Source organism: Manis javanica, chromosome 1 (genome assembly GCF_040802235.1).
Source record: "Manis javanica isolate MJ-LG chromosome 1, MJ_LKY, whole genome shotgun sequence".
In the NCBI taxonomy this organism is placed as follows: domain Eukaryota; kingdom Metazoa; phylum Chordata; class Mammalia; order Pholidota; family Manidae; genus Manis; species Manis javanica.
This window is the reverse complement of record NC_133156.1, coordinates 164,614,107-164,758,285: the sequence shown is the minus strand read 5'-3', so window position 1 is coordinate 164,758,285 and position 144,179 is coordinate 164,614,107. Positions and strand designations below refer to the sequence as shown.

Here is a 144,179-nt window from a genome sequence, read left to right as displayed (position 1 = left end):
AAACCTGGTTCTCCCACTAGCATTCCACATGACCTTGGGCAAGGCCCTGAAGCAACTGGAGCCCCACTTCCTTGGCTACAAGTGGGAACCCAAGGGAGCATAATGCAGCAGCAAGGACACCCACAGCACGGGCCATGAGACCCCGGTCCTCCCTCCCCAGGACAGGAGCCTCACCCACCACATCCTCCATTCACACATTTATCACAAAACCTTTGTTATTTTCCCAGTTGTCCCAGAAATCCATCCACACTATAGAAAACTTGGAACAAGCAGAAAAGAAGGGGGAAGACAATAAGTCATCCCCCATAATCCACCCTGGTTCATTTCTGGAGTTACTTCCTCCGTATGTGTGAACCCTTTGCAGCGCACTTTGTGAGGTGGCAGGAAGGGAAATCCATTACTGACAGCAAGGCCTAGTGGGGGCTGAGGCAGCCAGGGAGGGAGGCTGAGTGGGACACTGCCTCTCCTCAGGCCACAGGAGGGCCCCTATCTCCTCCTCTCCTCGGCTTCCCACTCCCCAGCTGGTCCACAGCCCCTCAGTGGAGGGTAGCCCTCCTAGGGGGACCCTTGGTCTCCCATCTCATTAACATCTCCCTTCCAAGGGCAAGTCCAGGGGTGGGGCTGGAAGCCTGAGCAGGCCCAAGAGGAGGCCAGTCTCAACAGGAGACAGCAGGGCATATCCCGCTGTGGGCATGACTGAGGTGAGTGTCCAGACCTCCCCTGCCAGGTGCACAGAGGCCCTCCCTTCCCAGCCCTCTTGCAGTTGGGCAGAGCCATGGGACTTGTTGAGTGACTCCCCCACTTCCATTCCTGCCTCTGTCTGTAAAATCCCCCTGCTTCCTGCCTCCCACCACCATCTCAGTCCTGAGCTCTCCTCTGCCCTCAAACCCTCATGTGAAGCCTGTTCACCTGCTCCTGTGGATCCTGGACAGTGAGGGCACCTCAGCTCTCTGACCTGGGGGCCAGCACCTTCAGGGCTACCCACCCAACTGTTCCCATCTGAAGGGTTGCCACCACTGACATGCCAAGAGCCTCGTGGCTATCAGTCTACATTGGTCTGTCTGAGTCCAAGAAGGGCCAGGGGGTGGAGAAAGACCCTCTATTGCATTTGGGCACAGTGTCAGTGCCCACACACTCAGCTTCCTGGTCATATTTTCATTAACTCTAAGCTAAGCACATTCCCCTGTCCCAAGCAACCACCCACAGGAACCAGACCCTTGCTCCTGTCCACAACTCTTCATGCTTATCATGCCTACTACCGCCCCTGCCAAGTCCTGGACTCCCATCCCTTTTTGCCCTTCCAACCTTGACTCCTGGAGAAAAGCCAAATGTCTCAATCCTGCTCTCTGCCCCAAAAGCAAAATGCTGCTGCAGAAAGCCACCTAAAGAGTCAGTCTCCACCCCTCACACTGAAGGACCCCCGATCCTGTGCTATGTTTAGTACATGGAACTGGTAAACCAGACTGGAAAAAATAACATTTATTTTACCTCACAACATTTACCTAGTAGGATAAATATCTAACTGTGAAAGGTAAAAGTATAAAGCTAAGAGATGACCATGAAGAAGGACATCTTTTTAGTCTTCAGAAAGTAAAGATTTTGGAAGCAGAGATTACAGTTGAAAAAATGATGGATTTGACCACATAAAAATAAAAGATCTCTGTTCAATAAACAACACCATATACAGAGTTAACAGATGGGTGGTAGACTGGGAGAAAACGTTTGCAGTGTCTAAAATGGACAATGTTTATCATATATATATTATATTTAAATTCATAAATAAACTATTAAGGACAACAAATTTTTGCAAATCAAGAAGAAAAATACAGGAACTCTAGAAAAATATCAATAGAGAAATGGATATAGCCAGAATAGTCAGTTCATGTAAGGGAAATGTGAATGGTTAACAGGTATGTGAAAAAGTACTTAAATTCCCTAGCAATTAGAGAAATCAACAATAAAAGTATGAGTTATTCCTGTATACTACCCAGATTGGCAAAAAAAAAATCAAGTCAGATAATACCAAGTGTTGACAAGGATGTAGGGACAGCAGTGTGCAGTCAAAAATGTATACTCCATAATAGCAAAATCTCTCTGTATCTTGACTCTTAAGAAAAGGAAAGCACAAAAAGCAAAAACAGAAAGACCTTCCCTACAAAGGTTGTGGGATAGAGTGTGATAGGATGAGGAGAAAAAAAATAGGGGAAGAAGGGACTGACACCCTCACTCTACCGCATATGAAATATAAAATAATAGGCAGTGTGGATATAGATGTAACAATATATAAGAAATCATTGGAAATACCCTCAGTGTCAAACAAGATGCTTACCTCACACCATACATAAAAATTAACTTGAACAGGCAACAGAACTAAATGTAAAACCATAACTATAAAATGTCTAGAAGGAAACACAGGAGAAAATCTTTGCATCCTGGAGTTAGGCAAAGGTTTCTTACACACAAGACAAAAGCACAGAACACAAAGGGTAAAAAATGATAAGTTGGACTTCATCAAACTTAAAAAACTTAGTGCTCCATGAAACATACCGTTAAAAAAAAGCAAGCTACAGAGAGAAAATATTACCAACACATATATCAGACAAAGGACTTGCATCTAAACACAACTCAACAATAAAATGACAATCCAATTAAAAAATGAGCAAAATAGACATTCTTCAAAATAGAAATATAAATGACCAATAAGCACATGAAAAGATGCTCAACATCATTAGTCATCAGGGAAATGCAAATAAAAACCACAATGAGATACCACTTCACACCCACTGGGATGGTTAGAACAAAAAAACAGTAACAAGTGTTGAGGATGTGCAGAAACTAGAGCCGTCATAAGTCGCTAGTTTAAATGTAAAGGGGTGCTTTGGAAAACAGGCAGTTTCTCAAAAAGTTAAACATAGATTTACTATGTGATGCAACAATTCCACTCCTAGGTATGTACTCCAGAGAACTGTAAACATATGTCCACACTAAATCTTGTACATGACTGTTCATAATGGCACTGTTCATAATAGCCAAAAAGTGGAAAAAATTCAAATGTCCAGCAACTAGTGCGTGGATAAACAAAATGGTGTCTATCTATACAGTGGAATATTACTCAGTCACAAAAAAGAATGAAGTACTGATTTGTACTAGAGCATGGATGAACCTTGAACATATTATGCTAAGTGAAAGAAGCCAGTCACAAAAGCCCACATTGTATGATTCCATTTATATAAAATATTCCACAGTGACAGAAAATAGATTAGTGGCTGCCACGCCCAGGGAGAGAGGAATGGGGAGTAGTGACTGCTAATGTGTCTGGGGACTTGGGGGCAGGGGGTTGATAATGAAAACGTTTGGAAATACATAGTGGTGATAGGTGTATAACTTTGTAAATAGGTTAAAAGCCACTGAATTGTACTCTTTAAAAGGATGAATTTCATGGTATATGAATTATAACAATTTATTGAAGAGAAGAAAAAATAAAATTCTTACATTGTAAAAACTTAGTGTAAAAAGAAGAAAAAAGGAGCAAGTAAGTTCAGATGACACTTCGTGTAAGATTTATGAATGCCAATAGCACATAAAAAGATGCTAAATGTCACTGGTTATTAGGGAAACACAAATTAAAATGAGGGATAACATGAATGGACCTAGGGGGCATTATGCTAAGTGAAATAAATCAGAGAAAGACAAATACCATATGATTTCACTAAAAACAGGAATAAAAACAAAACAGGAATAAAAACAACAATACAAAAACAGACTCACAGACACAGGAAACTGTTGGTTACCAGAGTGGGCAGGGTTGGGGGCAGGTGAAATAGATGAAGGGGATGAAGAGGTGCAGACTTCCAGTTATAAAATGAGTAAGTCACGGCGATGAAAGCACAGCATAGGGAATATAGTCCCTATGTAATAACTTTGTACAGTGACAGATGGTCACTAAACTGTGGGAATCATTTCATAATGTATAAAAATATTGAGTCACTATGATGTAACCCTGAAACTAACAGGATATTGGATGTCAATTATACTTCCATTTTTTTTTAAAGTATGATAAGAAGATTGGCATAACAAATTTTGGCAAAGATGATGGAGCAACTAGAGCTCATACACTACCAGTGGGAATATAAAATTTAGGACCAATTTGGAAACAATTTGGCAGCTACTTAAAAATATTTAGACATATACCTACCATATGACTCAGACATTCCACTCTTAGGTATTTACCTAAAAAAAAAAAAGCCACCTCAGAGACATACTCACACAAAGACTTGTACATAAATGTTTGTAGCAGCTCTATTTGCAGTAGCCCCAAACTGGAAACAGTTCAACTGTCCTCAACAGATTAATGAATAAAGACTTGTCCCTTGACTATGGGACATTCGTTCAAGGGACTAGCACTTAGCCATATAAAGGAACAAACAATGGATACATGCAACATAGACAAATCTAAGAATCATTAGGCCAAATGAAAGAAACCATATAAAAAAACAACATAATATACTGTATGATTCCATTTATATAAAGTCCTAGGAAATGTAGCCTACTTCATGGAGACAGCAGGTCAGTGGTTGCCTGGGAACAGGGCTTGGGGAGAATTACAAAGGGGCACAGGGGAACTTTTGTGGATGATGAAATACTTATTATCTTAATTGTGATGATGTCACACATGTATATACATGTCAAGATTGATTAGACTGTGCATTTTAAATATACACAATTACCTGTACTTTGATTATACTTCAGTAGTTGGGGAGAATAGACTATATAAAAAAACAAACAAAACAGACCCAGGTAAAGATGTCACGTTGAAAACACATATTTGCTTTTTGCTTCCTCCTGAAACCCATGTCAACAACAGTAAAGAAAGCAAAACTTAATGTGACCCCACAGAAGCAAGGAGAAAGAAGAACAGGAAAAATGTTTTGGAAACTGGAAAGCAGATGCACAAAATGGTAAATGGCTTTGCGGGGGCGGGGGTGGGGGAGGGAATTGAATACCCAGTCAGTAGTTGGGCAAGAGCTAATCCAGTCTACACAGCAGAATCTGCAAAAGGCTCGGGGCACCAAGTGGGTTGAAGGATGGAGCTACAAGAGGAACCAGCTGAAGGTCTGTGGAATTCAGGGCCAGCCCACCCTATGGTGAAGTCCATAGCTGGCCACCAACATGTACGTGCTCGGAGCCCCAGTCTCAATTTCTCACTATAAACCAACAGCCAATGGCATTTAGCCACCCTTGGAAAGCCTGTATGGTGCAAGAACGGACCTAATAGAAAAAAGCAATTAGGATGAAACACGGGAAGAAGAAAACATTAACAAAAACCACTAGCATCCTTCAAGGGGGAAGCCACTGCACCCATAAAATAAGGACAGTTACCCCAAACAGGGAACATTCAGAAAACAGATTTCTTGGGTATTAAAAGAAAGCACAAGTTAAAAACTCAGTATCAGCATTGGAAAATAAAGAGGAAGGAAACTTCCAGAAAATAGAGCAAAAAGACAAAAGGTTGAAAAACAGGAGAAAAAAAATGTAAGAAATGAGAGAACAAGTTCAGGTGACTGACCATCAAATAAAATAACAGGGCCAAAAGAGAGAAGAGGAAAGTAATATTAAGAAAATGCTCCAGCCCTGAAAGACATGAATTTGCAAATGAGAGCCCATGACAGCACAAAAGATAAAAACAGCTCAGACAGAATACCAGGAACTAGAGAAGACCTCCCAATCTTGGGAGCTGCAGGATGTGGAGGCTACACAGATAAGAGATCAGGAACCAAAACTTCTGACTTTGCCAAAATTCTAAAGGAAAACTATTTCCAACTGGTATTTCTGTACTTGGCTGAATCACCCAACATCTGAAAATTTTACCTCCCAGGGGCCCTTTCTCCTTTGACAATTGAGGGAGAACTAAACCACAGCCAAGGAAGAATGGGATACAGAGAACACACGGTGGACACGGAAGGAACCCCAGGCAGAAGGAGACAGGAGAGCTCAGGCACCACGTGCCCAGAACCCTAGAGGAGAAACTGGTAGAATATGGAGCGCTCACAACTGACACAGAGGGTGGGGTTTAATTTGTGAGAAACAACCAGCAGAGCAAGTACTCCAGGGACATAAAAGGTGTGCAAGAAAGTAATCATGGTGTCTTGTCATCTGTGAATAACATTTCCATGCTCTTAACAATCCAGATGCCAAATGATGCTCTAAGTAAAATTGGATATAACTACTTTGGGAGGATGAGCGAGTTTGGAAGGAGGAGTCAGGAGAAGAGAGGAATTTTCATCTAATGCCTAAGACAAAAAGCCTATGTGTGTTAACATGAGCACACTATTTAGAGACATGGAGGAAAATTCCAATTAGAGAGCTGAAGCTGGCTGTCCCCAGGAAGGGGAGATGGTAGGGTTGAGGGTTTCACAGCAAACTTTACGAGAGCTGTTTGACTTATTCAACTATGTGCATGAATGCCTAGATAAATCTACAAAAAAAAAGAAAATAGGAAAAAGACTGGATTGTCTTGATTTGTAGGGTTTATAGATCATTTTTTTCCATTTTTGCATAAAATTATGTATTAATCACATAATTATTACTTTGGAAGACAAAATATGAAGGCAAACCCCAAGAGTGTCAAGAATGTTCTGTGAATCAGCACGACTGGGTTAAAACACATTGCAGACAGTTTGCTGGTTTCAGGGATTCCCTTTCACAAACCGGCCTGCCTGTTCCCCACACAGAACTGACATTCCATTGGTGTCTGGGTGTGGAGCTCTTGGATTCTCTCTCTCTTGGTGTCAGCTCCCCAGCTGCTTTGTAAATCTTTAGGAAGTCATTAGGCACAGTGGGCCTTCAGTAATTCCTGGCTGAGCCACACATCATGCCGTCTTTCCCAGGCACAGAAACACAGCAAACAAATAAGCATTCTAACAGGAAATGCGGGAATTGTAACAGGAGCATGGGTCAGACAGTTGGGTCCTCCACGTGGCCTGCCAGTCCTGGTGGGATCTGGAGGGGCTGATCCCCTCCCTAGACTGGCAACTGGATTGGCCGCCAGGAGCAGGAAGGCTGGGAGGGAGGAGACAGCAAATCAAAGCTGCTGCCTCTCTCCCACGCACACACTCGTCACCCAGCTGGAGCCTGTGAATCTCCGACCTGCCCTCGGCCTCCTCCTCTTCTTACCAACCTGCTATATACACCCACACAGGTTGTGGTCGTCTGACCAATTTCCTCTCTCGCTTATTCATAGGTCTCGGTGCCCATCAGGGCTTCGAGGCAGCGGTGGTGGTGCCCCAGCAGACCCACACTGAACAGCTGTTTCACATGAGCTGTAAATTCCGTCCCGCAGCGGCAGGCACCAAGAGGCTCCTCGCAGTTGGCTCGGGCCTGCCCCCTGCTGCTGTCACACTGCAGCTACAGACAGGTGTCCATGCCCAGGCAGTCTTCCTGGATGCCACGAGGGGCCTTTTCTTTTGATAAGTCACTTTTTTTTATATCATTAATGTACAATTACTTGAACATTATGGTTACTATACTCCCCCTATTATCAAGTCCCCCCTCCACATACCCCATTAGTCACTGTCCATCAGCATAGTAAGATGCTACAGGATCATTACTTGTCTTCTCTGTATATACTGCCTTTCCTGTGTCCAACCTCCCCTGCTACATTATCTGTGCTAATCGTAATGCCCTTTTTCCCCCGTTATCCCTCCCTTCCCACCCCCATCCTCTCCAGTCCCTTTTCCTTTGGTAACTGTTAGTCCATTCTTGGGTTCTGTGAGTCTGCTGCTGTTTTGTTTTTTCAGTTTTTGCTTTGTTCTTATACTCCACAGATGAGTGAAATCATTTGATACTTATCTTTCTCCACCTGGCTTATTTCACTGAGCATAATACCCTCTAGCTCCATCCATGTTGTTGCAAATGGTAGGATTTGTTTTCTTCTTATGGCTGAATAATATTCCACTGTGTATATGTACCACATCTTTATCCATTCATCTACTGATGGACATTTAGGTTGCTTCCATTTCTTGGCTATTGTAAATAGTGCTGCAATAAACAGAGGGGTGCATGTCTTTTTCAAACGGGGCTCCTGCATTCTTAGGGTCAATTCCTAGGAGTGGAATTCCTGGGTCAAATGGTATTTCTATTCTGAGTTTTTTGAGGAACCTCTATATTGCTTTCCACAATGGTTGAACTAATTTACATTCCCACCAGCAGTGTAGGATTCCCCTTTCTCCACATCCTCGCCAACATTTGTTGTTTTGTCTTTTGGATGGTGGCCATCCTAACTGGTGTGAGGTGATATCTCATTGCGGTTTTAATTTGCATTTCTCTGATGATTAGCGATGTGGAGCATCTTTTCATGTGCCTGTTGGCCATCTGAATTTCTTCTTTGGAGAAATGTCTGTTCAGATCCTCTGCCCATTTTTTTATTGGATTATTTGCTTTTTGTTTGTTGAGGTGTGTGAGCTCTTTATATATTTTGGATGTCAATCCTTTATCAGATCTGTCATTTATGAATATATTCTCCCATACTATAGGATGTCTTTTTGTTCTATTGATGATGCCCTTTGCTGTACAGGTTTTCACCTTGATATAGTCCCACTTGTTCATCTTTGCTTGTTTCCCTAGCCTAGGGGGATATGTTCATGAAGAAGTTGCTCATGTTTTATGTCCAAGAGATTTTTGCCTATGTTTTTTTCTAAGAGTTTTATGGTTTCATGACTTACATTTAGGTCTTTGACCCATTTTGAGTTTATTTTTGTGTATGGGGTTAGACAGTGATCCAGTTTCATTCTCTTACATGTAGCTGTCCAGTTTTGCCAACACCAGCTGTTGAAGAGGCTGTCGTTTCACCACTGGCTCCTTTATCGTATATTAATTGACCATATATGCTTGGGTTTATATCTGGGTTCTCTATTCTGTTCCATTCGTCTATGGGTCTGTTCTTGTGCCAGTACCAAATTGTCTTGATTACTATGGCTTTAGAGTAGAGCTTGAAGTTGGGAAGCAAGAACCCCCCTGCATATTTTTCCTTCTCTGTCAGGATTGCTTTGGCTATTCAGGGTCTTTTGTGGTTCCATATGAATTTTAGAACTATTTGCTCTAGTGCACTTAAGAATGCTGTAGGTATTTCAATAGGGATTGCACTGAATCTGTAGATTGTTTTAGGCAGGATAGCCATTTTGACAATATTAATTCCTCCTAGCCAAGAGCATGGGATGAACTTCCATTTATTAGTGTCTTTAATTTCTCTTGAGTGTCTTGTAGTTTTCAGGGTATAGGTCTTTCACTTCCTTGGTTAGGTTTATTCCTAGGTATTTTATCCTTTTTGATGCAATTGTGAATGGAACTGTTTTCCTGACTTCTCTTTCTGTTAGTTCATCATTAGTGTATAGGAATGCAACAGACTTTTTGTGTATTAATTTTGTATCCTGCAACCTTGCTGAATTCAGTTATTAGATCTAGTATCTTTGGAGTGGACTTTTTAGGGTTTTTTATGTACAATGTCATGTCATCTGCAAACAGGGACAGTTTTGGTAAGTCACTTTTTAATTGAATTCTCTGTGATCTCCTTGTGGGTTGTCTCCTCAAAATTCACACGTTGAAGTCCTAGCCCCCAGCACCGAGGCATGTGCCCTTATTTGGAAACAGTGCCATTGCAGTTACCTAAGAGATCACACTGGAGTAGGGTGGGCCTCTAATTCAATATGCCACGTGTCCTCACAAAAGGGAAATCTAGACATGGACACATGTAAATAGGGAGAATGCTGAGTATGAAGGCAGAGTTCAGGGTGATGCAGCTACAAGTCAAGAACACCACAGATGGCCACCAACCTCCAGGAGCAAGGGACAGGCATGGAACAGACAGCCCTCACCACTCAGGAACCAGCCCTGCAAACACCTCGACCTGACTTCTCACCTCTGGGACTGTGAGACCGTAACATTTCTGTTGTTCAAGCCACTCAACTTTGCACTGCTATGACAGCACCAGCAACTAAAACGTCTGCTGGCATTTCTGCCTTTTTAACTGAACCCAGGGTCTTTGAAGTGTAAGTGTTTTAGCTATAATTTGGCAAAGCCTGCAGGTTGCCCCCCTACCCCACCACCCCGCCATTTCCATTCTCTCCTTAGCAAAATTACCTCTGAATTTTAACTGGGCATATGGCTGTGAAGTATTGACTATTTCTCAGCAGCTGGGTGTGATATGTGGACTAATTTCTGGTCAGCTGGTTGCAAACAGGAAAGATGCCATTCTGGGAAGTGTCTTTAAGGAACATTCTCTTTCCCCTTCATTCCTTCCCACTGACAACACACGATGGCTGGCAGTGGAGCAGGCCCCAGAGGCAGAGGACTCGGCAGACAGCAGACAGGGTCCCTGTCCAAATGGCGCTCACCTGCCAGCAACAGTTCGATCTAGTCCTGGGCTCCACATTTTAGGAGGAGCACTGAGAAGTTCTAGTATATCCAGAAGTGTGACACAGTGCTTGAGTCTCACCCCAAGATCCTCAAGTAACAGAATGATTCCACCCAGTAACAAGGAAGGTAGGATGAGATAGCAGGAGCCAAGGTCTGGGAGGACTGGGCAGCTGCCATAGCAGCCCTGGACTGGCTACATTCCCAGAAGCAAGACGCTATGTGAGTCTTACTGTGGCCATATCGTGGTTTTCTATCCCTTGAGGCAGAACATAGTCCTAACACACAGCAGTGTTTAAAGATATAAAATGCATTAACGATAAAAACACCCAAATATTACTACTTTCAAACATTCCCCCTACCTTTTTAGGTATGGTAAGGCTCTTTAAGAATAGCTAAGTCAGGTCATTTATAAGTTAATTGTTTGAAAAAAAATTTTTTTAGTGCATTTGTGGATCAGGATCAACCATGAAGTTTAATAATAAATGTGGCCTGGGGATTCTTTCAGAGTGTTTATCAAGTATCCAGAGGTTTATAGGAATACATTTTACATTAAGATCACTTCCATCCAAACACTATAGGCTAATTTTTTTACATACTTTCGAGTTTATTCTTTAGAAATCAAGAGTTCTCAGATTTTAAGAAGAGTATAGACTTTGAAAACAATCTCTAGGCTTCTGTCCTACCATGCTGGGTACAAAGACTGGTTACTTTGTCATCACACATATTTAGAAAATGCTACCTCAAGATATCCCCAAGAACACCACCCATCCTTTTATTTTAATCCATATGTTATGATAATGGTATACATCCTGACATTTTCAGTAAAGAAATTCTGTTGATGTTTCTGCTACTCAAAGAGCACCATCACACAATTGGAATTGGATGATGGAAATAGGAGGCCAGAGGGAGGTTTAAACCATGTAAAATTTAACAAGGTTGGATACAAAGAAAGCCTATGACCCTTGTTCCAAAACAAGTCCACCACCTTGAGAATAACTCCGACATGACAACAGTAGGAAGAAACTCACCAAAATTCTAAGCTATGCTCCTCAAGGTGTCTGCATCCTGGCCTCGTCACTTCCTGACTAACTTTGAGCAAGAAAATTAATGTAATTGCTGATGCTCTTTCCCTACCTATAAAACCAGGATAGCTGCATACTCAACAGGGCTGTTGTACATTAGATGAGATCCTACATGAAAGCATGAAGTACAGTGTCTGGCATAGAAGCGAGTCAGTAACAGTGGCTATTACTGTTAGTTGATCCTAAGCCCAACATAAGCCAACAGTGTGACAAGACTAGTGACAAACTGATGACATCTTGGCTTATTTTAGTAGCATGCAGACAAGGTGGACTGCTGCCAACTTTGTATTGTTTTGATTAAATTACCTTCAACACTTTCACCTCTGGAAATTCTGATGGTTAACTGGTCTGGGGTGACACTCCCAGGAGCAGCCAAGTTTGATAACAACTGCCCTACACACCATCTGAAACACCCAGGAAGCTGCACTGCAAATGAAGGGTAGGCTACTGTTGACCTAGCCACTCAGCTGCTACTGACTAATGTGACACATACTTTATTAGATCCTGATTTGGGGGCTGACTGGGGAAATTTTACTACTGACTGCATTACTAGATACTGGGACATTATCTATCTGTGTGGTTACACAGAACATCCTTATTTTAGGACCTGGTTCAGTCCATAGCAAAGCATAACAGAAAGAAAAAGATACAGTGCACATTACTGCAGGTTAACAATCAGGAAAGGTATGGAAAGAGTAGGTGAGATTTTATTATTATTGCTCTTTCAACTTGAACACATGAAATTTCTCAAAATAAAAAGTCGGAGGGAGGGAGGGATAGGGGGAAAAAAGGGGGAGGCATTACTATTAGCAGACATAATGTGGGGGGGGCACAGGGAGGGCTGTACAACACAGAGAAGACAAGTAGTGATTCTACAGCATCTTACTACGCTGACGGACAGTGACTGTAATGGGGTTTGTGGGGGGGACTTGGTGATGGGGGAGTCTAGTAAACATAATGTTTCTCATGTAATTATAGATTAATGATACCAAAATAAAAACTAAAAAAATAAAGAGCTTAGACAATCTTCTTTAGGCAAAAAAAAAAAAAAAAAAAAAAAAGTTGGAGGAATTTTTGAAGCTGCTGGTGACATAGAGCTTGGGGAAAGTTTAGAGTCACATGATCACTGTCTTCAAGAATGTGAAGCACTATCTCATGGGAGCATTTTTCCAAGCCGCTCCCAGGACAGGGTTTGACCCACAGGCCGACGTCACAGGAGGCACGTTTAGTCTCAATGCAAAGCACTTTCCAAAGGTCAGAGCTGGCCAACAATGGACATGTTGTTCTCAGTAAGAGCTCAGCTGCTTCTCAGGAAATGCTCATGCAGAACCTGCAGAACCATGTCAAGGATGCAGTGTGGGGGCCTCTGCAGCAGGGCAGAGGCCAGAACCAGCTCTCCAAATTTAAGGTTACAGACACATGCGCACCCCCCGAGGATATGACCTCTGGCAAGTAGTCTACAAGTAGAGATGTCTTTTCAGTGATTACCTGAGAGCAATTTGGAGTTAAGAGTTGTAGTAACTGGGGTGCACCTGTGTTCACCTAGTGTTCCCCACAAGCAAAATCACACAAACTCCCAATTCATGTTATATTCCAAGTGACTAGTGTATCAATTGCCCTGGAACAAACTTACAGGCAAACTGCCTGTAAACAAGACCCTCCCCACCATACCGAGTGGGGACTAAGCTCACCACCCTCCCGCTCCAACCAGAGGACTGGATTGTCCCTCAACTCTAGACCTGCCCTTGCTCTAGTTTCCTCCTCTCCTCACTCCCTCTGAAGTGTGACTAGCAACAGAGTTCCAACACCATTTCCTCCAAGCTGATCCTTCTTTAAAAGCAAAGGATATGGGTTAGTAGATCAAGATAATAAAGTACAAATAGGTGGCTTTTTCCAGTGGCCAAACTGGTCACCTGGGAAGGGTTCATATGTATTAGCTGTGTGCCAGCCACTCCCAAGAAAGACCAAGCCCACCACTTCCACATGCCAAGTCTGTAAGTAGAAACACTCTACTTTTCAACTTTATGATCAGGAAGAAATAACCCTAATGTGCAAGATTTCCCCACCACCATCTATCCAGACACACAGTTTCTGTACCAACCTTTATGTATTTATTCACACATTTGATAAAAACGTCACAGTTAGGAGTAAAATCATTACAATGACACAAGTAACTGTACAGACTGACCCTAAGTACAGAGTCAAATTGCCCAAATTCAGAGTATGAGCACCACACAGCTCAGCTCCTTAACACCTCTGCACTCACACACACTGGCCCATACCTGCCCACACTAATAATCACATGTGCTAGATGCAGACATAACCCAGGGGCTCTTCCCTGGCTTCAGTCAGGCCCTGGGGATGAGGAGAGAGAAATGATCCATGAAAAGAAGCTGGGACTGCTCAGTGCAGCTCTCTGCTCTGCCTACAACTCAGAGAAGGCAAGACATGAAACACCAGGGCAGTTATTTCCTTGGCACAAAAGTTAACAGGCAACAAGGTCAAGGGGCATGATAGTCTTGGGTTTAGATCCTTGGTTCAACAACACAAAAGGGAAGCAAGTAGGAAAAAAAGGAAAAATCTGGCCGTTTAAATCCTAGGAAAAGGGGGAAGGGAGGATTTAAAATTTGATCCCTATTATCCCATCAAACTGCAGTATGACCGTAAGCCAATTGGAAAAGCCAAACTGTTACCATCTGATCGTGACTTTATCTCTACAGTAGTTTGCTTTTATTTTAGCTCTGAAGAGGAAAAGAACTCTGCAGAGAACAAGAGGGTCACATAAACCACATCCCTGTTAAGATTAGCACGTGGGGGGAGATTACGCCTACTCAATCACACAACTTGCCTACAGCTCCGAGCACTCCAAGGGAGCACTCAACCCACTCCTCTGCCTTTAGCCTTACAAGGTGGAAAAGTCCTCTTCATCCAGTCAAACCTCAAGTATGGGAAATAATGCCTGAATCAAAATGTTTTCTCTATAGTGGGACTATGGAGAAATCCTATTCAACTCCCCAATTTCTACTTTTTGACACACAAGGAAAAAAAAACCAAAAACTAAAGTGATGTTTGAGCATCTCCACTAACCCTATCAAAACACTGATGACACAGGAGGCTATTATCTAAAAGGATTCATTTCCCAGTGTTCTTGGTAATGGGGTAAGGAAGGAGGTGATGATCCAAGATAATACAGTGCACAAATACAGAACTGGCCAAATCAAAGGGAACTGCTTTGGATAAGGTGAGTCAATGGTGTGGTATTTGGGAAGTGAAGGGAGAGGTTTGTTGGTATAAACTTTAAGTCCCTAAAGAGAGAAGCAAGGTGAGGACAGGCACTTACACTGCCAAGCACCAGTTCACAGCCCTCAGCCCCAGGACTGTTGCCAAGAGCACTCCCAATCTCCTGATGACCCCTCACTGAAACTCAGCCAGCCAACTGCACTTTCCAGTTTGGCCTTCAGAACTAAAGGAAATCCACAGCACTGCGGAACCGTTGGTGGGCAGTGGAATGTTGGCAGAGGAAACTACCCAGAGGAAGCAAAAACGAACTGTCCCCTTCTGCCTAAGGTGAGAGGCTTGTTCCAGATTAGCTCAGTGAAATACTGAATTTTAAAATGCTTGGCCTGAGAGTATGACAACACCCCCATGGATGCCTCCTTCTTCTCTCTTCTGATTAAGAGCAATTAAGGACTCTGAATGAAATCAGACACCAGTTATTGAATTATCCCACACTGGTGGTTATAGACGCCTTCTAATACATGTCCCTGTTCCATAGCAGATAAGGGACAGAGACAGGGCAAGGAGCAGCCTGTCCCTTCTTATCCCAAAGCCCTTCAAGCGTACTCTATCCGGGCAGGGCCACAACTCCCCTCATTCTTCCTCTCGGAAGACAAGGTGGTGGCCATGGCTTCACTACCCGTTTCCAGAGGCTTAGACGAAATATAGTCCTTTACTTTGATCTCCATGTTCTTGGCTTTCAGAGTGGCCATGTGCAGCTTCTCCAAGAAATCTGGCATGCCTGTTGGGAGAGAAGGAAATTTGGGTAGGCTGATACACAAACCAGAAGGCTCAAAATTAGAAGGCCTTATTTCTTCTATGGCTTTTTCCTTCTTATAGACCACAGCCTGACTGAGACCCATAATAGCCACCTCCCAAAATGTAGGGCATGAAAACAACCCATGACCTATAAGCTCCTTCAAAAAGGAGTACTGATCAGGCCATATAAATCCCAAAAGGCTCTCTTTCAGGTAATTAAGGTATCACTAATCAGTGGCACAGCTGAATGACTGCCAATTTTATTTAGACAAATGTCAAACAGAAACATCTAGTCTCCTCTCCATTCTCCCTGAGGTATAAATAAGAAGCTGCCTATAGAGAACCAGAAGAAAGAAAATTCCATGAGGATGTTTTTTAAGGCAAGAAAACGGAAGGGAAAGGTGTAGCTTTTGTTAAGACAAGTGGTGGCCCCTTTCTTTAGCTGACTGTACTACAACTACCACATTTTCTAAGCCAGATTTCATGGCCTCCAACACTGTCTAAGAAGAAAATTTTCAAATGCATTAATGTACACAGTCCATACTTAAGACATCAGCAAATGATATTCTTAAAACTCCCCTCTGAGCAAAAGTTCTTTTCTGGGACTACATAATTCTCATCCCTCCAAACTCCAGCTAGAGGCTGTGATATCTTCATAGTACTCAAGAATGAACTTGAAAGGATGGTTACCTTCCCCACAAGAGCTCCAGTGAGACCAGTATTGCTCTTCTTGATGCAATTAAGAAACTAGAGAAAAACAGTATGCTCAACCCAAATTCCAGGCCTATATAAAAGTGCCCACTCACCACTGGAAACCATCCAACTAATGCAGTAACGAGGAAACACAGTCTGAGGATTGTCACTGTATGTCAGCAAGTAGTCAAAGCCATTCTGGAAAAGAAAAACAGCGAAGATGAAGGGATAGAAACTGACATTTTTTTTTACCCTGTACAGAAAAAGATTAACACTGAAGTCCTGACAGGTTGCGAAGCCAAAAAAAGGCCTACTTGCTGGGTTGGCCCCTTTCTGGTGTCTGGGAACTGGGTTCCCAGAGTGCTCCCCTCAACAGTTAACTGCTAAGTGGGGGCTCCATGTGCCTCACTTGTTTGTGCAAATGATGCAGTTTATGGTGAACACCTACTTTCTTTCTGGGGGTATGGAATTTGGGTACCTGCTAGGCAGAGGGTACCTCTACCAGTCATCAATAAACATCTTGGTTGCTTAGTTTCCCATGGGCTTCCTTGAGCAGAAACATCACACATGCTGCTGCACTTTTGTTGCTGGGGGAGGATGTGCTCGCGGCCCTCTCAGGACAGCGAATGGAGAAGAAACATAGGGATGCCTCCACTCCGCCTGTGTCTCTCCCTCGTAATTTATCTGTGTATCCTTACTACATCACTGTAACAAATCTTAGCCATAAATACAATTTTATCAAGAGTCCTGAGTCCTTCAAGTGACTCCTCAAATGTGGATGTGGTTTGAGGACCCCAACACACAACCGTAATGTTTAAGATCTTAACTCTTTACCAAAATGGTATTAACTCTACTTCCACTACTACTACTACCAGCAAACATTTATATAGCTCTTAACTATGTGCCATGAACCGCTTCACCTCCTCACAATGATAGCTCCTATGCCCCATTTTGAAGATGAAGACACTAAGCACAAAGAGGTTAAGTAACTTTGCCCAAGGTCACCCACATAATCAATGAGAACCATGACGACCCCAGAATCTAACTGTGGGACCCATGCCCCCATCCTTTCTGGCTCAGCCCTCTTATTGCCTGATAAAGTAAGAGACAGGGAATTAAGGAGAGTTAAGGTATCCATCCTGATCCTAGAAGTCTGAACCTCTTATTATGTTCCACCCAAAGGGGTAAGAAATAATCAGTTTTACATTTGCACTTTTCAAAGGAGACTGGCCACAACTCCAGATGGTAGAGGTACAACTTTTAAACCCTCACACCTTTACAGCAGAGTCCATCTTCTTTTTCCCATGAGTGAATTGTTGAATGTTTTATTCATTTACTCAACATATATCTAAATATCTGCTATGTTGACTGGCACTGTGCTAGGTGCTGTACAGGAAACAAAAATGTGCTAGACCTTGCCCTTGGGAGGTTCCAATGAATGGGATAAACAGGTGCCCTAACAGAGATGTAGACTGAATACTGTGGAATACTGTGGAAGTAAAGTAGGAGAGGTAAAGTCTATACAATGAAAATAGTTGCAACACCCACTGCAAGGGTTGGTATTAAGACTAAATGAATAAATACATGTAAAAGACTTTATTCTTCCTATAAAACACCCAGACTGGGAAGTAAAAAAAACCTGGGTTCTCACCCACTATTGCTTATATTTAAAAAGGAAGCAAAAAACAAAGCAAGTTACCTAGAGGAAGAAGGAAGGAACTGGGTGGAAGGAACAGGGATACAAGCTAAATTACTCTGAATAGTTCTTACTTTATAGATTTTACTTTTTCTGGAAAAACAAATTTTTTCATAATTCAGTAAGACAAAATTGAATTTAAAAAGTGTTATCTAAAAATCAAAAGTAAAGTAAAAGTAAACAAGGAACCTTCTATGAACTGAATTTATAGGAAAAACCACAAGTATAGGACCTATTTCAAATGACTTTAAAACTCAGTATTTTGTACAAAGCGTACATATCCTAAGGACAAAAAGACAAATTTTTAATCATCACATTACTGATGATCTCGTTGGTAATATTCTGAGGCTGATGTGTGTGTTTTTCAGTTAAATCAAATGAGTAGTTGTGTTGGAGTAAGTTGAGAACTGAGTTTTTCAGCAAAGGAAAAAAGATGTAAGATATAAAATATAAATTATACAGTCTTGAAATCAAATTAAAAATATTAAGATTTATCTTTAAAATAAATAAACCAACAAAACTTACTACTTTGTTCTATCCTCTGAAAAGGCTAAATGACATTTCCTTAAGAGGAATCAGGGGTCCCTGAAGAAATGCTCATCTCCAGGTTTAAAGCTAAAACTGTACAAGATGAACCAGGAACATCTAACAGCACCAGAAAACAAGGGAATTCCTGAGGTCAACGCAAAAGGACTTGAACCAGTAAGACAGGGCTCTTAATGGCCAAAACAGAACAATGTGAGCATCATTAAGAGTAACTCGATGGATTAAAACTAATCAAGTATGTTTATACCTGTGGTTTCCTAACGGTATTTCTTTAAAAATAAATACATAAATAATAAAACTTTACCCTTGAAGGATCCCGAGTTGAATGAACTAATTCATTATTTTGAAAACTTGTAAACAAAAGAAACAAATCAAGCATTTCTCCCTCCATCCCTTCCTACTCTAGGAAACCAAATAGTTGATGAGGATAATTTTCTCTAAGGCATTTAAACTAAAAATGTAAGTAAATGAAGAAAGAATGAAGGAATGATAAATCAGCATTTTGTAACCTCTAATGAAATAGTAGATCTGAGCAATAATCACCAGTTGCTTCTAAATTCACAAAGGGACAATCAGACATTACATGACTTTAAAGCAGTTCTGCCCCAAACCGCCAACCAACCTGATTCCCTTCAAGCCTACAGATCCAATTTCCAGTATCTAGGAAATACAGGGGACAGAGGAACATGTTAAAGGACACTATAGACCCTACAGACCCTAAGAGCCCTGTTTCTTCAACAAACACAACTGCCAGGAAAAAAAAGGAGGGGAACTTACTGATATCAAGAGACAGGATTAACAAATTTCAATGTCTGGATCTTACCTTGGTCCAGATTTAAATAAACCAACTACAAAAATATCCACGGACAATCAGAGAAATCGGAACATTAACTAGGTATCTGATATTAGGGATTATTCCAATATGAGATTATGTTTTCAAGATCTATTTTTTTTGGGGGGGGGCAGTACTAAAATATCTATATAAGTATTCTTCTATAGGTTCTTCTATAGCAAACCTAGAATTTGCTTCAAAATAATCATGGGAGTGAGAAATGAACAAGAAAGAGAACAGATAAAACAAGTTCAGCCATGAGTTGATCACTGCTGGAGGTGGCGATGGATACAGAATAGTTCACTATATTATTCTCTCTACTTCTTTATCTTTTGAATACATTTCAAATTGTCCACATAAGAAGTACATCAAAACACCATCCCTTGGCTCAAGGACTTACTTTCCATTTAGAAAACCCCAACTGGCTGCCTAGTTTTCAAGTACCCTCCATACAAGGTCAATGGTATGTATCACTCCCAACCTCTACCTTCCTTTCTAAGATAAGTCTCTGAACACATCCATGACTCACTCATTCCTCTCTCTCTTTGGTTGAATCCTGTCTCCCACCTCCAGTGCCCTTCCTGTTTTCCTCTATCCAGGAACCAACTAAAGCCTCACCTTTTTATAAGAGCTTACCACAAATACATTAAAAGAATTATGTAATTTCTATTGTTTGCCCACCCCAGCTGAAAGAAATTGTTTATTGGGTGCCTACTAAATGCAACACACTCTGCTAAACTATGACTTGGCTGCTTCCTGGTCATGGTTTGTAAAGGCAGTAATGCTAGAAGTCACTTTTTTCCATATAGGAAATACATGGACAAGGTTCACATTTCAGAAGCAACATAAAGGAAAAGAGTGAGGCACAAGTCTGTGTCTCACACTGCCCCCAGCCTAACCTAGGCTCCCCTCTTCCTAAAGGTAAATAGCTTATGTAACTAAACCAAAGGCTCATGAAATATGCTTACACTGTTTCTACTGTTCTATTTATTCTTTTTAAGTCAGCCATAGTGCACTAAATTAATTTTGTCTTCCTCTAATGAATAGTAACCCATGGTTTGAAAAATACTGCTCTAAAAATAGTACAGAAGTAAACACAGGATCCCCCAGCAGTCAAACGCCACATTGATGGAGGTGAGCCACCATCTTTGTCATATGTAGAGTCCCACTTCAGATGGTTTAGATAAAACAACCTGGTGAAATAACAAAACTATACTAAAAAACACAGTTTACACAGCTTTAAAACAAATACAAGTGATGGGAGAAACAAAGCCACTATAACACAAAACTGAACCAAAAACAGAAACAACTGGAATCAATATGTACACTCAATAGAGATTCTGCTAAAAAACAAAAACAAAACACCTCACTAAGTTGAAGAAAATATTCTCCTCAAAGTAAGGTCATAGAATGGTAAAGAGAACATTAGTCTAACCCTCTCATTTTACAGACAAGGAAAGAGAAGTCCAGAAAGTTTTAAGTGTTCTGCCCACTGTGTGGGCAGATTTTGATGGAAAAGGTACTTGTTCTAGTTCCTAAGGATGCTGCTAAGGACAGGTTCATGAGTGGGGGCCATTATCTTCTATCTCTCAGATAAATGGGAGCCAACGGGCCATCACAACTTTGCCCTGGGATACCTTCCAGGTGTAGTGCCCTACAGCAGGGGTCCCCAAAGTATGTTTCTCAGACCAGGAACATCAGCCTCACTTGGAACTTCTTAAAAATGCAAACTATCAGACCATATCCCAGCACTATATTTGAACGAGTTCAGTGGATTCTGATGCATGCCAAGGTTGAGAAACACTGCCCTACAGCAACCCTAGCCCTTTCCAGTTCACATAAAAGGCATTCTGTGAGAAATCCCAAAGCCATAGCACATCACCTCTTGGATGATGTAAAACTCACCTCATCGAATGACTTGTGGGGACGGATAACCATTTGGGACTCATACGATCTGACCCTTACAAATTCTGGAGACTCTGGTACGCTAGGGTGCTCCACAGCACTGGGAGGGAAAAAAGTTAAGTAAAACTCTTAGTAATGTCTATGTATAAAACAGCATGGGAGCTAAAGTTAACAGGAAAATCTAAAAAGTGGGCTCTAATTTTTAAAGTAGAACAGGGGAGTCACTAAGATGAATGAATACAAACAAGTTCTAACAACAAAGGGAGGTAGGTCCCTTGGCAATTTCTGGCCCATTAGGTCTGTGTTGAAGAAGAAAGCATGTCTTTTATTAATTACCAACAGGAGAAACTGAAGAAATGGGTTAATGAAAGCTTATACCTTTCCATCTCCCCGGAGTCACCCATCACAGCCCTCTCCTGCTCTAGCTGGAATGGATGGTGCCCTGGCTGCACACATAAGGGCACTGAGAAAGTGCAACCTCCCACCAGGGACGTGTGTGAATGAAGGACACAGCAGGAGCCACAGGTAACAATACATACCGTGACACCAACACCATCACGTTGTTCTCCGGATCTACACTATACCGCCGAACATAAACATAATCCCGTGAGTACATCGGATACTAAAGAAAAAGAGGGGCAGGGTTACTGTTCTGCTTCACATGGACATGATAAAAGTAAAACAAATACTAAGTACTCACAGGAAAATGGGTCACCCAGTGAAGAACCTCAGAACCACTAACCACGTCCCTCTCAATCACTTCCAGCTTGATTACCAGGGCATCCCACTTTTTTCTATACTCTGTATCTAGCTGTGGAAAGAGAAAACAACTTGAAGACCCAAGAGATCCAAAACAAAGCTGCAGAAGGCTTCTCCAGATGCTTGGGCCTCTGACTCAGGGATCTTATTCTGAAACAGTGACCTGACCTAAAGACAATGCCAAAATGTGTAAGACCTGACTGTGTTTACTATAGGTAAGCCTTTTAAAACCCCTTCTTATAGCCAATGCCATTACCTTGAAAGTGAATCTTAATAAGAAAAAGACAAACCAAAGGAAAGTATAAGAAAACTTAATAGACATGTATGCCATTACCTTGAAAGTGAATCTTAACAAGTAAGAAAAACCAAAGGAAATTGTAAGAAAACTTATAGACACATTTTAAAATGCTAAAAATTTTAAAAAGACAAAAAGTCCAAAAGTATAAGCAGACACCTCAAAGAAATGCGAGTAGCCTATTTTTTTCAAAATTTCTAGCATCACTAATAACTAAGGAATTTCAAAATAAGACGCATACACATCCAAACCAACAAAAATTCAATGTAAATTGACAAAATTCAGTGCTTAAGCTAAAGTGTGCACTTGCATATTACCAGTGAGTGTTGTAATCATCAAACTAGTTACCCAGAAGTTCAGCAAAGCAAATGAAAAATCCAGGAAGGAAAAAAATCTTTTCATAGAACTCTTGGGGACCCCACTCCTCAATTTGGGATCAGTCTCTGAACAGATACTCTTCCTCTTTATTAAACAAATACCTTCACTGTGGAAATGTTCCATATTACTAAATCCTGATTGGATCTGTAATGAAGGGGAAATTCTATGAAGAATATTACTGGGTCAACAGACAGAAACTAGAACAACAAAGAGAAGACTATGTTGCATCAACGTTAAATTTACTGACTGATAATGGAACCATAGTTGGTTAAGAGAACATGTCTAGTTTTGGGAAATACATACTGAAGGATTTTGGAATAAAGGCCACGTACGTAACTTACCCTCATACTGTTTAGGGAAAAAAACCTTTAAACCTTATAAAACAAAAGCATTCAAATCCATTCTTCCATTTGATCTTTCCAAAAGCCCTGTGAGGGGGCAGAATCAGTATCAACCCCACTGGACAAAGAAATTTAAGTCAAATGTTTACCGATGCTCTTCAGCGTGAGACAAAGGGTACAGAGATAGACAGATGTACTAAACCCAGTGTCTTCTGAGTCACAGAAATTACACATGGGGATGGTGGTAGATGGATTTACAGGCTTAGAGGCTTCAAATCTGGGAAGAAAAATTTACTCACCTGAACATTGAAGAACTGCCGGGGTGTCACATCTGTGTAGGTTCCAAAAACTAGAATGACAAAAAAGAATAAGGGATGTGCCACTCTCTTATCCTTATCACTCAGCTGCATTTCAGTTACAGAGTACTGAGAGATCTTAAGGCAGATTCTGAAACTAGAAGTCCTATTGGGGCAGCAAAGTAAGACAAAGAAACCTATAGCAAAGTCCAGCAATGAAGACACTGAGACTCTTGTCACCTGGGAGAAGAAAAACAACACATAGTAGAACATGACATATTTTCTGAGAAACGACCAGAACAGAACAGCTTGAAGAGTATGAGGAACAGAAGCCCTGCACACCTGGGCAACCAGGGAGCACACAGAGCAGCCAAGCTGGGCTCACCTCTGTACTGGTAAAGGGGAGTGCCTGTAATAGGGCGCCGCCACAGCTTAAAGTGTTTCTTCTCCATCACCATTTCCCATGGTTGCTCTCTGGTCTCTGAATCTTCATTCCCTTCAGTTTGGGATTTTGGTTCTGGAGGGTGGCGTTCAACTCCAGAACTCTGAAACATATGTGACACTTCTTCCAACCGTTTCATCTCATCAATGGACCTGGAAAGAAGAAAAACGACAGGCATGGGGTAGATGACATGGTGTCAGACCCATGAAATGAAATGTCCACACAGAGATATGTGTAAGAATGGTGTGGGCTTAAAAGAGTATAAAACATGGTCAATAAAAACATGAGTTCCCAGGTTTGAAACCCAGTCCAACATTCATTAACTAGAATATTAAATTACTTAACCAGTCCCTATTTCTTAATCTATAAAATGGGAATAGTACCAACCTCAAAAATGGATTGTAAAAAATAAACTTACATGCAAAATGTTTGGTAAATCGTACATAATTAGCCCTCAAATGTTAACTATTAAAGTTATCTTTTGCCCATATTTTATTGGGTTTTCTTCCTATTACTTTTCTTCCTCTCTTCAAGAGATACAATTCATTTAAGAATCCTCTTTTTACACTACACAATTCAGTGTTTTCTTAGTATAATCACAAGATTGTGCAACCATAACCTCTAATTTCAGAACATTTTCATCATCCCCAAAAGAAACCATCAATCACCACCCATTCCTGCCTTCCCAGCATCCCTGACGACCCTACTACTGTCTGTACTATTTTGTCTTTATGGACTTGCCAGTTCTGGACATTTCACATAAATGGAATTATACAATACATGGTTTCTTTTATCTGGCTTTTTTCACTTAGCATATTTTCAAGGTTCCTTCATGCTGTACTTTATTCCTTTATATGACTAAATAATAGCCCATTGTATGGATATATCACATTCTGTTTACCCATTCATCAGGGAATGGTCATTTAGGTTGTTTCCCCTTTTTGGCTATTATGAATAATACTGCTATGAACATCTGTGTACTGTAAGGTTTTATGTAGACAACGGTTTTCAGATCTCTTGGGTAGATTCCTAGTTGATTTGCTAGGTCATGGTAATTTCTGTCTAATTTTGACGAAGTGCCAAAGTATTTTCTAAAGCAGATGCAACATTTTATATTCACACCAACAATGGCTTGATATTCTTGCCAACACTTGTTTATTGTCCATCTTTTTTATTCTAGCAATCCTACTGGGTGTGAAGTGGTACCTCAGTGTGGTCTTCAATTTGTAATTCTCCAGTTACTAATGATGTTAAGCATATTTTCATGTGCTTATTGGAAATCTGTGTATCTTCTTCAGAGAAATATTATTGAAATACTTAGCCATTTTTAAATTGGGTAGTTTTTTTTATTGTTAAATTGTAAGTTTTTTGAGGCAGAGCCAACATGGCAGCGTGAGTAGGACAGTGGGAATCTCCTCCCAAAAACATATATATTTTTGAAAATACAACAAATACAACTAATCCTAAAAGAGAGACCAGAAGACACAGGACAACAGCCTGACTACATCAACACGTGCGAGAGCCCAGCGCCTGGTGAAAGGGGTAAGATACAAGCCCCGGACGGCGGGACCCCAGCACACCTCCCCCCAGCTCCGGGAGGGAGGGAGAGGGAGCCCAGGACTGCTAAACACCCAGCCCCAGCCACCCGCACCAGAGCGCAGACACACTGCATGCGTGGAGGGCTGGAAACTAGGGAAACAGGGCAGCAAGACCTCTGAGCGGGTGCCGAAGCTGATGCCCCTGTGACAAAGAAAAGCCAGTGCTCTTTGAAAGTCTTAAAGGGACAGGGATTTAACAGCTAGACGGAAACAACACAGGTCACAGCCCAGTGGCTGGAAATTACAGGGAAAACTGGGCACACTAACCCCCTGGGCAACAGCTCCGAGACCCCTCACGGAGGTAAAGAGCCAAACAGCCCCCCACCCCCCGTCCATTACCCCTCCCAGCGCTGTGAAAGCAGAGAAACAGCCTAAGGCAAAACACCCCCACAGAAAGGCAGAAAGGAAAATTCCTACACTTCGGCCAGGCAAGACACAAAGACCCAGCCTACACGCAATTACTCAACACAAGCCACTAGGGGTCGCAGTTGTCCCAGTAAAGAAAGGCCAGTAGCAAGTGAAAAGTTTGGCCCTCCCAGCTGACAGTCAATAATAGCACCTGTCAACATGAAAAGGCAAAAAAATATGATCCAGACAAGACTAACCCAGACAGCTTCGGCATCTGCTACATCTTCCCCTGAGAAGGAACCTGGGGAGATAGATTTAGCCAGTCTTCCTGAAAAAGAATTCAAAACAAAAGTCATAACCATACTGATGGACTTGCAGAGAAATATGCAAGAACTAAGGAAGGAGAATACAGAAATAAAACGAGCGCTGGAAGGACTTCAAAACAGAATGGACGAAATGCAAGAGACCATTAATGGTCTAGAAAACAGAGAACAGGAATGCATAGAAGCTGATGCAGAGAGAGATAAAAGGATTTCCAGGAATGAAAGAATTCTAAGAGAGCTGAGTGACCAAACTAAAAGGAACAATATATGCATTATAGGAATACCAGAAGAAGAAGAGAGAGAAAAAGGGATAGAAACTGTCTGAAGAAATAATTGCCAAAAACTTCCCCAAACTAGGGGAAGAAATGGCCTCTCAGACCACAGAGGTACACAGAACTCCCATAACAAGGGATCCAAGGAGGGCAACACCAAGACACATAAAAATTAAAATGGCAAAGATCAAAGACAAGGACAAAGTATTAAAGGCAGCCAGAGAGAAAAAAAAAGGTTACCTACAAAGGAAAACCCATCAGGCTAACATCAGACTTCTCAACAGAAACCCTACAGGCCAGAAGAGAATGGCATGATATACTTAATGCAATGAAACAGAAGGGCCTCGAACCAAGACTACTGTATCCAGCACGAATATTATTTAAATATGAAGGAGGAATTAAACAATTCCCAGACAAGCAAAAGTTGAGGGAATTTGCCTCCCACAAACCACCTCTTCAGGGCATCTTACAGGGACTGCTCTAGATGGGAGCACTCCTAAAAAGAGTACAGAACAAAACACCCAACATATGAAGAAGGGAGGAGGAGGAATAAGAAGGGAGACAAATAAAGAATCATCAGACCGCGTGTATAATAGCTCAACAAGCGAGTTAAGTTAGACAGTAAGATAGTAAAGAAGCGAACCCTGAACCTTTGGTGAACACAAACTTAAAGCCTGCAATGGCAATAAGTTCATACCTTTCAATAATCACCCTAAATGTAAATGGACTGAATGCACCAATCAAAAGACACAGAGTAATAGAATGGATAAAAAAGCAAGATCCATCCATATGCTGCTTACAAGAGACTCACCTCAAACCCAAAGACATGCACAGACTTAAAGTCAAGGGATGGAAAAAGATATTTCAGGCAAACAACAAAGAGAAGAAAGCAGGTGTTGCAATTCTGGTATCAGACAAGACAGACTTCAAAATAAAGAAAGTAACAAAAGACAAAGAAGGACATTACATAATGATAAAGGGCTCAGTCCAACAAGAGGATATAACCATTATAAATATATATGCACCCAATACAGGAGCACCAACATTCCTGAAACAAATACTAACAGAACTAAAGGAGGAAATAGACTGCAATGCATTCATTCTAGGAGACTTCAACACACCACTCACTCCAAAGGACAGATCCACCAGACAGAAAATAAGTAAGGACACAGAGGCACTGAACAATGCACTAGAACAGATGAACCTAATAGACATCTACAGAACTCTACATCCAAAAGCAACAGGATACACATTCTTCTCACGTGCACATGGAACATTCTCCAGAATAGACCACATACTAGGCCACAAAAAGAGCCTCAGTAAATTCCAAAAGATTGAAATCCTACCAACCAAATTTTCAGACCACAAAGGCACAAAACTAGAAATTAACTGTACAAAGAAAGCAAAAAGGCTCACAAACACATGGAGGCTTAACAACATGCTCTTAAATAATCAATGGATCAATGACCAAATCAAAATGGAGATCCAGCAATATATGGAAACAAATAACAACAACACTAAGCCCCAACTTCTGTGGGACACAGCAAAAGCAGTCTTAAGAGGAAAGTATATAGCAATCCAAGCATATTTAAAAAAGGAGGAACAATCCTAAATGAAAGGTCTAATGTCACAATTATCGAAATTGGAAAAAGAAGAACAAATGAGGCCTAAGGTCAGCAGAAGGAGGGACATAATAAAGATCAGAGAAGAAATAAATAAAATTGAGAAGAATAAAACAACAGCAAAACTCAATGAAACCAAGAGCTGGTTCTTCGAGAAAATAAACAAAATAGACAAGCCTCTAGCCAGACTTATTAAGAGGAAAAGAGAGTCAACACAAATCAACAGTATCAGAAACAAGAAAGGAAAAATCATGACGGACCCCAGAGAAATACAAAGAATTATTAGAGAATACTATGAAAACCTACATGCTAACAAGCTGGGAAACCTAGGAGAAATGGACAACTCCTAGAAAAATACAACCTTCCAAGACTGACCCAGAAAGAAACAGAAAATCTAAACAGACCAATTACCAGCAACGAAATTGAAGCGGTAATCAAAAAACTACCAAAGAACAAAACCCCTGGGCCAGATGGATTTACCTCAGAATTTTATCAGACATACAGGGAAGACATAATACCCATTCTCCTTAAAGTTTTCCAAAAAATAGAAGAGGAGGGGATACTCCCAAACTCATTCTATGAAGCTAACATCACCCTAATACCAAATCCAGGCAAAGACCCCACCAAAAAAGAAAACTACAGACCAATATCCCTGATGAACGTAGATGCAAAAATACTCAACAAAATATTAGCAAACCGAATTCAAAAATACATCAAAAGGATCGTACACCATGACCAAGTGGGATTCATCCCAGGGATGCAAGGATGGCACAACATTCGACAGTCCATCAACATCATCCACCACATCAACAAAAAGAAAGACAAAACCACATGATCATCTCCATAGATGCTGAAAAAGCATTTGACAAAGTTCAACATCCATTCATGATAAAAACTCTCAGCAAAATGGGAACAGAGGGCAAGGACCTCAACATAACAAAGGCCATCTATGAAAAACCCACAGCCAACATTATATTGAACAGCAAGAAGCTGAAAGCTTTTCCTCTGAGATCGGGAACTAGACAGGGATGCCCACTCTCCCCACTGTTATTTAACATAGTACTGGAGGTCCTAGCCATGGCAATCAGACAAAACAAAAAAAATACAAGGAATCCAGATTGGTAAAGAAGAAGTTAAACTGTCACTATTTGCAGATGATATGATACTGTACATAAAAAACCCTAAAGACTCCACCCCAAAACTACTAGAACTGATATCAGAATAGAGCAAAGTTGCAGGATACAAAATCAACACACAGAAATCTGTGGCTTTCCTACACACTAACAATGAACTAACAAATAGAAATCAGGAAAACAACTCCATTCACAATTGCATCAAAAAAAATAAAATACCTAGGAATAAACCTAACCAAAGAAGTGAAAGACTTATACTCTGAAAACTACAAGTCACTCTTAAGAGAAATTAAAGGGGACACTAACAGATGGAAACGCATCCCATGCTCATGGCTAGGAAGAATTAATATCGTCAAAATGGCCATCCTGCCCAAAGCAATATACAGATTTGATGCAATCCCTATGAAACTACCAGCAACATTCTTCAATGAATTGGAACAAATATTTCAAAAATTCATATGGAACCACCAAAGACCCCGAATAGCCAAAGCAATCCTGAGAAAGAAGAATAAAGTAGGGGGGATCTCACTCCCCAACTTCAAGCTCTATTATAAAGCCATAGTAATCAAGACAATTTGGTACCGGCACAAGAACAGAGCCACAGACCAATGGAACAGACTAGAGAATCCAGACATTAACCCAGACATATATGGTCAATTAATATTTGATAAAGGAGCCATGGACATACAATGGCGAAATGACAGTCTCTAAAACAGATGGTGCTGGCAAAACTGGACAGCTACATGTAGGAGAATGAAACTGGACCACTGTCTAACCCCATATACAAAAGTAAACTCAAAATGGATCAAAAACCTGAATGTAAGTCATGAATCCATTAAACTCTTGGAAAAAAACATAGGCAAAAAACTCTTAGACATAAACATGAGTGACCTCTTCTTGAACATATCTCCCCGGGCAAGGAAAACAACAGCAAAAATGAACAAGTGGGACTATATTAAGCTGAAAAGCTGTACAGCAAAAGACACCATCAGTAGAACAAAAAGGAACCCTACAGTATGGGAGAATATATTTGAAAATGACACATTCGATAAAGGCTTGACGTCCAGAATATATAAAGAGCTCACATGCCTCAACAAACAAAAAACAAATAACCCAATTAAAAAATGGGCAGAGGAACTGAACAGACGGTTCTCCAAAGAAGAAATTCAGATGGCCAACAGACACATGAAAAGATGCTCCACATCGCTAATTATCAGAGAAATGCAAATTAAAACTACAATGAGGTATCACCTCACACCAGTAAGGATGGCTGCCATCCAAAAGACAAACAACAACAAATGTTGGCGAGGTTGTGGAGAAAGGGGAAGCCTCCTACACTGCTGGTAGGAGTGTAAATAGTTCAACCATTGTGGAAAGCAGTATGGAGGTACATCAAAATGCTCAAAATAGACTTACCATTTGACCCAGGAATTGCACTCCTAGGAATTTACCCTAAGAATGAAGCAATCAAGTATGAGAAAGACCAATGCACCCCTATGTTTATCGCAGCACTATTTACAATAGCCAAGAAGTGGAAGCAACCTAAATGTCCATCGGTAGATGAATGGATAAAGAAGATGTGGTACATACACACAATGGAATACTACTCAGCCATAAGAAGTGGAAAAATCCAACCATTTGCAGCAACATGGATGGAGCTGGAGAGTACTATGCTCAGTGAAATAAGCCAAGTGGAGAAAGAGAAATACCAAATGATTTCACTCATCTGTGGAGTATAAGAACAAAGGAAAAACTGAAGGAACAAAATAGCAGCAGAATCACAGAACTCAAGAATGGACTAACAGGTACCAAAGGGAAAGGGACTGGGGAGGATGGGTGGGTAGGGAGGGATAAGGGAGGGGGAGAAAAAGGGGGGTATTAAGATTAGCATGCATGGGGGGGTGGGAGAAAAGGGAGGGCTGTACAACACAGAGAAGACAAGTAGTGATTCTACAACATTTTGCTATGCTGATGGACAGTGACTGTAAAGGGGTATATAGGGGGGACCTGGTATAGGGGAGAGCCTAGTAAACAAAATATGCGTCATGTAAGTGTAGATTAATGATTAAAAAAAAAAAAAAACAAGCAGTTCCTGTGTGGTGATCTCCAATGAGTTCTACACAATGATATAAAGGGCATATAAAAGTGTAGGCATAGGGTCTGTTTGTGTTTATACAGAGGATCAATGCCTAATTTGGCTACCCCGAAAATGAACTAAGATATGATATGAAAAAGAACTTCTAACATCAGCACTCTCGGGAAGACTCATACCAGAAGATGACCATCAAAAATCCCCAACAAAGATCCATGCACTGCTACAAGTGTAGATGCACTCATCCCACCAGTTCCTGGACTTGCCATGGGAATGAAGAAGGAGATATCTAAGCTGGCCTGTGCATACAGCAAAACAACAAATTGGACTGGATCTAAACTGTTGGAACTCAACCAAGAATTAGGAGAAGTGCAAATTGTAGCGCTCCAAAATCTTACAACTACAGACTATTTACTGTTAAAAGAACATATGGGATGTGAACAGTCCCCAGGAATGGGTTGTTTCAATTTGTCTGATTTCTCTCAGACTGTTCAAGTTCAGTTGGACAATATTCACCATATTATAGATAAGTTTTCACAAATGCCTAAGGTGCCTAACTGGTTTTCTTGGTTTCACTGGAGATGGCTGGTAATTACAGGTATGCTTTGGTTATGTAACTGTACTCCTATTATGTTAATGTGTGTGTGCAATTTAATTAGTAGTTTAAAACCTATACATGCTGAAGTTACTCTACAAGAAGGTATGTCAAAGAAATAATCAATCTTCCCAGGTTTTCTTCCACCTGCTACTTCTACAGCTTTTCTTCTTCCTTCCTAATTATAACCCTTAAGTAGAATTCGTGCCTCATATCGAATTTACCGAGTATCATAATTCTTCCAAGTGATAAAGACACCTCAAGACAAATGCTGGGCATAGAAGCCACAGGGCATAAAATATGCAAAGAAGTAAAAAGCTAACCTTTTCAAACAATAAGGCTTCTCTCTCACTTACCAACTTTACATTTCCCTGTATGGCCCCGGAAGATGACTGGTTAGCCAGAGACTGGTAAGATTCCTCAAGGGAGGAACAACCTAAGACAGGCACAGTCGCAGGAGGGCCATCAGGTGAGAAAATGGGGATCAACAGAGGTGAGGCTTAGAACCCACCCCCCTGCATACGTGGATGTTTTATTGCCCTTGTCTAGCTTGGATTAACACATAGTCTACAGGCACACACCTGATTATCTACATTTGCTCTCTTACAACACTAAACTATGTTTTCTACCTTTATCTTGTATCTACCTACCACTTCAGCATTTTATTAAAAATAATAATAATAAAGAGAGAAATGTGGTATCCACATATAAATCAAGTATAAAAATCAAATGAATATTCATATTTGAACTGACTGTTTATAGTCCATAATGCATGATCAAAACCAAAAGCCTCTGTGATGACTGCCCTTGTAATGGTCACCATGTAACTTCTTCACTATGTAAGAATTTGTTCTCCATGTAAGAACTTGTTCATTATGCTTCAGAAGATTGGAGACTGACGAAAATTAGGCTTGGGGTGGATTAATGATTGTGCATTGAGCATTGACCCACCTATACAAAATTTTATTGTGGTTAACAACCATTTGATCAATAAATATGAGAGATGCCCTCACAAAAAAAAAAAAAAAAAAGTACACACTTCAAATTGTAAAATAAACAAGTAACGGTGATGTAATGTATAGCATAAGGAATATAGTCAAAATATTGTAACAACTTGGTATGGTGATAGCTGGTACCTAGAATTATCATGTATATAAATGTTAAATCACTGTGTTGTACAACTGAAACTAATGTAATACTGTGTGTCAACTACCCTTCAATTTAAAAAAAAAAATTGTAAGCTTTTTATGTATTCTGGATACTAGTCACTTATCAGACAGGATTTATATTTTCTCCCATTCTGTGGGTTGTCATTTCACTGTCTTGATAGTAACTTGATGAATGGAAGTTTTTAATATTGATTAAGTCCAATTAATCTAATTTTTCTTTGATTGCTTATATTTTTGGTGTTATAGCTAAGAAACCACTGCCTAATCCAAGGTCATAAAGACTTTATTTTCTTCTAAGAATTTTAGTTTTAGCTTACATTTAGATCTTTGACCCATTTTGAGTTCATTTTTGTGTGTGGTGTGAGGTTGGTGGGGGGTGGGGTCTAGATTCATTATCTTCCATGTGCATCTCCAGCTGTCCTAGCCACATTTGTTGAAGACAGTTCTTTCCCCACTGAATTGTCTTGGCACCTCTGCTGAAAATCAACTGACCATAAATGTAAGGGTTTATTTCTAAACTGTCAATTTTATTCCAACATATATATTTATCCTTATGCCAGTATCATATTGTCTGAATTACTGCAGCACTGTAGTAAGTTTTGCAATCAGTATGGGTGAGTATTCCAACTCTATCCTTTGTGAAGACTGTTTTGACTATTCTGGATCTCTTTCATTTCCATTAAGTATCATGATCAACTTGCCAATTTCCACAGAATAGCCTACTATGATTTTGACAGGGATTCTGTTGAATGTATAGATCCCTTTGGATAGTATGGCCACATTAACAATATAAGTCTACCATCCACAAACACAATATATCTTCCCATTTATTTATGTCTTTTAAAATTTCTTTCAATGCTTTTTTGTAGTTTTCAGTTCTGTCTTGTATTTCTTTTGTTAACTTATTCTTTAGTATTTTATTCTTTTTGATCCTATTGTAAATGAAATTGTTTCCTTAACTTTATTTTCAGATTATTCATTGCTAGATATAGAAGTGATTTTTGTACATTGATCTTGTATCCTGTAACCTTGCTGGACTCATTTATAGCTGTACTAGATTCCTGTGGATACCTTAAGATTTTCTAAATACAAGATTATGTCAGCTGCAGAGATAGTTTTACTTCTTCTTTTCCAAACTGGGTGCCTTTCACTTCTCTGTATTGCCTCATTTCCCTGGCAAGAACATGCAATACAATATTGAACAGAAGTGGTAGGGCAGACATCTTTGTCTTTTTCCTGATCTTAAGGGAAAGCTTTCGGTCCTATGATACTAACTATACTGTTCAATGTGTTTTTTGTAGATCACCTTTATCAGGCTGAGGAAGTTTCCTTCTATTCCTAGTTTGCTAAATGCTTTTTTTTATCATGAAAGGAGGTTAGATATTGTCAAATGCTTTCTTTTTGCATTTACTGAAATGACCATGTGGTTTCTGTCCTTTATTATATTAATAAATTCATTTTATCAATAAACCAATGATTGATTTTTATTAGTTTAATTTATTAATAAATTGATTTTTATATGATAGACTACTTTCCTGGGATAAATCCCACTTGCTCATGATATATATCCTTTTTATATGTTGCTGGATTCAGTTTTTTAGTATTTGGTTTAGGGCTGAACAAAGCTTTAAAACATTCAAAACAATACCATGTATCACACTACATGTCGTTATATATCACTTAGGGATATGTACATATGTATAAAGACAGATGGAAACGAAATACAAGTTAGGATAATCTGGGGGAGAGAGGAGATTTCAATTGGAAAGGACACAGAGGAGGCTTTAGCTATATTTATAATATCCTATTTCTTAAATATAATTCTATTTGTAACATTCACATTATTCTTCAAACCTTTTATATGTCTGAAAGATTTCATTATAATTTTTTTTAACATGGCTTGTATTTTCCCCATAACCTTTAAACAGCAAACAGGAAAAAGAAAGATTGCTAGCTGGCTATGTCATATACAATTCTTCTGTGATTCAAGACTGAAGAAGACACCAACTACCGATAGATACACGCTCTGAAATGCTTTTTCACTCCTCTTCAACCTTCCAAAAAACACAAGGTTCAAGGTTAACATCTATGCAGAGTTAATCGTATACATTATTCCTCTACAGAAACATATCAAATTACAATTAATCTATCTTTATATCCACCTCCCTTACTAAACTGTGAATTCTCTAATGGCCCAGAATCAGCCCTTTTCACATTTGTATTTCTAGCTTCTAACAACTGCCTAGCAAACAGCAATGCTCAATAAATGTTTACGGAATTGAATAAGCATGGAAATAGGTCTCAGTAATTCAAACTTTTATTAGAAGATTACATTGATACAGTACTTTAAAAGCCAAAAACTGACAGGTATATACTGGTAACTCAAGGTTAAAAGTTTAGAGCAAACCACAGTGTAGTGAATGTAGGTCTATATTCTAGTCCCAGCTCTGCCACCTACTGTGTGAGTATATGCACATCATTTTACCAGACAAGTCCTCCCTTTTTTCCAGCTGTAAAGTGAGGAGATTATTTCTTCAGAGGTTTCTATTAGCTCTAAAATGCTAATTTTCTGGATTTTAAACTTTGGACTTAGATGAAAACACTTATTTAAGGGGACATTTGAGAGAATCACAAAATAGGGGGATGCAGTCTTTCTCTTAGCCCCTAGCAGTCAGAGCACAGTTGCTAGTTTAAGTGAGGTTAATTAATTAGAGACTTCTGCTAGAGGCTTTAACTCTTGAGGAATGTAAGGCACAGGATCTCTGGCAGATTATTCTCCGATCCTGAGGGCGAGTCCAGCAGCACAGCAGATCTGGCAGAAACAAAACTAGCACTACCGTAACATTATTCCCATTGCATGTCCTGGGTATTCCCTTAGCCAGACTGTCCCCTGGTGTTTGTCAATGCTCTCTGAGTGACCTAACACCTTTGGGATTAATTCCTTTTTGGCTTAAATTAACCTATAGCAGTTTTTTTGTTTGTAACCAAGAACCCTAACCAGTACAATTTATACTGATGTTCTGATGAAGAGGTTTAACCATTTTTTTAAGTTTTAATTAAAAGTTGCAAAAGAGGAGGAAGCGGCCAGCCCGAGGCAGTGGAGGCCCCGAAAAGCTCTTAAAAAGGTCTACAGGGGGCGGAGCCAGGATGGCGGCGTGAGTAGAGCAGTGGAAATCTCCTCCCAAAAACACATAGAATTATGAAAATATAACAAAGAAAAATCTTCCTAAAATAGAGACCACAGGACACAGGACAACATCCAGACCACATCCACATCTGCAAGAACCCAGCACCTTGCAAAGGGGGTAAGATACAAGCCCCGGCCCGGCGGGATCCGAGCGCCCCTCCCCCCGGCTCCCGGCAGGTGGAAAGAAACCTGAGCGGTTTTTTTTTTGGCGAGTGCTTTTTGGAAGCCTTAAAGGGACGGGCCCCCGTTGCTAGGGAGGCAGGGTGGCGGGACCGGTGAGCAGGTGCCTGGGACCGGCACCTGAGGACAAAGAATATCCCGCGTTTCTCCCTGCGGGACCGGCGGGCGGGTGCCTGAGACTGGCGCCTGAGGACGGAGAAAATCGCGCGTTCCCCCCCCCCTTTTTTTTTCTCTTTTTGGCGAGCGCTTTTTGGAAGCCTTAAAGGGACAGGGACCCCGGTGCTAGGGAGGCAGGGCAGCGGGACTGGTGAGCGGGTGCCTGGGACCGGCGCCTGAGGACAAAGAATATCCCACGTTTTTCCCTGCGGGACCGGTGGGCGGGTGCCTGAGACCGGCACTTGAGGACAGAGGAAATCGCGCGTTTTTCCCTTTTTTTTCTCTTTTTTGTGAGTTCTTTTTGGAAGCCTAAAAGGGACAGGAATCCCAGTGCTAGGGAGGCAGGGCGGCAGGACTGGTGAGCGGGTGCCTGGGACCGGCACCTGAGGACAAAGAATATCCCGCATTTTTCCCTGTGGGACCGGTGGGCGGGTGCCTGAGACCGGCACCTGAGGATGGAGGAAATCGCGCGTTTTTCCCCTTTTTTTCTCTCTTTCTGGGGAGGGCTTTTTGGAAGCCTTAAAGGGACAGGGACCCCGGTGCTAGGGAGGCAGGGCGGTGGGACTGGGGAGTGGGTGCCTGGGACCAGCGCCTGAGGACAAAGAATATCGAGCATTCTTTCCCTGCGGGACCGGTGGGTGGGTGCTTTTTGGAAGCCTTCAAAGGACAGGGACCCTGGTACTAGGGAGACAGGGCAGCAGGACCAGTGAGCGGGTGCCTGGGACCGGCACCTGAGGACAAAAAAAAAACAAAAAATCGCGTGTTTTTTCCTTTTTTTTTCTTTCTGTTCCCTCTCTCATTGTTGCTGTTGTTGTTTTGGTTTGGAGAGTGCTTCTTGGAAGTCTTAAAGGGGCAGGACAGGTCACTTAGACCAGAGGCAGGGAATATGGGGATCTCTGGGCACTCTAACCCCCTGGGCAGCAGGGAGCACAGAGGCCACTTACGGAGATAAATAGCCTCCTGGCCGCTCCCCCTCCAACGGGGCTCCACCATTTTGGAGGAACAGCCCCAGCCAGGCCAAGCCCACAGCAACAGCGGAGATAAACCCCATAGCAACTGGGCAGGAAGCAGAAGCCCTGTCTGCGCACAGCTGCCCAGCACAAGCCACTAGAGGTCACTATTCTCCCAGGAGAAGGCCACAAACCAACAAGAAGGGAAGCTCTTCCAGCGGTCACTTGTACCAGCTCTGCAAACTATCTCTGTCACCATGAAAAGGCAAAACTACAGGCAGACAAAGATCACAGAGACAACACCTGAGAGGGAGACAGACCTAACTAGTCCTCCTGAAAAAGAATTCAAAATAAAAATCATGAACATGCTGACAGAGATGCAGAGAAAAATGCAAGAGCAATGGGATGAGATACAGAGAAAAATGCAAGAGCAGTGGGATGAGATGCAGAGAAAAATGCAAGAGCAGTGGGATGAAGTCCGGAAGGAGATCACAGATGTCAGGAAAGAGATCACAGAAGTGAAACAATACCTGGAAGGATTTATAAGCAGAATGGATAAGATGCAAGAGGCCATTGAAGGAATACAAGCCAGAGAACAGGAACGTATAGAAGCTGACATAGAGAGAGATAAAAGGATCTTCAGGAATGAAACAACACTAAGAGAAATATGTGACCAAGCCAAAAGGAATAATATTCATATTATAGGAATACCAGAAGAAGAAGAAAGAGGAAAAGGGATAGAAAGTCTCTTTGAAGAAATAATTGCTGAAAACTTCCCCAAACTGGGGGAGGAAATAATCGAACAGACCATGGAATTACACAGAACTCCCAACAGAAAGGATCCAAGGAGGACAACACCAAGACACATAGTAATTAAAATGGCAAGGATCAAGGACAAGGAAAGAGTTTTAAAGGCAGCTAGAGAGAAAAAGGTCACCTATAAAGGAAAACCCATCAGGCTAACATCAGACTTCTCGACAGAAACCCTACAGGCCAGAAGACAATGGCATGATATACTTAATGCAATGAAACAGAAGGGCCTTGAACCAAGGATACTGTATCCAGCACGACTATCATTTAAATATGATGGCGGGATTAAACAATTCCCAGACAAGCAAAAGCTGAGGGAATTTGCTTCCCACAAACCACCTCTACAGGGCATCCTACAGGGACTGCTCTAGATGGGAGCACCCATAAAAAGAGCACAGAACAAAACACACAATATATGAAGAATGGAGGAGGAGGAATAAGAAGGGAGAGAAGAAAAGAATCTCCAGAAAGTGTATATAACAGCTCAATAAGTGAGCTAAGTTAGGCAGTAAGACACTAAAGAAGCTAACCTTGAACCTTTGGTAACCATGAATCTAAAGCCTGCAATGGCAATAAGTACATATCTCTCAATAGTCACCCTAAATGTAAATGGACTTAATGCACCAATCAAAAGACATAGAGTAATAGAATGGATAAAAAAGCAAGACCCATCTATATGCTGCTTACAAGAAACTCACCTTAAACCCAAAGATAAGCATAGACTAAAAGTCAAGGGATGGAAAAACATATTTCAGGCAAACAACAGTGAGAAGAAAGCAGGGGTTGCAGTACTAATATCAGACAAAATAGACTTCAAAACAAAGAAAGTAACAAAAGATAAAGAAGGATACTACATAATGATAAAGGGCTCAGTCCAACAAGAGGATATAACCATTCTAAATATATATGCACCCAATACAGGAGCACCAGCATATGTGAAGCAAATACTAACAGAACTAAAGAGGGAAATAGACTGCAATGCATTCATTGTAGGAGACTTCAACACACCACTCACCCCAAAGGATAGATCCACCGGGCAGAAAATAAGTAAAGACACACAGGCACTGAACAACACACTAGAACAGATGGACCTAATAGACATCTATAGAACTCTACATCCAAAAGCAACAGGATATACATTCTTCTCAAGTGCACATGGAACATTCTCCAGAATAGACCACATACTAGCTCACAAAAAGAGCCTCAGTAAATTCCAAAATATTGAAATTCTACCAACCAATTTTTCAGACCACAAAGGTATGAAAGTAGAAATAAATTCTACAAAGAAAACAAAAAGGCTCACAAACACATGGAGGCTTAACAACATGCTACTAAATAATCAATGGATCAATGAACAAATCAAAATAGAGATCAAGGAATATATAGAAACAAATGACAACAACAACACTAAGCCCCAACTTCTGTGGGATGCAGCGAAAGCAGTCTTAAGAGGAAACTATATAGCAATCCAGGCACACTTGAAGAAGGAAGAACAATCCCAAATGAATAGTCTAACATCACAATTATTAAAACTGGAAAAAGAAGAACAAATGAGGCCTAAAGTCAGCAGAAGGAGGGACATAATAAAGATCAGAGAAGAAATAAACAAAATTGAGAAGAATAAAACAACAGCAAAAATCAACGAAACCAAGAGCTGGTTCTTCGAGAAAATAAACAAAACAGATAAGCCTCTAGCCCAACTTATTAAGAGAAAAAGAGAGTTAACACAAATCACCATAATCAGAAATGAGAATGGAAAAATCACGACAGACTCCACAGAAATACAAAGAATTATTAAAGACTACTATGAAAACCTATATGCCAACAAGCTGGAAAACCTAGAAGAAATGGACAACTTCCTAGAAAAATACAACCTCCCAAGACTGACCAAGGAAGAAACACAAAAGTTAAACAAACCAATTACGAGCAAAGAAATTGAAACAGTAACCAAAAAACTACCTAAGAACAAAACCCCAGGATCGGACGGATTTACCTCGGAATTTTATCAGACACACAGAGAAGACATAATACCCATTCTCCTTAAAGTGTTCCACAAAATAGAAGAAGAGGGAATACTCCCAAACTCATTCTATGAAGCCAACATCATCCAAATACCAAAACCAGGCAAAGACCCCACCAAAAAAGAAAATTACAGACCAATATCCCTGATGAATGTAGATGCAAAAATACTCAATAAAATATTAGTGAACAGAATTCAACAGTATATCAAAAGGATCATACACCATGACCAAGTGGGGTTCATCCCAGGGATGCAAGGATGGTACAACATTCGAAAATCCATCAACATCATCCACCACATCAACAAAAAGAAAGACAAAAACCACATGATCATCTCCATAGATGCTGAAAAAGCATTTGACAAAATTCAACATCCATTCATGATAAAAACTCTCAGCAAAATGGGAATAGAGGGCAAGTACCTCAACATAATAAAGGCCATATATGATAAACCCACAGCCAGCATTATACTGAACAGCGAGAAGCTGAAAGCATTTCCTCTGAGATCAGGAACCAGACAGGGATGCCCACTCTCCCCACTGTTATTTAACATAGTACTGGAGGTCCTAGCCACGGCAATCAGACAAAACAAAGAAATACAAGGAATCCAGATTGGTAAAGAAGAAGTTAAACTGTCACTATTTGCAGATGATATGATACTGTACATAAAAAACCCTAAAGACTCCATCCCAAAACTACTAGAACTGATATCGGAATACAGCAAAGTTGCAGGATACAAAATTAACACACAGAAATTGTAGCTTTCCTATACACTAACAACGAATCAATAGAAAGAGAAATCAGGAAAACAATTCCATTCACCACTGCATCAAAAAGAATAAAATACCTAGGAATAAACCTAACCAAAGAAGTGAAAGACTTATACTCTGAAAACTACAAGTCACTCTTAAGAGAAATTAAAGGGGACACTAATAAATGGAAATTCATCCCATGCTCATGGCTAGGAAGAATTAATATCGTCAAAATGGCCATCCTGCCCAAAGCAATATACAGATTTGATGCAATCCCTCTCAAATTACCAGCAACATTCTTCAAGGAATTGGAACAAATAATTCAAAAATTCATATGGAAACACCAAAGACCCCGAATAGCCAAAGCAATCCTGAAAAAGAAGAATAAAGTAGGGGGGATCTCACTCCCCAACTTCAAGCTCTACTACAAAGCCATAGTAATCAAGACAATTTGGTACTGGCACAAGAACAGAGCCACAGACCAGTGGAACAGATTAGAGACCCCAGAAATTAACCCAAACATATATGGTCAATTAATATTTGATAAAGGAGCCATGGACATACAATGGCAAAATGACAGTCTCTTCAACAGATGGTGCTGGCAAAACTGGACAGCTACATGTAGGAGAATGAAACTGGACCATTGTCTAACCCCATACACAAAGGTAAACTCAAAATGGATCAAAGACCTGAATGTAAGTCATGAAACCATTAAACTCTTGGAAAAAAACATAGGCAAAAACCTCTTAGACATAAACTTGAGTGACCTCTTCTTGAACATATCTCCCCGGGCAAGGAAAACAACAGCAAAAATGAGCAAGTGGGACTACATTAAGCTGAAAAGCTTCTGTACAGCGAAAGACACCATCAATAGAACAAAAAGGAACCCTACAGTATGGGAGAATATATTTGAAAATGACACATTCGATAAAGGCTTGACGTCCAGAATATATAAAGAGCTCACATGCCTCAACAAACAAAAAACAAATAACCCAATTAAAAAATGGGCAGAGGAACTGAACAGACAGTTCTCTAAAAAAGAAATACAGATGGCCAAGAGACACATGAAAAGATGCTCCACATCGCTAATTATCAGAGAAATGCAAATTAAAACTACAATGAGGTATCACCTCACACCAGTAAGGATAGCTGCCATCCAAAAGACAAACAACAACAAATGTTGGCGAGGCTGTGGAGAAAGGGGAACCCTCCTACACTGCTGGTGGGAATGTAAATTAGTTCAGCCATTGTGGAAAGCAGTATGGAGGTTCATCAAAATGCTCAAAACAGACCTACCATTTGACCCAGGAATTCCACTCCTAGGAATTTACCCTAAGAACGCAGCAATTAAGTTTGAGAAAGACAGATGCACCCCTATGTTTATCGCAGCACTATTTACAATAGCCAAGAATTGGAAGCAACCTAAATGTCCATCGGTAGATGAATGGATAAAGAAGATGTGGTACATATACACAATGGAATACTACTCAGCCATAAGAAGTGGAAAAATCCAACCATTTGCAGCAACATGGATGGAGCTGGAGAGTATTATGCTCAGTGAAATAAGCCAAGCGGAGAAAGAGAAATACCAAATGATTTCACTCATCTGAGGAGTATAGGAACAAAGAAAAAACTGAAGGAACAAAACAGCAGCGGAATTACAGAACCCAAAAATGGACTAACAGGTACCAAAGGGAAAGGAACTGGGGAGGATGGGTGGGCAGGGAGGGATAAGGGGGGAGAAGAAGAAGGGGGGTATTAAGATTAGCATACATGGGGGGGAGGGAGAAAGGGGAGGGTGGGCTGCACAACACAGAGAGGACAAGTAATGACTCTACAACATTTTGCTAAGCTGATGGACAGTAACCGTAATGTGGTTGTTAGGGGGGACCTGATATAGGGGAGAGCATAGTAAACATAGTATTCTTCATGTAAGTGTAGATTAAAAATTAAAAAAAAAAAAAAGAAAGAAAGAAAGAAAAGGGGGATTACTCCTTGACAGGATAAAACTATTGGTAAATCAAAGATCAACGCATGCTTTAAATATCCTTAATGTTGATCACTTAAAGTGTGTCAGATGATCAGCTATGGAGGTACTCTTTTCTGATAATATTCCTTTCTCTTAATTAAAAAAAAAAAAGAAAAGCAGTTACTGTGTGCTGACCTCCAATGAGTTCTGCACAGTGGTATAGAGGGCATGTCAAAGTGTGGGCAAAGGGTCTGTTTGTTTCTATGCAGAAGATCAAGGCCTAGCTTGGATACCCAGAAAATGAACTAAGATACGATATGAGGAGGAGCTTCCGACATCAGCACTCTCTGGAGGACTTGTGCCGGGGGATGATCATCAAAAAGCCTCCACAGGTATCCGGATGATGCTGCGGTTGTGGCTGCATCCAGCCCACCTGTCTCCTGGACTTGCCATAAGAATGAGGAGGGAGATGTCTAGGCTGGCATGTGCATACAGTGAGACAACGAATTTGACCAGATCTGTACTGTTGGAACTCAACCAGGAGTTGGGAGGGGTGCAAGTTGTAGCACTCCAAAATCTCATGACTATAGACTATCTATGGTTAAAAGAACATATGGGATGTGAACAGATCCCAGAAATGGGCTGCTTTAATTTGTCTGATGGTTCAAGTACAGTTGGACAATATCCATCATATCATAGATAAATTTTCACAAATGCCTAGGGTGCCTAAATGGTTTTCTTGGCTTCACTGGAGATGGATGGTAATTATAGATTTGCTTTGTTTATGTCACCGTATTCCTATTATGTTAATATGTGTGTGCAAATTAGTTAGTAGTTTAAAACCTATACATACTTAAGGTACTCTACAAGAAGATATGTCAAAGAAATAATCAATCCTCCCATGTTTCCTTCATACGCTACATCTATAGCTTTTCTTCTTCCTTCCTAATTACAACCCTTAAATAGAATTCGTGCCTCATATCGAATTTACCGAGTATCATAATTCCTCCAGGTGGTAAAGATACCTCGAGACAAGTGCTGGGCATAGAAGCCACAGGGCATAAATCTGCAAAGAAGTAAAAAGCTAACCTTTGCAAACAATATGGCTTCTCTCTCACTTACCAACTTTACATTTCCCTGTATGGCCCCGGAAGATGACTGGTTAGCCAGAGACGGGTAAGATTCCTCAAGGGAGGAACAACCTAAGACAGGCACAGTCGCAGGGGGGCCATCAGGTGAGAATTTGGGGATCAACAGAGGTGAGGCTCAGAACCTCACCCCCCCTGCTTTGAGAGAAATCTTCTGCATCCGTGGATGTCTTGCTGCCCTTGTCTAGCCTGGATTAATACTTAGTCCATAGGCACACACCTGATCATCTGATCTACACTTGCCCTCTTACAGCACTAAACTATGTTTTCTACCTTTATCTTGCATCTACCTACCACTTCAGCATTTTATTAAAAATAAAAATAATAATAATAATAGGAGAAATGTGGGATCAACATATAAATCAAGTACAAAAATCAAACGAATTTTCATATTTGACCTGATTGTTTATAGGTCATAATGCATGATCAAAACCGAAAGTTTCTGTGATGAATGCCCTTGTACTGTTCACCATGTAAGAATTTATTCACTATGTAAGAATTTGTTCACCATGTAAGAACTTGTTCGTTATGCTTCAGAAGATTGGAGACTGACGAGAATTAGGCTTGAGATGGATTAATGATTGTACATTGAGCGTTGACCCTCCTATACTGAATTTTATTATTGTTAACAACCATTTGATCAATAAATATGAGAGATGCCCTCTCAAAAAAAAAAAAAAGATTAGCATATTAAAAAAAGAGTAGTATCTATCTTCCTATTGAAAATAAACACCAAAATGTTAAAAAAAAAAAAAAGTTGCAAAAGAGGACTGACTGCTACCAATGCAAACACGTACACAAATAGGGAAGGAACTTCAAAGTAGGCAATAAGCTCTTACAGAGGAGAAAGCAAAGCAAAACCACAGCTGGACTTGCCCAGAACACAATTTAGGCATCACCTGGCACCCACTATGGCACTTTTCAGGACTAGGAAAGCATCCTTCAATAAAATTAAGTACCACTCTTGAATGTCACACTTATCACATAATGAAGAGGAGGGAGGAATGTCTTATTAAAAACATAACAGAGGCTCATAAAATTACATAGTAACAAGGTTTTAAGAAAATTAAACTATACTACAGACAATATTTTTAATGACCTTCTAAGACTTCAAGATGATACAGAACTTCTGACCTAATTGCTTAATCAGCCTCTCCTTACACAATTAAAGGTCACTAGGTGGCTTTGACTAAAATTATAAGACTAAGTCCCGAGAGGGGGATAAAAATGTCTTGTGAAGGCATGACATTCATTCTTTGAATAGCACAACATGAATGCTGGAACAAGATTGCAACATGAAAATTTAAATGACTGTTATGTCCCCGGCTCAAGAATTTCTAAAGGGTCTGAACTTTTAAATTCTACATAACAGACGTAATTAGCACACAGGTACACAAAGTCACTCACTATCACATACGTTAGTGATATCATGTATGTTAGTGAGGAAGGAAAAACCTCTCACCATATATCCCTTTAGCCTGCTGTGCCAAATCTTGTTCGGATGGGATGGGTGTCTAAACCTCATCATCTAAGAGACTTGAGTAGTAAGAAGAGAGGAAAGGACAAAGGAGATTATTACCAAAATAGTAACAGAGCCAGCAGATTAGCAAGGGGATCAAGGGAAGACAGTGAATGCTTCCCTCTCCAAAACTAAAGTCATTTCAGTATTTGAAAAAGGCTGGAGTACTATGGAAAATAAAGGCATAAAAGCACAAAAACAGAAAAATAGGTATAGTCACGTTTGGCTCATCTCACGAGGTGTGGACACTGACATGGGGATCCAAAATAATTCAAATGAAGCCATCCCCGTTATCAGTAATTTCAGTAACACAACTGCCTCACTTCACATGATCCCCTCCTCAAATCACAAATCATTGTCAAAGTTAGAGATTTTCAAATACAACAGTTAGAGGACACATCTAGAAATAAAAGACATCAACTACCTCATTGCAATTCTGAGCCAACTGGTTAATAGCCAAACAATGAAGATAATCTAAAAAAATTCAAGTCAGCTTCTACATAGTTCTGATCATCTAAATTGGGTATATCAGTAAAATACACTCAAGTGACAGTGACAAAAATAAATAAGAAAAAAGTTTGTTTAAGCCAAAAGGACTCTTTGTGGATAATTTAGTTTTAATAGCATATTGAATGTTCCAAGTATTCTGAATTCCCCAAAGACAGAAATGGAAAAATGACCAACTTTCTTTATGAAAATTTACTGGCACTTACTCAAATTTCTAGAGTAATAATGAACTGTAACTTTTTAACAAAGTGGGGAGGTTAATGGGACATTTTCCCTGAGCCTTTCATGTTTCTTAACATCCTTCCTCTTTCTGTTCCTGTAGTTTTTTTTTTTTAATGTTCCAATACAATAAAAAATTACTATTGTATTTTCCCCTAAGATTTGCCCTGGGCTCACAGACTGCCAGCACCAAAAATAATGATTAGAAGTTATTCTGATTGTTATTTTGTTTAATTGAAGTTTCATTTCTTTAATTGTTAATTATTTTATTTTGTTTAATTGAAGCCAATTAGGCAAGAATAGATCAAATACTAAAAGATCTGATTTCTATATCTGACACCACCATCAGTGAATCACTCACTTTGTACCAGTTATTTCTCAAATTTTCTTGTTGTTGCTAGATTAATGAGATCCTATTTCTTAAGCACAAAAGAAGAGAAAGCAAGATCATTCTTTTTCACTCTGAATAGAAACTCAAATAATGTAAGAAAAAACACCTGCTACTTTAAATCACACATTCGAAGAAGTATCCTGCACACCCCATCCCTGTTTTATCAAGACAGCAGTATTAGAATTAGTTTGTACCAGCACAAGTTGGTACAGGCACAGCACAGAAGAACCAAAGGCTACGATTTGGAAGCCATGGGACAATCATGGTCTTCTTCCATTAACAAGGAAAAGAAATGCACTTGTCCGGCGGCACTCTCAACTGTGCACCACAAATCATATAACTAGAAGACCAAAATCTAGGCTTTTCTAAGCTACCTACAACCACCTCAGCAGTGCCTCCTTTAAAGCACATAAACACCAAGCAAAAAATGTTTTAAAAAGTTAAAAATGTTAACCTGTATCCAGGGTATTTTAATATAAACATGACAAATCTATAGAAACATTGTACAGTCAAGATATACTTAAATAATGTTAACATTTTAAAAAGGTAACATTCAAAAAAATCCTCAAAATGGATAACTTGATCAAATTTTAAGTATATGACTGAAATCAATAATGAACTGGACAGTGAAGTGTTAAGTTAGGAACCCTACTATAACACGGGAGTGGGCCAAAAACGGCACCTTAGTGTTCTGACATTCATCTAAGCTTCTGAAATTCCCAAGGAGGTTAACCCAGAGCAATATCTCTTTAGGAACTGGATTAGAACCAAGTGTTCCAACAGCCCCAGGTTTCAGAGCAACCAAGAGAAGCAAACAAGAAACCAAGAGAGGCCCAAGAGAGGCCAACAGAATGAAAACTAGGACTGGGCATTGAGTGATCTACCTCCTTCTGCCACAGTGGGCAGTGGTAACTGACACAAATGTTTATCACATTCATTTCCTAGCTCATTTTCCCATCTAGCTCCTGCATAGACCTACTAAAAAGAGGCTCCAGAACAATCATCCATAAACACACATGAAGCAAGCTGAAAAATGTCATCTTCCACCTAGGCCCCAACACTATTCAACTCAGATCCCTGAAATATCTTCCCTCTCATTTGCACCTAGTCTTTTGTCTTTCTCCTCTTCCCCACCTCTTCCCCAAACAGATACAACTGGGGATTTTCCCCTCAAACCTCACCACCGCTGAACATGAGCATTTCACCATCAAATACAATGAAAATTCGAACAGTTATTTATAACTTCTCAATTTTAAAGTTCCCTTTGCATAAATTGTTTTATTTCTCACATCTAAGACTGCTTAATAAAAACAAATGGGCAAGCAGGAAAGGAGAACTAACAGAAATCATGCAAACTGCCTATCATGCTTTGGTATCTTAATTGTTTTTGTCAATCAGGTTGCTTTTATGATTTTAAATTGCATTTATAAAACAGTCATCTTCCCTACTAAGAAAAATATTACCAGTTCTTAAGAACACACAACTTATAGTGCTGCCCAAGTAGCTGCCTGGCACCTGGGCACTAACCTTCAAACAGGTCACAGTATAAATTTTTTAAGTATTTCCATTTTTAACCTTACCAAAATGTGGAATAACAGAAGAAATATCTAGAATAAGTAGACTTGCAGGGATTTATCAAGGGGAGGAGGCTGAAATCAGTTTCAGATTTTAGGGGGCAGAGGGTGTTGTGTGTGCACCGAGAGAGCACAGGGTAAGAATATCTGTTAAAAAGAAACACAGAAACAATGTAAAGCAAGAGCAAAAGCAAGATTTCCCCACGAACTACTTGGAAACTCTAAGGGCTCTGATTTATAATACATTAACAAATTCAAACAATGGCACTGCACTTTTCACACAACAGCTCTCAACGATGACAGTGTGATTTCGGTGCCTAATGAAAACAGCACCCCCAAAGTCCTAAAGTAGCAAAAAACCGACCTAATTCTTACGGATTACCATGTCTGCGCTATTGGTCTGTCCGAGGACAGCAAAAAACCTTCCAGTCTCCTAATTCTGACACAACAGTCACAATGACAAAAGAGCTCTCCTAGCATTTCTCATTAAATTTTACTTGGAACGGAGTAATTCTGTAAATCGTAAATACACCCTTAGGTCAAGTTTAAAATCTGTTCTGCATTTGCACCTTTCTGGATGTGTTAAGGATTGCGAGCAACGGCCCACATGCCTTCGTATCCCATGTGTTTTTACAATGTTATTTCTTTAGTGCCTGCTCCCCAAAGTCTCTCCCCTACACGAACCTACACTTCCAATTACTTCTAACCCGTCAAGTTACATTAACACATTAGAGACAATAAAAAACGTGGTTTGCTAAAACAGAATTAAGCTACTGCATCGCCCTTTCAAGTACCACCGGGGTAAACCGGCAACATTGTCCGCAAAGGCAGGCCCTACGTTTCAGTGCCCCAACCTCCAACCGGGAGGGCGCGCACCCCAGGCAACAGGAAAGACATACCCCCGGGCTCACCTCTGCAACTCCTCCTCCTGGATTCTCTCCTCGTCCCACACGAAGACGCCGGCGAGCGCCGCCATCACGGCCGAGACATGGCCAGGGCGGCCGCGAAGCCGGCGCCACAGGCGGCCGAGGAGGACGCGGCGCGAGCTCTCCGAGTACAGGCGGCCGTACAGCAGCGCGATCTGCTGCGCGCGCCGTACGCGCAGGCCCGTTACGAAGCGGCACTGATTGGCCAACAGGGCGAGCAGGCCCCCGCCCCGCGCCCCCGCCGCCGCCGCGCCAGCCAGCCAGGCCGCCAGGACGGCCGGCGACCTCCGCGGGAACATACCGCCGCGCGAGGCGGGAGAGGCCTGCCTAACGGGGCTACAGCAACGAGCCCGGGAGGGCGCACGCGACCTCCGAGCCCCCTGTTTGGCGGCCCCGAACTCGTCTCACGGTCTAACAGGCCCTTCTCTCTGCAGCCGCCGCTGAGAAAGAGTTCCCTCTGGGGGAAGAGTCAGTCATGACACAGCCGTAGAGTGGCCCCGCGACCGCTGCTGGAGGTGCTCTGGGCTTGGGCTGCCAATCTCGCGGGCCGGTGGCCGGCCAGCCCTGTCGACCCTCTGCCTCCAGGGCGCCCTCAAGCCGGCGCCAGGGGCCACGGTGCAGAGCGCGCGGAAAGCAGCGAGGCGGGCGGCTCCCGCCCAGCAGCAGAAGAGTACCCACGCGTTCCGCGTCCGCCACTCGCGCTGGCCCCCTTGCAACCTACCCCGGTCTCCACCGTCCGGGCCCTCATTGGGTACGGCCCGGATTCCTCAGTGCTGATTGGCGCCGCCAACTGCTTGTCACCGCTCCTCCGCCTCCTCGCTCCTGGCTATCAAGGTAGGTGGTGCGGCAGCGAGAGCCCATCAAGGGCGCCAGTGGGAGTGACCGTGGGACCCCGCCGCTGCCGCCATCTTCTGGGCACCGGACCCCGCCCCTCCAAGGGGCGCGGCCAGGTGCCTGGTGGAATTCTGCACCGCGCTTAATTGTTCTGAGAGTCGGGGGACCGGTTCCTCATTCACTAATTTGAGTCTAGGCTGGAACAGGGCTTTGGTATTGCCTCTGCGGGGCGCTAGGGGTGTCCCGGTTGGAGGTCGGGGCACAGCGTAGACACCTTCGGAGGATGGAGATCCGGTTGAGGCCTGGCGACAGCTGCCACGAACACTTTCCTTGCCCTCCCGGTAGTTCAACGGGAAGCTCCCAAAACCGCGGCGCCGAGAGGGTCCCCGAAGATCCGAGTCCAAGCGTTCGTCTCTCTGCGAACCCCGCGACGCGAGCGCGGACCCGTGTGACAAGCTTGGAGCCCAGGACACGTTCTAGAGAGCTACGTGGGCACGTGCCCCGTCGCAATCTGGAAATGCCGTAGTCCTTTTGGTCGGGTAGTAACTCTACCTCTCTCCCTTTGACCCTAAAAAGACAACGTGAGACAGTAAATAGGTTACCAAAAACCTCGTTTGCACCAGCCATGAACAACCTGGCCAGACTGTCTTGAAGAGTATTAAATTACTATTCTCATACAAACGTATTAAAATGAAACTGAGGGATGTCAATAGGGAAACCCCACCCAAAATTGTTACCTTATTATTTTGTGTGCTTATATTAAGTACCTTATTGACAAACAAGAAAAAAATAATGTGAAAGGACATCTTCTGAAAAAAGCTGTGCTCCCTCCAAGGCAATACATTTAGAAATTCTACTTTACTGTAGTTATTTGAGCAATTTTAGATGTTCTTAATAAAAGATACTTCTCCAAAAAGAGACAAATTATGCTTTACTGGAGGTGAAATTGAGATCTGCCTTACCCAGAGTGTCTTGAGTTCACTCTGGGGATTAGTCCTCATGTTTATTTCCCTTGAAAGCAGGTAAGGAGAAATGGGTATATAACAGAAAACAGTATTTGCCCCTTTCCCAAGCCAGGCTTTTCTCAATGATGGTAGGATGGCCACGATGGGGGTGTGGGAGGAGAGGATGACTTTCCTACTGTCCAGCTTCTCTTGATTAAAAGGAGCTCACCACTTATGCTTGGTTTTCATTTTGTTTTCTACTTTTGTTTATCTAAATGAGTTCTCACAAACTCTAGCTGAGCCACCCCTTCCCGGTGCAGCCATTTTTCTCCCTCATTACTGTCTGTTTCCTCTCAGTTCATGAAGTCAAGTCCATCTTCAAAAAAGCTTTGAAAAAAAATATCTTAGTGTTGTCTTTCCAGATACTACCCCCGTCTCCTTCCTTTAACAGCTATGACTTTGTTTTTAAAAGGTACATATGTATGCTTGCTATCTCCATTTCTATACCCACCTATCAATTCTTCTTCAGAACTTCAAAAATCAATTTTTCTACAGCATTCTCTCTACCATTTTTTTGTTCAGTCCCTAACAGTACTCTCTAGCCTAATCTCCCTTCCAATCTATTATTAACAAGCATTTTTTGCTTGTGTATCCCCAGAACAATGTTGAAAATTTTTATTCCCTGTGTGTGTGTGTGTATGTGTGTGTGTGTATATATATATATATATATATATTTTTTTTGGTTAGCATTTTTTAGCAACAAAGTATTTTTTTAATTAAGATATCATTGATATATAATCTTATGAAGGTTTCACATGAGCAACATGTGGTTTTAACATTCACATCACCAACATGTGGTAATAATATTCATATTATCAAGTCCCCCATACCCCACTACAGTCACTGTCCATCAGCATACTAAGATGTTATAGAATCATTACTTGTCTTCTCTGTGCTATACTGCCTTCCCTGTGACCTACGTATATTGTGAGTATTAATTATAATGCCCCTTAATCTCATTCTCCCTCCCCACTCACCCTCCCCAACCCCTCCCCTTTGGTAACTGCTAATCCCTTCTTTCCCTGTGTGTATTTTTAAGTTGATCCAAACTTATCATGAGCTTGTCTTATATAAGGTTCTGCCTATCAGACCCACCAAAACAAAACTGACCAGACCCAGTAATATTCATAGTAAAATGGAAGTGGTACACCCAGAATTGGCCATGAGCAGGGCTAGGGGCACAAGTAAGCTACACCAGCAGATGGCCTAGACATCCATGTCACCTACCTTTTGTGCTCCCTTGCTTCTCTCAGCTCACACCTATGGCTGCATAGGATAGGTATCCCTTTATGACCAGCTGAAAAAGGAAGAAAAAAAGCACAACTCAATTCGCAGAAAGGTCAAAATGGTATGTGGGTGTAAGATGAAAGTGAACTATGGCTGCACAATAGTCCAACCCTGGGGTGATCTTGAAAGACATGGCAAGAGAAATGCTCCCAATGAATACATCCTCTTGGTGCTGTGCCTGGTCATTCACTTTGTGTGGACACAAATATAAATAAGGCTAGAACATATATGGACTTATGGCACTAGTAATTGACTTGTCTGGTTGATCAGGGGCCTGGGAGAAGAAAAATAAGATCAAGACAAGGAGGTCTGGGATGGAGGCATATGGAAGGACTATATGAGTGAGCAGTAAGTGAGTGTGCAGATGCTCACCAGAGAGGATCTACTGTGAAATAGGCACTAAACAACCAAAGAGAGAGAATGGCTCACCAACTTATGTCAGCCAGATATTATCAGCTATCTTAGTACTGGCATAAAGGGTACATGCATGGAGTACCCATGGTGGCAAGGATGGAAACAATACCTGAATCCAAGAGCAGGGGCTCCCTCTCAAAAAGGCTGATGCAGCTACTGCCACTGCTGAATGTCCAACCAGCCAGCAATTAATTCAGTGCTGAGCCTCTGAAATAGCAGAATTCCTCATGGAGAGCAGCCAGCCACTTGATAAGTTGACTACATTGGATACCTTCCTTCCTGGAAATGGCAGCAATTGATTCTGACTGAAATTGCTGCATTCTAATATGGCTCAGCCAGCACCACTATCTTGAGTGTTCACCGAATGTCTGACCCAAGTCAGTGGGGTCACAGGATCCCACATAATGTTGCATTGGACCAAAGGATCCATTGCACAGCAAAGGAGTGTGACACTGGCAAATGACCCTGGGATCCACTGGCCCCATCACATTCTGTGCCTTCTGGAAGATGCCAGCCTGAACAGAAGGAATGACCTGTGAAACCACAGCTGAGGTGCCAGCACAGAGATGCTACCAATTAAGGATGGGGCACCATCACTCGGGCCATGGTATACACTCCATCAACAATCAGTATGGTGCTATATCCCAGTAAAAGGAATAGATAGGTCTAGGATCCAAGGGGTGTAAGTAAGAGTGGCTCCATTTACCATTAACCCCAGTGACCCCATTGAGTTACTGCACTGTCACAGCTCTGAGCTTTGAGGACATTGAGATCCTTGTTCCCAAAGAGGAAGTATTTTCATCAGGGGATATAGTAAGAGTCCCATTGAACTTTAGTTTACAGTTGCCACTACGCACTTTGAGCTCCTCATGCCAAGGGACTAGCAGGCAAGAAGCAGGAGTCTCCATCCTGGCAGCAGTAATTGACCCTGATCATTAGGAAGAGCCAGGGCTGCAATTACACAATGGGAGCAAGAGGAAAGTGTTTGGCACCCTGACAGTCCAGCTGGGTGTCTCTGTTACACCCTTGTTCTGTTTTGACATTAAATAGACAAGCGCAGCAGCCATGGCCACAAGTGCCTCAGGGGTTGAAAAAAGTGCTTCCTGACAGTGAGAAGAATCTAAAATGGAAAGCAGAGGAGGAAGACGATGAGTATCAGTTGGGGTCTCAAGGTAATGACAGTGGTGGGGACTGTGATTGTCCCATTAACCATCAGTTTTCCCCAGAAAAAGTAGATCTTCTCCCAGAACTTATACAAAGAAGTGGAGCTGAGTGGATAAGGAAAAGTGGGCACCATGATATGCTACCCAGGTCAGTCTTCACAGCTGAAGGGCATCTGCCCATAGATGGTGGATGCAGTATTGCTGGTTAACAGCCCTCAGTTACCAGCCTTCTTCAGGAATTGCCCCCAAGTGAAGAGAGCTTCCTCACCCAAGGTCACTGCCTCCTTTCTGGGGACAGTGTACATCCAATGACTGGCTGAAACTGAGGTGTGAAGGCTTGGTTTCCTCACCCAACTCAGGCCAACTCAAAAGCTGCTTCCTTTCTTCCCGCCACAGGTTGAAGTGGAGAGCACCCCAACAGCACGTGCTGATCTCCATCTCTAAGTCTGCTGCCCAGGGAGCCCAACTGGAAACAGACTCTGTTGGGGAGCTCAATAGCACATGCTTGTCCAGAGAACTGGCACTGGGAGTTAGGTCATGGGCTTGTGCTCTGCCTGGAAAATACTAGGGGGACTGCACATTCTCCTCTCTAGCTGTCCTTCTTTGGTGTCCCCTAGCAGATGCCTTTCCCCGCTGACCTGCCCTTCTTCATGGCCTGCAGTTTCTAGATCCTAGACTGGATATCACCTCTCCCAGCTTGGGGATCTGGCAGAGAATTAAGGAGTACCTGTTTATTGACTTAGCAGAGGTACATGCAGAAATTGTTTCTCAGGCATTACACCTGAGAACAGACATTCCTCCCCACACAGTGTCAAGTTAAATGGGGTTAACTAATTAAGTTAATTAGGGTTAGCTCTAAGTTACTTAGAGTTAGCCTTGATGCCTACATTTTGTTCCCTTTTCCCCAAGTACTTGGAAAGTATATTGTTTGAGTCTGATGCAACCCCTGGGTCCCAACTGTCAGGCCAAAAGCAGCAGTAATTGCCTTCTCTTCCCTTCCAAACAATATATAACCAGAAGCTCCATTCATCTATCATTCAGAATGGAAAGTGTTTACAATATGCATCCACTTACTCATTGGTATATGAAATCTCTTCATAGCAGGAATTTACCCCTAATACATAACCTAAAAACAGCTCATGAAGGCATGTTTGTGCCATAAGGATGGGCTGCATGTGGAACTGCTGGGCCAGTGACCCTTGGAGAGGCTCTTCTCAGAACCAGATCAAAAGCCCTGGAGAGCATCATGCTTGGGCAGCCTCCACCAACACACCTCCTTGGCAGCAAGGCTTCCCTGCCTCTTGGAGGCAGGAATTGTCCCCATTTCCCAAATGGATAGGGGAGGGCCTGGAGCCCGGGGGTGAAGTGGCACACATGCCTCCAGCTGCTTCTTCCCTTTCCTGTGGCCAGATTTTTTCAGGCTCAGCTTAGGTTATTATCATCATATCTTCAGTCTGGCCTACTTCACAATGGGACCAGCCCAACAGCAAGGATTGCTGTGCCTGGAAATGGACTGGCTCAGTGCATGTAGCAGGTGGCAGAGAAATAACCCAGTTAGAGCTGGGAAGGACCCTAGGGTTCAGGGATGCATAACCACATACCAGCAAGTTAAGACCCAAGTACAGGGTCTAGAGGTACTGCACTATCATAACCCAGGCCAGGAGGCAAGCAAGAGGACAGTCATTAGAGCCATGAGACAAGAGTAAGGGTGAAAGAAGCTGCCTGTGAGAGTTGGCCTGAAGCCTCTTCAATCCCTCCTGCTTAGGACCCAGGAAGACCCATCTTAAATGCCACCTTCCATAAACCTTTGGAATGTAACTGTTTCCATCCATGTGCAAGGATCTCCATGAGCAGTAATTCCCTAGTCCTTGCTCTACTCCTTTATTTACTTTGCCTCAGGGACAGTGAAAGATGACTACTCCGGTAGGTGAGGGTGGGGACTGGCTCTGTTGAGGCCACCTCCACCCCTCGTTCCTCTTGGGAGTGAGCTGCCTCCAGGGAGCAGAATCCCTCTGCTTTCCCTGAGACAGGCTTGTCCCCTACAGGGAACAGGGGTCAGGGGAGGCTTTATCTAGACTAGCACTGCTGTGACTGGCTGGTTTAGCCAGCCTCACTATGAGATTAGGATCAGCAGTCCACTTAACCAACAGACCAGTGTAACTCGGTTGGGGTGGTCGGGGGGGAATCCCAGGGCAAAATGCCTTTGAAACCAAAATTAGTCAAAGGGAGAAATAAAGTGTGAGAAACCCATTTATTGCTTACAAGCAGTCATCCACTTCTGTTCTCCCATGTCTCTCATGATCTGGCTGCAGAAAAAGGGGCTCCACCCAACCTCTCTGGTCCAGGTATGCCCTGGCTCGTCCTTGCCCTGATAATGGAAATGGATTGTTTCTCTCCACCCCTTGGAAACACCTGTTGATATGGAGATGTACTAAGGCCAGGTGAGGGATTCTGGAACTATTGCAATTTTACCTACACCAGAAACTATGTCCTCCAACCCACCTATCTGTAATTAAAGGGACAGTTTGTCCTCTGTTACCCACTCCTTTATTTCTCAGGGCTACCAAATTGAACCTAGAATAGTTTCCTGATGCCTTCACTCTTACCATTTGAGTTCCCATTGCATTTTTTGCTGTATGTCTTGTATGATGTTTCATTATTTGAGTAACTCCCCTATTTCCTTCCCTTACCTGAAGAGAAAATCTGAGATGACACTGGAGGTCAGTTGGTAGACCAAATGAATGAAGAGAAACTTGAGGAGACAGACATGGAAACAATGACAATGCTGTGTAACAAATGTGACAAAGGAGGGGTTGGCCAGGAGCACCACTGAGGGAGCCCAATTCTGTACAAGGGGAAAGCTTAGCATGTGGGTGGCTCCACAAGCCCAGTGTCCTCTCCATTTCTGGGAGACACTTGCATTTCAGCAGTTCAGCATCTGTAGGGAAAATGGAAGTTCCATGGCCAGAATGCTCACCTGACCCTAATCTACCTGCCCACTGTGCACATGCAATGATGTAATGCTTAGCCTGCTGTGCAGGTGATGCTTACACCTGTGTCCACAATAAACCATTATTGCCTGTGTTGCTATGTTAAGAGCTCCACCTAGTGCTCAGGGGAGAGGCTGGAGCAGAGGCAGAGATGGAGACGGGCTTTCTGCAGATTTGCCAGAGGTGGATGGGATTCTAGCACTCAACCTACCAACACGAGAATAAAGCTGGGTGGTATAACCCTTTACCCCCAACTTCCATCATTGTTACTCGGTCTCACTGAATCCAGAGTGAACTTTCCCAGGGCTGGGAACCATCTCCAGTCCAGAGCTACCGCATCCAGCTCCCCTTCTTTTTATTTATTTACTTTTTTTTTTTAAGATTTTTATTTTTTGGTATAATTAATCTACTGTTACATGAGGAACATTATGTTTACTAGACTCCCCATCACCAAGTCCCCCTAACAAACCCATTATAGTCACTGTCCATCAGTGTAGTAAGATGCTGTAGTATCACTACTTGTCTTCTGTGTTGCACAGTCCTCCCTGTGCCCCCCCCCCACATTATACAGGCTAAACATGCTATTCATAATGCCCCCTTTCTTTTTCACCCCCTTGTCCCTCCCCTCCCACCCATCCTCCCCAGTCCCTTTCCCTTTGGTAACTGTTAGTCCATTCTTGGGTTCTGTGTTTCTGCTGTTGTTTTGTTCCTTCAGTTTTTTCTTTGTTCTTATACTCCACAGATGAGTGAAATCATTTGGTATTTGTCTTTCTCTGCCTGGCTTATTTTACTGAGCATAATACCGTCTAGCTCCATCCATGCTGTTGCAAATGCTAGGATTTGTTTTCTTCTTATGGCTGAATAATATTCCATTGTGTATATGTACCACATCTTCTTTATACATTCATCTACTGATGGACAGTTAGGTTGCTTCCATTTCTTGGCTATTGCAAATAGACCTGTGATAAACATAGGGGTGCATCTCTCTTTTTCAAACTGGGCTCCTGCATTCTTAGGGTCAGTTCCTAGAAGTGGAATTCCTGGGTCAAATGGTATTTCTATTTTGAGCTTTTTGAGGAACCTCCATATTGCTTTCCATAGTGGTTGAACTAACTTACATTCCCACCAGCAGTGTAGGAGGGTTCCCCTTTCTCCACAACCTTGCCAACATTTGTTTTTGTTTGTCTTTTGGATGGTAGCCATCCTTACTGGTGTGAGGTGATATTTCACTGTAGTTTTAATTTGCATTTCTCTGATAACTAGCGTTGTGGATCATCTTTTCATGTGTCTGTTGGCCATCTGAATTTCTTCTTTGGAGAGCTGTCTGTTCAGCTCCTCTGCCCATTTTTTAATTGGATTATTCGCTTTTTGTTTGTTGAGGTGTGTGAGCTCTTTATATATTTTGGATGTCAAGCCTTTATCGAATCTGTCATTTATGAATATATTCTCCCATACTGTAGGGTACTCTTTATTCTATTGATGGTGTCCTTTGCTGTACAGAAGCTTTTCAGCTTGATGTAGACCCATTTGTTCATTTTTGCTTTTGTTTCCCTTGCCCAGGGAGATATGTTCATGAAGAAGTCGCTCATGTTTATGTCCAAGAGATTTTTGCCTATGTTTTTTTTCTAAGAGTTTTATGGTTTCATGACTTACATTCAGGTCTTTGATCCATTTCGAATTTACTTTTGTGTATGGGGTTAGACAGTGATCCAGTTTCATTCTCTTACATGTAGTTGTCCAGTTTCTCCAGCACCATCTGTTGAAGAAACTGTCATTTCCTCATTGTATGTCCATGACTCCTTTATTGTATATTAATTGACCATATATGTTTTGGTTAATGTCTGGAGTCTCTATTCTGTTCCACTGGTCTGTGGGTCTGTTCTTGTGCCAGTACCAAATTGTCTTGATTCCTGTGGCTTTGTAGTAGAGCTTGAAGTTGGGGAGCGAGATCCCCCCACTTTATTCTTCCTTCTTAGGATTGCTTTGGCTATTTGGGGTCTTTGGTGTTTCCATATGAATTTTTGAACTATTTGTTCCAGTTCGTTGAAGAATGCTGTTGGTAATTTGATAGGGATTGCATCAAATCTGTATATTGCTTTGGGCAGGATGGCCATTTTGACGATATTAATTCTTCCTAGCCAAGAGCATGGGATGAGTTTCCGTTTGTTAGTGTCCTCTTTAATTTCTCTGAAGAGTGTCTTGTACTTTTCAGGGTATAGGTCTTTCACTTCCTTGGTTAGGTTTATTCCTAGGTATTTTATTCTTTTTGATGCAATTGTGAATGGAATTGTTTTCATGATTTTTCTGTTAATTCATTGTTAGTATATAGGAAAGCCACAGATTTCTGTGTATTAATTTTGTATTCTGCAACTTTGCTGAATTCCAATATTAGTTCTAGTAGTTTTGGAGTAGAGTCTTTAGGGTTTTTTATGTACAATATTATGTCATCCGCAAATAGTGACAATTTGACTTCTTCTTTACCAATCTGGATGCATTGTATTTATTTATTTTGTCTAATTGCCATGGCTAGGACCTCCAGTACTATGTTGAGTAACAGTGGGGAGAGTGGGCATACTTGTCTTGTTTCCGACCTCAGAAGAAAAGCTTTCAGCTTCTTGCTGTTCAGTATGATATTGGCTGTGGGTTTATCATATATGGCCTTTATTATGTTGAGGTACTTGCCCTCTATACCCATTTTGTTTAAGGTTTTTATCATGAATGGATGTTGAATTTTGTCTAATGCTTTTTCAGAGTCTATGAAGATGATCATGTGGTTTTTGTCCTTCTTTTTGTTGATGTGGTGGATGATGTTGTGGATTTTCGAATGTTGTACCATCCTTGCATCCCTGAGATGAATCCCACTTGATCATGGTGTATGATCCTCTAGATGTATTTTTGAATTCGGTTTGCTAATATTTTGTTGAGTATTTTTGCATCTACGTTCATCAGGGATATTGGTCTGTAATTTTCTTTTTTGGTGGGGTCTTTGCCTGGTTTTGGTATTAGAGTGATGCTGGCTTCATAGAATGAGTTTGGTATATTCCCTCCTCTTCTATTTTTGGAAAATTTTATGGAGAATGGGTATTATATCTTCTCTATATGTTTGTTAAAATTCAGCAGTGAATCCATCTGGCCCAGGGGTTTTGTTCTTGGGTAGTTTTTTGATTACCACTTCAATTTCTTTGCTGGTAATTGGTCTGTTTACATTTTCTATTTCTTCCTTGGTCAGTCTTGGAAGGTTGTATTTTTCTAGGAAGTTGTCCATTTCTTCTAGGTTTTGCAGCTTGTTAGCATATAGATTTTCGTAGTATTCTGTAATAATTTTTTGTATTTCTGTGGGGTCCATTGTGATTTTTCCTTTCTCATTTCTGATTCTGATGGTATGTGTAGATTCCCTTTTTCTCTCAATGAGTCTGGCTAGGGGTTTATCTGTTTTGTTTATTTTCTCAAAGAACCAGCTCTTGGTTTCATCAACTTTTTCTATTATTTTATTGTTCTCAATTTTATTTATTTCTTCTCTCATCTTTATTATGTCCCTCCTTCTGCTGACTTTGGGCTTCATTTGTTCTTCTTTTTCCAGTTTCAATAATTGTGACTTTAAACTATTAATTTGGAAATGTTCTTCCTTCTTTAGATAGGCCTGCATTGCTATGTACTTTCCTCTTAGAACTGCCTTCACTGCGTCCCACAGAAGTTGGGGCTTTATGCTGTCGGTGTCATTTGTCTCCATATATTGCTTGATCTCTGTTTTAATTTGGTCATTGATCCATTGGTTATTTAGAAGCATGTTGTTAAGCCTCCATGTATTTGTGAGCCTTTTTGTTTTCTTTGTACAACTTATTTCTATTAGTAAGCCTTTGTGGTCTGAGAAGTTGGTTGGTAGGATTTCAATCTTTTGGAATTTACTGAGGCTGTTTTTATGGCCTAGTATGTGATCTATTCTGGAGAATGTTCCATGTGCACTTGAGAAGAATGTGTATCCTGCTGCTTTTGGGTGTAGGGTTCTGTAGATGTCTGTTAAGTCCATCTGTTCTAGTGTGTTGTTCAGTGCCTCTGTGTCCTTACTTATTTTCTGTCCAGTGGATCTGTCCTTTGGAGTGAGTGGTGTGTTAAAGTCTCCTAGAAGAAATGCATTGCATTCTATTTCCTCCTTTAATTCTGCTAATATTTGTTTCACATATGTTGGTGCTCTTGTATTGGGTGCATATGTATTTATAATGGTTATATCCTCTTGTTGGGCTGATCCCTTTATCATTATGTAATGTTCTTCTTTATCTCTTCTTACTTTCTTTGTTTTGAAGGCCATTTTGTCTGATACCAGTTCTACTACACCTGCTTTTTTCTCCCTGTTGTTTGCATGAAATACTTTTTTCCATCCCTTGACTTTTTCAGTCTGTGTGTCTTTGGGTTTGAGGTGAGTCTCTTGTAAGCAGCATATAGATGGGTCTTGCTTTCTTATCCATTCTGTTACTCTGTGTCTTTTGATTGGTGCATTCAGTCCATTTACATTTAGAGTGATTATTGAAAGACATGTACTTATTGCCATTGCAGGCTTTAGATTCGTGGTTACCAAAGGTTCAAGGTTAGCTTCTTTACTATCTAACTGTCTAACTTAACTCGCTTAGTAAGCTATTGTAAGCACAGTCTGATTATTGTTTCCCTTCCTTCTTATTTCTCCTCCTCCAATCTTTATATGTTAGATGTTTTATTCTGTGTTCTTTTGTGTTTCCGTTGACTCCTTTTATCAGCAGTTGATTTTATTTTTTTGCCTTTAGTTAGTATTTGGTTGGTCTGCTTCCTTTGCTGTGGTTTTATTTTCTCTGGCGACATCTATTTAGCCTTAGGAGTGCTCCCATCTAGAGCAGTACCTCTAAAATACCCTGTAGAGGTGGTTTGTGGAAGGCAAATTCCCTCAATTTTTGCTTGTCTGGGAATTGTTTAATCCCTCCTTCATATTTAAATGATAATCATGCTGGATACAATATTCTGGTTCAAGGCCCTTCTGTTTCATTGCATTAAATATATCATGCCATTCTCTTCTGGCCTGTAAATTTTCTGCTGAGAAGTCTGATGATAGCCTAATGGGTTTTCCTTTGTAGGTGACCTTTTTTCTCTCTCTGGCTGCCTTTAATATTCTGTCCTTGTCTTTGATCTTTGCCATTTTAATTATTATGTGTCTTGGTGTTGTCCTCCTTGGGTCCCTTGTGTTGGGAATTATGTGGGTCTCCATGGTCTGAGAGACTATTTCCTCCCCCAGTTTGGGGAAGTTTTCAGCAATTATTTCTTCAAAGACACTTTCTATCCCTTTCTCTCTCTCTTCTTCTTCTGGTACCCCTATGATAGATATATTGTTCCATTTGGATTGGTCACACAGTTCTCTTAATATTCTTTCATTCCTAGAGATCCTTTTATCTCTCTCTACGTCAGCTTCTCTGCATTCCTGTTCTCTGATTTCTATTCTATTAACAGCCTCTTGCACCTCATCCAGTCTGCTCTTAAGTCCTTCCAGAGATTGTTTTATTTCTGTAGTCTCCCTCTGCACTTGGTCCTTTAGCTCTTGCATATTTCTCTGCAGATCCATCAGCATGTTTATGACCTTTATTTTGAATTCTTTTTTGGAGATATTGGTTAAGTCTATCTCCCCAGGCCCTCTCTCAGGGGTTGTCTGGGTAATTTTGGACTGGACCAAATTCTTCTGCCTTTTCATGGTGATAGAGGTAGCTGCAGGCAGGTAGCATGTGTGTCAGCTGGGAGAACAAAGTCCTTTCCTGCTTGCTGGTCACCTTGCCCTTCTCTGCTGCCTGTGTTGGTTACCCGCACTCCTGGACCAGCCTTCAGGTTAATCTCCTAAGCTGCTGTGGGTGCGGTGTCCGTCAGAGTAGCACAGAGCCCCGCAGGGAGTGGCAGGTGCGCCGGGTGTGCTCTCCTGTGAAAGCAGTGCCTCCGCTGGGCAGCTGTGTGCTGGTTGTGGCCTTTGGGTCTGGTCCAGGCAGCTGTGAGCCAGACTGAGATTATGGGAGGCTGCTGGGGACGTGGCTGCTCCTGGACCACTCTGCCACCGCCGCCGTGGGCTCACGTGGGCTGCCCCCAGGCTCCTCTGGCGTCACCACCGCCGGCGTGCACAGCCGCTCTCTGGCTACTGGACTGGTGTGTCAGGGTCCACGCCAGTTGACGGAATGACTAGCAGGCTGCTTATCACCATGAGGGGCTTCAGAGCTGTGCTGCCGCCCAGGGGGTTAGGTCCCCTAGAGTTCCCTGGGATTCCCAGGTGCTGGGCTGAGTGTGCTGGGACAGATTTGTCCAGCTGTGAGGTCTCTGTCCCTTTAAGACTTGCAAAAAGCACTTGCTTTTCTTTTGTCCCAGAGGCGCCGGTTGCAGGGACCTGCTCGCAGGTTTTGCTTTTCCATTTCTCTAATATCCAGCACACCATGCACCATGTGTCTGCGCTCATGGTGCAGACTACCAGAGGGTTGTTTAGCTGTCCTGGGCCTTCACTCCCTCCCCGCTCTGACTCCTTTCTTTCCGCCGGGGGGGCTGGGGTAGAGGGGACAGTCAGTTCTTGCCAGGCCACAGCTTGTATCTTACCCCCTTTGTGTGATGCTGAGTTCTCGAAGCTGTAGATGTAGCCTGGCTGTTATACTGTATCCACTGGTGTCTCTTTTCGGAATAGTTGTATTTGCTGTATTTTCAAAAATATATATGTTTTTGGGAGGAGATTTCCACTGAACTATTCATGCTGCCATCTTGGCTCCTTCTCCCCTTCTTTTTGTAAAAGTACTTCAATTTCCTTTTCAAGAACCTACCCCTTCAGTCTCTCATGCATATGATTCTGTACCCAGCATCAGGGAGAGACAAATGACCCTAGACCAGGCCATTCAGGGCACTGAATCATCCTGTTGACAGGTATTACACCTGAGAACAAGGTCAGGAACAAGGTCAATCCCAAATTGGTCAAGTCAGAATGAACCCTGGGATACTTGTAAACTGCAATTGTAATAATAGGTGGATAGCCAAACATGAACAGGAAGGGAGTTGGGACTTTGACTGGTGATTACATTTGGTTGGATCCTTGTTTATGTTCTAAACATTCCATTTAAACTGTTCTTGAAATATGTGGGGAGGGAGGGTATAGATAACAGACCTGCCAAAACTGACTGGTTCCACCATGGAGGAAAAGTTGACCCTGACTCCACCTCAAAGTACATTATATGCTCATTAGCATATGTGGGGAAGTTGGAGTTCCTATGGCCAGGATCCTTACTGAACTTAAACCACCTGATGATGTAACTGGCCTGTTGCTAGGCTACCGCTTCCACCCTTTTAGGCAATAAGCTATTATTGCATTATATAGAGAGCTCAGCCCAGCGCTCTGGGCAGAGGCAGAGAAGCTAGTGCTCCACGTACCACCTGGAGAACAAGCTGGGTAATAAACCCGTCCACCCAAAAGAACATTTTGCTGTCAATTTCTTTGGTCACATTGAATCCATAATGAACTTGCCCGGGGGCTGAAACCCATTGGCAAGAGTGCATACTAAAAATCATACCTCTGGGTACCACGACAGTTCCGAGGTTGAAAAGCCAAGGGCAAACAGAGGGTGTCACCCTATTTCCTGGAAATTCCCTTCCTATACCAAAAAACGCCACATATCCTGATGAATATTCACCCCTCCACCCCATTAAACCCCAGCTTTAAGACCATCCAACTTGACCCCCACTGGGCTACCCATCTCTGGAGCATGCCTGCACTCCCTCAGTGAGTGTATACTTTGATTTACACTCTTTGTACCTGCTCGACCTGCTCCATCTGCTTGTGAACTCTTTCTCAGCCACAGTCAAAAACCCTATCCCGGGTTGAGGTCTCACTCAGTGCACAGGGAGACCTCCCCAGATCAGATTGCCCAACAGCCCAAGGAAAGAGAGCTTGCCTTGTTTTCTGTTGAACTCAGTGCTCTGAGGAAGCATGAAGCTAAGCAGCCCTCTTTCCACCTTTAGGGAAAAGCCTGGGTGGGAAATGGAGTCCAGCTGAAAGGGAGTAAAGAGAGCACCTCTGGAGGCCCTGGATTCACTGTGTTATTTGACTTTTCTGATTCATAGCCAATATTCCTTTCTTGCATGACCAATTTGAGTTTTATTTTGCAACTAAAAGTGTACTGACTAAATTTACCCTTAGAAAAGATCAGAAAAGAGGTTTTAACATCTGTTTCCTTAGCCCTGAAGTTTGGTGAGGGTGTCTAAAGTTTGATTTGTTACAATAATAAATAAAAGAGCATTCTTTTGCAATGGAAAGTATCAAGTCATATTTTTCTATTCCTCCAAAATGTTTTAAATATGTATCAGTTGAGCACAAATCTACCTCAGAATGTAGACCCTCCGTGAGTCATTCTGCCATCTTGATAAGAGCCTAGTATCCAGAATATATAAAGAACTCTTAAACTCAACAAAAAGTAGGCAAATAACTCAATTTTAAAATGGGGAAAGAATTCCAATAGACATTTCTCCAAAGAACGTACATAAGTGGCCAATAAGCACATAAAAAGGGGTTCAACATCATTAGTTACCAGGGAAATACAAAGTAAAACCACTGTGAGATACCAGTTCACCCCCACTAGGATATTTAGAACTGAAAAGGAGGATAATAACAAGGGTTGACAAGAGTGTACAGAAATTGGAACCCTCACATGCTGCTGATAGGAACATAAAACAGTACAGCTGATTTGGAAAACAGTCTGCAGTTCCTCAAACTACTAAACGTAAGAGTCACCATGACACAGCAATTCTGTTCTCAAGTATATAGCCAGGAGGCTTGAAAATAAATGTTCACACAATAACCTGTACACAGATATTCACAGCAGCATTATTCACAATAGTCAAAAAGCAGAAAGAACTTAAATGTCCATCACAAAATAAATGGGTAAGCAAAATGTGGTGTATACCTACAAAGGTATATTACTCAGCCATAAAAATTAGTGAAGTACGGCTAGATGTTATAACATGGACGAACCTCAAGAACATTACACTAAGTGATAGGTGCCACATACAAAAGACCACATATTCCATTTATGTAGAATGTCCAGAATTGGCAAATTCATTGAGACAGAAAGTAGTGGTTGCCAAAGGCTAGGGGTGGCAGGTGGGGAGGGAGGTAGGAATGGGGAGTGACTGTTTGTGGGTACAAGATTCTTTTGAGAGTGATAAAAATGGAATTTTATCTGGAATTATGATGATTGCATAACCTTGTGAATATACTAAAAAACACTGGGTTTCCAAGGGTACATTGTGAATTATATCTTAATAAAAATAAATGTGGCAAAAATGTTAACAGTCAGTCAATCTAGCTGAAAGGTTTATGGGAGTTTGTCTGTAAGAATAGAAATAAGTTAGCATAAGCATAGCCATCTTAAAGGCCTAGAAGCCATTTTCTGAGTATGTGACTTAGAAAGAAAAACTAGAACTGGGTAAGGCCTTGAAAAACAAGTTAATCATGAGCATCAGGTGGTGGGCAGCTGTGACCCTTGCTCAGTTAATCTTACATACCAAGCTTATCGTGCAGAACCTCCCTAACCATTGAGGAGTAGTCTTATCCTGCCCTTGCTTAACCGCAGGATGTATGTCTTGCAAGAATAATGTATAGTTGTGGAAAATTACTATGAGTTAAGTGCTTTGAAAATGCTATATAAACCTTTGGCTCTGAGTGCTCGGGGTCCTTGTTGAGACCCGCTGCGACGGGCTGACTTGGACCCCAGCTAGCTGGCTGAATAAAGACTTTGCTTGAATTTACATCTCTATGCCTGTGTAGTTTGTTCTCTGGAGAAGCCTCGGAAGCCCGGACCCTAACATGTTGTCCTACTGCAACTTCTCAGCAAGCACAAATTTTTTTCAAAACAAAGGTTTTTCAAGTGCTTAAAATAAATTCAAAGTTATTCCTTTTGACCCACCAGAATGGATATGAGGGTGGCATCATCCTCTCAGAAAGTCATAGTTTAGGGACGGCAGGAATGTTAAAGTCATCCAGTTCAGCTCTTCATTTAGAGGTAAGGAAACTGAGTTCCAGAGAGAAGTACCTTTTAAAGGTCACACTATAGCTGGCAACTGATCACCTCCACATACACTTCAGCTTGCAATTGCATCTCTTTCTCTAAAGCTGTTTCCTTTTCTTCTGACCTTGCATCCACTTAGAATGCTCACCTGGACCCTCTCCAATTTCTCAACATCTTTCTGAAATAAGTAAGTCCAAGTCTTGGGGGAAGAGGACCTACCACAGAGATATATCTGTTAGGTATTAAACATGTCTTAAAGGAGGCAGTTGTTCCAAGATCAGAACAAATTTCAGGAGTTATGAGAAATTAATGCAAACATGTACCCAAATGTTGGTATGTGGCATCAGTCCCACTGCCCTCTGCTCCTCCGCTGCTGCCAGCTGCCTCCCATCCCATTGGACTGACTTCAGGATGGAGTTATGGGGATGGGGATGGGGTTAGGTGGGCAGATCCTCAAAACAGCCACAATGTATGCCTGCTGAGTCTTGAGGAGGGCCAATCTCTACTCAAGCAAAACACCGAACTTGGAGTGGGAAAGAAAAAGTTGGGAATGCTGGGTGGGCGCTGCACAGCAGGTGGAAGAAGGGGGGAAGGGTGCAGGAGAGGGAAAAGAAACAGTTCCCGAGGACAGGGAAGCAAGGCCCAGTTTGCCTGTTTGAATGTGGGCAAGTGTAACTCCAGCGGGGGGAATATTTTCCCAGCCCAGGGCAAAATACCTTTGAAACCAAAATCGTCAAAGGCAGAAATAAAATAGGAGAAACTTGCTTATTGCTTACAAGCAGTCCACTTCTGCTTGCCCAAATCTCTTGCTACCCAGCAGCAAAAAGGGTCCCCACCCAACCTCTAAGGTCCAGATATGCCCTGGCTCCCCACTGTAGTCACCTATTGATATGGAGATAGACTACTTCTCTCCACTCCTTGGAAATACCTATTGATAGGGAGATGCACTAAGGCCAGGTGAGAGATTCTGGACATATTGCAATTTTACCCATAGCGATAGGCAGGACAATAGATAAGAGCAGGGTGGAGAGAGAATTAAGGCCAATAAAGCCCACTACATGGGACTCAAAAAGTTAACCAGTTAAAACTAGAAACCCAGAGAGGGGTTGTCTGAGAGGGAAGGAGAAGGGGATTGAGGGGTATTATGATGAGTACATATGGTGTGTGGGGAGGTCACAGGGAAGACAGTGAAGCACAGAGAAGACAAGTAGTGACTCTGTGGCATCTTACTACACCGATGGACAGTGACTACAATGGGGTATGGGGGGTACTCAATAATATGGGTGAATGCAGTAACCACATTGTTTTTCTTGTGAAACCTTCATAAGAGTGTATAACAATGATACCTTAATAAAAAAAAAAAACTAGAAACTCAGAAAAGACTCAGAGTTAACAAATTAATCAGTTAAAGCTCAAAAGGCCCGGAGCAACTTGGCCTGGGATGTTTGAATATTCCCCAGATAAAGAAAAGTATCTGAGCACAGCCCATGTATTCATTGTGTCAATTAGATCATGCATGATAAAAACAGGAAGATTCCATCTTAAAGATAAGTTTGCATTTTAAAACCCAGGAAGTTATGAAGTAAGAATCTTAACTTACTCTTTAGCAAACACAAAATAACTCAGCCCACCTTGGGGACTGGGCAGGTGGTCTTCTTTGATATGCTTTCAGACCAAGAAGCTTCAATCTCAGGGAGAAATCAGAGAGGTAAATTTCTTGTGTTAAGTTCATTTTAAATATTCAGGGACCACTTACCAAGTCTGCACCCCCGGCCCTTTGTCACATACCTGAAAATCCTTAAAAGGGGTAACCACAAACCTTTCAGTGAGCTCCTCCCTCTGAAGTCGCCCACACTTTGTAAGCACGTAGACTTTCTCTCCAACCTTTCTTGGTGCTCCTCTCTCTGAGGTCGCTTGCACTTACTAAGTGTATAGCCTTAACCTTTTCTTAACCTTTCAGGGCACCTCTCCTCCCTGAGATCACCTGTACTTTTTCTCTCTTTAAGTAAGTTTAAATAAAACCATGACATTGCTTCACTACTGTGTCTGTGCCCTCCAATTCTTTGTTGCAGTGGGGACAAGAAGAGAGAAAAATACACAATACCCCCCCTAAAAACAGCAAGCATGATTTCAAGGCCCAGCCCTGTTCAAAGACAGGACATACAAAACTTCTGCAAGAACACAGAGCTGGGCAGTGGCTGCATGCCCTATTATCACCATCAAGAGGGCTGAGGGAGAAATTACAGGCATTTCATCTCCCTTTCATAGGCCCTGTGCCAGCGAGGGCATCTAACTGGTATAGGCCTCACTCCTGTGCTTGTAGCCAGCCACCATTAGTGCTCCATCTCTGAATCCAAGATTGACATGTGACCATCCTCATCCTGGGCCATAGAATGAAGCTCCAAGCCCTTGGCCACAGTTCAAGGAAAGGGGCCATCATTTAAGTTGGTGAAAAGATTCAGCCCAATCCTTAAATAAGAGGTTAGTGTAAGCCTGGTGGCCATCTTCTCCAACATCAGACTACGTGAACCCAGCGGAGCGTAGATGGAGAAAATCACATCTTCATTCTGAGCCCCTGGACCAGCCAAGTCACCTTCTCAGTTATAGGAGTTGATAAATTCCATTTAATTAAGATAGTTCAGTATTAGTGTTAGGCAGGAAAATAGATGATATGAGTGGAGCTGGAGAGAGAGTTAAGGCCAGTAAAGCCCACTACAAGAGACTCAAAAAGTTAACCAGTTAAAACTAGAAACCCAGAAAAGGCTCAGAATTAATGAGTTAATCAGGTAAAGCTCAAAAGGCCAGGGGCAACTTGGCCTGGAATGTTTGAATATTCCTCAGTATCTGAGCCCAGCCCATATCTTCATTGTGTCCATGAGATCATGCCATTCTAAGATTTACTTTAGCCTGCTAAAAGGCCCAGGTTATTTTTTTTCTTTTGCTATCATTAATGTACAATTACATGAACATTGTTGTTACTAGACTCCCCCTATTATCAAGTCTCCACCACATACCCCTTTACACTCACTGTCCATCAGCATAGTAAGATGCTACAGAGTCACTACTTGTCTTCTCTGTGTTATACTGCCTTCCCCATGTCCCATTCCTGTACATTATGTGTGCTAATCATAATGCCCCTTTTTCCCCCTTATCCTGCCCTTCCCATCCATCCTCCCCAATCCCTTTCCCTTTGGTAACTATTAGTCCATTCTTGGGTTCTGTGAGTCTGCTGCTATTTTGTTCCTTCAGTTTTTGCTGTGTTGTTATTCTCCACAGATGAGTGAAATCATTTGATACTTGTCTTTCTCCACCTGGCTTATTTCACTGAGCATAATACCCTCTAGCTCCATCCAGGTTGTTGCAAATGGTAGGATTTGTTTTCTTGTTAAGGCTGAATAATATTCCATTGTGTATATGTACCACATCTTTATCCATTCATCTACTGATGGACACATAGGTTGTTTCTATTTCTTGGCTATTGTAAATAGTGCTGCAATAAACATAAGGGTGCATATGTCTTTTTCAAACTGGGCTCCTGCATTCTTAGGGTAAATTCCTAGGAGTGGAATTCCTGGGTCAAATGGTATTTCTGTTTTGAGTTTTTTTGAGGAACCTCCATACTGCTTTCCACAATGGTTAAACTATTTTACATTCCCACCACCAGTGTAGGAGGGTTCCCCTTTCTACACATCCCTGCCAACATTTGTTGTTGTTTGTCTTTTGGATGGTGGCCATCCTAACTGGTGTGAGGTGATATCTCATTGTGGTTTAATTTGCATTTCTCTGATGATTAGCAATGTGGAGCATCTTTTCATGTGCCTGTTAGCCATCTGAATTTCTTCTTCAGAGAAGTGTCTGTTCAGCTCCTCTGCCCATTTTTTAATTGGACTGTTTGCTTTTTGTTTGTTGAGGTGCATGAGCTCTTTATATAATTTGAATGTCAACCCTTTATCGGATCTGTCATTTATAAATATATTCTCCCATACTGTAGGATGCCTTTTTGTTCTATTGATGGTGTCCTTTGCTATATAGAAGCTTTTTAGTTTGATATAGTCCTACTTGTTCATTTTTGCTTTTGTTTCCTTGCCTGTGGAGATATGTTCATGAAGAAGTTGCTCATGTTAACATCCAAGAGATTTTTGCCTGTGTTTTTTTCTAAGAGTTTTATGGTTTCATGACTTACATTCAGGTCTTTGATCCATTTTGAGTTTACTTTTGTGTATGGGGTTAGACAATGATCCAGTTTCATTCTCTTATATGTAGCTATCTGGTTTTGCCAACACCAGCTGTTGAAGAGGCTGTCATTCCCCCATTGTATAAACATGGCTCCTTTATCGTATATTACGTGATCATACATGCTTGGGTTTATATCTGGGCTTTCTAGTCTGTTTAATTGGTCTATGGGTCAGTTCTTGTGCCAGTACCAAATTGTCTTGATTACTGTGGCTTTGCAGTAGAACTTGAAGTCAGGGAGCTTAATCCCCCCAGCTTTATTCTTCCTTCTCAGGATTGCTTTGGCTATTCAGGGTCTTTTGTGGTTCCATATAAATTTCAGAACTATTTGCTCTAGTTCATTGAAGAATGCTGTTGGCATTTTGATAGGGAATGCATTGAATGTGTAGATTGTTTTAGGCAGGATGGCCATTTTGACAATATTAATTCTTCCTATCCATGAGCATGGGATGTGTTTCCATTTATTGGTATCTTCTTTCATTTCTCTCATGAGTGTCTTGTAGTTTTCAGAGTATAGGTCTTTCACTTAGGTTTATTCCTAGGTATTTTATCCTTTTTGATGCAGTTGTGAATGGAAGTATTTTCCTTACTTCTCTTTCTGCTAATTTATCATTAGTGTATAGGAATGCAACAAATTTCTGTGTATTAATTTTGTATCCCACAACTTTGCTGAATTCAGATATTAGATCTAGTAGTTTTGGAGTGGATTCTTTAGGGTTTTTTATATACAATATCATGTCATTTGCAAACAGGGGCAGTTTGACTTCTACCTTACCAATCTAGATGCCTTTTATTTTTTTGTGTTGTCTGATTGCCATGGCGAGGACCTCCAGAACTATGTTGACTAAAAGTGGGGAGAGTGGGCATCCTTGTCTTGTTCCCAATATTAAAGGAAAAGCTTTCAGCTTCTCACTGTTAAGTATAATGTTGGCTGTGGGTTTGTCATATATGGCCTTTATTATGTTGAGGTACTTGCCCTCTATACCCATTTTGTTGAGAATTTTTATCATGTATGGATGTTGAGTTTTGTCAAATGCTTTTTCAGCATCTATGGAGATAATCACATGGTTTTCTCCTTTTTTTTTTTTTTATGTGGTGGATGATGTTGATGGATTTTCGAATGTTGTACTGTCCTTGCATCCCTGGGTTGAATCCCACTTGATCATGATGGATGATCTTTTCGATGTATTTTTTAATTCAGTTTGCTAATATTTTGTTGACTATTTTTGCATTTATGTTCATCAGGGATATTGGTCTGCCATTTTCTTTTTTTGTGGTGTCTTTGCCTGGTTTTGGTATTAGAGTGATGTTGGCCTTGTAGAATGAGTTTGGGAGTATTCCCTCATCTTCTACTTTTTGGAAAACTTTAAGGAGGATGGGTATTAAGTCTTCACTAAATGTTTGATAAAATTCAGCAATGAAACCATCTGGTCCAGGAGTTTTGTTCTTAGGTAGTTTTTTGATTACCAATTCAATTCTTTGCTGGTAATTTGTCTATTCAGATTTTCTTTTTCTTCCTGGGTCAGCCTTGGAAGGCTGTATTTTTCTAGAAAGTAGTCCATTTCTTCTAGGTTATCCAGTTTGCTACCATATAATTTTTCATAGTATTCTCTAATAATTCTTTGTATTTCTGTGGTGTCCATAGTGATTTTTCCTTTCTCATTTCTGATTCTGTTTATGTGTGTAGACTCTTTTTTTCTTGATAAGTCTGGCTAGGGGTTTTTCTATTTTGTTTATTTTCTCAAAGAACCAGCTCCTGCTTTCATTGATTCTTTCTGTTGTTTTGTTTTTCTCAATTTTATTTATTTATGCTCCAATCTTTATTATGTCCCTGCTTCTACTGACTTCGAGCCTCATTTGTTCTTCCTTTTCTAGTTTCATTAATTGAGTTTAGACTGTTCATTTGGGATTGTTCTTCTTCCCTGAGGTAGGCCTGTATTGCAGTACACTTCCCTCTTAGCATGGCCTTGGCTGTGTCCCACAGATTTTGCGGTATTGAATTATTGTTGTCATTTGTCTCCATATATTGCTTGATCTCTGTTTTTATTTGGTCATTGATCCATTGCTTATTTAGGAGCATGTTGTGAAGCCTCCATGTGTTTGTGGGCTTTTTTGTTTTCTTTGTGTAATTTATTTCTAGTTTCATACCTTTGTAATCTGAGAAGCTGGTTGGTACAAGTTCAATCTTTTTTAATTTACTGAGGCTGTTTTGGCGGCCTAGTATATGATCTATTCTTGAAAATGTTCCATGTACACTTGAGAAGAATGTGTATCCTGTTGCTTTTGGATGGAGTGTTCTGTAGATGTCCATTAGGTCCATCTGTTCTAATACGTTGTTCAGTGCCTCTGTCTCTTTACTGATTTTCTTTCTGGTTGATCTGTCCTTTGGAATGAGTGGTATGTTGAAGTGTCCTAAAATGAATGCATTGCATTCTATTTCCCCCTTTAATTCTGTTAGTATTTGTTTCACATATGTAGGTGATCCTGTGTTGGGTACTTAGATATTTATAATAGTTCTATCCTCTTGTTGGACTGGCCCCACTTATCATTATGTAATGTCCTTCTTTGTCTCTTGTGACTTTCTTTTGAAGTCTATTTTGTCTGGTACAAGTACTGCAACTCCTGCTTTTTTCTCCCTATTAGTTGCATGAAATATCTTTTTCCATCCCTTCACTTTCAGTCTGTGTATGTCTTTGGGTTTGAAGTGAGTCTCTTGTAGGCAGCATATAGATGGGTCTTATTTTTTTTTATCCATTCAGTGACTCTATGTCTTTTGATTTGTGCATTCAGACCATTTACATTTAGGGTGATTATCAATAGGTATGTACTTTCTGCCATTGCAGGCTTTAGATTCATGGTTACCAAAGGCTCAAGGTTAATTCCCTTACTATCTAACAGTCTAATTTAACTCACTGTGCATGCTATTATAAACACAACCTAAAGGTTCTTTTTTTTCCTCCTCCATTCTTTATATGTTAGTTATAATATTCAGTACTCTTTGTCTATCCCTTGATTGATTTTGGGAGTAGTTGATTTGATTTTGCATCTGCTTAGTAATTAATGGTTCTACTTTGCTGTGGTTTTATTTCCCCTGGTGACATCTATTTAGTCTTAAGAATACTTCCATCTATAGCAGTCCCTCCAAAATGCACTGCAGAGGTGGTTTGTGGGAGGTAAATTCTCTCAGCTTTTGCTTATCTGGAAATTGTTTAATCCCTCCTTCAAATTTAAATAATAACCTTCCTGGGTAGGCTGTTCTTGGTTTGAGGTCCTTCTTTTTCATTGCATTAAATATCTCATGCCACTCCCTTCTGGCCTATAAGATTTCTGTTGAGAAATCTGATGATAGTCTTGTGGGTTTTCCTTTGTATGTAATCTTTTTCTCTCTCTAGCTGCTTTTAAGTGTCTGTCCTTATCCTTGATCTTTGCCATTTTAATTATCATATGTCTTGATGTCTTCCTTGGGTCCCTTGTGTTGGGAGATCTGTGCACATCCATGGCCTGAGAGCCTGAGAGACTATCTCCTTCCCCAGATTGGGGGAGTTTTCAGCAATTATCTCCTCAATAATGGGATATTGTTCCATTTGGATTGGTCACACAGTTCTCTCAATATTCTTTTATTCTTAGAGATCCTTCTTTCTCTTGTGCCTCAGCTTCTTTGTATTCCTCTTCTCTAATTTCTATCCCATTTACCATCTCTTCTACAACATTGAATCTGCTTTTAAATCCCTCTATTGTATGTTGCATTTCAGATATGGAATTTCTTAATGATTAAATCTCCATCTTAAATTTCTCCCTGAGTTCTTGAATATTTTTCCTTACCTCCATGGGCATGTTTATGATTTTTATTTCACTTAGGAAGATTGGTGAGTTCAGTTTCATTTGGCCCTTTTTCTGGGGTTTGTGAGATTTTGGTCTGAACCAGGTTCCTTTGACGTTTCATAATTCTATTTGGTGCCCTCTGGTGCCCAGAAGCTTCAGTCTCTGGAGCTGTTCAGCTTCCTAGTGTGAGGGTGGGTTTGTAGGGGAGTGGTGCTGGTCCCTAGCAGCAGGAAAGAGCTTTTTCCTGCTTCCCAGCTGCAGTGCCTGTCTCCAGTATCAGAGCCAGTGTGCCCAGCACACAGGTGTAAGCCTCTGTGCTTGGCCTCTCTAGCTGTTGTAGGCGGGGCCTCCCTCTGGCTGGCCTGACACTAGCACAGTGACTGCTGGTTTGTGAGCAGGTGCCAGCAGACCAGGGGGAAGGTGCAGCAGGCTATGTGTCACAGTAGGGTGCCTCAGAGCTGAGTAGGCAGCCAGCGGTGTGGGGCACCTGAAGCTCCTCAAAGTTCCCAACTCATTGGGCAGAGTGCACCCAGACAACCTTGTCTACGTATCCCTTCTGCCATGTAGCAGGCTCTGTGCAAACTCCACCCCTTCAGCAGCCCTCTTGCTGCTAGGAAGCCTCTCAGACCTCCTGCCTTTCCTTTGTTCCAGAGTGGCCGGGTGTGGATCCCCATCCTCCACAAATGGCCAGAATCTCAGTCTTTCAAGCACTCCACCTGTTCCAGCTCCCCAACCCCAGCAACCTCCAGAGCACCACACAATGTAGGTCTGTGATCCAAAACAGACCTCCAGGGCTGGGTGTTCAGCAGTTCTAAGCTTCCACCCCCTCCCACTCCATTTCTCTTCCTCCCACTGGTGAGCTGGGGCGGGGGAAGGGCTCAGGTCCTGCCAGATCAAGGCTTTTGTACGTTACCCTGTTTCATGACGTCCGCTCAGTTTGTGAGGTCTGTATGGGGTCTGGTGCAGCCTTCTTTCCTGTTACTGTTTTAGGGCTAGTTGTATTAACTTTATTTTCACACTTATGTGGTTTTGGGAGGAATTCTCTCTCTGTCTCACCTCTCACACCGCCATCTTGAATCTGTCTCCAGCCCGTTATTTTTTTAACTTTACCTATTTGCTCTTTTTCCTTTTTCAGCCCTAATCAAGTAATTTGCAACGTGGACAACTAATTTAGCAGGCCAGCCATAAACAACATAGTAAAAGGCAGGAAGGATTCCATCTTAAAGATAAGATTGCATTTTAAAACCCAGGAAGTTAAGGAGTAAGATTCTTAATTTACTTTTTAGCAAACAGATAATAACCCAGCCCACCTTGGGGGCTGGGCAGGTGGTTTTGTTTGAAATGCTCTCAGACCAAGAAGCTGGTATCTCAGGGAGAAATCAGAGCACCAGATTTCTTCTGCTAATTTTAAATATTCAGGGACCACTTGACAAGTCTGTACCCCTAGACCTTTGTTACATTCCTGAAAAATCCTTAAAAGGGGGAACCCCCAACCTCTCAGTGCACACCTCTCTCCAAGGTTGCTCGTACTTTCTAAGTGTGTAACTTTAAACTGTCTCTCTTCAACCTTTCAGGGCACACCTCTCCCTGAGGTCACCTGGAATTTGTAAGTGTGTAACTTTGATTTTTTCCCAATCTTTCAGTGTGCACTTCTCTCTGAGATGACCTGCACTCCTTAAGTGCGTAGACTTCCTCTCCAACCTTTCAGGATGCTCCTCTCTGAGGTCGCCTGCACTTTCTAAGTGCATAGCCTTTAACTTTCTCTCTCCAACCTTTCAGGGTACCTCTCCTCCCTGAGGTCGTCTGTGCTTTTTCTCTCTTTAAATAACTTTAGATAAAAGTTTTACTCTGATTCACTACTGTCTCTCTGCCCTTCAATTCTTTGTTGCAGTGGGGACAAGAACAGAGAAAAATAAACAATGCTCACCTAACACCAGGAGTTCTCTAAGTATCCTGACCATACTCTTGGCATTCCAGCCCCTCTTGGGCTGGGACCATCCACCTTACCACTCTCTTCTGGTGGAAGTCAGCACGGTCAAAACTCAGTGTTCCCCAAAGTCTGTTCCTTTCTTTCCTGCTTGCACACCATTGATTACATCTTTTTCTCATGAAAGCCTACCCATTCTTCAAGGTCCTTATTAAGTCTTCTCCTTCATGAAGTCTTCCTGGACCATTACAGTATCAAGGAGCATGAAGTGTTCTGCCTTGTCGGGTTTCCTGTCTCCTGGCAGCTACATTGGAAGGCTCCAGAGGCAAGGACTGTATGTGTTTAAATTTAATATCTTTGCATTCTTCACAAAGGATTGTGTTGTTATTTGGTGAGTATACACTGCATAAGAAAGCATGACCCCTTGGCCTTAGTAACTTACAAAAATCAAGGAATAAAGCCTGTCAACATAATAGAAATAGGGTGCCTGTGTGTGCAAGCCCACACAGGCAAATTCCCCTCACCACTCCACTAGAATGTGAGGAAAGAATGAAGAAGACACCTTTCACCATTCTAAAACAAAACCCAGCCACCACCCCTAAGTTCTTCCAGAAGGAAACTCCCTACCAATAGTGATGGCACTAGAATTCTAGGTGAGAGAACCCCAAGAGGGAGGTAAAACCAAGGGGCGGGTGAGTGGGTGGGGATGACACTGAGGTACAGCATCTAGCCAGACCTCACCATGAGGAGGGCCAGCTGCCATTTTTGCTTCAGAGACAGGACAGGAAGCTTCAAACAGGGCTGCCTACAGGCCCTGTGCCTTCAGACCCCACTCTCCTAAAACCATTCAAGCCCTTAAAAAACATGGACCCACAGATGTCTCTTTGCAAATTTATTCATTACAACTCTTTAGACACATGGGTGGGCTGAGGGACCACTGTCTCTCCTTGAACATCTCACAAAGACCCTCTTGATTTGCCTATACTGTTGGTTTCCCACTCAGGTGAGTGGGCAGACTAGGCCCACAAAAATCCTTCAGCCAGTGAAGATACCAATGAAATTTTTCCTGAGGAAGCTGCCCTGGCCCCCCAGGCCCTGGCCCCAGCAACACGCCAAGCATTTCCCTGTTTACCTGGAGGAACTTACATCTCCTTCACTTCCGGTGGACCCACTCAAAGAGGAGGCATTTTCTTCCCTCCACGCATCTCTCAGGCCCCATTAAGAGGCCCACCCCCCGCAGGGGAGGAGGAAAGATTACAGGCTACTTGAAAGTAAGGGTCATAAAGCTTATTAGTTCCTTGGTGTCTCCCCACAGACCTTGTGACCCATGAATTTAGTGGCTCTAAGTGTGGACATCTGTAGTTAGATGTCAGCTGAAAAGATTCTGGTTATCTTAGAACTGCTCTCTCAAGATGCAACGACCTCTTCCCGTGTTCCTCAGGGCTCACTCCCTGCTACCCTTCACATCCTGCATCTTCTCATGCATGAGGCCTTCCATCCCATGATAGGCCAGTAGAGACTGGGCCTCCTAGGATCTCTACTCCAACACCTGCTGGAGACATAGGCCCTGGGGGCTCACTCTGCTTCCTGACTGGCCTTTTGCCAGGTTCCAGGCCTCTACACCATTTCCCACCTGATTCCCATTCCAGACTCTTCCACTTAACATCAGGCCAACCCTCCTTCACGTTGTCACAGGAGTCATTAGAAAGAACTGGATCTTTCTTTTTTCAAAATCTCCCCAGGGCCCCCCACCACTTTTAATGCCTTAAGTGGGTCCCTTTCACCTTCCTAACCTCTTTTCCCACATCCTGGCCACCAGTTGTTCCGCTTCTGCTCTTCCCTCAGCAGGAACCCTCCCACCCCACCACCGAATCTGCTCTCACATGAAGCCGAACTCAATCTGCCTCCTCCATGAAGCCTTTCATAACCATCCAGGTCAGAACCAGCCTCCCCTCTTAGAACAGCACTTTTCCCAGCTGTACATTAGACCACTTACTTCACTGCCCTTTCATGGACAAGTCCATCTCCTGAGCTAAGAGTAATACAAATACTTGGAAGCAGGGTCCCTGAAGGCCATCCGATTTCCCTCATGGTGCCCAGCAGTGCTCTATATAACGGCAGGCACCTTTCATTAAATGTCTAAAATGAAGTAAGAACATATTCCTAGCTCCCATGAAAGACGTGCACTCTTCCCAGGAATAAAAAAGAACACCTTACACAGGCTGCTCCTCAAAGGGAGCCCTGGCTTTCATCATATATACATTTGGGGCTCAGTATGTTGGTGGAATGTGTGAATGAGTGAAGAGAATGTGGTAACGATTCAAGGCACTGACAATGAAAAGCACTTCGAGAAGTTACACTCCCAGTTACACTCTGCTCACATCTCTTCCAAGTAAGCAATCATTTCAAAAGAAAAATGCAGTTTCTTCTCAAAGTCCTAGCCCCGAAGGAGTCTGTCTCTTCCCACACACTGGCTGGAGTTCAGAAGAAGCTCTCTCTTCTGCAGCTAACCAGAAACGCACAGACAAGCTCGGGGTTGGAAGCCAAGGAGTTCGGCAAAGGCATCTACAGCTGGGGCAAAGGGGCTGGGTGTGCAGGCTGTCAGAAGTTAGAAGAATCATGGCAGTGAAAATGCCTTGCAAGGAGTAGGCATATGAAAGTCCCTTCTAACTTAAAAAAAAAAATTATGCACTTCATCATTTCTCCTGTTTCCCTAAAAGGAAGAGAACAAACCAAATCAGGGAAATTAAAACAGAAAAATGACAAGGAGCCACTAGCATTTACATTATTATTTGTGGTTTCTATTTTTTTTTTTTTAATTTTTTTCCTAGAAAAAAAAAACACAGTCAGGGGAATTTATATGACAAATCAGTGTCAGGATGGCAGGGGAAGAGAGAAAGGCCAGAGGCAAGGGAAGTGAATAAAAAGTGGGTTCCAAATCATGTGGAATGGTCCATAGAGTCACGTCTGGTCCTCATGAGATGACTGATCACTTTGGCATGCGTGTTTGGTACCCGGTCTCCTGGTCTGCCTGCTCAGACACCCACAATCAGAGAGCTGGCCACACTCTGGAGACCCGCCAGAAACAAATTTGGATTTACAGAAAGAGAAGACTTAATTTATTAGCTCTTTAGCTTTGTGCTCAGGTATCATATGGGAGTCTTTCTTGCCTAAGATAAGTGTCCAGAAGGGTGTGAAAGTGACCACGGGACACACTTCGGCATCCCAGTGATTTCCAGGCAGTCACTACCTCATATCTGGACATGGTCTTCGCCTCCCACACAGGTATCCAGACATCCCCAGGCAGTCTGGCTGAAGAAGGACAAGGGACATAACGGTCCCTTTCTAGACACTGTTCAACAATGGTGTCTATTCCCCAGCCTTGCTCCATTGTCTGTGGAAGGGGAGAGGAGACTGGGACCCGTCTGTTTTTCAGCTCAGCATTGGACGGTGATCCCAAAGAAGCTTGGCCATCCGGATCCACAATGAATGCCTCTCAAGTTTCTCCCACTTTACACCCCTGATTTCAGGACAGAGAATTCAGCCAGACCCAGAGCCATGTGTGTCAGACAGGACATTCAGAGTGACGGCTGGGCAAGACAGAGCCAATGGCACTCTGTAAGACCAGAGGACATTCAAGGAGAGAGGGCATGCCACAAGCTGCTGCCCAAGTCACAGTCTAGGGCACACACTGAGTCTGAAGGACACAGCTGGACCTACTAGCCTGACAGGGTGCATCTGACACCTCCGCAATGGGGCCCTGCGGGTTGTGGTTCCTTGGTGGAGTAGTGGGTTTCCCGCCCTGCTGTGGCCCCTGTTCCCGCACGGAGGCCAGGTTACATCTCAGTGCCACAGTCCTGAGGAGCACCACGCTGGCCAGACAGCCAGGCCACAGTCCTCAGCCTCCTGGGCTGAGGCTCTGGTTCCACAGGAAGGCCCCAGGGAGACACTGGTCCCTGGGAGGGAGGGAGGAAGGGGAGAGGGCTGCATTCTGGGAGAAATTCAGGGAGGAACTCCTATGGGCTGGAAGGGGCTGCAGTCCAAAACACTGCAGAGCCAAGAATAAATATCTGAAAAATGACAACAGTCTGTTGCTAGTCTAAAGAGAGTAGTTGCTGTTGCTTGTGTTTTTTTCTTCCTTTTAAAGCCACTGGCATTTTAAAAGGTGAAGGGGCCAGGGAGAATCAGCCCCTTCACTCTAATCCTTTATGGGCACCTGGAGGCATCAGGCCCACGTCAGGTGCTGCTCTCCTTGCCTGGCTCCACCACCAGAGTGAGGACAGGCACGAGGAGCACCTGCTCTGCTTCCCAAAAGCAATTCCTTCTCCCCACAAAACCAAAACATACATGATGGAGAGTCCAAAGACTAAAGTGCAGAGAATTCCTCAGAGTGGGGGCCTGGAAACGGGGCACTCTGAGGATTAGGGGGGTGGGGGTCAGCCCAGAGCTACAGCTATGGAACAAAGGCTGACTATTATGAAGTGAGACTTCAGGGTATAGTCCCCATCCCCTTGGGCCCTGTTGACACCCTTCTGTTTGGGACTGTCCACTGCCAGCAGCTCCCCAAGCAAAGTCCCTGGTTGTAATGACTGGCGACCATGAAGGGAGAGGAAGGTGGTGAGAGGGAAGACAGTGCATTACATAAAATCAGTGAATCCCGGGTTTCCAGAGCAGGGATACATGACCAGCCCTAAAGGCAGAGTCTCTCCTGGAGAAGGTTTGGTGAAGATGGTCAGGATCCTGCCAGGGAGGCCTCCTGGGAAAAGGAGCTCCTCCGGGTTGGGGAGGCCCTGCAGTGTGGGGGAAGGGCTGCCATTAGGGTGTGTAGGCTGGGGGCGGCTGGAACTGGTTGATGACCTCATACTCTGCTGGGTAGGGCTCATTCTCCTCCATCTCTGACAGCAGCTCCAGTGCCTGCTCCTCTTCCTCCGTGGGGTAGTGGCGCAGGAGGTTGGCAGCTGTGGCCAGGATTGAGGCTCCACCAGCTCCCGCCACCAGGTAGAAGCTAACGGCAAAGGTGACATACACCTGGGAACCATGGTACTTCTTGTGTTGCTGCTGCTGGGCCAGGATGAGTTCAGAAGCCCAGTAAGAAAAGCCGATGACGGTGGCACACTGCAGAACTGCAGGACACAGGAACAGTAGGAAGGAGTTAGAGGGCACCCTGCAAGCAGGATGCTTGAGGAACCAACTGCAGCCTCTCCACCCAAACCCCAGTCTCAGTGGATAGGTCCAGCCCCACAGCTTGCAACAGGGAGCGCTCTTGGCCACAGGATTCTTGGGCTGGGGCTTGGGCTGGATATCTGACCCCATCTGGGCCGCTCAGATTCTCTGTCTTAAGAGTTTCGAATTGGGATACTAGTCATGGGTGCTTGAAAGGAATAGATAAGGTCATGCAGTTTGGGAGCTCGAGTTGGCACCATCACAAGTCAAATCAACACACGAGCCCAGTCATGAGAGAGAAGAGAAGCCACATACAAGCAGAGAAGGCTGGTCTGCAGGGAAGCAGGAAAGGGGAGGAGATAATCAGCTGAGACCACGCACTCCAGGGAGATGCAGTGGACGCTCAGGTTCCTTCCTTGTCTATTCCAGGCCCCATGAGCCTGGCTGAGCTTCAAATCCAGTTCTCAGAGAGCCATGTGAATGCCTTGTGGGATTCTAATAATATTCCCTCCCTAAAGCTGGGCCAAGTGGGACTGTGGTTCAGCAGGCATACGTGTAAGTGATGGAAGCAAGCTGCCATCATAGACCCACGCTCTGTGAAAGGCTAGAGCTGAAATGGGCACCTGGATGGTGTCTGCTCAAAGAACCTCCTCTTTGTTCCCATCTGCAGTGCCAGACAGGATGCCCCTACCCTGTGGCAGTTCCTTCTCCACTGTGTTCCTTCTTACCTGTGAGGATGTGGGCAAAGGCATAGCGACGGGTGATCTTCAGGGCTGGATGCTTGGGCCCGAAGACATCCAGAAGGAACGCAGAGAGACTACACAGGATGCCTAGGAAGCAGAAGGCGGCAATGACCCGCAGGAGCAGCACTGTCTGGGGGTTCATGCAGAAATCTGTAGGGGAAAAACCAGACCTTCAGCACCCCACGCAAAACCCTAGCACAGGCAGTCTCCACCTGGGAGGAGTTTGCCCCTTCCACCACAGTCAGGGGAGCCAGGAGTACTGCAGGGAGCAGTCCTGGCTCCTGCTCTCAGCTGGCCTACAGAAGAGGTGGAACAGCCTCCATATCAGCAGACAGGAACCCTGGGTCACTGCTCCCGTGAGCCTCAAGTCCTTCTTCCCTTTCCAATGAAAGCAGTGTTAGAGCAGGACTCTGCTTCAAGTACATGGCATACTTTTCTAGCCATCTTTAAAAACCCTGATGACCTGACATGTTAACTAGTTCTGCTAAAGCATGCTTTGGGCTGGCAAGAAATCCCACTAACTTCTGAGCTGAGACAGCCAGAGGTTAAGGCCAGAAGACCATTAATGTCGACTCTCTATCCAGTCACTCATTCATTCCCTTTTTGTTCAAAAAGAAGTTGAAGCAGTTTAGAGAAATGTAATATTACAAGAGACTCCTAAACAAATTAGGAAAGGTGGCAGACTGGAGCTTCACATTAATGTTTGCTCCCTACTTGAACCCTACTCAAACAAAAGAAAAAAAAAACTTAAGGCATAATCCCATACAAGAGGGGAGGGGCAAAACAAAATTCCTGAAACCAGAAAGGGACTTAGAACTACTTAGGACTAACTTAATACACTAGATAAGCTGAAGTGTAAGTGGGAAGCAGGAAAAGCTAAGAAGCAACCAGATTTACACACCAAAGCTTGAAAGGCTCAGAAATTGACAGCACCAAACACTTCATAAAATGAGAGCAAAGCCATTGAAGGGTACATGCTGTACCAAGACGAGGGAGTAAATCAAGAAAAAGGAAGATGCTGAAACAAGAGACATAACATTCCAAGAGTCATGGTGTAGGGGGATTCTAGGATGACAACTGTACACCAGGCACATAGAGCAACTGATATTTTCCTCTAGGACTTTATTTTTATTTATTTATTTGTTTGTTTTTATTTTTAACTTAGATACTTTATTCTTTATTTTTTTGTTTTCATTTTTAACCTATAAACTTTATTTTTTAGCACAGTTTCTTTTTTAAAAAATCCATCTAAAAAACACTGTCAGTCCTCTGATATCTATGCAAACTGCCACTGCTCTCAGAAGCATACAGACAGATAAATGGCTGATTCAAAAAGAAACCACTTTTTAATAAAAGGTAGGAAATGGGCCTTAACTTCCTGTCCCTCCTGTTCCACCCATTGGCAAGCTCTTTGTTCATTTAGGCCATGGGTCACCAAGTGATTTAGGGAAACTGGGAAAGGGCTGGCAGGACTTAAGAGTACATGGTCCTTTCCTGATTCTTGGGCCCAGGCTGAGAGGCTGTGGGGTGATCGTGATCACTCCCTAGTGCACATCAGAATCACAGGGGTCCTGGCTGAAAGTTTGTCCCAGGCCCCAGAGATTCTGAGCTCTCAGACTGGAGCAGGGCCTAGTATTTTAACAGGCAACCCAGATAATTCCCATGCAGTAAATCCAAGCCTTACACTCCAAGAAACACTGATCCTGGACCTAGAGGGAGGTGGACTGAAGTACAGTCCAGGAACCTAGGGAGGGGATCTGAACCCAATAAAGGAGACTCCAAGCAACAGACACTGACATCATGAGGGCCCAGCCTCCCACACTGAGGAGCCAGATCAGATATCATGAGACCCTGTGCCTTTGTGACAGCATGCATTCCCTCTCTTGGGCTCTAAATTCACCAGGCAGATGTTGGCTAGGCCCACACAAGACTCATATGTCTTTAACTGGCTTCAGATCATCCACCAAGTTGCCCTCAGAGCTATCTGTGACTCTTTTGTCAGCTGACTGACTGTTTTTGGCTCGATCATCAGCCTGGGTGATTGATTGCCTAATGCCAGAAGGCTGGCCTGTATGTTTGCTCTGCCAGCAACCAAGACCAGCCTTCATTTTATCCAGCCTGGCATAGCCTAAGCTAGTGCTGTGAGAAGGAGTCTAGATAAACTCACAGGGCTTTACTGAAAGAAAAACTGGAGGCAGGGGCTGTCTCCTGGCTTTATTTTGAATACAGTTAAAAGCTCTCTATGATAGTTCTTCTTGGGGTCCACCTGACATGTGGTAGGGACAGAGCAGGAAGAAAGTGCTCTTCCAGTGCTTCTGAGAATAACCTGCAGCAGCACAGTGCAGAGGCTTCTGTCACTCTGCTTCACAGCAGGCTGCACAGATCACTGCAGGCAGCCTCACTCAGTGTGGACAGGTGCCCGAGTGCTGCTTGAACTGTGGTTCTTAGAATTCAACTCGTTTTAACTGAAAAAAGTAATACACAGGGCCTTCTTCAAAATACTTTCTTCAGCTGCAGATTATAGGATGTTCAATTTTATTATCATCTTTAAAAATATACATCTGCTTTATACACTCCCATGTGTCCTTTGTTTCTTAATATACTTATTTTAATAAGATGAAGACTCACACATGCTAAAAAGCTTCAGAAAGGATGTCCCTCCCTTCCAGATGTCCAACTGCCCTACCCAAGAGACACTAGTGACAGTTCCTCATGTACCCCTCCAGGAAGCTCCTGTGCATGCAGGTGAGTCAGTTGTTACCTTAGTTAAGCCTCACTCCACTCAGGGGGATTCACCACACAGTTCAGATAAGGAGTTGAAGGCTCCAGGTTAAGTGACTTCCTCTAGGTCATGCAGTGCAGAGCTAGACTCCAAACCCAGGCCAGGCTTACCTGCATCGTGATGTTCAGAATCACCAAGCACAAGAGTTACCCATTTAATTTTTTCCTGATGGAGATAATCAATCAAATCCTAAAGAGTTATATTTGAGCGAAGGGTCAAAAATTAATATGAATGCTGTCAAAGCCATCCTCAGAGCCAGCAGCTCTACTGAACTAAGGCAACAGCTGGGAGCACCAAATCTCTTCTAGGCCAAAAAGGTTTGGGTCTATGGCCCCGGAAGATGACTGGTTAGCCAGAGATGGGTAAGATTCCTCAAGGGAGGAACAACCTAAGACAGGCACAGTCGCAGGGGGGCCATCAGGTGAGAATTTGGGGATCAACAGAGGTGAGGCTCAGAACCTCACCCCCCCGCTTTGAGAGAAATCTTCTGCATCCGTGGATGTCTTGCTGCCCTTGTCTAGCCTGGATTAATACTTAGTCCATAGGCACATACCTGATCATCTGATCATCTACATTTGCCCTCTTACAGCACTAAACTATGTTTTCTACCTTTATCTTGCATCTACCTACCACTTCAGCATTTTATTAAAAATAAAAATAATAATAATAATAGGAGAAATGTGGGATCAACATATAAATCAAGTACAAAAATCAAACGAATATTCATATTTGACCTGATTGTTTATAGGTCATATTGCATGATCAAAACCGAAAGTTTCTGTGATGAATGCCCTTGTACTGTTCACCATGTAAGAATTTATTCACTATGTAAGAATTCGTTCACCATGTAAGAACTTGTTTGTTATGCTTCAGAAGATTGAAGACTGACGAGAATTAGGCTTGAGATGGATTAATGATTGTACATTGAGCGTTGACCCCCCTATACTGAATTTTATTGTTGTTAACCATTTGATCAATAAATATGAGAGATGCCCTCTCAAAAAATAAAATAAAATAAAATAAAAATAAAATAAAAAAATAAAAAATAAAAGTAATAATAATAATAATAATAATAAGGGAGAAATGTGGGATTCACATATAAATCAAGTATAAAAATCAAACGAATATTCATATTTGACCTGATTGTCTGTAGTTCATAATGCGTGATCAAAACCGAAAGTTTCTGTGATGACTGCCCTTGTACTGTTCACCATGTAAGAACTTATTCACTATGTAAGAATTTGTTCACCATGTTAAGAACTTGTTTGTTATGTTTCAGAAGATTGGAGACTGTTGAGAATTAGGTTTGGAGTGGAATAATGATTGTGCATTGAGTCCCCTATACAGAATTTTATTGTTGTTAAAAACCATTTGATCAATAAATATGAGAGATGCCCTCTCAAAAAAAAAAAAAAAAAAAAAAGGTTTGGGTCATTAAGCAGTGAAAAATGCTCATACTGGGAATTACTGGGCAAAAGCCTGCTTGCATGGTCTAAGCTTCTGCAGACATCAGGCTCTTGGAAGCAGTGGAGACACTAGAAAGGCACTGGACTTGGCACTGAATCCTAGACCTACCACAGACTATGTGTTACCTGGAGCAAGTCACTTACTTAACTGCCCTTGGCTTCTGCCATTTTATCTATCAAATGACAGCAACACCTGCCCCATCTCCACAGGAGCACAATGGAAGAGTCAGCTCACAGTGTGCCATGAACAAACAGCCCCCTGTAAAGTTACTGCCCCACTTGCTCTGCACTGGGCTACCTCAGCTGGGCCACAGCACCCTCGTCCCTGGCACGCCTTTCCTCCTCAGACCAAGACTTCCTTGTCCACAAACATCAGCCAGTGTGGGCCAGAGAAAGAGCCCACTAAAGCTGGACTGAGGATCTGCCCCAGCAGTGATGATGCAGTACAGAGAAAGGGCTTTTGACCCCCCAATTCAAACAGGTTTTGATTCAACGTGACTGTCCACTCCAGAGCTGCCAATAAAACCTTGGGTTTAATGGGGAAGCCTAATGTAAACAGCCCATGGAGTGATGCTAACAGATATCCCAGGAGCCTGTCCCACATCCCAGGCAGTCTTTTATCAGAGGGTCTCAGAGCACAAGGAGAAGACAGGCAGAGTTAGACCAGACAGGCTTAAACCCAGCTACGACTTTCCTGGGGTCAGGATCTCAGTGCCTCTTTTTCTCTTCCGCAGCCAGATACTAGTATGGCAGGAGGGCAACAAATACTGCTCCCTTGAGAACATACATGCAATGTTATGTATGTACTATTTTATTTGTAAAGAGAAATGGCATATGGGGCAGAGTCCTAATTTTAAATCCAAACCAGTGGTGCAGTCTACTGTGGCCTCTTTATTTTGGTAACTATTGCTGTCCCCATCAGTCACTAGGGAATAAGGCAGCTGCTGTGTAACAGGATACTAAGACACTGCCTTTGCCCAAGGTCACTGGTGAGTCACTGGGCTGGATTTGTTTTGAAGGCCTTGGCTCTTCCTGTCTACCTGCCCACTGCTCTTCCTCCCTCCCGACCGACCCAAACAGGCTGCAGGCAGGAAGACTAAAGTGGATTCTGGCCAGTTCCCTTCTCCTGTTCCATCTCTCCTCCCTTCCCACCCACTGGAGCCCCTGTGAGTTAGAGCCACATCCCCATGGCCCCAATCCTTGTCAGCACTCATCTGTGCCACCTGGCAGTCTCTCCCCACTGTGACTTTTTAGCTTCCCGACAGGCCTCTGGCACAGGACTCCAACAGGATCCTCTAGAGCCTGGCTGGGCTAACACCACAGGTACCAGTGGTCTTTGCCAAGCTGCCTCTGAGGACAGGCCCTGCTGGACCTGGGAGTGCCAGCTGCATCAGTCACCACCACCCCTTCAGGCACACCAGCCCTCTCTGGAAGGCTGTTGACCTTCCAGTGGCTTGTCAATCATGATTCACCCGACTTCAAATCCCAAACTTCCTTATTCTCCCAAGATGCTTCCTGAGGCTGTTGTTGGCAATGCCCTTTGCTGGCTGCACTTGAGAGGCAGGTAGGCATTGGATCTCAGAAGGAACGATTCGCTGGGGCTCCTCTGCTAACGGCCACTAGAGGTATGAGCCTATATCTGGACCTGGGTCCAGGTTGAAGAGCTGTGTGAGAAGCAGGAACCCCCTGGGGAGTGGAAAAATTCAGGATCTAATCTTTTGAGCCAGCCTGCATTTACTAAAGCTTCAGGGCTCTGCAAAGGATGGCAGGAGGGGGTGTGGCTTTGCCTCAGGATCACCAGCTAGAGCCAGAACACTGAAGGGATGAGAGATAAAAAGCACAGTTTTGGCTGAACTTGTAGTAAAACTCAACTAGCATGGGGAAATAATAAGCCTTGCACAGATCTGATGGAAGTAAGAAACCCAGAACACTAAGGGGCAGTGGTAAGAGTGGCACCCACACCATGCAAATCAGCTGTGTGTCCTTGAGCAAGTGACCCCGAGCCTGAGACCTCTGTGAAGTGGAAGTGACAACCTACCAAATAAAGACATTGTTTAGGAGAAACTAAGGCCAGGTATGGAGTGTGCTTAGTACAATGCCTGGCACTCAGGCGGGGGGCTGAGAAACGAGAAGGCTCTACTCCAAAGTCTGCCAGTGCTGCCTGCTGCCTGTTACCTGCAGAGACCTGGTAAGAACAGAGATCTGTTCTCCCTCAGGAAGCATCTACAGGCAGATGTGTGCCCCACAGCTCTGCTCCCTCTGAAATGGGAAATATCCCAGACTTCCATGCTAGGACATCTGTTTGGCCCTAAGGATCAGCATAACAACACAGGACAGTGTATATCTGAAGGCCCATCGAGTACCAAAAAAACCAACAGGTACAGAGAAAAGGAAGAAGAGAAGCCATCAGGGACCTCCTGATTCCTCGTCTCCTTTGTGATAGCTCCTGAGGACCCACTGTCAACTCTCTTACTAATGAACAGCAAGTGTTCCTAGCTTGCAAGGGCCAAGGAAATAGCCACAGGAAAGCAGGTTCTAACTACCCATGGGTTACAATCCCTAAACACAAGAACAAACATAATAAAAAGTTTAAGCAACATGCTTTATAAAAGACAAAATCTTTTACAGCGTGAATAATTTCTCAGAAAGGATAAATAGATATGTGCGCAAAGGAGGATCTGCACCAAGAATTTATTTAAATTTTTAACATGCTTTGACAAGGATACTTGCTAAAGTGAAATAATCATGAGCTCATTCCTTATGAGAGCTGAAGTAAAACAAAGGCTAAAAAACAAATGAGACAGCATCATTTTATAGTGGGGCCAACAGATGTGAGGTTGACTTAGCTATGCCACCTACAGCTGTGTGGCCTTGGAGAGATCACTTCACTTCTCTAAGACATAGCTTCTTGACCCACTGAAATAAGGGGTCAGACTGCCTCTTCCTCCATCACACAAATTTTTTGAGCCTCCCCAGGGATGATCTGAAAGAGAGAAGCATTATGAGCTCTCTTCCAGTTTGTAAGTGACACCAAGCTCCCTAAACAAGGCAACACCAGGGGATCCACCACAAAGGTCTAGATGAAGTGGTGGAAAGGTGGTAGCTGTGCTTCAAAGAAGGTAAGTGCAGGGGAATGAGCTGAGGGAAAAGCCATCGAGGCTCAACTCAAGCTTGGTGGCCTTTCTGCTATCAGCTACTCCCTAGAGAAAAAGCCGCATGTCACAAGGCCTCCATCATGTTGTGTATGACTTTGGTCTTATATAGCCAGCCCAACAAAGGCTATCATCGTGGTCAAATCTGGAAACAAACCAGAAGCTCCCATCCTGTTCTCTACAAAATCATCCTAAAGCCTCAAAAACTCAAGAGAAATGCAAACAGAACTCTCAGGGAAAGACAATATTAAACCACAAGGATAGAGCTTTTAGCCTGGGCCTGCAGAAGTTGTATATCATCCCACAGGGAAGAACTTGACCTTTTCACCAAATCCCAGTGCCTGAATCTTTAAAGAGGCAATGTGAAAATATTTAACAGGAAGGGCTTCTGTTATATGGGGTAGTAATCATCTGGAATGCATCACAGCGGGGGAGTGGCACCCTTCAAGAACAGCTCAGAAGACCTTGGGGCTAATAAAATGTGCTGTTACTAAGGGTTGTTTGGGGTCCACTGACTGGCTTTAGGTAAAAGTAAGACAATGCAGTCCTGCCCTCATACCACACAACCCTTCCCTCAATACTGGACACCACTGGGCAAGAGGAGCTTACAGGGCTCACTGAGCCAGGTCCCCATATAGGTCTTGGCTTTCCCTGTGTCCAGTAAAGAGAACTTTTCCCTTTCCTCTGCCCACCTTGCTGGGAAGCATGATGATGAACAAAGCAACCTACCTCAGTCAGAAACACTTGTAAAGGTTCCAAGAGCCAAATTCCAATAGTTTTACTGAGGACAGCAATAGAATTGACTAGTGGTTATCAAAAATGCCACAGACTCCCTTTTACTCTAATAAAAATTCAATTTGTACAGCTCAAAAATATCTTTTAAAATCTAGGCATATAGAAAGTTCCTTTTTCTCCATCAATGAGGCTGCCACTGATTAGAAGGGGACAGCTAATTGTGATGCCTAGCACCCTTTTCTCGATACACAGCGCCCTTCCTTGGGCAGAATCTTAAAAAAGTAGCAGTTCAGATTAGCATTGAGGGAGTAGGTACTTGGCTGAATTAACATCGGAATTAACGAGGGGCCGGACCCCCAAACAGAGCCACCTGGTGGGCATGTACACCAGGCAGGAAGAGGGCTGTCTGCTTCAACCAAGTGCCTGCCCCTGGCTATCTCAGTTCCAGCTCGAACCCCATTTTGCTCCCCGCCGAGGAAGCCCAGTCACCCAGAAAGAAGAGGGCCGGCGCGCAGCGCCCTCACCTTTCAGCAGGTCCGGGTGCACGTAGCCCAGCACGTCGGAGACCCCCAGCTCCTGGCGGGAACAGGTGCCACCGTGGATGTGCAGCCAGGCAGGCTCGGCGAGCGCAGTGCACAGAGCCGTGATGGACAGGGCTCCAGGCAGGGCCGAGGCCAGGCTACGCTCCGGCTGCTTGGGCAGAGCGCTGCCTCCCGGGCTCCTCCGCCGGCGCCCGCCGGGCAGCCCTGCGCCTCCGGGGGCGTACATGCCCGGCGACGCCCGCCGTCGCTCCGCGGTCGCTGCTGGTCGCCGCCGACCTCCGCGGGGCGCACAGCCTGCCTGTCCCGAGGAGGAGAGCAATGCGCTGGGTTTGCGGCAGGTGGGGCCGGCGCAGGGCTATTATCTCCCAACCGGAGAATGGGGGTTGGGACCTGAGGCCGAGCGGAGACTGGAGGGCTGCAGGGATTCGGGGGGCGGGGACGGGGTCCCCAGAATGGAGCTGCGGAGGTGCGGGATGAGGACCCGCAGAGGGCTGGGGGCCAGCTGGAAGAGAGGCAGACCGGAGCAGGGAGGTGTGGTGGGCGGAGTTATCGGCTGCTGGTGGTAGAGACCCGGACCTGGGGTCTCAGCCAGAGTGCCAAAGGGCGGAGAAACAAGCTGGGCCGCGGGGTTTCGGAACTCGGGATCCGCTCTGGGGTGCGACCTGTGTCCGGAAAAGGCCCTCCCCACACCGACCCGTCCCTCACCAGTCAGCAGGCCTCGGGGCCGGGATGACGCCGCTCCGTCCCGTTACGGGCTCTTCAGCTGCCCCAGCCCCCCAAATCCGCAACGCCCGGAGCGACCCGGGGTCGATCCACTTCCGGCTTCCTACACCTCTGTCTCCGCCTCCTCCGGCTCCGCGCTCTGGCCTCCGCTTACGTCACAGCTTGGGCGCGCCACCGGCTCCTTGCGCTGGGCCTCACGGGACTGGTAGTTCGAAGCGGTCCCGCGATGCTTTCCACTGGGGGGTGGGGCGGAGGTGGTAGACCGACTACAACTCCCAGAGGGCAGCGCGGCTGCAGTCGCGGACGCTTCAGTTCCCAGGATTTCTTGGGCCTTCGGGCGGATGCGGTCGGACCCGACGACGGCGGGAGGCCGGCCTGGAGGTTGAGGGAACGTGCACCGTGGGACCTGTAGTCGGCGCGGCTGACTCTCCCCACCTCCTCCTCCTACCCGCCATGAAGGACTCGCTGGTGCTGCTGGGCCGTGTCCCTGCACACCCGGACTCCCGCTGCTGGTTCCTTGCCTGGAACCCCGCGGGAACCCTGCTGGCCTCTTGCGGTGGTGACCGTAGAGTCCGCATCTGGGGCGCGGAGGGTAAGGCTCGTGCCGCCGAGGGTTCCGTGTGCGCGTAGTGGGGGTGCCAGGCTCGGGGAGGTGCGCAGCCTTCGCGGCAGGCCGACCCCGAACAGAGTTAAGGGCCAGGGGAGAGGTGGGAGAGGGCTTCTTCCAGTTGGAAGGTATCCACTCTGAGAGACTTTTTGGTAAAGGAGTTGGTAGAAAGGAGTTGGCAGGTACGAGAGGCAAAAACGTCAACGGACAGGCTAGAACTGTTGGAATTGAGAGTTGCTGAGGCAGGAAAATGAAAGAAGGGAGGGTGATTTGCCACACAATAAGGTTGAAAATTTTATCCTGAGGGCATTTGGGAGCCCTTGACAGTTTTAAACCGGGAGAGTGACTCCTCAGATTTGTTTTGGAAGGATGTCTCCAGGGGAAGTAGTCAGTTACATCTTTCTAAAAGCATGTTGTTACATAACCATTGAGCTTTGTCGACAGCTTGGCTAGCCCCCATTATCCAATGGCATTGATGTGCTACTGCACCCTCTTGTGCACCCAGCTCCAGAGCCTGGCCTGTCCTTTGCTTCTAGGTGACAGCTGGGTCTGCAAATCTGTCCTTTCTGAAGGCCACCAGCGCACTGTGAGGAAGGTGGCCTGGTCTCCCTGTGGCAATTACCTGGCCTCTGCCAGCTTTGATGCTACCACTTGCATTTGGAAGAAGAACCAGGATGACTTTGAGGTAACCAGGCTGGATGGGATCAAGATTGTTACCTGTTTACTCCACAGGGGCTGGTTCAACCTGGACTAGTAGGGTTGTACTCATGAAAAGGATCCCAGGGTCTTAGCTGCTGCTGATCCCTGTTCCTCTTCCCTTTTCAGTGTGTAACCACCCTGGAGGGCCATGAAAATGAGGTTAAGTCAGTGGCCTGGGCCCCATCTGGCAACCTACTTGCCACCTGCAGCCGAGATAAGAGTGTGTGGGTCTGGGAAGGTGAGTCCAGGTCCTTCTAAGGTGCAGTTAGGAGCCACCACTGGACAGACATCCCCCTCTGTGTCCTGACAGGGTCAGCTCCTGGGCTCCTTTTTTTCCTCCCACAGTTGATGAAGAAGATGAATATGAATGTGTCAGTGTCCTCAACTCCCATACACAGGATGTCAAGCATGTGGTTTGGCACCCGAGCCAGGAGGTAAGAAGCATTCTGTCTTGGTGAGAAGGGATTCTGGTGTGGAGGGTTGTGCCTTGCCTTTCTCTGTTCTTCAGCTTTAACATGGTTTGTACAGAAATCTCTGTCTATGACTGAGAGACATTAGTGCCTTTATGAACACAGAGCCCTAGGATTGTACTATCCTAGCAGGGAGAGGTATTGGAACCATAGGCACTTCCTGGGTCATACGAACAAGTGTTGTTTTCCTCACTCCCCAGCTGCTGGCCTCTGCCAGCTATGACGACACAGTGAAGCTTTACCGGGAGGAAGAGGATGACTGGGTATGCTGTGCCACCCTTGAGGGCCATGAATCCACTGTGTGGAGCTTGGCATTTGACCCCAGTGGCCAGCGCCTGGCATCTTGCAGTGATGACCGTACTGTGCGCATCTGGCATCAGTATCTGCCAGGCAACGAGCAAGGTGAGGGGCCAGGAGACTTGGCTCTCAGGAAGTTTACTGTCTACTAAGGGCCTAAGACACACAGATGAATCTTAGCAAATTGAGATAGAAAGGGAAATATGCCACGAGAGGGTTCCAGAGAGAATGCTGGAAGAATCAGGGAAAGCTATGTGGAAGAAAGGCCATTTTATCCACACCTAAAAGTGTGTATAGGATATTAACATAGAAGAAGTTACCACAGGAAGAGAATTCTGGGTGAAACAACAGCATGAGCAAAGGCACTGAAAATGGAAAAGCTTAGACTTAACACCATATACATGATTCTTCTAAATGGAACACCGAGTGTAAAAGGTTTTAGGAGCAATAAGATGGATTGGGCTGGCTGGTGGGTGGCCTTAAAAGTTAGGCTAACTAGGAGAAATGTGGGATTCACATATAAATCAAGTATAAAAATCAAATGAATAATCATATCTGACTTGATTGTTTATAGTTCATGATGCATGATCGAAACCGAAAGTTTCTGTGATATGACTGCCCTTGCGCTGTTCACTGTGTAAGAACTTATTCACTATGTAAGAACTTGTTCACCATGTAAGAACTTGTTCGTTATGCTTCAGAAGATTGGAGACTGTTGAGAATTAGGCTTGGGGTTGATTAATGATTGTGCATTGAGTCCCCTATACAGAATTTTATTGTTGTTAACAACCATTTGATCAATAAATATGAGAGATGCCCTCTCAAAAAAAAAAAAAAAAGTTAGGCTAACTAGTCAAACATTGTCTGCAGCAAAAGGTTTTTTAAAGGAAAGGATATTTCCTCCTCAAAATTCTACAGTTAAAATACCAGCCTGTAAGACAGATCAGTGAGGATAGGGACAGAAGAATGAAGATGAGGACTCATGATTGAAGATGGGGATGAGGGAAGGCAAATAGGATCTCCTCTGCAGTGAGGCAGTTACCCCTGAGGTGCCTAGGAGACAAGTCGTGTCTTAGGTTCAAGAGAAGTCTGTTGTGCAGGGATGGCATGCAGCGGCTCTGACCCCAGCTGGAAGTGTATCTGCACTTTGTCAGGCTTCCACTCCAGGACCATTTACGACATCGCTTGGTAAGACCTCCATCTCTTCCACCCCTACCCTACCCCACCCTACCCCACCCCACCCCACTTTGGGGAGGTCTTATGGAAGTCAAGACCCTGTGCTGCTCTTTACCACCTTTGGAAGTAAAGGGAATAGAGAACAGCTACCTCATTTCTTGAGATCAGTCCAGACATCTGTCATGTTGCTCTACAGCTGGCCAGCACCAGGGTTCATAGAAGAGCAGGAAACAGACTTAGATCAAGGCGTGCACCCACATTAAGATCCCAGGCTGTGAAGACAGCACCAGCCTTTGTGAGGTCGGGTGTAGATAACACAGCATCATACCATCCAGAAATATTTATTACTGAAACTGGATTCCTGGCTGGGATTTTTTGGGTTGGTAACACTGACTACTCCTTTGGAGGCTAGAAGAGCCATACAGTTCATACAGGAGAGTTAGGGCAGTTCTGGCCCTAGAATCTATTCCTAGGAAATAGATGACCCCAGTGGCCAGCGCTTGGCATCTTGCAGTGATGACCGTACTGTGCGCATCAAAAAAGTTGATGTGCGTCTAAGCTTTATTTAGGTTGGCAGAAATTTAGGAATAACAAAAATAGACTGAAGTGTGGTAAAATTCAATGGCCTATTATATCACTATTCAAAAAAATGGTTATAAGTACCTGACAAAGGGAACTGCTTATGCTAGTGAGAAATTGCGGGTCAGAGTTAGGTTGTTGGGGAAAAACCCAGAGAGCAGTACTTAAAAGATTTAACGGGATGTTTGTGACTAGATGTTAGGGAAGCTCTTTAATAAGAGACTTCTAGCTAAGGCCTGATGTTTGGGAGGAGAACAGGCCAGAGATCGTAGAACCAATCTCTGAGAGGTTGGGGAGGAAGGAGCCACCTGCGTCCCCACTGATGTACATGTTCTTCCCAGGTGTCAGTTGACAGGGGCCCTAGCTACAGCTTGTGGGGATGATGCCATCCGGGTGTTTGAGGAAGATCCCAGCTCAGATCTGCAGCAGCCCACCTTCTCCCTGACAGCCCACTTGCCTCAGGCTCATTCCCAGGACGTCAACTGTGTAGCCTGGAGCCCCAAGGAGCGGGGGCTCCTGGCCTCCTGCAGTGATGATGGGGAGGTGGCCTTCTGGAAGTACCAGCAGCCTGAAGGCCTGTGAACCATCTCGACCTTGGACAGAAGCATGGTTCCCAAAAAAATGTCATTAAGACTTTCCTAGCCCCCGAGTGGACTTGAGCATTGTTGGGTTGGCCTTTAACTTGGCTCTCTTCCATTGACTTGGGTAGACATGCAGAGCCACAGAACTTCTCACTCTTTCCCCCGTTTTGACGTGGGGTCCTTGGTAAAGATCCACAGAACATCAGTACATTGTAGGTGTGCCACAGATTTTGCTTGCTTTAGGGCACTCTGTTAAGATTTTGGGAGGTGAATATATTACTTATAACCACTGTATCGATGTGTAGGAGGGCTGTATCTCAGACCTTTCTGAAATTGTAAACTTGATAAAAATAACCTGAGTCCCAAGTCCAATTTTGTGTTATAAGGACATTCACAATATAAAGAATTCCATGGTGAGTCTTTTTCTGAAATAGGTTTTGCCTTCCCAATTTCTGGGTCATTCGTTGCATTTAAGACATGAATCAATTAATGTTGATAATTTTTTAACATAGGCTTTTTTAGAGTTAAGAGATACCTCTGCTTTCCCTTAGAAATCCTCATGTATCTTCTGTGCTATGATGGTAACCAGGGAATGCTGAAAAATAAGTGGGGGACATGAACTCTAAAAAATCATTATTGGCCATAGGCCATACATTTTCAGTGGGGCTAAAAATTGGTTCTTGGGTGGGGGACAAAATTTTAAGAGACAATAGTTTGTGGCCCTCTAAAGGACTATAGTATGACAATCCACAGTATGTAGTATTAAGTTTTTATTGTAGGGGCAAGTAGGAAAAAGATGTCTTGTAAGGCCCCATAGGGGAGCAGTAATGAGAGAAGGTAGAGCCTCACTGCCTTAAGGCAATCAGTTCTTCAGTCTCCCTCAAGTTCTCGTGAGTCACTTACAAATGCATTTCAACTTGACTGCCCCCAAAGATTTAGCTTCACTTAGTTTTTTACACCACAGAGATCATGGCCTTAGATTTTGAAGACATCTGAATGTGGTTAAAGTGCAGTCTGTAGAGCCCAGAAGCCCCAAGAGCCTTTTAGGGGAATCTGAGAGGTCAGTTGGCACCTTGGCAGGAATCAAGGCAGTGGCACTAAATACTAGTAGTCTTCACTGCCTTGTTCCCTTGGTAAAAACATTGCCAGCTTTTTTAGAAATGTCCTTGATAGAACCAGTAAAAATTAATTGTACTAAGTCTTGACTTTGAGAACACTGCTAATACTCTGACAATAGGAAGCATGCATAGAGCACTTCTGCTTAAAGCACACTGCAGTATTGCTGTCTTGAAACAGTTGTGTAATTGAGTTGTAAGCTGAACTGTGTTCCTCATGGTATACCATTTCTACTTGAAAGAACTGACAAATGGTAGACTTGGCTGTTTGGCAGACATTTTCTGGGAAATGAATGGAACAAGCCTTTCACTAAAAGGGAAACTGATAGTGTTGCCAATGATAAAATAAAGCTTTCAAGCAAAAATTAGAATTTTTGAAAACCTGTATTGCCACAATGAGCTTGGTGTCTTCCCAGTACTTTTCTGATGAGATTGGTGGTGTAAAAATGTGATTATGAAATGTGTCATTTGGAAGGTATACATAATTCAGTGAACCAGTGTTCTCCAGATGACTAATGCATGTTACAAATCGTACATGGGTAGACGCTTATTCAAAGTATAAGATCAGTGGGTTTTATGGTAACAGTACAAAAAGCTCATTAATAAGGTTTGACTCCACATTGCCCTTAAGATAAACTACCACATGTGGAGTCTCCATGTAGTGTCAAAGAGCCACAATTACCTGAGGAGGCTATTTAAAAACTCCCTTTCCCAACTTCATATCTGTGTAAAGTCAGCTTTATTCCATTTTACTTCAGCTCTATACAAGGTTGTAGAAAACGGATATGAGAATTCAACTGTCTTCTATTAAACCAAATATTGAAGAGATTCGTAAAAATGTAAAATGCCATTCATCTCTCTGGATATGTTTTCAAAGTTATTTTTCATCTTTGAAAGTTAACCATTATTTTTAAATGCATTAAATTTTAATTTTTAGTGTAGTAACTATTAATGGGTATAACCTAGATAATAAAAGCTTTTGGGGTTAATTTTTTGTAGTATAAAGTGGTCCCTAAAACCAAACCATTTGAAAACTGCTGACCTGGGAAAAATATCCTTGAGAATCACCTTACAATTTTATGTGTGTTTATTCCTAAAGAACAATAGAAAGCAAGAATTTGAAGAGGAAAATTTGTGGGTCTGCCAAGACTAGGCCACACCAGCCGCTACATTAAAAAAAAACCCTTGATGGGAGGGGATGCTGCACATCTTCAGACCTCTAACCTCTATCCACTAAAATTCAGTGTTTGTTCCTGCAGTAGAGCTATGTCTGGGTAGCAGGTGGTGAACCAGGGGTATAAAACTGGCTAAACAGAAGGTAACTAAGGCCTGTCTCTTCCTCCACACTGACTGAAATGGCTGTAGGTGACAGCCTAATTAAAAAGCTGCCTTATCCTCTATAAATATTCATTGTAAGCAAGTTCAATGGCTAAACAAATCTTGGCCAAGGCCTTTAGGTTAGAGAAAGGAAACAATTTGGAATCATTGCAGAGACAAATAGTTTCTCCAAGTTATTTTATTAGAATGTCTGACTCACAAGGAACTACAAAAAACATCCCTAAAAATGCTGTACACACAGCCTGACAACTACATAACACCTGCAGACGCGGAATCCAAAGTTTGGATGGCAGGATGTACCAAAGGGGAAAAGTAATGGAGGCGGGCTGGGATAACTCCTACAGACTGGCCGGACCACATGTCCACAGACCAGGTCTCCACGATTGAGACCCCAATACAATTGTGCATGCTCCTCATTCAGGGCCAAGCCTCTCCTCTGGGCAATGTGTCTGGACTCAGTCTGAGTCGCTGTCTGTCTCAGCCTCCTTTACGTCCACGCTGAATTTGTATTCCTGGTCACATCCCATGTAAGCGTCACTCATGAAGTACAGAGTGTAGTTGTGGGCACCAGTGGCTGGGGCCACGAAGTCAAGCTTCACCTAGAGAAAGCAGGCAGAAATCAGGGTCAGCACGGACACGGGGGAAGAGTTCTCACCCTGTGAACAAACAAATGCTGGGCCTGTAGACAAACTCACCTTGGCCTTCTGCTGCAGGGTCAGCCTCTTGATGGAGATGAGGCTATTGGACTTGGCATCTCCGATCACCACCCACCAGCCCTCTTCACGTTTCTGCAATGACCAAAAGCCAAGAACTTCAGCATGTAAAACTTGATGGCCACATGAGACCATAGTTTTAAAAATAGGAAAAGAACTATACAGAAAGCTATTAGCTTTCTGAAACTTGTTCCTGACATACAATTGATAGAATTAAGGTTTTCAAACTGTTGAAAGCTATCTCAAATGAACTCAGTAGTTAGGTAGTTGATGAACTTGTGTTGGTTCTGGCTCATTTCCTTTTCCTTATTCCACAGCACCTTCCCCCAATTAGTGCTTGTCAATGAACCCCTGATCCCATTATTAGAGATCTAGTCTCTGCAGGCCTGGGAGCTTTGAGTTCCTCAGAGACCCTTTTAAGTAAAAGGCATACATGCCAAATGGAGAAGAGCCTGCTGGCAGAGAGTCCAAAAAAGGCCACACGTGTATTGAAGAAATCCTGTTGCTGGCCAGTCCACTGTCGGAAGGCCAAATGTTTCAGTTTAAGGCACTCTTTTCTCAAAGCCTTTTAAACAACTAGTTTGTAAAATTCAACACTACAGTGTGTCTCTGGTTTCTGCTTTCCATCTTCATAGTCTCCCATATAAGGAATCAGACTTTCTTTCTGGTAGTAAAGAACCAAAGAAACACAGAGAGAGTGAGTGGCAGTGAGAGAGTAGAAGTAACACCAATTAGAGAAGCGCAGCTGTCCTGCAGCCGTTGAAAGACAAATGTACCTTACCAGTTACAGAGACTGACTATACTGCACAACGATGCTTTTCACAATAATCAGTCCTCTAAACTGTTCTGAACTAAAAGCAAAAGTCACCCATGGCCCCAAGATTAATGCTCAACCTTGTGACTTCACTGTTATGCTAAATTTCCCTCCCAGTGACAGTGTGCCCTTGCACTCTGGACTCCAGCCAGTGGATAGGCTCCCGGTGGGCACCTGCAAAGCCAGCTACCAGGACATACCTGTGGAAAGAGAGGTGCAATCACAGGGCCCGTGACTTCCTCCTCTCGCTCCAGCTGCACCAGCACCACAACTGGCCCGCCACTGGGGGAGAAAAATAGCATAGTACATTAGTGCTGTGGCAGTGGTGTCCCAGAGTGCGCTGGCATGCTGGGCCCAGATGGGACCCTGGACAGGGCACCGGGTCTCTGGCTCACCTGCGGATGCTGTCCTTATCCACTACTTCATAAGACAGCTCGATGTTAGGGTAGCGGTTACAGAAGCGGGCCACGTCGGCCATCTGGCTGTCAGACAGCTGGAGCAACGCGTTTCGCTCTTCATCCTCCATCTCCATAATGTCAAACACACTCTCCACCCCCTGCAGTGGGTATTCACGTCAGGGAAAAAGAACATGTATGAATAGCAAATGAAACTGGCTCCAAACAGCCAATTTACCTTCCTACACTATCAGATCATCTAAAGACACAGCTTCAGAAGAACACAGCCCACAGTTGTCAGGCTCTCTAAGGTCTCAATAGCTCACACTTTCACAGGAACCAGAACCAGAAGTCTTCCCTACTGACTCCCTTTCCACAACCTGCCACCAGGCCAGGACACTTGGCTCTCAGGCTCAGCCACCTAACACTCTGGGTCCAGGCCCAGCTCACCTTGTCTGTGCAACGTTTGATGTGCTCTGAGGTGAAGTGTGGCAGCTGTTTCAGGTACGAGTCCTTGGACCACATGGCTTGGGTGACCATCTGGGCTAGTTCCATGGCTGCCAGAGCAGGGCTGAGCCACCCATTGCTGGAGAGGACATCCACACAGGCCTGGATGAGCCGGATTGCCTGAAGAGGGATCGGCGTGCATGAGCAAGTGGCTGGAGCCACTACTTCACATACCACACCAGCCCCTCCAGCCCATTCCCAGCTGTACCCACACTATACCTTGCTAAGGATTTCCTCTGTATCTGACTGCAGCTCAGCACTCAGTTGCATGCGGGACAAGTGAGCCTGCAGAAGCAGGTTGGTCTTGACGTGTGGGTCATTGAACTTCGGGTTATTCAGCTTATGTGGGACCTTCTGAGCCAACTGGAGAGTGGAAGAAAAATAACTGGTGATGAACAGGTGACCCTGCTGGGGACAAGCTCTCAGGCCCAAAGCAGCACCCATCCCAAGCTCACAACCCTTTAAAACTTGAAAGGTGTGGGTGGGGAGATGGGTGTGGTACAGTAGAGATGTGTATGGGTGTTAGGATTTTCCTGTGTCTGCCAGGGACACCATGTGCTCTGGGCACACAGGCCAAATTTCAACTCTAGGGACATTCTCCCAAAGCCTAGATGTCCTCACCTGCCGGAGGAGGTTGTCCTCGTGGTGCCGGATGGGAATGTTCTCATACTCTGCCGCATTGGAGATGATCTCGATGAGTCCCCGCACCTTGGTCTTGGCATTCAGGGACATGCTGAAGAGCTCTGAAGGCACAGGAAGGAGAGTTAATGCCTGAGGTCCCCATGGTCTGCCCCGCAGTGCATCCCTCTGGGGAACACATTGGGCACTGGAAGCCCAATCATCTCTCAACCTGGGGGGCTGCAGACTCTGCATAAGAGTCTAGGAGTCCCCACAGACTCAGACACAGACACAAGCCCTGGCTGGCTGCTCACCAATGGTGGTATAGTTGATATAATAGTAAGCAGCAATCATGCCCAAGTTCAGAGGTGCCACGTCCATCTCATCCTCAATGCTAATGCACTTGGACTGCTCCAGGTCACTCAAGGTCTGCTCCACAAGCTCGGACAAGTGGTCAGAAAGGTGACGATGAGAGATGCCTGTGAAGGTGATAGTTAAGTAGACAGTTATAGGGAGATGGCCATTAAGGGTGGTGCAAACCACAAAAGGAAAACATGGGCTCCCAAGACCACTGACCCTGCAGGTTGTAATAATTGGGGTTCTGTGTCATGCGGCGGTACAGAAAGGTCCAGGTGAGGTAGTCTACAGCATCCTGCTTGTTCTCAATGGTCTTGGTGACAATTTCAGCATTAAAGTGGTCATGCATACAGTGATCCAGGTGAGACTCGACTGGCAAGGGCTCATATAAGAACTTTTTGAAGAAATCCTGTGGATTAGAGAAAGTAATAAAGAGCCAATGACAAATCAATACAGATGGCCCTTGGGCAACAGACACAGCTAATTCAAAAATGATGAGCTGGGTCTGGACCTGGTATGGTGGGTGTGCATGCCTGTTCCCACTGACATCACTGGTTATTTTTGTAGTGAGAACAGGGCCTAGCAGTGCATAAGAACAAAATGGAACCAGCCAGAGGGTGAAGATCTCAACACATGGAGTCAACAAAGCAGCAGCAAAAACAAAAGGTTAAAAATTTCCATATGGCTGAGAGGCTCATTACAAAAGCAATGTAGAAAATAAAAAGTAGTTGACAGAAAAAAAATGTTAAAAAGTAACTAAAGACATCAAAAGAGTAAGCAATCGGTTCTGAGCCCCAGCATCTGCAGATGGTGCAAGCAGCCAGGACTGACCTTTTTGGAGCCCTGGCACATGATAACACAGCGCCCCTCATCATCCTGCATAGGGCGGTTGGCATGCCCCACCATCTGAAGCACGTCGTAGATGGGGTAATCCACGTACCTGACATAAGAGAACAAAGGAGGTAAAGGCACCTCAACACAGAGACCACATTCAGAAGGCTCTTAACTCCCTAAATGTCACAGAAGAAAATATAAATAGGGGAAAATATGGGCACATGACAGCAGAACCATGTTTATAAGGTCTTGTGCTCAGGCACTGGTTTCACTTGTTTATCTAGACATCATCACAGCTTTCCAGCGTAAGAGTTCTGACTTCATTGCTCAGGGTCCTTGAACCAAACCCATCTTATACCAAAAGCAATTGAACTCCCCATTAAAGGACAAAGTATGTAAGTCAAGCCTCTAAAATTTAACAGCTGTGTACTTTGTTATGAAATTACCCAACTTAAAAAATCCAAAGCTAATGGAGGTACTCTTTTCTGATAATATTCCTTTCTCTTAATTAAAAAAAAAAAAAAAAAAGCAGTTACTGTGTGCTGACCTCCAATGAGTTCTGCACAGTGGTATAGAGGGCATGTCAAAGTGTGGGCAAAGGGTCTGTTTGTTTCTACGCAGAAGATCAAGGCCTAGCTTGGATACCCAGAAAATGAACTAAGATACGATATGAGGAGGAGCTTCTGGCATCAGCACTCTCTGGAGGACTTGTGCCGGGGGATGATCATCAAAAAGCCTCCACAGGGATCCGGATGATGCTGCGGTTGTGGCTGCATCCAGCCCACCGTCTCCTGGACTTGCCATAAGAATGAGGAGGGAGATGTCTAGGCTGGCATGTGCATACAGTGAGACAACGAATTTGACCGGATCTGTACTGTTGGAACTCAACCAGGAGTTGGGAGGGGTGCAAGTTGTAGCACTCCAAAATCTCATGACTATAGACTATCTATGGTTAAAAGAACATATGGGATGTGAACAGATCCCAGAAATGGGCTGCTTTAATTTGTCTGATGGTTCAAGTACAGTTGGACAATATCCATCATATCATAGATAAATTTTCACAAATGCCTAGGGTGCCTAAATGGTTTTCTTGGCTTCACTGGAGATGGATGGTAATTATAGATTTGCTTTGTTTATGTCACCGTATTCCTATTATGTTAATATGTGTGTGCAAATTAGTTAGTAGTTTAAAACCTATACATACTTAAGGTACTATACAAGAAGATATGTCAAAGAAATAATCAATCCTCCCATGTTTCCTTCATACACTACATCTATAGCTTTTCTTCTTCCTTCCTAATTACAACCCTTAAATAGAATTCGTGCCTCATATCGAATTTACCGAGTATCATAATTCCTCCAGGTGGTAAAGATACCTCGAGACAAGTGCTGGGCATAGAAGCCACAGGGCATAAATCTGCAAAGAAGTAAAAAGCTAACCTTTGCAAACAATATGGCTTCTCTCTCACTTACCAACTTTACATTTCCCTGTATGGCCCCGGAAGATGACTGGTTAGCCAGAGACGGGTAAGATTCCTCAAGGGAGGAACAACCTAAGACAGGCACAGTCGCAGGGGGGCCATCAGGTGAGAATTTGGGGATCAACAGAGGTGAGGCTCAGAACCTCACCCCCCCTGCTTTGAGAGAAATCTTCTGCATCCGTGGATGTCTTGCTGCCCTTGTCTAGCCTGGATTAATAGTTAGTCCATAGGCACACACCTGATCATCTGATCATCTACATTTGCCTTCTTACAGCACTAAACTATGTTTTCTACCTTTATCTTGCATCTACCTACCACTTCAGCATTTTATTAAAAATAAAAAAAATAATAATAATAGGAGAAATGTGGGATCAACATATAAATCAAGTACAAAAATCAAACGAATATTCATATTTGACCTGATTGTTTATAGGTCATATTGCATGATCAAAACTGAAAGTTTCTGTGATGAATGCCCTTGTACTGTTCACCATGTAAGAATTTATTCACTATGTAAGAATTCGTTCACCATGTAAGAACTTGTTCGTCATGCTTCAGAAGATTGGAGACTGACGAGAATTAGGCTTGAGATGGATTAATGATTGTACATTGAGCGTTGACCCCCCTATACTGAATTTTATTGTTTTTAACAACCATTTGATCAATAAATATGAGAGATGCCCTCTCAAAAAAAAAAAAAAAAAAATCCAAAGCTAGAAGCAGATTCAGACAGTAAAAATAAGCCCATAAAAATAAACCTCATTTCAAAATAATCTGCAATTTGGGGGAAAAATTACTGAGTTAAATTATTCAAGCTTTTTCTGAGAAAATCTGAACCTTCTACTTCTTACTTGTCACCAAAAATGTGTGTGACCTGGACCCAGTGACTGCCAATCTATAAAATTAGCAGGTTAACTACATAATCTCTAAGGTTCCTCTGACTCAAACTTCCTGGTTCTCCAACGTGCTGAAATATGGGAGGACAACCATTAAAGCAAGTATGAGCCTAGGGTCTGAGAATAAAATTTCTCAACCACCCAGCTGTGGTGAAGTTTGGCTAGTTTTTAATCCCCTAACATCTTTTCTCTGTGAGAGCTAAGCTCTAGATCTGCAGATGTTACTTCCATTTTAGGAGGGAGGTTCCCATACAGAGCACAGTCCGACTCACGCATGGATCTTGCCATTGTAGTACTGGGTGTCCATGATGATCACCAGGTGAGCAGCCACATTCATGCCCCAGCAGAGACTCCGAGAAGCTACCACCACCTGGATGGCCCCTGAGTGGCAGAGAACAGACAACAACTGAGTGCAAGGCTTCCTGGGTGAGGCAGATTTCCTGCCTCCTGGGCAGGCAGGGGCTTCTCTTGTGCTACATTTCAGGAGTCAGTGCAAAGCTAGCTGGGAAGGAGGCCTAAACATGACTAAGAGGGCTGCAGCCCTGCTCGGGGGACTATCATACAGGAAACAAGCCAGGAGCAGATTCCTAAGCCTAGGGAAAGCAAGACTTAGACACAAGCCTGACAGACTCACCTGGCTGACTTGAAAGTGCTAATAAGGTCAACTGCACTGCCTCAGAACAGGCACAGACTGAGCTCTGAGTGTGGTCCAAATCACACAGATTCAAAGTTCAAAGAGTAAGTGATTCTGGCAGGAGCGTCTCCATGTGGCCCCACCCAGCAGTTCAAAATGATAATATATGATAATACTCTGTACAAAACACCACAGATCACAGTGGCCCACAGACCGCAAAAGGAAGGCTCAGTTCTACCATTTACTATATCTTTAAGGTCTAACAACCCTGGCAAGTCTGGTATCCATTGAAAACTAGGTCTAGTAGCTAAAGGTCCCAGTCTAAAAAACAAGGTTCTGAAAATACTACAGCCTTACCTGCCTGTCTGTTTTCTCATGTAACAAGTAGGACAGTATTTGTCCCACCTGCATTACAAGGCTACTGGGAGGATCAAAGGAAATGATAGATGAAATAATCAAGAAAGCAATTTGAAGATGACTGTGCTATGGAGAAATCCCACCCATACCCTAGTTAGTGTGCCTCACCTGCGGTACCCTGGATGTAACCTCACTCTGGGCCACAAGCCTTTTTTTTTTTTACCTGAGCTAAAGAGCTGTTCCACCAGACGTCGCTCCACAGGGCTGAGCCCCTCATGCAGGTAGCCCACTCCATTTAACAGTGTTTCCTTGAGCGTGCTGTCACTCAGTTTCTCCAGGTACGGGATTAGATCCTTCTCGGTGCAGTGCAAGAACCTAGGCAGCATGCATGGATTCAGCTTGGTGCAATTACCATCCCTGGCTGCCACCCTTCCAACTGTGTAGGGCCCAGCCCCTAGCCAGAGGGGACTAATCCCACCAACATACACAGAACATCCTTTGGGATAGGCCAATGCCCCCCAGCTGCCCTCCACACCCACCCCCAGATGCCAGGCCCGGCCCACCCCACCTCTGCCGCTGGATGTCTGCTGCACACGTGGTGAGGATGTCAATTGCAGTGAGGCGGGTCTGCTTTCGAGAAGGAACAAAAACAATGACTGGCTTCTTAGGAGAGTGCTTGGTGATAGCATGGTATACAGGCTTGGCCATGGAGAGCAGGCGAGTCTGTGTATGGCTAATATTGAAGCCCTGGAGACCAAGGAAGAAAAGAGACAGAGGTTACAAGACCTGGTACTCTGGATATGAGGCCACACGGCAACGGGAAGAGCAGGTCCTACCTGGATGTGCAGCTCCAAGGGCACAGGGCGCACGTTAGGGTGGAAATTGAATGTGGAGGTGGCACTGCACCCCAGCCAGTGGGCCACATCCTTAGCATTTGAGAGCGAGGAGCTAAGTGCCACAATACGAATGGGTCGCTCAATCTGGGAGGAGATATAGCGCATACGGGAGCAGATCACCTCTAAGACAGGCTGGGGGAGAAAAGGAGGGAGTCACATCAGGCCTAGGGGCCCATTCTTTACCCTGTTACCCTGTGTGTACAGCCCAGTGACTTGGAAATGATCTCCTGGTTCTTTCTTCGAAGTAGGGCTCTCCTAGTCTCTGGTTACTCCTCCTCCACAGCAGCCAACCTTCACTAAGCGGTGCTGTTTCCCAAGAGTACTACCAAAAGTCTCACACTGTTCTTTCTTTAAGAGTGACGTGACAACCAGAATCCTCTGGGAGAAGCCCTCACCTCTGGCCTCAGAACCAAATCTAATGCCCACAGCCCTCTTCTGTGCTGCAAGGTCACTTCATACCCCGTTCTCGCCCCCGATGAGGTGGACCTCATCCACGACGAACAGGCTGATGTTCTGGACATTCTTGCGCTGCTTCCACCGCCGGGAAAGGATGTCCCACTTCTCAGGGGTGCTGATGATGATATTGCCTTTACCCAGGAGCTTCAAGTCCGTGCTCGTCTCCCCCGTCAGGAGCACCACCTTCTTGCTGAGCCTGTCCTGGAACTTCTCGTACCAGTCCATGTACACCTGGCAGGGAGGGAGACAGAGGGCAGAAGGTATCCGGCCATGTCAGGCAGTGTTTCGTTTATTATGAGAAAAACCTGAGACACCAGAGACACCTGTTGATCTATAGATCTCAAGCTACTTTATAACCCACACCAACCTTCCAGCAATGGAAGGGCTTTTCTTTAGTACACCAACTGAGGAAATGACTGGGAGAAAGCAAACAGTCTTGCCCCGACTGACCCTACAAACCTCAGGGCTTAGAAAACCTTGATCTGGACTCACAAAGGGAAACAGCTTGTGCGAAAATGTACACAGGACACAGCCCCACATCACTACCTGCTCTGCCAGCGCCTCCATGGGGGTAATGTAGACACAGCGCCCCTCCGAGCTCTGCAGCAGCATCCGCAGGATGGCAAACTCCGCACAGATGGTCTTCCCACTGCCCGTGGGGGCCCCCACAAACACGTTGTCATCACTGTTGTACACAGTGTTAAACACTGAAAACCGACAGAGGAGCAGTGTGAGGACTGAAGAGACTCAGACTGGCTATCAGGATAAAGGCCAACATGAGAAACTCAGCTGGTCAGCGGAGAAGTGCCAACCACGGACGGTGATGGCCCAGGGGCCTCTAACTGGGGAAGAGCGGAAGAGACCAGGATCAAGAGTTCAGGTCCCATGGAGCTGTGGGGGACAATAGAAGCAAAGGCAGCCAAGTATCTTCCTTTGCTTCTCTGCCGGTCTTCTCAGGAACCAGGATGCAGAACAAAAGGAAACTGGCTACTTTCTCTGCCCTTCCCACACTCTCTTATGGCTCCTGGAAAGAGTCTAATATGGAAAGAAGGTAAAAGCCAAAGCCTGAAACTGAGTTCGAGTCCAAGTTCTCTTTATCAGCTGGCTCACAGGGGTGCTACTCTATGCCTGATCCTCATCTGTAAAATAGGACACCAACAGTAGTAGCTCAAATAGTAAATCTGTCATAGGTTTGGTGGAAGGAATAAAAAAGAAACACCTGTGATGTACTGGGGGTATGACACCAGAGTGGACGCAGCTGTTACTTGAAACAGTGATGGGGGAGCCTCTGTCAACACTGCACTCCAGTTCAATACCAGCACATCAGGGTAGGCGTCCAGCCTCCCAAGACTGAGAAACAGTAACACCCTGTGGTAAGATCTTGCTCTACTGGTCCTCAGTGACACATGCACAGACGCAAAGCAAATCTAACAGTAACCAGGACTTCTGAGGAAGGACCATGTCCTGGTGTGGACCAGCGGCTGGTATGAGCACGCATGCTAGCCAAGCACCTGCACACCCTAATTCCTTTCCACACACAGATCTGTCTCTAGGTGACCCTAAAAGGCCCCCAATGGGAACCGACCACCTGGGAATAGACGTGCCCACCTTGGGTCTGGATGGGGTTGAAGAAAGGGAATTTATCTTGGTAAAGGCTCTCAAAGGCACTGTTCCTCAGGGCAGATACAGGCAAAGGCTGCAGGTCTAGGAGCTCAGTGGGCGGCGGGTACTTCTCTGGCAGGATCAGGTGCCGGAAGGAGACAGGCAGCTGGGTCTCACAAGCTGCCAGAAAAGGAACGGAAAGGTGAGAAGCAGCCTTCTCTTACCTCACAGCCCTCTGTGCACACTGAAAACCCCAAAGCAGCATGTGGGCCATCTTCCCCAACCAAGCCTGGCCGGGTACAAGGCACAGACATTCTGCTAACTGTGCTGGGAGGACCCGCCCCAAGAGTCCCGCAGCAAGGGGACACTCACAGAGCCAGCGGTCAGATACCACTCGGATGAAGTACTGAGGGGGCAGCGGTTCAAAGACAGGCACGAAGAATGTAATGAGGTGCTCGTCCTGGGCATACTTCGCCTTGAGCAGAAAATACTCATGGTGCAGTATCACCTCACTGTCCACGTCTTCTACCAGAATCCAGAAGGCCTCAGACGAACCATGGACCTGCCAGCACAGCAGTGTGGGAACACAGCCCCTCCAGCTCAGCTCTTGAGATCACCCTGAAACCAGTCCCTGCCCCAAGCAGCGCCTCACCTTCTCATCCCACTGGAAATCGGGAGTGATGGTCAGCTCCACCTTCAGGGTGGAGCGCGTGATCGGCTGCAGGTGCACTGACAACTCCAGCTTGGGGAACAGGTGGACATACTTGTGGATGGTCTTCCCCATCTTTGGCATGCGGATCAGCTCCCCTATGGGGACACAGGAGGAGTCCTGGGGCTGCAGCCAGCCTGCCTGCTACACCCACAGATTCTACTGGGGGTGGGGAGCAGGCTCTTCCCTTTGCTCTCAGTTGAACCCAGAACATTCAGAGTCCCAAGAGCAAGAGCTAACTAGCCTAGTACTTCAGTGGCACTCAAGAAGTGAATGTTCGGTCTTGGGGCACAAGGCCTGGGAAAGGGAAGCATGAAGGTTTAGAAAGGCATCTGCACTCTAAGTACAAGAATGAAAGTTTCCCACGCACCTATCTCATTATGATTCAGGTCATACAGACGCTCAAACGGGAAGTTTTTCTTCTCAATCTTCTTCACTACTTCCTCAGGGAGTTTCCGGAACTGGCGCAGAGGACACATGGACTGCCACCTATCCAGAGCAACAAAACTGTTAGTCTCTTGTTCAAGGCCTGCAATAAAATGCCCTCATCATGGCTTCCAATAGATAAGCCATGACCACACCACACAAGACACAGTCACCAAAGAGAGACATTCAAAACTACGCCAGCAGTGAGACCTGACAGCCAACACTCACCACCACCCTCCTCCCACCCTGCTGCGCCCCAAAGGGCCTTCCCTCCTCCCAACTTTCACCCAGGTGTACATCATTCTTCATGCATCAGGACCAGAGACAGGATGCGCTCCAAGGCTGTCCACCATACCCTTGGTCTGGGGACTCCAATATGGGGTGACCAGCTTCCAGGTCCCTAGGCCCTTACATGCGTTTGTCGATCATCTTGCAGAGGTTCAGGGTCTTGTCTGTAAGCTGTGCCCAACCTCGGTTTAGGACAATTTCAAAGATGGCACGCATCAACCGGCCAGCCGACTGGGGAGAGAGGAGGCATCCCCTGCTAAGTCACCACAATCCCCAAGCCACTGAAGCCACTCTACAGGTGGTTTACTCAGCTTAACCACACCAACTCAAACACAAAGTGGAATTACTCTTTCCTTCTCTCTCTATAGTAGATGCCTGCTGAATGCAGAATAGTCAGAAAAGTGCAGGTCAAGGGCACTGCACATTTTAGCCTAATGCTCACTGCGTGATCGTAAAGGTTTTGGCTCATTTAGCATTTAGTGTTCTAGCAAAAATAGGGTGCCAGTGACCTGCCCTAAAAGGTAAAGACAGAGTGGCTAATAATAAAGCCTCTTGCCCATTTTTGGATTTATTTTGTGTCCAGCAGCCACAGTGGGAAGTCACTCCCTGCAGCGAAGTTGACGCTATGTCTTGTGGATCTCCCCAGGGGATTGACTCCCCAGCACTCACTTTGGACCTTAACTTTCCCATATGCTCAAGATCAGAAAAACAGAGCAGCTGAATCATACATGCATCAACCAACAAGCCAACTGGGGGAAACTCAGCATCCCTTCTCCCTCACTAGCATCAGGCCTGCCTTCTCAGTGACTGCATGTAGGGACTGCAACTGTACAGAACCCCCTGCTCCTGACAGCACAACCCAGGGCTCACCTGTGTAACATACACCATGTCGGCCATCAGTGCAAAGCCTTCTAGTTTCAGCTGCGAGATGAAAGCTTGGAGAAGCACGTTGATCTGGAAAAAAGCAAGGTCAGCCAGGAAGCCAATCAGTAAGCAGTCCAAGAAAGCAAATCACACTTCTGCTCTTGGCATCCATGCCACATAAGATCTTCCACAGCTCTTGATTTACAGACATTAAATAATTGCTACTTCACAGAAAAAGAACATGTGAGAAGGATGCGAGCACTGTGATAACTGAGCAGGTCGCCAGGCATGAACCCAAGCTCAAGGCTCATCTTTTGGAAGATTATGGTAACTATGTGATCCTCACCCCAAGCAGAGAGGGGAGGGCTTACCTTTGCACTGGGTTCCTCAATGCTTTCCTTTACAGGGATGGGCACCCTCTCCAGCAACTTCTGCAGCTCCAGCTTCTCTTCCTGCCACAGGAAGCAAACAGGTCAAGGAAAAGCCAGGTGGCCAAGGAGACGACCATGCAGTGACATGGTGGTGAGTACCAACTCCCCGTCCCAACATGCTGTGTGGACTCACCTCCCTCACAGTGATGTTCTTGAACTCTGAGGATAGCGAGAAGACTCTGAAAAGCTCAATCTCACTCAGGGTGGGCTTCAGCAGCTGGTTGTAGGTCTGTACTGTATCATTGGTGATGTAGTAGTGGCTGGCTATACGGCCCAGTTCTGTCACCTGTGAAGAAGGAAGAGTCAATCCAACACCACTTGATAAACTGCAACCTCTGTGGACAGGAGGTGCCCAAAAGATGAACTAACAGCCACACATGTGCCTGACCCATGCACCAGACGAAAGATGGGCCAAGAAGCTGACCTACATTGAACTGATGCCCCAAAAAGATAGCTAGATTAGCCGCCTCAACTCAAGCTACAGGAAGGAAGCACCATCAGGTTTTCTTACACCATTTCAAAAGTTCCTAGGTCAAAGGGCACAGTCCAATCTCACCTGTTTTTCTACTGTTCCAATCAGTGGGCAATTAGTTAGGCAGTATTCAAATTAAGAAAACACTTTGAAAAACTGTCTCCTGGGGCTACAGTTTTTGCTGAGACCTCTGCTCAATACCTCAGCCCCCTCACCTGGAAGTTGCCTGTCTTCTTGTCATACTTGACCAGATTGTTCTTATCCAACATCAAGGCGGCAGTATGAACCAGATCCAGTCGGCGCTGGTCCAGCAGAGGATCTCCCTTGAGGTCATCATGAGAGATGCCATAGAGGGTTGGGGATCGGAGCATTCGGATATACAGGTAGGCATAGCCTAGCCAGTTCACTGCATCCTATAAGAGACAGCTCCTGAGTCAGCATGGAAAACTGAGGTCCAAATAAAAGCTCCCAGGGATCACTTAGAAATAAATTCCCAACTATACAGATGACTCATTTCTAAGATTTTGGTAACAAGGGGAATCATCAGTCACAGACCCAAGCTTATGAGACTGCTGACCAGTACTGAAGAGGTGGGGCACAGGGTTGGAGAACCCTGATGCTGGTGGCCTACACCTCCACAACAGAGACCATCACAGTCTGGCATTCTGGCCTCTCTAAAGAAGGCAAGAAGCTCCCAGGGCAGAGCCCTCCTCTACCTTTGCATTCTGGACATTCCCCAGCACAATTTCTGCATTGAGCATGTCAGGCAGCTTTGACACCATCTGGCTCTCAATAGGAAGCTGCTGATTGAGGAGGGACAAGTAGTACTGCAGCTCGCCATGAGACGTGATGAGTATGCCTTCGCCCTTGGTGTCATACTGGGGTCTCCCAGCTCGTCCCAGCATCTAGGTCAGAGACAGCACATCAAGAGCGATACGGGCACAGAATTTCAGGGCTTGATTCCAGACTTTACAGAATTTCACCTTCTGTCTGCCATCTTTCCAGCACCCTTGCCTTTTATACATGGGGTACTTTTCCCAGCTGAGAATAAGAACAAAGGCTCTGTACCTGCAGAATGTCCAGGGCCCCAAGTTCTGTCCAGCGCCCCTTCTCTGGACTGTACACCTGGGTGCCTTTGATGATGACTGTATGTGCGGGGAGATTCACACCCCAAGCCAGAGTTGCGGTGGAAACTAAAACCTACGGAAGCAAGGTAGTAAGAAAAATAAATGTTACTACCAGAGGGTCAATATCCCCAACTTGTCTAGGCAACTGGTCTCAGAGCTTCCAGCAGGACTGAGATGGATCCTGAGGTTAATAGACAATTAGAAATACTAAAACTACAGGCTATCCTGAGAGGGAATGAACGAGGTCTTTTCCTTATGAGGCCTTATTTGGCAATGACTGGAGTCACCAACAGACTTGGTCTGTTACACTTCTCAGACACTTTCCTAAACTCACTCATCTTCCCTCATGCAGTATGTGAAGAACTGGGAGAGATGGCATGAAGTTGTATTTACTGTATCTACCACAACCCTCTGGACCTGGGATGCCTGAGCCAGAAACAATGAAGTACCAGGTGTAAACATAGGGAACAACTTTTGACATTTTGGGTCTTCTATTGCTTGCTCTTTGCCTGCCCTCACCTGAATGTGTTTATCGGCAAAAAGATCCTCTACAAGTGTCCTGTCAACTCTGGTCATGCCTGCATGATGAATAGCAAAGCCATAGGGCAGAAGATCCTTCAGCTCCAGGTTCTGTAAACAGAAAAGGAACAGGTGATGAGATGAGCCTTCCTATGGAAACTCCCAGATTACCAAGTATACCCTTCACACATAATGCTCTTCCTGCCCCTTACCTATTTCACATAACCACATCCAGACAGTTGACCTTAACCAGTGTTCACCATTAGCAGCAAGATGCAGTCCTAGAGGACTGTCTGGACAACCTCAGAATGAGCCAGTTACCAGGTAGGAATGAGAGCGGGGCCTGTCTCTCCTCACCTTGCACTGCTCAGCTTCAGTCCGAAGGACTTCTGTGGAGGCTGAGCCCTCTCTCAGAAACAGACCCAGAGTGTCCTTCTCTAGGCACATGTCCCGGATGGCTCTGGCTGTCTTCCCAGTTTCCTTCCGGGAATGGACAAACACCAGCACCTAAGCAGAAACCATGATTTGCCACAGTCAAGAGACACAGCTCCCACAGTGGCTCCCACAGCCCTGGGCACCAGCAGCAGGAAGCAGGGGCTGCCCTGTTACTGGCCAGAGGCCAAGGTCTTAAAGGGCGGCAGTGGCAGGAACATACATGGGCTCAGAAGCCAAGACGGTACAATGACACAGTCCTATGACTGGGAAACTGACTTTTAGCAACTTATCTTTAATGAAAACTTTAGACATCATATGGATGCAAATTCATGAATCCCAAGAATTTGTGTTCAGGTACATGACAAGATTCTAAGCTACCTGAAGAATGTGTCCACAGAATAGCAACTAAAGCATTATATGAACTAATGGGTACTTGGCCTTGATAAAAAGACTTATGAGACTAGCACCATTTTGTAGAAAATGAAGTCTTCCAAGTATTTAGTGCCAAAAAAAGATTTGTCTCTTCATCTAAATTAGTATGCTTTTTATCAGACAAAAATTCTTAGACTTCTTTTTATCACTTTCCCTTAGTTTTGCTTTGGTTAATATAGCTAAACCCAAGGTTTAATTAAATTTAAAAAATGTATTTTCTAGTAAAATGTCCTCTTTGACTAGCTTTCATTTTTCACCTTTATTTTTACTGTGTTTGTATTATTTATTGTAGGACACCCAAATCTTTTATGGAAGGACCCTTGATAATGTAAATAGCCAATTACCTGCATCTGAGTGTTTCTTTTTTTGGGGAGTTTACAAATTCAATTTCTTTAATAGCTATAGGACCATTCAGGTTGTCTAGTTCATGGAGGCCGAGTCTTGGTAGTTGGTGGTTTTTAAGAAACTGGCCCATTTCTTCTAGGTGGTCAAATTTATGTCTAGACTTGTTTGTAGTATTCTTTTATTATCCTTTCAAGGGACACAGATTGTGTAATAATATCCTATTTCATCCCTGATACTGACAACTGGCACTGTGTCCTATCTTTGGCAATCCTGCCTATCGATAGGTCAAAAATTCAAAAGAACAGAGTTCAACAGTAACAAGAAACCACAGACAGACCTGATTTTTTCCAGCATGTTCCATGATTTTCTCATAAACTATTTCATTCATGATCTGAAAACGCTTGATTGCTTTTTTCTCTGTGATACCCACGTAAGTCTGTTCCAGAGGCACTGGACGGAAGCTAGAAGTTCAACAATTACACAAAATGAGGCTTTTAGCCAGAATACTGAAGAAACAAACAGTTCTTTCCACTCCGGGGAGCAAAACATTTTTTGGACTCACATCATACTAAAACCCAGAGGCCCTTCTAAAACTCAATCCAATAGAGCTTCCTGGAAAAGGGAAAGGACAGCAGGAAGGTCACCCTGGTTAAACTTCTCCTAGTCTTTCTTATACCTGTTGTCAAAGTAGAAGAGGCCCTTGGCAGGATCAACACGCAAAAAGGTGGCCACATCTTCATAGTTAGGGAGGGTGGCGCTAAGACCGATGAGTCGCACATCCTCTTGGGTCATCTCAATGTTTCGGATGGCCCTGGCTACCAAAGCTTCTAAAACAGGACCTCTGTCATCGTGGAGAAGGTGGATCTCATCCTAGGAAGAGGAGGGCAGCATATTACCTCTAAGACTAAAGAAATGTAGCCCCTTTTCCTGGGAGTAGTCCCACTTTGTAGGTACATACCTAGTAAGTCAAATTCAGACAAGAAACACCAAGCCAGAGAAACCCAAAGGATGGGACAATATACACCATGAACTATCCCAGGAAATACCATGCTCTGACCATGAGCTGCTTTATTACAGTTCAGTGAAACACAACACTTTCTGGAAAGAAAATCTGGAACTTCAGGTAATGAGTTAAATGAAGCTTTGGATCAGACCTTATTTACATCAAGTAAGGCTTCACCTTTTCACAGTTTTCCTGACCAAGCAAAGATACCAGGCACCCCAGAGGGGTTTATGTAGCCTAAACCAGTGCTTCTCAAATCTCAGCCTGCAAATGCAGCAGGGAGGGATTTGATTAAAATGTAGATTGTATACCAGTAGGTGTGGGGTGGGACCATGGACTCTGCATTTCTAACTGGATTTTGAATAGCAAGGCTCAGAGGGTGGCAAGCTTTTTCTTAAAGAGCCAAAAAGTCAGTATTTTAGGCTTGTGGGCCATACAGTCCCCGTATAAATACTCAATTCTGTTCCTGTAGCACAAAAGCAGCTGTAAACAAACGGGAATTGGCTATATTCCAGTGAAGTGAAAACCAGCAGCCACAGATGGACAACCCCTGCTCTAGAACACTGAAAATCAACCTGTGAAGTCTGCTGTCTGCTTTCCCTCACAACTTATAAAGAAACTACCTTGAGACAGTCATTCCTCCCCAGGTGCTTTGGCGCATATGGATACATATCCTGACTCCTTATTCATTCCCTCTGAGAATAGACTATTTATTTATAAAAGCCTTTAATGCTCTGGGAAGTAACAATTCGTCTGTTTTTAAACTTATTTCTAAGTATTTCATACATAAAAATGTCAGGCATGCGGCGGGGGCTCAGCGCGGAGGGCCAGGCATCGCGGGAAAGCGGGGTAAGCGGGGTCGGCGTCCGGGTGCCCAGGCGGCGGCGACCACCCCAGCGGGCAGCGGGCGCGAGCAGCGGGGGGTGGCCTGCGGGCGGCGCATCTGCTCGGGTGGCACCCCCGCCCCTCCGTCTGGGTCCCTTCCTGACAGCGCGCGAGCCGCGGGTTCAAGGACCTGGGGAGGCGGCCGGAGTCCCGAGTCCCAACTTCCTCGGGTGGAAACGTTCCGAGGCAGAAGGAGGGCACCCAGCCCTCCGAGCGGGGAATGCGTGGGGCTGGACTGAAGTAACAGACGCGGCGCACCTTGGTGCCCCGCTGGTCGCTGCCCGCCCCTGGCAACGGGCGTACGCGTGCAGGCCAACACTTGGCGGCGTGCAGGGTGCCCTCCCGGGGACTCGCCCCATTGCTCACGCGGATGAGTTCCCCCTATGGAGGACAGGGGTCCGTACGTGCTGAGAACAGGACTAATAGCTGATTAGACATTACAGAAGAAAAGATTGGTAAACGTGAAGAAACAGCAATAGAACTGCAAAATGAAACTGTAAAAAGAGAAAAAAACTAAAGGAAAAAATGAACAGAGCATCAGTGAACTGTGGGCAATTTCAAGCAGCCCAAGGAGATGGTGAAAAAACTTTGGGAAGCCACGGAATGAAGCAAAATAGAACATAATTTGAAACAATCGGATGAAAAAAGGCAGAAAATACTAATACAACTAAACCAGAAAAAGGAAAAATAAGAAACCTAGAGATATGGCACCACGACCACAATCAAGGTAGAGAATATTTCTGCCAACCAGGAAGATTCCCTATGTCAGTTCTCAGTCTCTTCCCCCTAGCTCTTGGCCCCCCAGTCATGGCTGATGTGAATTCTATAATGAAACTTTTACTTTTTCTTGACTTTTGAATAATTTGAATCATATAGTATGTATGCCTTTTTTCACCCACAAAATTATCTTGAAATCCATTCATGGTGAATATCAATGGTTCATTTCATTTCATTCCTGAGTACCACTCTACTATGGATATACCACAATTTGGTTATCAATTCATCTGTTAATGAACATAAATAGAGCTGCTATGAAAATTCATGTAAATATCTGTGTAGGTATATATTTCCATTTATCCTAGATGAGTGGAATTTTTGGTCCTATGATATGTATATGTTTAACTTTGTAAGACACTGTCATGCAATTATCTCACCAGTAATATATGAAAGTTCTAGTTGCTTCACATTGTCACCAAGATTTTATACCAGTATGCATGGAGACATAAAGAACTTCCTATAAAGTTGTAAATTACCAAAATTGGTGGACAAAAAAATAGGAAACCTGAAAAAACTAATAATCATACAAAATATTGAAAGAGTAATCAAAGGTCAACCCCACCCTTCAAAGATATATGAGGATCAAAAAGTTGTACTAGTATTCAATTAAACTATCAAAGAATAGATAATTCCCATCTACCGTTCAATGGGAACAAAAAAAAAAGATGGCAGGTCATTTTATGAGGCTAGCACAAGGCTGATACCAACATTATCTAAGGATAACACAAAGAAAAATAGCTGTAATTCAGTACCACTATAATCAAGGAAGTAAAAATCTTAAGTATGATTTTTAAAAAAACAATACCTCATGATCAAGATGAAGTTGTACCAGGAAAGGGAGAAGCTTCAACATTAGGAAAATCTAGCAATATTTTATTAACAAAGAATAAAAGCATGTGGTTTTATTGTGTACAGAAAGCATTTAATAAATTTTCAACTCCTATTCTTGACTTTAAAACATACACATACAACATGTATACACATTCTTAGTAAACTGAACAGAGGAAATTTCTCTGGGAAGTGTATATAACTAGAAAGTCCAAGAGAATCGACTGGTGCTATTTGAACCAATTTGAGAGTTCAGCACGGTGATTAAACACACAAGGTTAACACTAAAACCAATACCTTCTCTACATACCAGCAGTAGCTAACTAAAAAATAAAATGAAAAAAATAAAATTTTCATAATAGATCCATATATATTCTAGAAGTAGAACCAACAGAAATGAACCAGACCTTTATGAGAAAAATCTATAAAACTTTATTGTAAAACATTATTTCAAATCTCAGCCTCTTAAACTGTATGTGTTTCCTTTGTAACCTATTAAAAAAAAACCGCATTAAAAAAAGCCATATTCTTAAAAAAAAAAATGTCAGGCAGCTAAGCATACATGAGCAGGTCCTGCCCTGTCTTGGACAAGGTCCTCCCTGTTCCCACCTACCTACCCCTTATTGCCAGATGGCAGACTGTCCCCCCAAACCCCACCTGTTTATGGTTTAGTCTCCTCCCTTATTAGGGCCTAGGACATGTAAAATGACCAACAGAACTTCCACTAGACCACCACCTTGGGTTGGCACCAGAGCACTAAGACCCAGAAGGTGATCCAGAGTGACCTCAGGACTCATTACACCCTAAACTGCAGAGAAGGCACATAGTGGATCTGTGGCATCTTGCTGCACTGATGGACAGTGACTGCATTGGGGTATGGGTGGGGACTTGATAATACGGGTAAATGTAGTAACCACATTGTTTTTTCATGTGAAACCTTCATAAGAGTGCATATCAATCATAACTTAATAAAAAAATTTAAAAAAAATTTTACATTGTGGTTTTGTACCTCCACCCCAAGCCCCACCACTCGTTTCTGCTTAGGTACTTCTGGGTGGACTGCTGTGCCCAAGGAAGGTTATATAACCTGAAATCATCAATTAACATGTCAATTAAATAACCTAAGATGCAGGGAGGGACTTTCCACCATTTTAAAAACCAACCCTAACCCTAATGGAGCGCTGCTTCTGGTTTCCAGACAACCTGCTCTCTGCCCTTCTTCAGAGTGTACTTATGCTTTGCTTGATAAATTCCTGCCGTTTTAAAACTGTCCTACGTCTGTCTCTTGATTGAATTTTCCTTCAAAAAGACAAGAATCTGGGAAACAACACATTCCACTGGTAACAAAAAGACTTTTTTAAAATTCCAGCATATACTACAAAGCTATAAAAATCAAAACGGTATGTTACTGCCATAAAAATAGATATAGATCAATGGAACAGAAGAGAAAGTCCAGAAATAAACCCCCACTTATCTAGTCACTTAATCTATGAAAAATGAAGCAAGAATATACAAAGCAGAAAAGACAGCTTCTTCAATAAATGGCGTTAGGAAAACTGGACAGCTACATGCAAAAGAATGAAACTAGATCATCTTCTTACAATGTATACAAAAATAAACTCAGTTTGGATTGAAGACCAAAATGTGAGACCTGAAACCATAAAACTCCTAAAAGAAGATACAGGCAGCAAACTCTTAGACAGCGGCCTTAGCTATTTTTTTCTGGATCATCTCCCCAGACAAGGAAAATAAAGCAAAAAATGAACAAGTGGGACTACATCAAACTAAAAAGCTTCTGCACAGCAAAGGACACCATCAACAAAATGAAAAGGCAATCTACTGAATGTGAGAATACATTCCCAAATGACAAATCCAGTAAGGGGTTAATATTCAAAATATATAAAGAACTCATACAACTCAACACCAAAAAACCCAATCTGATTAAAAGGACAGAGGACCTGAATACTCACAAGATATATAGCTGGCCAAGAGACAAATGAAGATGCTCAACATCACTAATAATCAGGGAAATGCAAACCAAAACCATAATGAGATAATACCTCATACCATCAAAATACTATAAAAAATACAAGAAAGTAAGTGTTGATAAGAAAGTGGAGAAAAGGGAACCCTTGTACATTGTTGGTGGGAATGTAACCTGGTACATCCACTATGGAAAAGAGTATGGAGCTTCTTCAAAAAATTAGAACAGAAAACCCATGTAATCCAGTAATTCCACTCACACTACTTGAAGAAAATACTAATTTGAAAAGATACACGCACACCTATATTTACTGCAGCATTCGTTACAACAGCCAAGATATGGAGGCAACCAGTGTCCACTGACAGATAAACATGTGGCTATAGACAGATAAAGATGTGGTATATAGACACAATGTAATATGGCACAGCCATTTAAATAATGAAATCTTTGAAATCTTGCCATTTGTGACAACACAGATGGATCTAAAGGCTATGCTAAACAAAATAAGTCAGAAAGAGAAAGATAAACACAATACAATTTGAGAGAACAGACTGGTGGTTGCTACAGAGGTGGGGAATTGGAGGATCAGAGAAATAGGTGAAAGGAATAAAGCACTACAAATTTCCAAAAAACAGCAACATAATAATGATATAGAAATCACTATTCACCCACTAGGAAATTTTTCAGTTAAGTGAGATCTCATTTAATGGTTAACAGCAATGCTGACAACAGCTGTCATTACAAAGGTTTGTGACTAGAGAAGGGCCCTGAGGAGACCCTTAGCAGTAGCCTCTTCAACCAGACCCAGCCCCTCCACTCCCACCAGTGTCCCGGCTCACCAGAATGATGAGCCGCACAAGCTGGGTGTAGGTGCGCTCCCCACCCTTGCGGGTAATGATGTCCCACTTCTCGGGGGTGCAGACAATGATCTGGGTGGCACTGATCTCCTCCTTGCACAGCTGGTGGTCACCAGTCAGTTCTGCAACAGTAATACCGTACGTGGCCAGGCGCTGTGGGAGGAAAGACACGTCAAGGCAGGAATGCCTGAATGGACCTTGACACCACACTCCTGTTTGGAAGGTCTCAGCACAGGGTATCGGAAGTAGGTATCCACCCACTGGGGGAGTATCAGGTGAACAAGTCCAAGTTTATACTAGCAAATGAAGCCAAGGATGTCTAGGAGCTCTGCACACAAGAGCAGGAAATGGGAACATGTAGATAACAGGACCTGAAATAACACCATTAGATCGATTGTCAACTACGTCCATATAAGGGTTTTATAAATCTTCCAATAATGCAAACAACAACTGTAGAAAACTGCTATGGAGAGGATGAAAGAAGGATGCAAGGAGTACAACAGATCTAGCACATTCTTTTTTCAGAAACACTCTGTACCTGAGTCAAGTTCCACCTCTGAAGTGGAAAAGAAACACCACATGAGGCATTTCACAGATGTCCCAAAACAACCAGCAGAGATGTACCAGGCTTCTTCCCAATACACTGACAGCTGCACCAAGTACCTTCTGCAGGGGAGTTCCACCCCCTTACCTTTCCAAAACTGCCCACCATCTCCTGCACCAAAGACCGCATGGGAGCGATGTAGATAATCTTGAAGTCATCCACGTTGATAGTGCCATCCATGTTAATGTGCTTTCCTATCTCTCGGAGCATGCACATCAGGGCCACATTGGTCTTACCAGCACCCTAAGACAGAGATCAAGGGTGAGGAGGCCTGTTGAGCTGGGTGTGCTCACTGCCCTAATATCCACAGGATTATCACCAAAATAGAGAGTGGACTGTTTCCTGGAAATTTTATCCCACCATTTATTGTCTCTTCCATCAAAAAATAAGAATTGGGGGATATGGGGGGAGAGGAACAATGTCGCCACCCAAAATATCACCACATCCCACAAGCAGCAGCAGCCGGGGCAGAGCTTACAGTAGGAGCACACAGCAGCAGGTTCTCATCCGTCTCCAGAGCAGCACGGTAGAGTTTACTCTGGATACGATTCAGTGTTTTGAAGCCCTCAAATCCAGCCTGGGCATACTTAGGCAGCTTCTCCACTGGAAGCAGTTGCTAGGAGGAGGAAATGTCATTTGTGTCACATTGGCAGCACCCTTGAGCATGTGGTGTTTTGTATGACTGCCAGGATAGCACTTCCTGGCAACCTGCCTGCATAATTCTGCACTGAAGGCCAAACCAGGGAGATCAATACTGTTCCCTGGGCATGAAAAACAAATGGGAAAACTGAGGCAGCTTCCACTTCTCGAATACACTATGACATAAGGCGACATTTTGGTGGACTGATTGGAATCCAAACTGGACGGGAGGTGAATTGAGTAGAAAACTAAGAAAAGCAATTTACTCACTTCCTCTGAGCCGAAGGGCTTTGGCTTCAGGGCAGGCACATGCACCTCTTCATAGCCCTTACGCTGGCGACGGAAGGAACCATCAGGAAGCTGACAGCGTTTATTGGCCATGAAGTGGCTCCCCTGGGTAAAAACTAGGTCCTCCAAGTCCAGGACCTGCCGTGGAGCCAGTGCCTGGGATTAAGACAATCAAAAACACAAAGCAGGACAAGCGATAAAAAGATTCAAGATGGCAGCATGAGAGGTGAGACAGGAACTCCTCCCAAAACCACATATAATACGAAAATACACTTAACACAACTAATCCTAAAAAGGCAACAGGAAAGAAGGCTGCACCAGACTGCACACAACAGGAAAACAGCCCACGAAACAGGGTAACATACCAAAACCTTAATCTGGCGGGACCCAAGTCCTTCCCCCACCCCGGCTCACCAGCAGGAATCAGAGAAATGGAGCAGGGAGTGGGGTGGAAACCTAGGACTGCTGAACACCCAGCCCTGGAGATCTTTTTTGGGAGCACAAACCTACATTGCATGGTGCTCTGGAGATTAGTGGGGTTAGAAAGCTAAGACAGGTGGAATACTTGAGACTGAGATTCCAGCCGTTTGTGGAAGACAGATATCCATATCCAGCTGCTCTGGGATAAAGGAAAGGCAGGTGCTCTGAGAGGCTTCCTAGCAGCGAGAGGGCTGCTGAAGGGACAGGGTTTGCACAGAGCTTGCTGTGTGGGAGAAGGGATAGTGGACAAGGTTGTCTCGGCGTACTCTACCCAGCAGGTTGGGAACTTTCAGGAGCTTCAGGTGCTCCATACACCTGGCTACTCAGGTGCAAGGGCCCCCACTGTTAAAGGGAGCCTACTGCACCTTCCTCCTGGCCTACCGGCACCTGCTCGCAAACTGGCAGTCACTGCGCTGGCGTCAGGCCAGCCAGAGGGAGGCTGCGCCTATGACAGCTACAGATGCAAAGCAGAGGCTTACACGTCTGTGCTCAGCCCACTGGCTCTGACACTAGAGACAGGTACTGAAGCCAGAAAGCAGGGAACAGCTCTTTCCTCTCCCCAGGCACCAGCTCCGCTCTCCTGCAAGCCCTGACCTCACTCTTGGGGCTGAGCAGCTCCAGAGAGTAGATCTTCTGGGCACTAGAGGGCACCACATACAAATATGAAACATCAAAGGAACATGGTTCACACCAAAATCTCACAAACCCCAGAAAAATGGACAAATGAAATTGAACTCACCAATCTTCCTGAAAGAGAATTCAAAATAAAAATCATAAACATGCTAATGGAGGTACAGAAAAATATTCAAGAACTCTGGGACAGTACTGCAAAGGACACCATCAGCAGAACAAAAAGGCATCCTACAGTATGGGAGAATGTATTTGTAAATGACATATCCGAAAAGGGGTTAATATCCAAAATATATAAAGAACTTAAATGCCTCAACACCCAAAAAGCAAATAACCTGATTAACAAATGGGCAGAGGATATGAAGAGAGTTCTCCAAAGAAGAAATTCAGATGGCCAACAAATACATGAAAAGATGCTCCACATCACTAATCATCAGGGAAATACAAATTAAAACCACAATGAGATATCACCTCACAGCAGTAAGGATGGCCACCATCCAAAAGACTAAGAACAACAAATGCTGGCAAGGATGAAGAGAAAGGGGAACCCTCCTACACTGCTGGTGGGAATGTAAGCTAGTTCAACCATTGTGGAAAGCAATATGGAGGTTCCTCAAAAAACTAAAAATAGAAACACCATTTGACCTGGGAATCCCACTCCTTGGAATTTACCCAAAGAATACAACTTCTCAGATTCAACAACCAAGATACGGAAGCAACCTAAGTGTCCATCAGTAGATGAATGGATAAAGAAGATGTGGTACATATACACAATGGAATACTATTCATCCATAAGAAAGAAACAAATCCTATCGTTTGCAACAACATGGATGGATCTGGAGGACATTAGGCTCATCGAAATAAGCCAGGCGGAGAAAGACAAGTGCCAAATGATATCCTTCATTTGTGAAGTATAACAATGAAGCAAAACTGAAGGAACAAAATAGAAGCAGACTCAGAGACTCCAAGAATGAACTAGTGGTAACCAAGGGGAGGGGTGTGGGAGGGCAGGTGGGAAGGGAGAGAGAAGGGAATTGAGGGGTATTATGTTTAGTCCACATGGTGTGGAAGATCATGGAGACAACAGTGTAGCACAGAGCAGGCACATAGTGAATCTGTGGCATCTTGCTACACTGATGGACAGTGACTGCATTGGGGTATGGGTGGGGACTTGATAATATAGGTGAATGTAGTAACTACATTGTTTTTTCATGTGAAGCCTTAATCATAGTGTATATCAATAATACCTTAATAAAAAATTTAAAAAACACAACAAAACACAGGGACAAATTTAGGACAGAGATTCAATCATTAAGAAATTCCATATCTGCAATGCAACATAAAATGGAGAGATTTAAAAGCAGATTAGATGTAGTAGAAGAGATGGTAAATGGGACAGAAATTAGAGAAGAGGAATATAAAGAACCTGAGGCACAGAGAGAAAAAAGGATCTCTAAGAATGAAAGAATATTGAGAGAATAGTGTGATCAATCCAAACGGAACAATATATGCATTATAAGGGTCCCAGAAAAAGAAGAGAGAGCAAAAGGGAGGATACAAAGTGTCATTGAGTAGATAATTGCTGAAAACTTCCCCAGTCTGGAGAAAGAGACAGTCTCTCAGGCCATGCAGGTGCACAGATCCCCCAACACAAGGACCTAAGGAGGACAACACCAAGACATATAATAATTAAAATGGCAAAGATTAAGGATAAGGACAGACACCTAAAAGCACCTAGAGAGAGAAAAAAGATTACATACAAAGGAAAACCCATCAGGCTATCTATCATCAGACTTCTCAACAAAAACCTTCCAGGCAAGAAAACAGTGGCATGATATATTTAATGCAATGAAGCAGAAGGGCCTCGGAACAAGAATACTCTACCTGGCAAGGTTATCATTTAAATTTGAAGGAGGGATTAAACAATTTCCAGATAGGCAAAAGCTGAGAGAATTTACCTCCTACAAACCACCTCTACAGTGCATTTTGGAGGGACTGCTATAGATGGAAGTATTCCTAAGGCTAAATAGATGTCACCAGGGGAAATAAAACCACAGCAAAGTAGAACGATTAATTATTTAACAGATGCAAAATCAACTCAATTACCCCCAAAGTCAATCAAGGGATAGACAAGGAGTGAAGCATATGATACCTAATATATAAAGAATAGAGGAGGAGGAAAAAGGAAAAAAAAAACAAACTTTAGGTTGTGTTTGTAATAGCATACTAAGTGAGTTAAATCAGACTGTTAGATAGTAAGGGAATTACCCTTGAAACTTTGGTAACCACGAATCTAAAGCCTGCAATGGCAGAAAGTACTTACCTATCGATAATCACCCTAAATGTAAATGGTCTGAATGCACCAATCAAAAGACACAGTCACTGAATGGATAAAAAAAATAAGACCCATCTATATGCTGCCTACAAGAGACTCACTTCAAACCCAAAGACATACACAGACTGAAAGTGAAGGGATGGAAAAAGATATTTCATGCAATAGGGAGAAAAAAGCAGGAGTGGCAGTACTTGTATCAGACAAAATAGACTTCAAAACAATAAAATCACAAGAGACAAAGAAGGACATTACATAATGAAAAAAGGGTCAGTCCAACAAGAGGATAGAACTATTATAAATATCTATGCACCCAACACAGGATTACCTACATATGTGAAACAACACCTAACAAAATTAAGAGGGGAAATAGAATACAATGCGTTCATTTTAGGAGACTTCAACACACCACTCACTCCAAAGGACAGATCAACCAGACAGAAATTAAGTATGGACACAGAGGCACTGAACAATGTATTAGAACAGATGAACCTAACGGACATCTACAGAATACTCCATCCAAAAGCAACAGGATACACATTCTTCTCAAGTGCACATGGAACATTTTCAAGAATAGATCATATATTAGGCCACAAAAACAGCCTCAGTAAATTAAAAAAGATTGAGAATTATACCAACCAGCTTCTCTGATCACAAAGGTATGAAACTAGAAATAAATTATACAAAGAAAATGAAAAAGCCCACAAACACATGGGGGCTTAATAACATGCTCCTAAATAATCAATAGATCAATGGCCAAATAAAACAGAGATCAAGCAATAAATGGAAACAAATGACAACAATAATTCAACAGCACAAAATCTGTGGGATGCAGTGAAGGCCGTGCTAAGAAGGAAGTATGCTGCAATACAGGCCTACCTCAGGAAAGAAGAACAATCCCAAATGAACAGTCTAAACTCACAATTAATGAAACTAGAAAAGGAAGAACAAATGAGGCTCGAAGTCAGTAGAAGCAGGGACATAATAAAGATTGGAGCATAAATAAATAAAATTGAGAAAAATAAAACAACAGAAAGAATCAATGAAAGCAGGAGCTGGTTCTTTGAGAAAATAAATAAAATAGATAAACCCCTAGCTAGACTTATCAAACAAAAAAGAGTCTACACACATAAACAGAATCAGAAATGAGAAAGGAAAAATCACTATGGATACCACAGAAATACAAAGAATTATGAGAGAATACTATGAAAAATCATATGGTTAACAAACTGTTAACATAAAAGAAATGCACTACTTTCTAGAAAAATATAACCTTCCAAGGCTGACTCAGGAAGAAAAAGAAAATCTCAATAGACAAATTACCAACAAAAAATTGAATTGGTAATCAAAAAACTACCTAAGAACAAAACTCCTGGACCAGATGGTTTCACTGCTGACTTTTATCAAACATTTAGTGAAGGCCTAATACCCATCCTCCTTAAATTTTTCCAAAAAGTAGAAGATGAGGGAATACTCCCAAACTCATTCTACAAGGCCAACATCACTCTAACATGAAAACAAGGCAAAGACACCACAAAAAAAGAAACTGACAGACCAATATCCCTGATGAACATAGATGCAAAAATACTCAACAGAATATTAGCAAACCGAATTCAAAAATACATCAAAAAGATCATCCATCATGATGAAATGGGATTCATCCTAGGGATGAAAGGATGGTATGACATTTGAAAATCCATCAACATCATCCACCACATCAACAAAAAGAAGGACAAAAACCACATGATTATCTCCATAGATGTGGAAAAAGCATTTGACAAAATTCAACATCCATTCATGGTAAAAACTCTCAACAAAATGGGTATAGACGGCAAGTACCTCAATATAATAAAGGCCATATATGATAAACCCACAGCCAGCATTATACTTAACAGTGAGAAGCTGAAAGCTTTGCCTTTAAGAACAGGAACAAGACAAGGATGCCCACTCTCCCCACTTTTATTCAATATAGTACTAGAGGTCCTAGCCATGGCAATTTGACAACACAAAGAAATAAAAGGCATCCAGATTGGTAAGGTAGAAGTCAAACTGTCCCTGTTTGCAGATGACATGATATTATATATAAAAAACCCTAAAGACTCCACTCCAAAATTACTAGAACTTATATCGGAATTCAGCAAAGTTGTGGGATACAAAATTAAAACACAGAAATTTGTTGCATTCCTATACACTAATGATGAACTAGCAGAAAGAGAAGTCAGAAAAACAATTCCGTTCACAATTGCAACAAAAAGAATAAAATACCTAGGAATAAACCTAACTAAGGAAGTGAAAGACCTATACTCTGAAAACTACAAGACACTCATGAGAGAAATTAAAGAAGATACCAATAAATGGAAACATATTCTGTGCTCGTGGTTAGGAAGAATTAATATTGTCAAAATGGCCATCCTGCCTGAAGCAATCTACAGATTCAATGCAATCCCTATCAAGATACCAATAGCATTCTTCAATGAACTAGAGCAAATAGTTCTAAAATTCATATGGAACCACAATAGGCCTGGAATAACCAAAGCAATCCTGAGAAGGAAGAATAAAGCAGGGAGAATTACACTCCCTGACTTCAAGCTCTACTACAAAGCCACAGTAATCAAGACAATTTGGTACTGACATAAGAACAGACCCACAGACCAGTGGAACAGAACAGGAAGTCCAGATATTAACCCAAGCATATATGGTCAATTAATATACAATAAAGGAGTCATGGATAGACAATGGGGAAATGACAACCTCTTTAACAGCTGGTGTTGGCAAAACTGGACAGCTACATGTAAGGGAATGAAGCTGGATCATTGTCTAACACCATACACAAAAGTAAATTCAAAATGGATCAAAGACCTGAATGTAAGTCATGAAACCATAAAACTCTTAGGAAAATACATAGGCAAAAATCTCTTGGACATAAACATGAGCAACTTCATCATCAACATATCTCCCCAGGCAAGGGAAACAAAAGCAAAAATGAACAAGTGGGACTATATCAAGCTGAAAAGCTTCTGTAAACAAAGGACACCATCAATAGAACAAAAAGTCATCCTACAGTATGGGAGAATATATTCACAAATGACATATCTGATAAAGGGTTGACATCCAAAATATATAATGAGCTCATATACCTCAACAAACAAAAAGCAAATAAGCCAATTAAAAAATGGGCAGAGGAGCTGAACAGACAGTTCTCCAAAGAAGAAATTCAGATGGCCAACAGACACATGAAAAGATGCTCCACATTGCTTATCATCAGAGAAATGCAAATTAAAACCACAATGAGATATCACCTCACACCAGTAAGGATGGCCACCATCCAAAAGACAAACAACAACAAATGTTGGGGAGGATGTGGAGAAAGGGGAACCATCCTACACTGCTGGGGGGAATGTAAACTAGTTCAACCACTATGGAAAGCAGTATGGAGGTTCCTCAAAAAACTCAAAATAGAAATACCATTTGACCCAGGAATTCCACTTCTAGGGAATTTTGGTAAGAATGCAGCAGCCCAGTTACAAAAAGGCATATGTACCATGTTTATCGCAGCACTATTTACAATATTCAAGAAATGGAAGCAACCTAATAGATGAATGGATAAAGATGTGGTACATATACACAATGGAATAGTAGTCAGCCATAAGAAGAAAACAAATCCTACCATTTACAATGACATGGATGGAGCTAGAGGGTATTATGCTCAGTGAAATAAGTCAGGCGGAGAAAGACAAGTATCAAATGATTTCACTCATCTGTGGAGTATAAGAATTAAGAAAAAACTGAAGGAACAAAACAGCAGCAGACTCACAGAACCCAAGAATGGACTAACAGTTGCCAAAGGGAAAGGGATTGGAGGGGGGAGTTGGGAAGGGAGGGATAAGGAGAAAAAGGGGCATTACGATTAGCACACATAATGTAGTGGGGGGGGCACAGGGAAGACAGTATAGCACAGAGAAGACAAGTAGTGACTCTATAGCATCTTACTACGCTGATGGACAGTGACTGTAATGGGGTATGTGGTGGCGACTTGATAATGGGGGGAATTTGGTAACCACAATGTTGCTCGTGTAATTGTATATTAATGATACCAAAACAAACAAAAACACAAAGGAAGGGAACAAGCTGAGCAAACAAGTTTTCCATCCATCACAGACTTGGAAATGACCCAACATCTACCTCTCCGCCCTGGTCCAGATCCATGGTTTCGAGATCTGTGTCCATTCGAGACTGCCGTACTCGCTCCCGCCGGGACCTTTCCTCCTGTAACAGGAAGGTAGGTAACAGGAGTAAGTGATTCCCCATCATGCCAGACTCTTGTCTTTCTCAGTGCCTACTTAGCTGGTGTTTGCCTCACGGGTGCTGACAAGTAAGTCCTAAAACAGAAAGATGACCCTCTATGTTCAGACACTTGCTGTGGGGGCCAGCAGAACAATGAAAACAAGCCAACAGCATTAAAGGGACAATGCACAGTGCAGGAACTTCAAAAGGAGATGGTCAACAATTCAGCATCAAGGGCCATCCCTGAAGGGTAGGAGTGTGGGCTCTGTGTTCAGAAAACGTGTTCTGTTCCTATATTTTCCGTAGATAACATGACTGCTTGTGTAAACAAGCAGTAAAGGGCTTATGGGGCTGGTGAAGACAATAGCAGGCCAGTGATCTCCTGACCACACCAGTGTGAATGTGCTGACTAACTTGTACCACTGACAAACCTCAAAAAATTTAGAGAATTACTTTACCTCTTCAATTTCTCCTTTTAATAGGAATTAGCTTTTTACTGAAAATTTCTAACTAATGTCTCTTTTGCAGAGCAAACACCCCCAAGCTAAGGAATCAGACAAAGAAATCAAGCCAGCCCTTACCCGGATCAGATCCTCCTTCTCAGTTTCGTGGAGCTGGTAGAGGAACTTCGACAGCTCGGGATCAGCCTCCATCTTCCCCATGATCCTTTCCTTTTCAGCTTCACTCTGTGCACTGGCCAACAAAGTACAGTATAAAACTGCCAACAATAGGAAGAAAAAGAAGGTAAGGAAGGGTGAGAGAACATCAATCTTCAACCTTGTGGGAGAAATAAAACTAAACCGAACAAGCCCTAAAGCTATGGAAGCAGCACAGTGTCCAGGACACACATGCGCATGCACACCGCAGAGGGTCCACCCTGTACTCACTCATCGTCCTGTGCTGCCTCAACACTTTAATGAAATCAAATGTGTTGAAACCCAGAAGCAGAACCAGCTGGTTCTCACATTCCCTGTCATCACTGGCTGTCTGCAGAGAGAAGGTAAGACCGTGGTTAAGGACATAGCCATCTGCTTCAGGCACTGTCCCAATGGCTAAAATATGCTGACCACAAGACCATTATCTTGGCCCTACCTTCAAAATCTCCAGCACTTCATCTGCCTTCTTCTGCGACACGATGGCATCATCATAGAAACGACTGAGCTGCCGCTGCAGCCAAAATGCATCAATATCCCGAGGGTGCAAGTCCTTCTTCTTGGAACTCATCAGCTCACCTGAGGCTACAAGCTACAAAAGTAACCAGGCACTCAGCTCACCACGTCTCTGTATGCCCCAACTGCCTTCTCATCATTCCACAACAGAGTTCTACTAGCCACCCACAGCCTACCTTCCTTTAAGGACTTTGCAGAGGGGAAAAACCTGACACCAAATTAAGCTTTCATCAGCACATGCCTTTGGGAAAAAGGATGACTAACTGAAATCTTAAGAAAACCAAGACACTATAAATAACTAATTATAAAATAAATTAGTCACCGGAATGAGGATACAGCATAGCAAATACGGTCAGTAATACTGTAACATCTTTGTATGCTGATAACAGTATTTATCACAGTTAGCATTTAGTAATGAATTTAACTCCCAATCACTATGTTGTACACCTGAAACTAATACAATATTACATATCACCTTTGTCAATTAAAAAAAATTTTTTTTTAAAGATCAAAACAGGATCAAAGACCTGAATGTTAAGTCATGAAACCATAAAACTCTTAGGAAAATACATAGGCAAAAATCTCTTGGACAGAAACATGAGCAACTTCTTCATGAACATATCTCCCAGGGCAAGGGAAACAAAAGCAAAAATGAACAAGTGGGACTGTATCAAGCTGAAAAGCTTCTGTACAGCAAAGGACACCACCAATAGAACAAAAAGGCATCCTATAGTATGGGAGAATATATTAAGCAATGACATATCCAATAAAGGGTTGACATCCAAAATACATAAACAGCTCATGTACCTCAACAAACAAAAAGCAAATAATCCAATAAAAAATGGGCAGAGGAGAGAAGAGAGAACCAAGATGGTGGCATGAGTAGAGCAGCGGAAATCTCCTCCCAAAATCAAATACATTTTTGAAAATACACAAAATACAACTAATCCTAAAAGAGAGACCAGAAGACACAGGACAACATCCAGACCACATCCACACGAGCGAGAACCCAGCGCCTTGCAAAGGGGGTAAGATACAAGCCCCGGCCCGGCTGGACCCCAGCGCTCCTCACCCCAGCTCCTGGCGGGAGGAGAGGAGTCGGAGCAGGGAGGGAGAGGGAGCCCAGGACTGCTAATCACCCAGCCCTAGCCATCCGCACCAGAGCGCAGACACAGTGCATGCATGGGGTGCTGGATACTAGGGAAACAGGACAGTAAGACCAGTGAGTGGGTCCCCGCTGGCACCTGGGACAAAGAAAAGAGAGTGCTTTTTGAAAGTCTTAAAGGGATAGGGACCCCACAGCTGGACGGAAGCGCCCTGGGACACTTAGACCAGCAGCCGCAAACCTCAGGGAGCTCTGGGTGCCTGAACCCCCACAGAGCAGCTTGGAGGCCCCTCACCGCAATAAACAGACTCCTGCCTGTTCCCCCTCTGATGCGGCTCCGCCATATTGGAATAGCAGCCTGAGGCTGGCCACGCCCACAGCAACTGCAAAGCTAAATAAACTCCATAGCGGCTGGGCAAGATCAGAAGCCCTGTCTGCACACAGCTGCCCAGCACAAGCTGCTAGAGACCGCTGTTCTCCCAGGAGAGGAAGGCCATAAACTGGCAGGAAGGGACTTTCTCTTACCCAACACATGTGCCAGCTCCCCACAAATATATCTATCGCCATGAAAAGGCAGAAGAAATTGATACAGACCAAGATCACAGAGGCAAACCCTTAGAAGGAGATAGACCTAACCAGTCTTCCTGAAAAAGAATAAAAAATAAAGCTCATAACCACGCTGATGGAGATGCAGAGAAATATGCAAGAGCTAAGGGATGAAGTCCGGAGGGAGATTACAGAAATGAAACAATCTCTGGAAGGATTTATAAATAGAATGGATAAGATGCAAGAGGCCATTGATGGAATAGAAACTAGAGAACAGGAACACATAGAAGCTGATGCAGAGAGAGATAAAAGGATCTTCAGGAATGAAACAATATTAAGAGAACTGTGTGACCAATCCAAAAGGAACAATATCCGCATTATAGGGGTACCAGAAGAAGAGAGAGAAAAAGGAATAGAAAGAGTATTTGAAGAAATAATTGCTGAAAACTTCCCCAAACTGGGGGAGGAAATAATCGATCAGACCATGGAACTGTACAGAACTCCCAACAGAAAGGATCCAAGGAGGATAACACCAAGACACATAATTAAAATGGCAAAGATCAAGAACAAGGACAGAGTTTTAAAGGCAGCTAGAGAGAGGAAAAAGGTCACCTACAAAGGAAAACCCATCAGGCTATCATCAGACTTCTCAACAGAAACCTTACAGGCCAGAAGAGAATGGCATGATATACTTAATGCAATGAAAGAGAAGGGCCTTGAACTAAGAATACTGTATCCAGTACAACTATCATTTAAATATGAAGGAGGGATTAAACAATTCCCAGACAAGCAAAAGTTGAGGGAATTTGCCTCCCACAAACCACCTCTACAGGGTATTTTAGAGGGACTGCTCTAGATGGGAGCTCTTCTAAAACTAAATAGATGCCACCAGAGAAAATAAAATCACAGCAAAGAAAGCAGACCAACCAGATACTAACTAAGGGCAAAAAATAAAATCAACTACCCACAAAAGCAGTTAAAGGAAGCACAAAAGAGTACAGAATAAAACAACCAACATATAAAGAATGAAGGAGGAGGAATAAGAAGGTAAAAAAATAAAGAATGACCAGACAGTGTCTAAAATAGCTCAATAAGTGAGTTAAATTAGACAGTAAGATACTAAAGAAGCTAACCTTGAACCTTTGGCAACCATGAGGCTAAAGCCTGCAATGGCAATAAGTACATATCTTTCAATAATCACCCTAAATATAAATGGACTGAATGCACCAATCAAAAGACACAGAATAATAGAATGGATAAAAAAGCAAGACCCATCTCTATGCTGCTTACAAGAAACTCACCTCAAACCCAAAGACTATAGGAACAAAGAAAGACTGAAGGAACAAAACAGCAGCAGAATTTAAGAATGGACTAACAGTTACCAAAGGGAAAGGAACTGGGGAGAAAGGGAGGGAAGGGAGGGATAAGGGTGGGGAAAAAGAAAGGGGACATTTCGATTAGCATGTATAATGTGGGGGACGCATGGGGAGGGCTGTGCAACACAGAGAAGACAAGTAGTGATTCTACAGCATCTTACTACGCTGATGGACAGTACTGTAATGGGGTTTGTGGGAGGGATTTGGTGAAGGGGGGACCCTAGTAAATATAATATTCTTCATGTAATTGTAGATTAATAACAAAATTAATTAATTAATTAGTCCAAAAAAAAAGATACGAAAATAGAGTTTGAAATGAATGGACAGTGGGAAGAAGCAGAATGTGAGCCCCAAGAATAAAGAAAATAAATAATTGGTATGAAAAAAAAAATGCGCAGAGGAGCTCAACAGACAGTTCTTCAAAGAAGAAATTCAGATGGCCAACAGACACATGAAACAATGGTCCACATTGTCAGTCATCAGAGATATGCAAATTAAAACCACAATGAGATATCACCTCACACCAGTCAGGATGGCTACCATCCAAAAGACAAACAACAAATGTTGGCGAGGTTGTGGAGAAAGGGGAACCCTCCTACACTGCTGGTGGGAATGTACACTAGTTCAACCATTGTGGAAAGCAGTATGAAGGTTCTTCAAAAAGCTCAAAATAGAAATACCATTTGACCCAGGAATTCCACTTCTAGGGATTTTTGGTAAGAATGCAGCAGCCCAGTTTCAAAAAGACATATGCATCCCTATGTTTATCACAGCACTATTTACAATAGCCAAGAAGTGGAAGCAACCTAAGTGTCCATCAGTAGATGAATGGATAAAGAAGATGTGGTACATATACACAGTGGAATATTACTCAGCCATAAGAAGAAAACAAATCCTACCATTTGCAACGACATGGATGGAGCTAGAGGGTATTATGCTCAGTGAAATAAGCCAGGTAGAGAGAGACAAGTACCAAATGATTTCACTCATATGTGGAGTAAAAGAACAAAGAAAAAACTGAAGGCACAAAACAGCAGCAGAATCATAGAACCCAAGAATGGATTAATAGCTACAAAAGGGAAAGGGACTGAGGAGGATGAGTGGGGAGGGATAAGGGGGGGAAAAGAAAGGGGGCATTATGATTAGCATGTATAATGTGGGGGAGGGCACAGGGAGGGCTGTGCAGCACAGACAAGACAAGTAGTGACTCTATAGCATCTTATTACGCTGATGGACAGTGACTGTAATGGGGTTTATCAGGGGGACTTGGTGATGGGGGGAGTCTAGTAAACATAATGTTCCTCATGTAATTGTAGATCAATGATTCCAAAAAAAAGATCAAAACACTAAATGTTTATTATGGCTCATTCTATAAAAACACAGCTCAATAATTATATGTAATAGGACCTAGATATGAGAAAGAAGTGCTATACCCACAACTTACCTGGCCTTGCAGCAACCTAAGAACAAAGTGTACTTACATTAGCCGAGAGGGTGCAGCGCACCACAGCCTCATCCCCTTCCATGTCGTCGTCAGATGCCTCTTCTCGAACCTCCCCATACACATCTTCATCACCTTCCTAGGGAAACAACCCCGACCCCAACTCAGGGTTTGGAGCTCATCCTGGCATCAGCACAGAACATCTCCCTTTGAGTCAATGAAAATAGCTCCATGGTTAGAGCAATGGCTTTGGCGGGAAACCAACAGCCTTATTCCAGAGTACACTTAAGTCCAGTGGGCATGGATTCAGTAGATGCTTCTACACTCGTTTCTGCCTCTCACCTTAGGCTGCCACAATGGCAACGAACCAGTTCAGTCACTCTCATATACAGATAACCAATAAATGGAAAAAAAGAGCTATCAGCTAACAGGAGAGAAGCAGAAGCATGCATGAAAAAGCACATGGTGATCTAGAAATGCAGAGACCACACTTAGCCTGCTGACCACTGTCTTTACTCACACACATGGTCACTGTATTGTATACTTGGCACAATGTTAAAAGCAGGTACTTCATAACATGCATTTCTTAAATGAATGAAGGCTATGGGCAAAGCAGTCTTTTAGTTTGTTGCTATGTCAAATTGTAAAATCCTATTAACTATACTGCTGGAAGGGACTTAGCAATCATTTGATTCAGTCACCTCATTTAATGGATGGAAAAACTGAAGCAAAATGACCTGCCCAAGATGCAGGACCAAATTTCAGGCCCCCTGGCTCCCAGTTGGTGCTCTTTCTTCTGACTCGCCTGTGCTATCCCTTTTTCCTTCCATTACATGATAGTCCCAAGGCTGGCATTCTGCCTTCAGGAGCCAAACTCACACGCTGAGAACTCTAAGGAACTTTACACATTTTTCAAGTGCCCCTCCTATTCCTAGTTATATTCAAGAAATTGATTAGATGGTAAACTTCAGTGTCTACTGCAACTGTTACTTAAACAACCATGTACAAAATATGCCCGTGCTCTTGGGAAAATGTACATTCTTTTGAAACTGGCAAGATGAGAGTACTGAAAAGTAGGAAATTTTTTTTAAGGTTAACATGCAATAAAATACCCTCAATGAAGGTATCCACTGTACTTATCTTTGTCTTTTTGCTGATCCACTTGGTTTATTTTCAGATTAAATTAGTTTATAAGTTTAAATTTTCTTTATAAAATCTAAAGATAACAGTAACAATTTTTTAGCAAAATAATATTTATGCCCAAATTTGATACCCATACACCACTATAAATTTTATTTAGCTTAAGGAGCTTCTTTACACTGTAAGTGGCGCCCTCACCTTAACAACTTTAAAAAACGAATACGCTAGCTCCATTTGCTTTACCACTCACCTCCTCATCAGACTCAAACTGTACATTCACACCATATGTCTCATCAATGTTGTCATCTGAAATGGTTAAGGGTCAGAAAAAGAGGACAGTGAAGGGCTAGTGAAATGCACTATGGAGCTAATTTCCTCCCCAAATGCCTGACTTGACTTCCCCCAGGATAGATCTAAGGTCTCACAAACAGACACTTAATGATCAACATGAGAGAGCCATCTGTACTGTCACCTGAGGCCTTCTTCAACCTGCCAACCTTGAACATGGCCCTGCTCTGCTTGCTCAACCACTTGAGCTCCCCAGTCTCTGCCCATGTTTTCACCCATATTCTATACAATAAAAGGATCTCAGAATAAGAAATGGCTACTGTAATCTAGGGATTCTGATGTCCGTCAATCACAACGCCTCGATAAACACTAAGCAGGTACGGAAACTCATTGATACATTCAGATATTTTAATGTCTGCGGCTGGAAGACATTTAGAGATCAACAAGCAATGAGTCAGTATCATCAGGACATAAAGAGCTCAGTTACCCATATTCTGGATTTCCTTGTCTCCACCGTAGTCCGTGATCTTTTTGCCCAAGTTCACCAGCACATGATATCTGGTATCATCTGTCTGACCCAACAGCAGGTCAATCTCCTTTCTCCTTTCCTTATCCCGAAGCTTTTCATTCTTTAGGACAGCTAGAACTTCATCAGCTGCCCCACAAAGGATATCACGTGGCTAGTGGCAAAAGGGAAAGAAAAACAATAGAACAGTGGAATGCAGAACATCACTGACCAGCTTTACTGACATAAGAATATGAAAAGCCATACCTAACCTGCCTACAGATTTTGACTATTTTCGTAAGTGTTAATAAAAACCACCACCAAGAGTCTCTCAACTGCAGATCCATCCATTTAAAAAAAGATTATGTAGGTAGTCTTGGGATACAACAGGACATGGCTTCCATAGCCTGCCACATTTCTCCCAGTAGTAGAAACATTTAGTCCTCCAGCCTGTCAAACTTTTGGTAATTCTCTGTTCTCATCACCTCTAGCACCCACCTCCCCAGAGCCACTCAGAGACTCATCAAGGTCCTTCATCTCATCACACATGTACAATGGTTAAGGGCATAGATGCTGGATATAAACTAGCCAGGCTCGACCAGATACCAGCTCTGGGATTTGGCAAAGTACTTAACTATTTTTTGCCTCACATCTCTCTTCTGCACAATGGAAAATGAATATCAACAGCATCTAGTCCTAGAACAACATGAGGACTGAGAGAGAGAAGACAAGTAAAGTACTATCCCACATAAAGTAAGGGCTCAAGTAAATATCAGGCACTCTGCAAACTGGTACAGCTCATACAGGAAAACCCAGTCAAGGTTTTTCTGGTGCCTCCTGGCTGTTGCTCTTTCCCTCTTCAAAACTGGCTTCACTCTCTAGCCACCTCACCTGGTCCCCAAGTGCAGCCTGGATGAAGCTGAGCAGCACCTCATAGGTCTCCCGGGTCTCTTTAGTTTTGGGCTTGTAGATGATGCCCACCATCTCATCAATGCCCTCTGAGAGCAGAGTGTAACCCTTCATCTTGTTGATGTCATGCCGGTCCTCATCACGCTTTCTTCGCCTAATAGACATACAGTGCGATGCTGAACAGGCAGAATTCCCTCCCAAAGTCAAGCCTAATTAAGCCCAACCTCCTCTTCTTCCAAGTTTCACAGCACTCAGGTAATATGTAAAAACATGAAACTGTAATTCAGCAAATGAATCCCACATGGCCTCAGTCACATGAAAGAGTATTTCTTTATGAGCACACAGTAACAGAAAGGGAATTCTGTGTCATTCTCTCACTAGATGCACTAAACGTTACAATGAGACATCCTGCTTATTCGCTTAAAAAATGACCCTTTTTTAATTTCATGTGACAGACAATATTATACAATTAGAGTTGACTCACTTGTATTTCACTCCTAAAACACATTTTCTTTTTCTAGTCAGAGAAACTGAAGTGCTAAAGGAATCTACTACAACTGATTCCCAATAAATAATAACAAAACTGCTAAAGAAGTCATACTCTGTACAGTGGAGGACTAATGACATATTAACTCATTTCAAATATAACTAGTTTAATCAAAACTTGGCCTACTAAGTTTTGAGGCCACTATGGGAGAGGAAAATGACATAGAGATCATCAGGATCAAAAGATAATGGTGAAATAAAATTCACTGGTTTTTTAAGTTTTGAAATATATCCTCCCTAATGTAAAAAACAAAACCCAAACAAAAAACCTGTGTTTCATACCACGGATGCTTGAATGTTAGTTTATAACTACAGAAGTAGAAAGTGGGCAACAGCAGAGAAAGGAGTAGGTGTGGGAAGTTAGTAATGGAAGAAACAAAACTGCTGAGACAAGGTAATGGCAAGGATCTTGAAGATACTGTGAAAGAAATTATGATCAGTCTATGGACCAAAAACACACAGGTTAGAAAAAGGCCTAAAAGTTATTTTCTACTTCAAGTGTAACAAGGTAAACTTGTTAGACCAATGAATCTTTTAACTCTCATGTTCTATTTTTACCTTCAGTAAGCTGTTTTAATGCCACTGATGTTTCATCTTCCACCAGGCATTTCAGCCAAAACGCTGCTCAAATGCTCAAGGGAAGGTGGACTTGAGGTCTTTAGAAAAATCGTTTTCCCTTGGTACTCACTTGGCTCTTCGTTCCTCCTGCATCTGTGGTTTGGTCCGTTGGGCCTTATCTCCCATTCGGGTGCCCTCCAGCTTCCCAACCAGGGATAGCACCTCTCCTGTGGGTTCATCCCGGCGGGTGCGGTCAATGAGAGAGCGGTCAGCTTGGAGGACAAGATTCGAGTTCTGAAAAGATCACAAGAGTACTGCACCTGTGACATGAGTAGGGCCAATCCCTATAGTGCAGGGATATACAGCAGACGATGAGAAAGTAAGGATCGGAACCAAATGCTAATAATCACTAGAAATAAAAAAATGTTTTACTTAAGAAATAACATCGTATTAACTGCGCATGAGCAAAGGGCAAATCAGTTGAACAATTCTTACTACTAACAATGCCCATAATAACCCAGACACGGGAAAGTGTTGGGCATGTTAGGGGTGACATAGAGAAGTGAATGGGTATAGCGCAGAGGGGAGAGGGAACGAACACTCCTAGGAGAACTCTTAGCCCACCCCGGCCACCCCAGGCCCTTTGTCCGGATCTTATATCCCCTCCGCATCTGTGGTTCTCCTGCAGGCCTTCAGATTGAAACTCGCTTCCTCAGCCTTCTGCTCCCCACTGGACTCTCCAGCTCGGAGTCCTACCCCGAGCCCTCACGCACCGCCTTGTACTCGTACTGCAGGCTACGGGCGGTCACATCCGCCATAGCTGCGGCTGCTCCGGGGTCTTAGAGCTCTGCGATCCCTCACCGCACGCCACCAACTGCCACGGTTCTCGGCTCTCTCCCGGATGGAACGACGCAGAAAAGAAGCACGGGAGTGAGGAGGAGACGGGTTCCCTTCCTCTTCCGGGTCGCTTACCCGAAGAGCAGGTGGGGCTTATCTCAGGCGAGGTGGGCGGGGCCGGTGCCTTCCGCTCTCCGAATCCCGCGCTTCTCAGATTCTGGGTCCAACCAACCCCTGGCACTTAGGGTCCACGACCGATACTCTCCCCTCACCTCGGACTCTGTCCTTTGGTTCCCAAGACTCCTCACATCATAACGGAACATAAGCCTGCTTATTAGCCACCTACCCAGTGCTTTCCTACCGTCTTCTTTCTGTGACTCTGGCTACAGTCCTGTGAGCTGTGCCGGCAAGGAGGGGCTCATTAACCCCACTTAATGGGTGAGAAAACTGAAGAAGTATCAGCAATCGGGGTGTGTGTGTGTGTCAGTGTGAATAGTGCCTTTCTTTAGGTTTCTCTTCTATATTAAACAGTTGAAAGAAAATTCTGTCCCCCACCTGTCCCTTCCTAAAGCCCTTGCCTCCAAGACCCTCGTCCTCGTCTGGGCCAGCCTGGGCCCCGTATTTGCTCCCAAATGTTTGTCATTCCATGGCAGGGCCCAAGGAACTTTGGTGAAGGCGACTGCCCTCTAGGCAGAGCCAACTACTTAAAAGACAGTGACTTGATTTTTTCCCCAACGACAAAGCCCCAGGGCCAGGAGCCATCCCTGCCCTCCCACCCCAATCAACCACTTTTCGCCTGTGGAATGGCAACTAATAACTGAATGGTTACCTTACTTAGAGCCTGTTTGATTCTGAAATGTTAATGTAAGGGAGGATGGGTATTATGCCAAAAGAATGCATCCTCAATAACAGTCTTGACCAAATCTGACCTTAGGGGTACTTTGTTGGCTCTCTATTGGTCTCTCTGCAGTTCACACAAAATCTGGACTACCAGCATCTGTGGAGAAATTAGGATACTGTCTGCACGAAGAACCACATTCCTACACGGCATAACATGCCCTGTGTTAATCAGAATTGTCACCTTTAGAGGATAGACGTGGTCCTCCACTGCTCCTGTTTTCTCATATACCTGTCCCCTTCATTCCTTGGTATTACCTGCCTGACCCCTTAGGCTTGGAGTGGCGGCTCTATGGCATAACTGACAGTCAAGTACTCAGTGGCTGCATGACTTAGAGGTGGCTACTTGGTCTCTCTGGATAAGCGTCATTTAGTCATCCTTAAAATTGAGGCAATACAACTTTCCTCATAGGACTTGTGATTAAATGAGGTGACTGTGTTTAAAAGCGCCAGCAAAGTGCCTGACTCAGTGTGGGGTCTCACTGAAGGTTATCCAAATCTGAATCCTCATGACTGATTTTTATTTGATGGCCATCCTGTGGTTCATCCACCTGACACAAAAGTTAGAAAAGTATTTCAAGGATTCTGCTTTGCATGTCTGTAGGAGTGGTACTCATGTTTACTATAGAGTCTAGATTGCAGGCAGGCAAATCGTGAAGCAGGGTGAAAGGGAAAATTCTCCCATCTTCCTTTTTCCTCTACACAGTCTCTACCAAATATAACCCTCCATTAATAATTTAGATGGATTTGGAAATTTCTATAGGACATCAGAACTGGAAGTTTTAAGAGATGGAGTAGTTCAGCTTCCCTCATGAGGAGGCTGCAGCCAAGAGAAAATGTCACACTGTACATACAGGAATAATGTATGTACAATGTATGAACAGGAAGAAAAACATTGTGGTTTAGAAAACAAAATGACAGCTCTGCTTCCTCACTCTAGGAAGGGGCAGTTTTTATGTCAGAGATGGGAGTTCTTCTGTTGGGGGAAGTGCCCAGGGTAACTTTATGAGCTTTCTTATTGAAAAGGGTGAGGCTGGGGGTCTTAGTGAAGGCAAATCAAGAAGAGAACTAAAGTGCCCTGTGTAAAAAAAGAAAGAGGAGTGGTGTGTAGAAAGGGGAACGGAAAGTATCCAGGAAGATGAAAATTAACCAGGACCCAAAAGAGCCACAAGCAAAGGAAAATTTCCCATCACAGAGCTTGGCTGCCCCACTTTTAGGCAGTGATTAAATTATGAAGTTGCTGGCCTTACGAGCTTTGCATCATTCTCCATTCATTCACTCAAATCCTGAGTAGAAGTTTACCACACACTGTTGAGTCCATTGTATTCTAGGGATGAAGGACTGGAGGTGGTGTCTGGGGAAAGTTGGAATCAAATGGGAAGGGCTAGGTTATAGAAGACAAGACCTGGAGCTGAGAGAGAATTCAGTGAAAGCAAAGAACTAGTACAGGAAGTAATGGGGGTTGGTAAAGAAGAAGGCAAACTGTCACTATTTGCAGATGATATGATATTGTACATGAAAAATCCTAAAGACTCCACTCCAAAACTACTAGAACTAATATCTGAATTCAGCAAAGTTGCAGGATACAAAATTAATACACAGAAATCTGTTGCTT

At 43.4% G+C, this 144,179-nt stretch overlaps 4 protein-coding genes across 6 annotated transcripts; 1 reads left to right on the top strand and 3 right to left on the bottom strand.

The window, feature by feature from the left end:
* Positions 1–13,580: 13,580 nt before the first annotated feature.
* Positions 13,581–49,898, bottom strand: STARD7 (StAR related lipid transfer domain containing 7). The gene is made up of 8 exons (XM_073240471.1): positions 49,155–49,898; positions 23,654–23,862; positions 23,272–23,321; positions 21,900–22,010; positions 21,739–21,821; positions 21,200–21,299; positions 16,334–16,418; positions 13,581–15,510 (listed from the first exon to the last, which is right to left on the bottom strand). The coding sequence occupies exons 1-8, from the start codon at positions 49,466–49,468 to the stop codon at positions 15,326–15,328; spliced, it is 1,137 nt and encodes a 378-aa protein (XP_073096572.1). The 5' UTR covers positions 49,469–49,898; the 3' UTR covers positions 13,581–15,325.
* Positions 49,899–79,659: 29,761 nt separating this feature from the next.
* TMEM127 (transmembrane protein 127) lies at positions 79,660–92,328 on the bottom strand. 3 transcript variants are annotated; one of them, XM_036994612.2, is made up of 4 exons: positions 92,169–92,328; positions 91,446–91,761; positions 82,772–82,936; positions 79,660–82,003 (listed from the first exon to the last, which is right to left on the bottom strand). In XM_036994612.2, exons 2-4 carry the CDS (start codon positions 91,687–91,689, stop codon positions 81,696–81,698), a joined length of 717 nt encoding a protein of 238 aa, XP_036850507.1. In that variant the 5' UTR covers positions 91,690–91,761; positions 92,169–92,328; the 3' UTR covers positions 79,660–81,695. The 3 variants fall into 3 exon arrangements, with proteins under 3 accessions (XP_036850507.1, XP_036850508.1, XP_073096587.1); XM_036994613.2 differs by having other exon boundaries at positions 91,446–91,757; positions 92,169–92,325; XM_073240486.1 differs by lacking the exon at positions 91,446–91,761 and having other exon boundaries at positions 92,169–92,323.
* A 130-nt stretch (positions 92,329–92,458) lies between these two features.
* Positions 92,459–98,095, top strand: CIAO1 (cytosolic iron-sulfur assembly component 1). Its single transcript, XM_017660041.3, has 7 exons — positions 92,459–92,778; positions 93,330–93,478; positions 93,619–93,730; positions 93,838–93,926; positions 94,163–94,364; positions 95,360–95,447; positions 96,356–98,095. Exons 1-7 carry the CDS (start codon positions 92,640–92,642, stop codon positions 96,594–96,596), a joined length of 1,020 nt encoding a protein of 339 aa, XP_017515530.1. The 5' UTR covers positions 92,459–92,639; the 3' UTR covers positions 96,597–98,095.
* Positions 98,096–99,208: 1,113 nt separating this feature from the next.
* Positions 99,209–141,790, bottom strand: SNRNP200 (small nuclear ribonucleoprotein U5 subunit 200). Its single transcript, XM_017660040.3, has 45 exons — positions 141,604–141,790; positions 140,961–141,124; positions 139,709–139,880; positions 138,800–138,992; positions 138,275–138,330; positions 136,925–137,023; positions 132,340–132,492; positions 132,135–132,234; positions 131,829–131,965; positions 131,146–131,229; positions 123,504–123,677; positions 123,073–123,210; positions 122,682–122,837; positions 121,973–122,143; positions 116,333–116,526; positions 115,994–116,117; positions 114,802–114,951; positions 114,445–114,555; positions 113,867–113,998; positions 113,515–113,703; positions 113,014–113,211; positions 112,460–112,612; positions 112,267–112,347; positions 111,902–111,985; positions 111,156–111,262; positions 110,688–110,806; positions 110,261–110,415; positions 109,981–110,170; positions 109,615–109,788; positions 108,553–108,713; positions 108,010–108,237; positions 107,491–107,682; positions 107,223–107,401; positions 106,878–107,029; positions 105,936–106,044; positions 103,284–103,392; positions 102,672–102,861; positions 102,410–102,574; positions 102,099–102,220; positions 101,697–101,840; positions 101,421–101,597; positions 100,971–101,131; positions 100,776–100,857; positions 99,744–99,836; positions 99,209–99,647 (listed from the first exon to the last, which is right to left on the bottom strand). Exons 1-45 carry the CDS (start codon positions 141,646–141,648, stop codon positions 99,504–99,506), a joined length of 6,411 nt encoding a protein of 2,136 aa, XP_017515529.1. The 5' UTR covers positions 141,649–141,790; the 3' UTR covers positions 99,209–99,503.
* Positions 141,791–144,179: the final 2,389 nt, after the last annotated feature.

Coding starts and splice junctions, on each gene's coding strand:
- STARD7 (XM_073240471.1), bottom strand. CDS start 49,468: ATGTTCCCGCGGAGGTCGCCGGCCGTCCTGGCGGCCTGGCTGGCTGGC. Junction 22,011..23,271: donor GGCAGTTCTTCAATGTTCAG/GTGAGTAAATTT, acceptor CTCTTTCCACAG/CTAGATACAGAGTATAGAAA. Junction 21,822..21,899: donor ACTGGGTGACCCATTTTCCT/GTGAGTACTTAG, acceptor CTTTTTCTTTAG/TATCCGATGTACTCACGGGA.
- TMEM127 (XM_036994612.2), bottom strand. CDS start 91,689: ATGTACGCCCCCGGAGGCGCAGGGCTGCCCGGCGGGCGCCGGCGGAGG. Junction 82,937..91,445: donor GCACCCGGACCTGCTGAAAG/GTGAGGGCGCTG, acceptor TTTCCCCTACAG/ATTTCTGCATGAACCCCCAG. Junction 82,004..82,771: donor CTTTGCCCACATCCTCACAG/GTAAGAAGGAAC, acceptor TGTGTCCTGCAG/TTCTGCAGTGTGCCACCGTC.
- CIAO1 (XM_017660041.3), top strand. CDS start 92,640: ATGAAGGACTCGCTGGTGCTGCTGGGCCGTGTCCCTGCACACCCGGAC. Junction 92,779..93,329: donor CCGCATCTGGGGCGCGGAGG/GTAAGGCTCGTG, acceptor CTTTGCTTCTAG/GTGACAGCTGGGTCTGCAAA. Junction 95,448..96,355: donor ACCATTTACGACATCGCTTG/GTAAGACCTCCA, acceptor TGTTCTTCCCAG/GTGTCAGTTGACAGGGGCCC.
- SNRNP200 (XM_017660040.3), bottom strand. CDS start 141,648: ATGGCGGATGTGACCGCCCGTAGCCTGCAGTACGAGTACAAGGCG. Junction 101,841..102,098: donor AGGACAACCTCCTCCGGCAG/GTGAGGACATCT, acceptor TCCACTCTCCAG/TTGGCTCAGAAGGTCCCACA. Junction 99,837..100,775: donor TTGCACCTCTCTTTCCACAG/GTATGTCCTGGT, acceptor TGGTCATTGCAG/AAACGTGAAGAGGGCTGGTG.